Here is a 139693-nt window from a genome sequence, read left to right on the forward strand (position 1 = left end):
GTTTGGGTTTCAAGGCTTCTCTTTCCTCCCGCAATGTCCATTTCGGGTCCTTTGAATATCTCTGTGGACATTTTAGGTATAAACATGGAACTGTGTTCTTAAGACGAGGTTAAAAGAGAGAGACGCTGTCTTCCTCCGCATCCCTCGCCCCCCTGGGGGTTCGCAGAGACTCCCTCCCTCTATAAAATATGTTGAGAATAAACAGACCGGGCCCATTGAAGTAACCCTGCACAAGTTGCTTTGTTTTCCACTCACAGATCCCCTCCTCCTCATGGCTCAGTGTAACCTGGCTGGACTGGGTGCAGGTCATGGTCTCCCCAGACCCAACGGCCCGTGAAACAAGGGGGTTTCACTTGAGCGCCACCGTTTTGTTTCTTCACATGGTGAAGGCAGCGCTGGATGTGAATGGTGCCAGTTACATCTGTCCTCACCCCGGGATACCACGGGGGGCACAAAGGACGGAGAGAGAGCTGGAACAACAAACAAGTGCTTCTCCAAAAAAAACGATTTTTGTGCCGTGAAGCTCAGAATAAGAAGCTCCAAAATGTTTGTATAACTATTCACCAATGAAATTGAAATACTATTGATGCAATTCTAAGAAAGCCAAATCGCTTGCAGTTTCCTCTAGTTCTTCACCAAATGAAGACTCCCTCGCCGCAATTCTCACTTTTTTGGCAGGACGAAGATTCACCACGTATCGGGGCCAGCGCCGCTTTTCCATCCTCAACACCTGTGTCTAGAATGTTCTGGGTAGGGCGGGCGGCATCATTCATTTCACGGCTCGCTGTTGCTCCTCTCAGCCACGAGGTCGGTGCCAGAACCTTCACATCCCACCAGCTGCTGGCTTGCTTGCTGGCCTGCCAGGGACGCATCTCTACTCAGTAGAGCACACTTCCTCCTCTTTCTCCTCCTCCTCCTTCTCGCTCCCTGACCCTCATACTCGGACCGCCACAGCCAAACAAAGCACACACTGAAGACTTCTGTCTTCTGTTGCTCTTTTCTACCAAAGATTTCACCTTGGTTTCATTATTAAGAGTTTACTTTTCTTTCAGGCAGACAGACTGTCAGGGTACAGGGATGAAGAGCTATACGGACACTGGGGCTATGTTTCAGAAGAGAGGAAAGGGGTTTGAATATGAAACAGGCGTTGATGTTACACACATTACAAGTAACAAGTGGAGATGCATACTTCACCCTCGAGGGACATCTTTGCTTTTGTCCTATTTTTTTGGCAAACCCATGTAGAGATGTTACCACTACTGAGAGGAACAGAACCAAATTAGTCGGTCGGAATTGCTGTGTTGTTCACGTCTTGGGTTGACGTCTCCTTTAAAGAATGAGAAACTCAGTTGTGCATGGCGGTGGAAGGCTGGCGAGCTGAGCACTTGGGTTTCGGTGGTTTGGTGGGATGGTTGTGGCAAGTGGGCCGGACGGTGCCCACTCAGGCCTTGTCAGCGAACTCAAAGCAGCACAACACAGAACGACAACCAGTTTACCCCCCAGGCGCCCCCGGCTCCTCTCTCTCTCTCTCTCTCCTCTCTCTCCTCTCTCTCTCTCTCTCTCTCTCTCTCTCTCTGCAGTGGGATCAGAGGGTAGTCTATGGAACAGAGGCCACGGAAACCACAAGAATTCAGATTCTTCTGAAGGCAGAACAACAGCCCAGCAGACCAGACCACTTCTTCGACTCATTCGAGAGCGATGGTGAGCGAGAGAGAGAGAGGGAGAGAGAGAGAGAGAGAGAGAGAGGAGAGAGAGAGAGAGAGAGAGGAGAGAGAGAGAGAGAGAGAGAGAGCAGGAGAGCTTTGTCTCTGTAGCCACATTTCCTGTTCTGTGTCCCAAAATCACTGCCCTTGTCACTGTCTATTTATCTGGCTCTAGTTCTGGACTTTTTCCCTTTAACTCTGTCTCTACCCTCTTTATTTTTGTATTTTCTTGCATTTATGGCCTCTCTCATCTCTCTCTCTCTCTCTCTCTCTCTCTCTCTCTCTCTCTCTCTCTCTCTCTCTCTCTCGCTCTCTCTCTCTCTCATCTCTCTCTCTCTCTCTCTCTCCATCGTGTTCACAGTCCGCCTGTCTGTCTGTCTGTCTGTCGGTCCTGTCTGTCCCTCTGTCAGTGCGCCTGTCCTCTCTCTCACCTACACCCCCTGCCCCAGAGAGAGAAGGGCAGCAGCAGGGAGAATAAGGTCTGGCTTGTTCCTCTCGTCTCTTGGGTTGGTTCTCCCTCCTCTCCCTGGGGCTCCGGGGCTGTGCGGAGGGAACATCTCCGCTGGACGCAGCCCCGCCGCGTGTCTGCACCACTTCACAGGGACTCCAACACAATGGGATCTCTTATTGCACATGGGACTGTTTACCAGCACAGCACCACCAGAGGGAAGAAAGAGTACCCCCACCACCACTCCCATCCCCCCCCCCCCCACCACACACCAGCTCCTCTATTTGTGCTTCATCTCTCTCTCTCTCTCTCTCTCTCTCTCTCTCTCTCTCTCTCTCTCTCTCTCTCTCTCTCTCTCTCTCTCTCTCTCTCTCTCCTTCTCTTTCTCTCTGTACTCTACTTGTTATCACTCTCTCTACTCTCTACTTATTATCTCCCCATGTCTCTCTCTCTCCCCACGTCCCTCCCTCTCCTCCTCTCCTCCTCTCTGTCCCTCTTCACCCTCTCTCGATGGCTGTAACAGCACCGTTTCGATTGTCTTCTATGCTGGAGCAGATGTCGGCCATGTTGGTGCCCAGATGGGAGCCAGAGCTTTTACATATCTTGCGATACGTAACTGGCCTGTAGCGGATTGTCATTTTCCTTCTTCTTTTTTTTCCGCACATCGCAAGACATCCATCCCGGGAACAGTGCCCGGGTCATGCAGTAGACGATGCAGTGTTCAAGAACCTTTAACCATCTTGTTTTTTATTCCTCCCAGGTGGAAGATGTGCAGAGATGAACCCTCAGAAGTAGTTGAAAGCGCCACACGGGCATAATAAAGTATTTCAAAGACAATGAAGGCCATTACAAGCTCAGCCCCGGCATTGTGTCTTTGCTTTTCAATGCATTCCTTGTCTGTTGTGTTTTGCGTTGTGCTGTTGCTGGGTATTATTTGTGTTACAAACCACAAAAGCATCCCATATCTAGTCATTATGATGCTAAACACCCTCCCTTTCATTACATACATAGAGATGACATCTGATAGTCTTTGACTTAACTATAGAGGAGTTATGTGGCACTACACACTGACATGTTTATAATTATCTGATCCGTGCCATAGATCAAGAACAGATAAACACAATATTTATAATGTACACTGGAATCTGGATGATCCATTATAAATTAAATTTGCTGTGGGCACACTCTCACACTAACAAAAATACACACATCTAAACGCACAAATCCAAACCTCACACAAAAGCACAAAAACAAAGACGTACACTCTCTCTCTCTCACACACATTGTGTGTGTGTGTCTCTCTCTTCCTCACACACAAACACACATAGACACACACAACCTCTGTCTCACACACACTCTTTCTAACACCCTGTGACACAGAAACTCAGAAACACCACACACACACACACACACACACACGCACACACACACACACACACACACACACACACACACACACACACACACACACACACACACACACACAGGATCACAACCACATACACAAAATTCCCCTTAGAAACTAAATGAATTGCATGCAGGGAGCAGCGATGAGAAAAATAAAGAGAGCTAAACATAAGAAACAGCCCAGTCATCTCATTATTCCGAACACACACTTAACGAGAAGCAGGACGACAGACACTTTGAAATGTCCTGACTACTATCTATCTGCCCTGACATGTTTAGAGATGCTTATGATAAACGCTTAATATAAAAAACATGTTACAATATCCCTGGAACTGTTTAAGATCAACAAAGTGAGAGGGCGCGCACGCGCGAGAGAGAGAGAGAGAGAGAGAGAGAGATTTTAATGGAAATCTCACCCACACAGCGAATGACTGATGTTTGCAGTCAAACTTGAAAAACAATAAGCTTCATTCTCCTTTAATCAAATACACCAACGTCCCCTTTGAGAGATGTATATAAATGTGTCAAAGCTGTTTATGTCCTTGTCTACTTTCAACTGCTGAACTGTACTGGGGAGGGGTGTGTTTGGGGGATGTTCATGGCATTATGAAAGGATTATTTTTGTTTCAAAGGTTTTCTCTCGGAAAAATCATGTAAATCAGTATATGAATAAAATATGACAAGGAAGTACAGTATAATACGACTGAAAAAGGTAATCTGAGGAGAATGAGTTGGAGCAATGCATCAATGGGAAACTCTCCTTTAGCTGGCTACGGTGAGAGGGCTCCTAGTAAAGGTTGGACGACCCCCTGGACACGTCGGGCCCCTAAAACTGGCTCCGGCATCAACTATCAGTCACAGATGTGTGTATGTGTGTGTGTGTGTGTGTGGGTATAGCTTCGAGTGCTCTCGCACACACAGACACACACACACACACACACGCACACACACACACACACGCACACACGCACACACGCACACAAACACACGCACACACGCACACACGCACACAAACACACACACACACACACACACACACACACACACACACACACACACACACAGACAAACACTGCTTAACACTTAAGTCCATGCAATAAGCCATGCATTCCCCCTTGTTAAATACCCTACTTATATACCTCTCTCTCTCCCTGTCTATCTCTGTCTCTCTCTCTCCTTCCTGGGCCCCCAGCAAATCCTATTACTTGGGAGGGGTTTGTCCGGATCGCGGCCCAGGGACCCCTCAGATAAAGGAGGGCCGGAGAAGAGCCGGCCTCTCGGTGCAAGGACCCCCGGATTAGGCAAGGAGGAAGGAGAGCAAACAGCGCGAGGAGGAGCAACAGCCCTGCCCACTTCAGACAGCGGACAATGGAAATTCATTATGACTCCCAGCACCTCCACCAGCACCACCACAAGCACCACCAGCACCACCACCACCACCACCACCACCACCACCACGGCCACCACCTCCACCACGGCCACCACGGCCGGGCTTCGCTGATGAAAAGGCTGTGGCTTTACTCCCGGGGATTAGAGGCTTATTGGATAAGCAAGGGAAACACTGTTCTCTGCTGCCTCCTTAATTGTCTTTTCATGATTGCCCCGATTTCAGGTGGTCTCTCTTACACATTCGGATACATGTGTGATCCTTTAAAACAAAATGCAGGGGGCCGCTAAACTTTAGAACCGCCTACTGTATGATTTTTGCTGTGACATGATATGTAATTTGAGATATAAAAATAACAATAAGAAAATAAAAAGGAAGGAACAAAAGAAGACAGATAAAAGGCAGACAGGAGGAAGGAATAAGCTACAGAAACAGCTTATAACACGGCTTAGCTTTGTGAAAGTTGAATACCCTCCCGGGCCTATTTAAAACACTGCGGGGGTAAATCTGGGTTCTGGGGAAGGGGATGAATGAAGAAGAGGACGAGGTGTTGTGTCGTCGCCCGGATCTCAACGGAAAGTATGCAAAGAGCCACTTGTTCAAAGAGACACAAGGTCAGAATCTCTCAAGTCTGTACCCCCTAGCCCCCCCCCCCCCCCGCCCCCCCCACACACACACACACACACACCACCACCCCTCCCTCTCTGGATAATTGCAGAGCGTGAAGATACTTGGTACACGTGCATGCTCTCTACTAGACACGGGAGGAATGGAAAACAGCAATCGATTCAGAATTATTGATAAGTCGTAGATATGCCTAACTGCATATATTCAAAAAAACCAAAAGGTCTTATAGGCCTATATATTTTTTATTGAAAATGGATATATGGTGCTATAGCCTTACTGTTCTATGGTAGGATTACAATGTGAAGGCTTATCAATTATGGGGTTAGTCCTAGGCATAAATAAACATGGGGCTTATTAAAACCTTTACTGCTCCCAACGGAATCAAACTTCATCTCATACATGCCACGCCCCTAAGACCCACCAGAGGCGGGGATCCGGATAGCTGCTGACTGCACACTTTTCGCCGAACCAAGAGACTAAGGACCAAGGTTTGTCATCAAGTCGCCTCCGTATATTTTGTTGTGAGAGAAGCCTAAAATTAAGTTTTGACTACTTAGGTAGTGCTGCGTGACAAAGAGACAGAGAGAGAGAGAGAGAGAGAGAGAGAGAGAGAGAGAGAGAGAGAGAGAGAGAGAGAGAGAGAGAGAGAGAGAGAGAGAGAGAGAGAGAGAGAGAGCGCTGCTGGCACGCCGTATCCACTGAACTATTTGGGGGAGGGTTTAGAATGAAAAAAATATTATAGCGGCTGTTCTTGCTGGAGGATGCCTCTCGCACTTGAACTTCTCCATCAGGTGTGTGTGTGTGTGTGTGTGTGTGTGTGTGTGTATGTGTGTGTCGAGTTGTTCCTCTAAAGTAGCGATACATCGACTAGCGGTCTAAAGTGTTACTTTGTCTTCATTGGACGGCGTCCATCCAATAATGCTCAGATATAATAGACATCTCTTCTACACGATCAGAATAAATGCCTGGATTGGATACGGAGTCACTGAGGAGGACGCAGCGTAACGGAGCCTGGAGTTCTGGAGTTTGACTGAAGAAGCTCACGCACAGCAGGTCAACAAGTGTGCGATGGGGCCATCGTTAACGTTACTTCTGGTGGGCCTACTTGGTAAGCACCTTTGTTTGGGTATAGCCTACTTTAATTGAGTATTACAATCAATTAAAGTGTGTAATGTGCATCATTGGATCCGCGTATTGCAAGGGAATCACGTTCTTAGCTGCTTTGTTAATTGTTTTTATTTTTGTAGCATTGTTTCAGTTGATGAGTCTTACACATATGTGAATCTTTAAAATCAAATGGGGTAAACTGTAATACTGAGTAATTTAAACGCGTGCACACACAGACACAGGCACAGACAAACACACGCAGACCGGAATTTTCAGTTAAGTTGTGCTCGATTTGTGTGTGTCTTCATATTTTTGCCTATTTCAGATCTATAGGATATAATTCAGCTTATCAATACGTGAATGCATGATTCAGTCTGTAATTACTTCCTTTGTCATTCTTTAGCGAAATATTTTTGTTCATATTAAGCGAACCCCTCAACAAGATAAAGAGTTATGCTTTCGGGGCTGATAGCTCATATGTCACCCTCCAATCTTGAGGGTTCAAAGTCAGTAAAAAAAAATGTAACCTTGGGCTAAGTAATAAGATTAAAGCTTTGGGAAGAGTTAGGGGCCACTTAAAACGTTCACCAACCCCTGTCTGAGGAGTAGGGAGATTACTGATCCGTGATGGTGGACACCTTCCATCTGCTGACATTGACAGTGGAGATGGAAGGCAGCACTTGGCAGCAAATTAAAATGTCCGTGGTAGAGATAAAAGAAAAAGTTATTTTGGAATCCACTAACCTAATTCCTAAGTTTGTCCTTAAGGACATTTGAAGTTCAGTGAGGTGGTGGAGTTGTAATAGAAAAATCTTTTTAGAAAAAAAAGTCTAAAAAGATTTAGAAACGACAAAGGCAAAGATAAAGAATCGCCTGCATCTTTAAAGATATACATCTATAGTAGTAAACAGGGCTTGAGCAGCCCCACGATGTCACGATTTCAGCTTTATAAGCCCAGCTCTTTTAATCACAGGCCAGTAGCCTCGCTTGGCATACACGAGGGATTGACCGAATAGTGGGTTCAATTAAAAGAGCAATGACTCAATGTCAATTTTGATTTTACAGGTTTTCTAAAACGCAAATCAAGCTGCCAAGACACAGGATTTTGGCATAGGCCTAACTGTTTAAAAACACATCACCCCGTAGGCCTTTATTAGAGTCATGTTTTTTTTTGGGCACTGGGGGCGACCAACCTGGACTAGCTTGAAATCACTACTGTCGCCGATGCGTAAGCTACATCGGTGATGGTTTAATGTTAAAGTCATTGTCCTTTCTCTAGAGAGATGTACTGACAGATGAAGTTTTTCCTGTTCTCAAAAGTCATCTGTAATACTCTCTCTCTCTCTCTCTCTCTCTCTCTCTCTCTCTCTCCCTCCCTCCCTCTCTCTCTCTCTCTCTCTCTCTCTCTCTCTCTCTCTCTCTCTCTCTCTCTCTCTCTCTCTCTCACCCAGTCTCTCCCTCGCTCAGAGAGAGACAGAGTTGTTACCTCACCCGTGGGGGTGGATGCCAAGCTGGAAACAGTCTTTGTGGTTTAGGACGCTGGGGAGACTTTATGTGGGCTTCTTTGATTTGAGATAGAGAGCAACAGATGGGTTAGTGTGTGGGTTGGTGGGTGTGGGGACTTAGATATTGGCGGCTCTAATGAGGGAAGAGTTTAAGAGTGCACTTTTAAGTGCCCCTTGTCTCCCCGAAATTCCTCACCCACAAACATAAAGGCCGGCGGCAGCTCTCATTAAAGAATGTGTACAGATCGTCCCACTCACTCAGAGGGTGCTAGCCGTTTCCCCTTTTTTTGTGCTAAAATCCCCTTTTTAATTGAATTATTCTTTTACGGAAATTCTTAGATTTGCAGGCTCATCAGCAGTTTTCAATTTAAATAGTTGTCCACAAAACCCTGTATAGAAATGCCTTGAAGGGGATTTTTACAATCAAAAAAGAAAAAAAAATGCAACTGTTATTGCTTACTTACTGGCTGTGGAACATTATCGTGCTGTCGGAGGTAAGTTGATGTGTTGGTGCTCCGAGCAGCCAAGAAAAGAGACGCAATATTGGCAAGGGGTTGCTGCTTTTGCAAACCTATAGAATCTAATTCAGTGAATTACCAGAAAGCCTGGGCATAGTTAGGACAGGAGATGTAGTCAGGACAGGAGACAGGAGACAGACACCTCTGAGCCGAAATTGCATTGTTTGTTTTTCGTTTTCTAAATAAACCTCCACCTCCTGAAATGTCAACCCATCTCATGCGTTTAACTCCCTGTGATGCCACAGGGAGTCTTCTACACAGGTTATCTACACAGTACATCGTTCCTGAAGAAGCACATTCCTGCTGTTAGAATTTAGAATTTAATTCAGGGAATTACTAGAAAACCGGACATTTTTAAAAAGAAAAAAATAATTCATATACATATTGGAATTAAACTCCTCACCTTTAACGCTGAACAAGGGATAATGTCCCACTTTATCAGTGGTCTCTCTGCTTTAGAAGAATGTACAGGGTCCGGGTGCTGCTTTATAAGCGGTATCAGCTGTCTTGTAATGCGGCAGGGATCAATCTGAGGAAGTTCTCTGAGGGTTTTGGCTGCGGTACAGGAATATCTGCTTCACCTCCATCTCCAAAAACCCCCTATAGAGCCCTTTTCTAAACTCCCAGTGTAAATCTTGGCCAAATCCAATGTAATTCCACATTAACGATTGTTGTGACTGCCCTTTAACGGTCGTACACGGGGGTAAGAAACTGTCCATGCGTGTGAAATGTTTTCAATAAAGCACATATTCCCCTCATTCATCCCTGAAGAGGGATTCAAATCAAGTGATAATCGGGTAAAAGCTGAAAAATTGCTTTATTCAAGCACAGCGTCATGCAGCCATTGGGTTGACATTTTTAATAGCGTACTCCATCTCAGAGGCATGGGTTTTTGTGGGCTTGGAGGACACACTGAGGGAAACTGGACCTGGACAGCACCCACTAAATTCGCCGCCTCAGTGGGAAGCCAGTGACAGGCTAATGGAAGGAGCCTTGCAGAAGAGGCTGTGAAACGTAATCCCTTTTCTAAGACGCTCACATCATGTCCCAAGCTCTCCCTTCTAGCCCTCACTCTGCCACACACTCGCAATTTTTAACTGCAAAGCTCAATTTAATCATATAAAATATATTACATTTTATACACGTATGTGCACGTACAAACGGGCAGACGTGTGTGTGTGTGTGTGTGTGTGTGTGTGTGTGTGTGTGTGTGTGTGTGTGTGTGTGTGTGTGTGTGTGTGTGTGCGTGCGTGCGTGCGTGTGTGCGCCAGAGAACATGTTTGTGTGTGTTGTGCACATTGCCAAACCCTTAGCCTGGAGTTCACCTCCCATTAAAACCATAGGTGGCGTTTGGACAGCAGCACCACGGTGACGTTAAAAGTGTGTTTACATAACACAGCTCCCCAGGTTTCCTTTAGAATAACAGGGACACGCACTCTCTCTGGCGGTTTCTGCTCTGCTCATTGTGAAAACAAGCTGTTGGCAGCAACGCAGTCTCTCCATGGCCCAGGCTTGGCTACAGGTGCAAAAAAAGTGTGTGTGAGTGCAGTGCACATACACACACACACACAAAATAAAACACGTGCACACACATAATACACATAGAAACTTGTTAAGCCCTGTCTTTGATATGGTGGCGTTTGAGCCAGCAGCACAGCGTAACTAATGACACTCACGGAGAGAGGGATCATGTGTGCTTACTGTCCAGCCTTTATTCTGGGCAACGTGTGGATGCGGTCACTTACATGCCAACCCTTCAAAGAAAAAAACCTTGTCAGCCTGTCGAAGGCATGCGATGGGGCCAAGAACCAGCTGGAAGCGGCTTTGTTCCCTATAGGGGCTTTCTTTTTCTTTTCATTTTTTTCTTCCTCTTTACCTTTTAATCAAAACCTTTGGGGCCCCCTCCCACACTGTTATTAGTTTCTGATCAAACACCCCGGCAAGCAGCGACCACTCCAGCGATCCACGGCGCCAAATTATATTGCCAGGCAAGTCGGGTCCATTATGAGCTTGAAGTCATCATATTTCAGAGGGTTTGATGATATTACTATAGAGCATAAGACAAAGGAAACCGTTCTATCCCCTCTCTGGAATGTGAGCTTTTATTTTTATTTTCATGTAGGTGCGTTTTTCTCCCCCGTAGACCTTCATTTCTGATATCGTAGCCCTTTAAGATTCTCCTCCATTGTTAAAGGGTTTGTTATTTCATGTGTTGGGCGGATGGACCGCCGAAAGGAAAGAAACACATCAGCACAGACTGTGTGAAGTCCCCATGTCTGGGCTGACTCCATCCTTTAGTAAAAGGGCCTTTGTCTCGTTTCTTGTTGCGTTGGGATCGTCTATCTATGGTGGAGCCACACGAGTGACGCCATGGTCATCTGTGTTTTACTCCCAATTTATCAAAGACTTGAAGAGATCGAATGACCAGGACCTTATTTGTGCTGTTTCCTAGACGTATAGGCGTCTTAAGTAATTAAGTGACTCAATTGACTACAGTGACTAACTAAGGGACTAAATTGCAGCTTCTCATCGCTTTAAATAATTCCTGGAAAATGAAAGAAATGAATAACAAAAACATCTGAGTAAACGTCTACTTTTAAACCCAGTTGTACTCGATCCTTCAACTTTATTTCATTTTATATTGTCCTTCTTCTGCGGTTCAGCGCCTCCATAAGCCTACAAAATCCGGCCTTGGCGAGTTCGGAGTAAAAGGAAAAACAGACAAAACAATGAAAGCATTAGAGCTATAATCTGTAACTGCTGCATTGTGATGTGGTCAGGCCATCGGGGACGCCTAGAGACGACCTAACCTAGCCCAAACCGCTTGCTGGCTCCGTTATGGTCGAACCACTTAAACCTTTGACTTTAGAGTTCAATATTCGTTCATATTGTTGTTGTTTGACAAAGAAACAGATTACACATGAGTATTTGAAAACAGTGTTTCTAGTCATCATTTTACCATGGTGACTTTTACCATGACTCTTTTGTCCCGGCAATTGCCATGAGGACGAATGTTATTACCTTTAACAACCTTTGTGTTGCTACTCTCTCTGCTCCCGTAGGCTTGGCCGAGGGCTCCTCTCTGCACTACACTGAGGGGGTGTCCAACCGGCTCTCCATGGAGAAGACCTTTGGACACTCGGCCAAGGATTCCCGGTGTCAGCACATGCTCAAGCACCTCCACAACGGGGCACGCGTCACCGTGCAGATGCCACCCAGCATCGAGGGTCACTGGGTGTCCACCAGGTAAAAAATAACCCAAGGGCTCCGGGTCTTGAGATGCAGTGTTTTTTTGCAGAGGCCTAACTGTTTAAAAACACACCACCTCGTAGGGCTTTTTTAGAGGCTTGTTATTTTTTGACAGGACTCTAAACGGTTATGGTCGGCCTTTAAGCTTTTTATTTGGACTCACTAGAACGAAATCCAGATGGCTTATCACTCCATCATGTGTTCATACAATTTCTCTATAACCAAATGCATTTGTTTTCCCCCGTCTGCCCTGAAGCTGCGAGGTCCGATCGGGCCCAGAGTTCCTCACGCGCTCCTACCGCTTCCTCGCCAACAACACCTTCCTGGCCCACCAGTTCTACTACGGGGACAACCACTGCACCATGCCCGCCTACACCCTGGTGGTCCGCGGCCGCCTGCGCCTGCGCCAGGCCTCCTGGATCATCCGCGGAGGCACGGAGGCCGACTACAAGCTCCACAGCACCCAGCTGGTGTTCCACACCGCCACCGTGGCCAGGGAGCTCGGACAGAGGCTCAACCGCAGCTGCCGGCAAGGGGCCCCGGGCGGGGGGGCGGGGGCCGCCCCGACAGCCCCGACGGGCCCCTGGGAGCCCGACGTGGTGTACGACATGTGGAGCGAGGAGGACGGCTGCGACTGCCTGCGAGAGCTCAACTTCGCCATGCACGAGCTGCAGCTGCTACGGGTGGAGAAGCAGTACCTGCACCACCACCTGGACCACCTGGTGGAGGAGCTGTTCCTGGGGGACATTCACACGGAGCCCGCACAGAGGATGTACTACCGGCCCTCCAGCTACCAGGCAGCGCTGCAGAGCGCCAAGGTCAGTGGACCAGCATCCGCCGTGCACCTGTCTCAGATCGAAACCAAGCCGACGATAGAGTCATTGGTCTCTGAAAGCTATTGTTGGTTAGGCTTGTTATTATAGTAAGGACAGGAGAACTCTGAGCCGAAATGGAAGTACTTTCAAGTCTTCTTCACTACTGTTTGTTTTTTGTTTTCTAAATAAACCTCCACCTCCGGAAATGTCACCCCATCCATTTTTTAATTCCCTGTGATGGCAGAGCAACAGGAAGTCTTCAACACAGGTTATCTACACAGAGACTCTGTGCTGAAGAAGCACAATTTTTTATATAGTAACTCAAGACCTCTTATGTTTCTTGTAAATAACATATCAGATTCACTCTGATACAGCTGGTCACAGCAAACTCAACAAGTTCATCCAAACCGTACATTTCAAAGAGAGAAAACACTCAAACATTCATTGTTGAAACAGCAGCTAACTTATCCTTGAAACACTAGAGTCATGTTTTATCTGTCACCATTTAAAGAGACTACACTTAAACCCCTTACAGATGACTCTCTAAAATAAACATACTATTGGAGACGATGGGGGGGCTGCGGCTGATGTTCTTCATTTAAACCAGTTCCTGAGGGGTCAACGAGCTCTGAGTGCTCTGAGATCACTCCCCCATCCCCTGCAGTGTGGATAAGACCCTGCTACCTAAGCTCCCTCTGTAGGTCCATGAGGCTGCAACAAGAGACCCAGCCTATCTCTGAAAGTGATCAACGTGCGGTATTCCCAGAATTTGGAAATCATGCAGCCTTATGAATTATTCCAGTAAGCGCATGCTGGGTTTGATTTCATGCATGCCAGAGGCCCGCAGTCGAGTTTGACATGCTCCTCTGCCTCCTTCCCCACTGGTTTCTGCTGAATAACAGTGGGGGGGGGGGGGGGGGAGTGGAAGAAAAGCGCTTGCAGCGCCTGTACAGTAAGAACCGGTCGGCTCAGCTCTTTAGATACGCTACAGGCTATCTCAGATGCCGCGTTTAGAGGGAGAACCGACTTTGGTGGATGAAAGGGATTCCCCGTCCGCCATTGAGGAATGATCTTGAAGTCTTTCACTCGGTTTTTTGACTCTGGTCAGCGGTAAGGACCAACCGTTCGTCAACTTCCACTTAGACGTGATTTCTAATGACATATCACGGTCAGACCCGGGGAAGAGAATCCCTCAATCTGACCTACCCCAAAGAACATGCAATCAGTCAGACCTTCTCCTGAGGTTGTTTTAATGGGTTCTTCTTTGGAGGGGGATTTTCTTTTATTGCCATGGTGACCATCCAATCCATTAATCTTAAGTGGTATTGCCCGAGCTGGTGCTAGGCCACAGCATTTCATAATGCCAAGCCTGCTCATTTGTGGCTATTGGGTGGATCTCAGCATGATGCAATGACCTTACATATATATATATAGTTATGCTTTTTTTCTCCTTCATCTGGTTTCTCCATTTTCTGTTCTGCTGTCAACGTCACTTATACATCACCAAGGAAAGGAACACACACTTCAGTAAATTATTCGGTGTGCCAGGGTTTTGCGTAGGTCGGCTTTCAGGCCCAATTTTAACAAATAGTACGTCTGTTATTCTCACTTGAGTTGATTTGTGAGATACATTATGTTTCCTATAGCATTATTTCAAGTTCAACTTTCGAGGAGTGACTCATTTTATGATATGTCTTAACTCTGGGACGATGTCACTGTATTGCGTGAATGTTTTTCTTCCACCTCGGGAAATATGCATGTGAGTGTGTTCTAGACTAAATTACTGAATGTTACAATGAATGTGTGCGTCTGTATCTATCAACCAGGCTATAGCTCTTTGCACGCTAGAACACATTTTCCAAACATGTAACTCTCCTCCGCCACATAACACACACACACACACACACACACACACACACACACACACACACATTAGATAGATCACTATGCATGTCATGCATGCATCCGTACTGTACAACGTGCAAGAACCGATCAAAAACGCCAGTTCACCTACACCCATCGCCACACTCATGGGCACGCTCACACACAAACACGCATGCACGCACAACCTCATATATAGGGTTGAATTCCCCAAGAGGCCATTTTCCATAAGTCCCAATTACCCCTCCCAAAGTGGTGGTAATGGACTCTTCTACTATTCCTTACTTTAGTATCGGCACGGTACTTTGGTCAACCTGCTCAATCCCCCACGGCCGTAGCGGTGTCTGGGAAACGAAGCATTTGGGGGAAATAAACTCGACCACCCTCAGATAATAACAACTTCCTCCTCCTCCCGGGAGCTTGGTCTTAGGGATAGATTCGTCCAACAGGGAAGATGACGCGATCCTGCCTGGCGTCTGTGAGAGGTCTTGGCCCTGTTCTGCTTTGCTCTGTTCTGCTTTGGGTTTCTCTTCTGAGTCAAAGACCCACACAGCTGGCTTGTCTGCAGCAGTGAAATACTGTGATTGCATGTCGCTCCGAGGTTTGGCTAAAGCAGACATGCATGACATGCAGGGGAATTTAGTTTAACCGACCGTATACGGAATTGACGGAAAATCCAAACACTTCCTTCCTGTATGCTGAATTTATGTCAGCCACGTTGGGTTAGAGACATGCAGTGTCTTCAGGCTATATATCTCTGTAGCCGTGACTTAATTGTTTTCCGGCGGAACAATCTGCCTTCCCGCCAGTGGAGGAAGAAGTAATCACTCTGAGAAGGTTCCAGAACAAATGTATCTGGGATCGCACATACCAGAGGTTCAGTCTGAGAGAAATAACCACACACACACATCTACACACCTCCCTCCTTTCCATTGGATCTCTGAGCATCAGAGGTATTAAGGTGGACTCTGTGATACAATACAGGCTCCTGGTGGGAGATCACGATACAACGTGGCCCTGGTGGTCATCAGCGATGACAGCTGGGTCTGTGCAGTAGTGATGCTGAGGGATAGGTTACACTTTTTAGGGCTAGCATGAATCCCTTGACTCCTCTGCCTAGGATACATAATAGAGACAGATTTTAAATATTTAATTTGCAAGCAATATTGAGGGTACCGGAATGAGGACCGCTAAGCTTGTCCTTTCTGTCCTAAAGAGCATGCCTATTAAATGAATGTAATAAATGTCTGTCACTATCTATTGCAGAATAGGGTGACACAATGGTGGTTGAGCCTATGGCCCACGGATAAAAGCACCTGCATTGTTACCAACTGGGTGTCGGTGCTGTTGGGATCTATGGGAACAATTACCACTTATCGCCAAAGATGTCGCCATAGAGAATGAAACTGAACTCTTTGAGAATAAACACAGCAAAACTACTATCATATAATTTGATATTTGAAATCGAATCCTCACTCTTCTATAGCCTAGCAGTTCAAGCAGCAGCTGCTGGTTGTGTTTGAGAGACCTCACAGGTGTGTGCGATGAAAATTAGCGGGCGGTGCTACAACTGAACGAGATGGTGATTGTTCTAACGATAAGGTTATAAAAAACTGTTTTCATGGACTCCAAACTAGAAGCCTTCCCTTTTTTAAATTTGTATTCATATTTTTGCAGAACCACGACCAAGGCTGCGTCGCCTGCCGCGTGATCTCCCGCTCAGACGAGTCCCACCCCCCCATCTTGCCGCCGCGGTCGGACCTGACGGTGGGCCTGTACGGCCAGTGGGTGAGCCAGCGCTGCGAGGTGCGCCCCGACGTGCTCTTCCTCACCCGCCACTTCGTCTTCCACGACAACAACCAAACCTGGGAGGGCCACTACTACCACTACTCCGACCCCATCTGCAAACACCCGTCCTTCGCCATCTACGCCCGGGGCCGCTACAGCCGCGGCCTGCACTCCAGCCGTGTCATGGGCGGCACCGAGTTCGTCTTCAAAGGTATACCTTTAGCTTGGTGGGGGGGGGGGGGCAAGTATCTGTTCAGCAGGGCTGAGAGATCTCCTGCTGAGGTTCAGGAAACAGTAAAACCTTGTCTTTGGAGGGTCATGTTTAAGTGTATATAGCCTAACTCTTGAGTCTGTGTTGGTAACTTACTGCTTTTGACATAAAAGTAACAAAGCAGGATTAAACATCTCTGAACCTCAAATGCTTAAAGGTTGTATCAACAATGTTGGGTGACGTCACTTCTGTTGGTATATGAAGCGAGATCCCCAACAAAACAGAGCAAGCTCGTCCCTCCCTTCCGTGTTTCGTGCATCCAGTAAAAACTATCATGAACGCAGCGCAAAACCTCACAACACCCAGCCCCGCAACACCCAACCCTTGTTGGTGATTGGTTGAAATGCTATTTATTTTGGTTTTGGTTGGTAGTACCATCTGTTTTTGTGTGCGATCTCAGAGCATAGGCTTCCTACAGAGACGCGTTTTTTTGACGGCCTGCCCATGGGGCGGCCAGCTAGCGGATCGTGAGGAAGGAACAGATGAAAGTGATCATTTCATTTTTCGGTCCTAACCCTTCCCCCGCTCTCCCTGCCCCCTCTCAGTGAACCACATGAGCGTGAAGCCCATGGACCACGCCACCACCTCGCTCCTCAACGTCTTCAACGGCAACACGTGCGGCGCCGAGGGCTCCTGGCAGGTGGGCGTGGAGCAGGACGTGACGCTGACCGACGGCTGCGTGGCCCTGGCCATCCGGCTGCCCCACACCGAGTACGAGCTCTTCCGCCTGGAGCAGGACCCCCACGGCCGCTACCTGCTCTACAACGGCCAGCGGCCCAGCGACGGCTCCAGCCCCGACCGGCCCGACAAGAGGGCCACCTCCTACCAGGTGCCGCTGGTGCGGTGCTCCGCCAGCAGCCAGCGACACCACCACCACCCCGGGCAGCGGGACCACCTGGACGGGAGCCACGGCAGTCTGGACAACGGCGGCGGCGGCGGGAGCCGGTACAGGGACGGCGGCGGGGGGCGGGTCGGGCTGCTGGTCGCCGCGGTGACGCAGGCGCTTCTTATACTCTGGGGGCGGAGCTAAGGAGGGAGCCGTACTGTAAATATTAAGGATCGTGGGACGAGAGCAGCCAAGAGACTTGTTTTGCGTTGAACGGCCGTAGGATGGCTGTCCAAGCAACGGAGTCCAACTGTTGATGTTTGGGACGGTATCAAGGGAGAGGGGGATGTCGGCAAAGGACGCGAGCAAGTGTACACTATTTGTCCACCCTCCAAAGTGTGGATTCTCTGAATTGCTTCCCGACGACCAAAGACTTGGCACTGCTGCACCACAGTAAGGCACTTTAGTAGAGGACATATGTTCTCACATCTGCGTTCTCACAGATTAGATAAAGTCTATATCCACACAGACTGATCAAAATGTTTTATACCGTTGTTTTATTTGCCAAACCATAAAAAAAAATTCAGTTGATAAGGACGAAATGGGATCAGTCCATTATTAAAGGACAACACAATGTACGATAAAAGGGAAACAGAACGCAGCAATGACAACTATTCTTTCATATGGCTGAACTGTATGACTGTATACTCAAAAAATGTTATTTGTCACTAGCACTGTTGATATTGCCACCTACAGATAGGCCTACAATATAATCCTATTATGTGTACTCCGCATGCAATAATACCTGTTTAAAAACAGGTCCTTGCTGTTATCGGATCCGATTCAACTCTTGTCACCAGACACAATTTATGACTTTTTACAGTAAAAGCGCTGTTTTGTTCTTTACAATGCAACATAATTGTCTTATGGACACCTGAGTTTGAGTATTGAACGCTCTTTATGTCAGAATTACTTTAAATCCCCATTTGGTATTTGAAACTCAAACTGAATACCAAAGAAAAAGATCAAATATACAATCTTGGATCCACATGTTTTTTGTTGATTAACGCGAAGCTGGGATTATTCCTCCAACGCATATATCTTCCTTGATCCTATGGGGCTGAGTGCTGCTCGATGGACAAAGTAGAGCCCAAGTGGCTTTGTGTACAGAAATAAAAGGTTTTATACAGTTGGACGTCTGTTCACCTTTTTTGTACAATTGGTGTATTTTTATTGCAATTCTTACACAAGTCTGAATGAATGAATATTCTGTTCATTAGGTTTTCATCAGTGTATTATAACATGAAAATAAGAATCTTCCTTGCTACCTTCAAATTAGCCCTATGCATTGCCCACTATGCTTCACCTCCATGTTTCTACAATAGCCTAGAATAGACCCACAGCTCTGGAGGATGCGATTTAATTAACAAGCATAATCGCTATTTCCTTGTAAACCAAAAGCAGTAGACAAGTCTAGCAAAGAATCTTAATTTAACTACTGGTAACTTAGTGCTACCTTAGGACGATGTTATGTTCTTTCTAATTCACCCGGTACCTTGCTTATCGTAGCTTCTCCTACGTCGTCTGCAAGGGAGGAACTCAGTTGGGTGCCATCTGCAACCTCCCCGCTAGATGGCACTAAACCCTATACACCAAATCTTTAAAAAGCAAAGCATAATTTGCATTCATGTCATTTTAGTGATTGATCGTAGCTTTCCAAAGCCAATGTAAGGTTTTAATATCAAGATTTAACGTGTGATAGTGCCGGTTCATAGGAGACAGGAAAAGACCGCCATCAAAACCACTTTTTTTCATTTTTTATTTCTTCAATGCGTAATACCATAGGACAGAGTTGTAAGAATGGAGAGCTTATATCTCAGTCAACATTTGCCTCATAAGGAATATATGATTTATATTAAGAAAAAAAGAAATAATATATAAAGTTTGCATTCGTGTTGTTAGGGATAGGAAAGGAGAGAAATGTACAAGGAAGGAGGCACCTATACCCCCAGCTGGATTCAAACATTCCGAAAGAAGTAGAAATTACAAAATGAACAAACTGAATTTGACTTCAGAGGCAATCCAGCAACGAGTGGCAAGGTCTTTTATTTTGATGGAAGTTCTGTTTTTCGTAAAACAAATTAAAATAACATTTACAAGACAGCTACCATTCCAATCAATTCCTATTAAAACGGAGAGACAGAGAGATAAAGTGAGCGAGAGAACCGATCTTTTTTTCTTTTATTCAACTGCATCTGGCCCAAGGTCACTCTAGGTGCATCTCCACCGTCCTCCATATTGATAGTGTACAACTTTATTTAAACACCCTCTAGATTTCCTGTACATCCAGCCATTAAATAAAACAGGGAACAAAAGGGGACAACCTCAGTTTCACTTTTTTTTTTCCGGATTCTGTGTGTGTACTAACCGTGTGTGAGGAATTGTAAAAAAAAGGCCACACCCCTGGAACGATGCTGTACAGACGTGTACACTTGGCGACCGCACAACCAATGATATGGCAAAGTCAACAGAAAAGACTTCTCGGTCCCTCCCCGGCCATTAATGATTACGGAGCCGGGGGCGGTTGGAGGAGGGGAGGGCCAAGGGGGGGGGGGGGGGGGGGGGGGGGGGGGGGGGGGGGGGGGGGGGGGGGGCAGGGGGATACGGCTGGCATGCGTCTCCCAGTCTACAAGATGAACTTCCCTAGGAAGAAACCGATGAAGATGGCCGCTATCACAACGAGGAGGGAGGGCAGGGAGGTGGTGCTGCTGCTGCTTTCTCGGCCCAGGAGGGCGCTAGAGTTTGAGGTCATGTGGTCTGAGCGGGCTGCTTTCCTCATCCTGACGCCGTCGTCCTATAAAAACAGAGAAGACAACTCAATGGGACATTTACACACAAAGAGGAGAACAAAGATGTATACACACCAAAATGACAAATAATAAATGGCCACCATTTATATTAGTTTGGCATCAAAGTGTTAGGATTAACGCCAACAATATACTTTAATATAAAGAACCCCCATTGGGAACACATTAGCAACCAGCGCTCTGGAGGCGTTTGCATGGTGCCGTTCAGCCGCGGCCTCCCAACCTTGAGCTTCATGTTCTCCTCCGCCATCTTGCTCATCTCATTCTGCAGCCGCTTGCACTCGGTCAGCACCCTCTTCATCTCCGGGTCGTCGGGGGCTCCTCCGCTGGGCTTGGCCGCCGCCATGGAGGACAGGGGCCCGTCAGACTTGGCCGAGTTCAGCACCGGGGTCGCCTTGATGTCCTCCACGTCGTTCTGCTCGGGGGGGGGGGGGGGAGGAGATGAAGTCAGATTCAGCGCTGCCAGGGGCCCGAGTGGGGAAAGACAGATCCAGACAGTGTGGCAGAGAGGGGGGGGGGGGGGGGGGGGGGGGGGAATAGTGTCATGGGCAGCCTGGGCCAGCGAGTATGGCCTCGCCACATCAGAGAGCGCTGGGAGGAAATCTTCCTCCAAGACCTCTGTCTGATGTGGCTTTGTTTGCACGACAAAACAACATGAGGGCATGGAGTACAAGAAAGCAGAAGGGGGGGGGGGGGGCAAAAAAAATCGGGCACAACAGTAAAGCAGTCCCAAACTCCGCTTCTAGAAACCTAGATGGATCCATACACGGTCATAGGATAAACCCTGTATTGGCGACTACCTGACTCTCACGTTCAAGTGTCAACCTACCCCTGACCTGCGTCTCAAAGCCTCTCTGACCATTAAACAGACCTTCTGCTGCATCAGCCTGACACTAGCTCCGTGGACAGGGGCAGTCCTGGAGCCCCACCAGTAGTCGCCACCGGGTAGCCCATAACGGCTGCTGTAGAGTGCAGGGACGGCCAGCGGGCACGGTTCGTCCTGCGCGCTGGAGACCCTGGCCTGTCTGAACGCGGTAGCTAGCTCTGCTCCTGCTCCTCTGAAGAAGGCGTCTGTTCTCAACTGATCACAACATGATTAACGTCTGCGTGTCTCTCGCTACACAAAGGCCACTTTAGTGGTAGGAAATACTCTCCTATACACGTATGCAATTGAAAAAGGAAACTTGAAGTGCTTGACGAAAGTATCTGGTGTCATTTTACATTCTAAGTGAGGGTACCCATGTATCAAACCCCTAAAATCCTACTTAACCGACAGTTGAAGCTAGAGGGGGTCATGGCAATCCAGATTGGGAACCTACCTGCTAATATCCCAGTGTCTTATAAACTGTAAGGTATTATTTTCTACTGCCCTAAAATGGCATAGGGTAAAATGCCAAATAATGTAATGGTTATAATGAAAATCATAAAGCTAGCTTCTCTAATAATAAATAATTTGTGATTAGATGTTTGAGGTCCATACTTCACAGTAAAATAAATCACCATCTTAACAGAGTTTAGACCTCTCAAGTGCGGGTGGGTTTGTAGTCGGGACCTTGAATTAAGTCTGTGTACACATAGACGTCATCCACTTCAATCTGTAGACTACTCCCTCCATCTGAAGAGACTTGCTTACCACTTTATCGTTTTCAGAAGGAAGCTCAAAGACGCATCGCAGCTTGGAATCCATGAGATCATCGGGCTTCGCATCTTTCCACTGGTGGAGGAGAGAAACGGCAATGTTATTCATCAAGCCAAACTGCTAGCAGCTGGATTCTATCACAGCACATGCTTGCAGAGAAACAAACTTGTGTGCTGCCTGCCTTCAATTTACATTCTACGCCACCTTGAATTTCTCTGTGGTTTTCTCACAATTAAGAAAGCCACTGCATCTCTGCACATTTTCAGCCGGCATATTTTCAAACACATGACAGGTACAAAAAAAACAAAAAAAAAACATAACTCCCGTCTAGAGGTAATGCAAACTCTATTTTCTGCGAGACCATAACATCCTGGTTACAAAGTCATTATAACCACATACATCTCTAAGATGGCACCCACTGGGCGTAGCAAACTATTGGAAAATAGGACATGCATAAATAGTCCAAAAATCAGGCTTCCAAGGAATCACACAAAGGTCAAACAAAAACTATCATCCTCATGAAGCACTTCCTGTTATTATTGATTTTATATTTAGCTTTCAAATCAAGTGATGCAAGCTATAGACAGAGAGCTACAGTCCAGAGCTTGTGCGCCTCAATGTAGACCTGAGTATTTGCTGACATCTGGTGGACAATAGCGGAACACAGTAATACGCAAATGTTGGCCAAGCCGTGACGCATCCGTTGACTACATCTACCTCAGTATCTCTACCACTACAGGAAGTGGTGAAAACAAAAAGAAAAAAAGTGCATCCAGTGAATGTTTCAAGACCGACGCGGTTAAGATTAGTAGGTTTCGCATCAGCCATACCAAACGAGACAAGCGGAGAATGCAGTTTGACAACATTTTTACAAAACATGAATACCTGATTTACTTTTGGAAACTGATCTAAAAGTGTAACCGCATTTGGAGACTCATTTAAAAGTGTAAGCTAAAAATTTACATTTCTTGTTTGGAAGATTATTTAAAGCAATAGTAAATAAAAGCCACTTACCAAAGCATCCATGTCAGTCACATTTGCTGGGGCAAAGATTGTTTGAACCATGAATTTATGTTTACTCTTCTCATTTGGGTCGTAATCAAAGGGCTGTAGCATAACTGTGAAGGAAACACAAACACAAATCTATTTAAACAGCCCATTTCACACAGGGACCTAATCAAAATCACACTTCTAATCAAAAGTACAAATCAACGTTAAATGTACAAGCCAAAATACCATCTGTCGTTTATGGTGCTTTTCATTCTACCTTGCTACAAACATGCTGTGTCGTTTCAGCTTTCACGACCGAATACCGAAAGAAAATATGAACTATAACCATTTAACTAAACCTGGAGCTCTTAAAAGGAGAACTATGCTATTGGGCGCGTAGATTGCGACGTCCAATCTCAATGACAAACTCCATTTTAGGAGCATAGGAATGTTGGTTATTGTTTTGGTAGTAATGTTGATGATGGGGAGAAATTGTAATGTTTAAAACTTCCACAGCGTTTCTCATGCGGGACATGGCATGTATGTACAAGCCCTATTAAACACGCCTTTGTTTTCTTCTTAAACAAATCATTCATTTGTTGAATTTTTGAAAATTCAAAAAAGAATTGTTGAAATTTGTTCCTTTTTAATGTACTGCATGTACTCCAACATTTTCTTTGGAGTGTTTACATTTGTTGTAAATCCAATCAAAAGGCTCAAACTGCAGGACAGAGTCTACATGCTGGGCATCCTGAAAACAAAGGCCTTCCCAACCCTTTCTGTACTACGGTCTGTCTCTCAGGGACCGGTTGCACAACAAAGAGGAGAATGGCTGATAACATGAATCATATCATATTATCATTTTTGTTTCTGCGAAGGAAGGCTGGTTTCCCTTTTCTAGATTCCTTCATTACATTAGATTTGTCTCACTGGATGGTTTTAGAACTTGACATAATCCAATCTTTGCCAAACCGCTATTGGCTCAATATATTTAAGGACAGCGATCATTATTTATCAATGTTCTACATTTATTGAAGACCACTCACACTTTGACAAAACTGACAGTTGTTTCCTTCTCAGCCATTCTGATCTTGCTTTTAAATTTCTGGATCACGGTGTTACTGCATTACTCATTACAAAATATATCATGTGATCTCCACTTGATCAACATACAGACTGTACCACGGTTCGTTCTTGATGTGGCAAGCTGTGGTTCTTTTAACTCACCAGACCCAACAGGGTGGGACCCATATCCGATGTGCTTTCACTGTAGACTCTATACAGATTCTCTACAAGCCCTCTGGAAGGACTAACCTGTATCCAGTGGTGCATATACATATTAAAAATACAGGTGTGTATATCGGTGTTGGTAGATTCTTTATGAAAAGCGAAAGAGGGCACGTGTTTGCTTCAAACTACCGTAAGGGAATATTTTTTTTAAAATAGCTAGTGTTACAAACAGGGGTTGATCTTAAGTATTTTGGGCACTAGCAAGTCACATTGTGAGGTTTTAGGTGGACTATTGATTGATTATCAGCAAGGTTGCATTTCTGCATAATAGACGCACTTAAAAATGACTGATAAAAAATGGTTTCCCACGCTCTTACAGCACCTGATCCTCGCCCACTAATTTCCAGCCTACAAAAATGCAATAATTGAAAGGGGTATACCCTCATTATGTTATCAAACAATTGATTTAAAAAGGCAATGCCAAGACATTCAAAGCCATTATAAGTTACGTTATTCTAGGCCTGAAGTAAAAATAAGACACAGGGAAAACCAGCAGAAATGTTTCTCTTTTGCACCATTCATCCAACAGATGTCCAAGCTGCGAGGTTATAGGGATGAGGTGCCACTACTCACCGGAGATGGTGACGGTGGCTCCAGGTTCGATGACTCCGCTGTTCGGCCGTACACAGTACCGACGCGGCGCAGTCGTCTTCACTTTGAAACATACTCTTCTGTCTGAGGGGTTTTTCAATTTGAGGTTTGTGGTGACGACATCTGTGAAGGGACCTGCAGGAAAGAGGATCGCAGAAGAAAAGTTTAATTAATAATACATGGACCGTGTGCACGTAACAAGCCAGTGCTAGAGAAAATGGAATCCATTTCACAGCATACACAGTTCAGATTCACCTTCACAAAAAAGGATGGTGAATAAAAATGGATACTATGCGCCAATACCGACCACTGGATACCAATAGTAATGTTAACGGTGAGCCTTATTTCTCAACAACTGGACAACAAATAACTTAAATGTCTACACATCGTTGAAAAGGCGTTGGAGAATTACATTTTCCAGATAATGTCCAAGGAAAGTGTTGCATATAGCCTTTATGTCGTTTAACTTAAGATTCTTAAAAGGGACATATTAATTGGTTGGGTACTACAAACAGTACCTGGACGTGTCTGGCTAGTTTTACTGTAAATGAAGGACTGAATTTACCATACATGATATGCCTGGCTCCTACCATTAAATCACTTCCTTAAAACACGTTTTAGCTTGAGAATGGGTCCCATTACGGAACAAGATGGTGGGCTTTTCTTTTGCGGTTAAACGGCATAACACAGTAGAATTGAATTTTCCGTCTTCCCATTAAATAACTTCTGAATTTGAATAATTTTTTAACATTAAAAACCTGCAGAACAACGTGGCAGAATCGAATGACATGACAACTTGACACCCTACGCTGTGTTGAGATGTTTCCTCCAGCTAAGTTAGACAAGCAGCAAGCTCAAATCAAGATTTCATTTCTTATTCTGTGCCCAAAATCATAAAGATGTCTACTCTAATGCCCACTTTGGAAATGAAGGGCTGCCTGGTCCGGCACAAATATTGGAAGACTTTAAGCCTTCTCCATCTTGTGACAGGGTCTGCTTCACATTAGGCCCTGACCTGAACTACTGACTGACAAGCCCAGCTATAATGGGCCTGCTTCGATGGACCATGGCCTGTCCAAAACATTGAATCATAAGCCACCCGAAACTCAATCACAACAATTAGCCCAGGAGCTTCAAAATAAGCTGCAAGTTAGCCAAGGACACATGACCCGTGATCAAGGACATGGAACATTAGGTAATATATTGTGTACCGTCATGTTTAATTCAGTCTGATCAACATTGTCCTCTTGAAGGGAAAAACAACAAATATTCTTATGTTGATACAAGTGACGAACTAGAATACCATATGCCTGCATTTAGTGTTTATATTGGTACTAATGCAAAGCCATTAGGGAATGAGAATGGACTCAAACAGATGTTTGAGTCAGAGGTTTGAGGTGTATTATGTAGTACGCACCAGACTACGACATCAGTAGTAACACTTGGTTGTGCTGGATAGAACAAGTTCGAATTTTACTTAATATATTAAATTATGCTCTGTTTATACATTATTACATTTTCAAAAAAAGATTCATTTTAGACCTTATCTTATTATACAAATATGTTGGACCAGGGAAACTTGATTTCTGATCATTGAAAGCCGCCTCTAACTCAATAAACCGACGAGGTAGTGGTAGCCAAAATACTTCAAAACACACTGGATGGAATCAGCATGCCCTAATTGCTCTACGTACACTCATCTACTGTTGAGAAACAATAAACAGTTCATAAATAAAAATGTTCACCTAACCAACCATTTGTCATTTTTCTCCCATGCATGTGGGAGTATCACCGAATAATGACTCACGCAACAATGAATAGGCATGTCGTATTTGTGTCCATCCATATTTTACCCTCATTTCGTTAACATATTTGTTCGCTTGCGCAGGGGAAGGTTAGGACCTGTATGCTCAAATACGGAGCGAACAAGGGCCATTCTCCACACCCTATGCTCCGAGATAAGACGCAATGCATGACCTGCTCAGAAACGACCCACCCAGTGAAGGCCAACATGTACAGTCTAAGGACTGGAAAGGAGTTCTGCTTGCAGCAACATAGGTGCACAACGAAGAGGTATTCACACGCAAACCAAGCCAATGGTCAGCTCTGGTGTGGTACCTGGGTTTGTTCACTTTGACTAAACTGACCAAGTGAAAGCAATAGCTACAATTCCTTGGATGGAGATGGAGGGTTACATGAAGGTAAAATACGAGTGATTAGGGCAATTGAAAAGTAGACCCTGCCAATCAATTAAGATGTAATACTGTAAAGATCCAGACATGGAAATTAGCTCATTGATTCCGTGTGCTTCGCAAATACAATTAAGCAGGTCTCCAGTCTGTTCACATCAACAATTGATCCCTCAAAAACCAAGCCATGGCCTTACGATTAAAGATTATAATATTCAGTGTATAGGCCTACCAAGAGGACTCGTATGAAGCTTAAAAAAGACAAAGCCTCTGAACACCGTGCCGAGACGCCCACAGTGTGCACACGTGTATTCACTGCAAGGTGCAACCTTTCCTCAAGCCGCACTACCTCGTCCCTCTCATCTCTGCCGAGTTAAGGTCCCCCGGGCAAGTGGGACACTAAAAATAACAAGCAGGGAAAGGAAGGCTGCCCCCTCCAGCTTGCTGGAGGAATCCCAGCAGAACCTCTAAAGCAGGGCAGCTCCAAGATATACAGACAAATTTAGCTCAATCTCTGGAACCCAAGATGAGCTGTGGCCAACCATCCTCTTGCCCATATCGTCTTGCCTCAGGGACAACCTGTCAGAAGTTATTGACTCCTTGTCTTTGAATAAAACGTCAACAATTCTGTCATCTTGGACTAGCAATTGTCATCATTTGACATAGCTTCAGATTCTTAGAACAAGCCGCTAGTACAAATGGGGTAGCAACTATTTTGTTTAGGACAACTTTTTCTACAAACTCTAAACTCACTAAAGTCACTTATTGCAAGTGGTGACCTGACCAGCTGATGATTTGGCAGAAGAAACCGCATGTTCAATTTGCCTCGACTTCTCCATGGTCATGTGTCATGACCATGGAGTCATGACCATGTGTCACACTATTGCAGGTAAAGGTTAAATGCATTGAAAGGAAAGGTAACGTCAACCATGTGACACTCATTACATAGAGACTTCTATATTGACATGTCTCTAATGAAAAATAAGGAGGTTCAAGATAAGATAACCAACGGCTTTTTGAGCCGTTATATCAACGAGTGACAAAACGCAAGATCCTCTGAAGGATTATTACTCCCATTTATTGGACAGCACTTTGTTTTTTACCTTCACCTCCTTCATCTCACCTCCACCTTCATCATCCAAATATTTACAATCGAGTGAACTGATTCATTGCTGATACAAAAGCACTTCACAGAGGTTGTATATAGATAACACTGTGGGTCAATTTGGCCAGCTCAATTCAACGGAATTCAGTGACAGAAATCGGAAATTGTGTGGCAGACGAAATAACGCAGGGTCATTTGTACTCAATTACTTTCTTTATGGTTCGCGATTCCAACATTAAACATAGCAACATGAATGGCACTATATTGTACTGCTGGTCATAATCGAACTGACATATGTCCATTTGTTCACAATGTCCATTGGATGGAGTTAGCTTAAGGGCTAGTCAACTACTTATTCATGACTGGCAATGGACACGTAACAAGTGGAGTAAGGCAGTACCAGAGGAGCAATAACTTAACTTGGTTCTCACGACACATCGACTGTCTTTTCTCTGTAACTGGACTACATGTAAATAGAACAAAAAAGGCTAGGTAGTGTAAATATTAACTTTAATTCTGGTTAAAGAGAGACGGCTGGTCAACGTTAGCTAGCTAGCTAAACATTAGCTCCCACTGACATATCATAGGTTAAACAACCACACTAATTCATAATTTATCATTCATAATGATTTGATGTGGCTGGCTCTGAAAACGTGATATGAACTCATTTGTTATACAAGTTAACCCCTCGTAAATGTCCAGGTTAAATTAAATAATGATCACGGGGAAGCTAAGTTTGCAGTACAATTGTGGCCAACACTTGTAAGCAGTGTACTGCTCCGAGGCTTCATTTCAATAGCTTAAAGTTCCTCTTCACTCGTTTAATGGCAATCAAACGAGTGACTCATTAATAAGACACTGCTTTTTCAGGAGAAAAGCCTAAATCCAATTGAGGTAACAAATTGATCGTGCTAACAGGCTGTGCTACCAAGACTGGGGTGAGATGGTATTCGTGCCCCAGTATGTGCTTTTATAAAGGAATGGAAGATATATCTGCCAACGTCTCTTCTTGTTTTAAATTCATGGGCGTCACAAAACATTGCCGCTCATCATCCCTCTGGATGTGACTGTCAAGCCTGCGAGACGAGCGTATGTCCAGGTGTCCACGTCACTACAGCTCGAGGATCCATACGGGCCCGCTTCCTCCTCTGCTAGCTTAAAATGGCGCTGAACGCTAGCTAAGGTTAGCCAGGCAGCTAGGAAACTCAGCGAAGGGAGTGTTAAATCATTATACCATGGTAACGCTCCAACTGTACTACCAACGACATGCTATTAGACCGACGAGCACACGTACATACCTTTAAATTTCAGGTCGGCAGGGGGGTCAAGAATCAGAACTTGCTCCAACTTTGACATTTTAGCTTGGGGATGCACTTAAATGCGATATCGGGGAGCCACTGACAAGTGGAAATCCTAGATCCCTTGCCACTACTGAGTCAAATGCTGACTGAGCTCTGCGAACGAGCATGTGGGTCCAAATACTTGAGCGCGCGCGTGCGCGACCTAGTTGCGCGTTCGCTGTGTTGGCGACGCCGCCAACTGCTGTAATGAGTTGTCGTTTGGTGTGCATAAAATAAGATCATCCAAGGTCTATATTAGTTGTTCAGATTTAATAAAAAATAATATGGATCTGTGATGCAAAAGGTAGCCAAAACATTCAACACTAGAATGCTTCTCTAAGACTATTCTGCATGAAAAGTAGAAACGCAAGGAGGTGTTATCTTCTGTGTGCTGTCTACTGTTGAGTGTTGAGTATTGAGTGTAATTCCGTGATGACATGAAATTAGTAAAAAACTGATAGCCGGAACTGTAAGAGGATAACCATAGCCAGAAATATTATTTACATTTTATTACACAGATTAAAGTACATTTTTCAATCTGGTCTTCTGAGAATACAAGATAACATGTTGACATACTGAATGCCTTAAATTGTAGGCTACCTTCAGGGCGGATTTGTGTTTTAGTCTGTAAATGCTCAAATACATGCATCCTTTATTATTATGCGCTGCTATCCCCAGTAAACAACATGTCATTAGTAAGGGCACTTGTGTGGAATTAACTTTAACACTCTGGCAAATAGAAGTTAGGAAGGAAGTTAGATAGTCGCATTAGATCTTTCTGTAATATTAAGGTAGGTATCATGATAAAATAAAGTCTACCACAGATTGGAATCGCCATTGAAAAATGGGAGAGTAAGCATTTTAGTATATTTGTAAAGATCCATCCAAAAAAAGATACATAACCCGACCCTAATTCTAAAATGTTTTATCTGTTGAAAAGTGCTGTTATAAAGTCTTCCAATAATAAGGCACTGATAATTAAGTTTCATGCATTGACACTATGCATAAGAATGAATCACTTTTGTGCAATAACCCCAATGCCTCTGTTGTGACCATACCAGGGTACAGTTCCACAAGAGGATTTTCACTGTATAAAAAAATCAATGTTTTTGAGAGGGATGACGTGATGAACACATGACCAATTGGAATGGAAAGCGGTTAGGGATTTGTATGCTAGCCATATTCCGCTAAATGTCAATAATCAGATGCATTAATAGCTCCAATAAATCCAGCCAAATCACCCAACAATTGAGTGACACAGTGCAAGGTCAATCAATGAAAAATGTATACAATGGACATTCCAACCATTTAAAATGTTGTCTTCTGCTTAAAGTACCTTATTTAGCATTTAAAGTTATGTTTTGTAATAACAATTATACTAAATGAGATATGTTCAATACTACAGCAACCACAATTAACCAAATAAACCAGTACATTTACACCAATCCTACAGCTATGCATGCAGGCTAACGGAATGTTAAATGCTTATGGCAAGACAAAAATACAGCAGTGTGGTCATTTAAAAACATCCTGTTGTAGTTCATATATGAAACCACCGGAGGGAGACAAACAACTGAATGTGAATCAATTGAATGTGAATCAATACTCTTGTCACACAGACACACAAAAACGCAGACACACGCACACACAAAAATACCCAGCAATCAGCGTGATACCTTGGTTCTCTGCAAGGCCAGACAGTTGGTGTCCACTGCTCCCTTCTCCTGGAAGCAAGGAATTTGTGTGTTGCTGCCTGCATGCATAGCGGATGGAGCGGTGGGGGGGGGATGTATTCGTGGAGATGGTGAAGGGTTCGAGGGCCGGAGGGGTTGGGATACTTCACCATCTCCACGAATACATCCCCCCAACGCTCCACTAGGAGGTGCTGATAGTCTAGCAGCACCTCCTAGTGGACGGTGGGGGTTGTTGGGTGAGCTTGAAAGACTCGTTGCTCTCCACATCTGGGTTTTGCAGGGGTGGGATCTGCTTGCCTGAAAATATGGGAAAGGCCCTTGATTAGGTCATGGGCGCCATACAACACGTGTGTGACGTCGCAGAGTAGGCTTTAAGTGCACACTTGAGTTTGGAAGTAAATGAGGACCAATGTGGTAAATAGGAAAGCAGAGGAATGCAGAATTAGTCTAAAATTGAATAATAATAATAATAATGATAATAATAATAATAATAATAATAATAATAATAATAATAATAATAAATTGGATGTATATAGCGCTTTTGTCGCACTCAAAGTGCTTCACAGAGGACAATACAACAAATAATTTAATAAACAGAAAGAAATGCAAAGTTGATGGGGGGGGTTCTAGGAGTAGGTAGAGGAGATGAGATGAGATGGGTCTTGGGATGGGACTGGAAGATGGTGAGGGACTCTGAATCGATGTTAATAGAATAGAATAGAATAGAATGCAGGAAACCTACTGATCTTCTGGAAGAGTTCCTCAACGTTGACAGCGTTTCTAGCACTAGTCTCAATGAAAATTGCCGCAATGGACTCTGCAAACTCCTTTGCTTCCTTCATCGGCACTTCCCTGTACAGCAGCGAGAGAGAATGAGAGAGAGAGAGAGAGAGAGAGAGAGAGAGAGAGAGAGAGAGAGAGAGAGCGAGAGAGAGAATACACAGAAAAAGGAAACAGTGAGAGTAAATACATTTCTGTTGTGCAGAATTTCCCCAGTGAGGAACAGGCTAGGTTTCAACCCTTGATGTGAACGTAACCTCTCTCTTAGTTTGTCTCCCCTCCTGCCCAACTCAGGTTCTGATTGGAGGTTAACTTAGCTCTGCTAGGAAGCTGTTGCAATAGGTCTCAATACAGTTTTTTGATAAACACATTACGGTTAAAGCTGCAATCACAAATAATTGTGTTGATTAAGTGGGGTTTGATTGAGACCCATGAGACCAACTCAGAGATCCAAACTCAGTTTCACGGAAACCATGTGGGGCAAGCAAAAGATAGTTCATAGATTTTGCATTGCAATAGAAAACCACTGAGATCTAGAGGGGTGGAAGCTCCAGTAGAGATGTGACCCTAGATAACCAGGAAACAACTCACAATATGTGTGTGGGGGTTTTGACCAATGTGCGTCTGTGTCTACTGGAGAAAAACAAAACATTGGTAATTCTGACCCTGAGGGCTATCAAAGCTAATTAGATATAGATGTGGGCAGATGGCCAGCTTAGAAGTTAACACATTCAATGACAATGGCACCTGTGCTGGATGGTACAGAATGTAACTTAAAAGTAGTGTCACAGAAAAAGACTGAAGACTGCAGAGTAAAGCAGAAATGCTTCTTCTAAGTCCAAAATAGACCTAGGAACCAACACACCTCAACTAAACAAGTGGTCGTGGATCCCAGTTTAAAGCAATGAGAAAAAAGATCCCACCTGATGTCTCCAAGGTCGTTTTTGTTCCCGGCTATGGCAACAACAATGTCCTCCGGTCCATGTTCCTTCAGCTCCTTCACCCACTTCTTCAGGGTCTGGAAGGAGTCCTTGGAAGTTGAGGAAATTAGCAAATGAGGGGAGAGCTTAAAGGTGTCATATTATACCGCTGATTACCACCGATTTTCAACACAGCTTGTAATGACTAATCACACTTAAACCTGGTGGTATAATATGATGGATTTGAGCATGGAGATTTGAGCATGTTAATTTGTTCAGATCTGAGATATTATGACGCATTATCCAAACACTGATTGATTGTGATATGTTAAGCTTATAATTGCAAAATACGTGTTCACTTTTCGTTGTTTACGTTCATTACAGATGGATCGTAGCCAACTGAAAACATGGTAGAGAGTGGACCTTCCTGGGTGTTTTGTAATAAGGATCACTACGTCGCTGTACCAGTTTAGTTATCTCCAAAACTCTGTTCAGGGTGACCACTTCCGTGTCGGTTTGAGATAAGGATCGTAACGTTGCTCTTACCAGTTTAGTAATGTCATAGACGACGACTGCAGCGGCCGAACCACGGTAGTACATAGGAGCTAGCGAGTGGAACTAAGAAAAGCAACATCATATTATTTAAGAGAAAGATATCAAGCAATATAGCAAGTATTTGTGTACACATTAGAACTTTAATTCAATCTCCTGCATTTCAACAATGAATTATCAAAGTAACCTAGCCCCTAGATAAATGATCATACTTTAAACAGCATTCTGCCTAGTCATGAATCCACGATCTAAAGACAATTTAGACAAGGACAGTGAAAATGTATTCTGTAATATATGCTATATAAGTATGCTAACAATGTACGAATACGTAAATAATCTGAAATAATTGAGAACTCAAACTCATGTCTTGTTTAAAAATGAGTTGATGTGTTGTTATTGTTATGAAGAACACACCCTTTCCTGTCCAGCAGTGTCCCAGATCAGGTATTTGTGGAGTTCCTGCCCAAACGGCACTGTCTTGGTGAGAAACGACGCACTGTGAAACATAAAGAATAATTATCTGATAATTATGCATTGAAAGTGTGCCTTAATATATATTATTCTAGTTTCTCAATCCTGCATTCTTAGATGAATTGCAAACATGATTTTATTTAATGTTAAACCAGATTTTGATTGAGTATTGACTACTTTTTCCGAGGGAACTTATTTTTTACTAACCTACAGATATAACCTGCTTCCCCATTTTTCGGAAACAGTAGAACATATGATAGTAGAACATAACACAATAACATTCTCTCTCTCACTCAGATATTATGCCTCTACCTATGCCTAAAATAATTATCATTAGAGAATACCCCCTAATGATATAAGGTCTTACAGTCAGAACCTCTCAGAAAAGCATGTAGAAGCATGTAGAATATAAATAATAAATATGAATCTTTGTTTTCTCAATTATGGTCTATGGATAGTTCCATGCAGAATAAGCAGGGTAGTATGTATACAATAAAGGCATAAGGAAAGATGAAGTCCTTTATGTAAATAAGATGCATGCCTGACCATGTTCTGTATACGATTCAGGCTGACGATATAGGATGGCCTATGGTCCATAATTTGACCATATGAGGCATATCTGCGGCGTAAATTGATTGATAGCCTACACATGATTAATACCGAGGGACACCCGAGTAATAATGTTAGTGTCGTTGTCTTACCCGATCGTTGGACTTATGTTGTGATCAAAATGGTCTTGCACGAAACGGCATACAATACTTGACTTTCCAACTCCTGTGTCCTAAAAAAAATAACGAAAACGTTGCAAAAGTGAAAACGTGATTTATTGGTCATTACACTTTTGTCGTAGGTTTTTGGATACAGGCTATGAGGCACATAAAATAGTTTTGGTGTAGTACTTCTTCATTTCGCCTTGTATCATCTTATTTCTAGCACCGTTGTGGGTGACGTTAGGCTCCTTGCCACAAAGCACATTTAAAAACCACGAATTTGCAAACACAGCAAGAACCAAACGATCTTCTTGTTGCAACTAGCCGGATGATGACGTCATGGTGGAAAACGAAAACTCTTACAAAAATGCAAAGAGAGACAGTCATCAAGAGACGAGTCCAGTTGATTAAAAATATAAGTAAAGCTAGTCCAAACCAACCTAACAGATGTTTAAGAGGGACATATTAGCCTCTTCAAATGACCGATAGACCCGATATAGCCTTCGTGGGCGAACCATCATCAGAAATCAGATATGTTTTCCTAACTTTTAAAAAATACGGAAATGAACGATAAACCAACATTCTGACAGATTCGAAAAATTTCACCACATCAATCGAAAGTAATTCGTCGATTGATGTTTCAACGTTATGCTGCTATCGAGAAGCGGTAGGCGCACAGAAAAAGAGGTTGCAAACTTATCTTCAAACATGAAAACTTACCCCCAAAAGACAGACCTTGAGCTCCCTTATCGCCATGTTAAAGCAATTAGATCATATCACTGAAGATGTGCTTAATGCCTTTGTCCAGCCATGATTTTCTTTTCTTGGATAACAAAAAAAGGATCCCAGCCCCTAGACAAGAGTGACCATCTTTAACATAATGGAATATAACGGAACTCAGCCGGAGCAGGGGCAGAGTCTCACGGTCACGTGGTTCGACGCTCTGTGTCTGTGCTGATGCCCCTGCCCTTCACCTCACTCATCTACAGTTGATTCTGTTTTGTCTATGGTTTAGTTATTTACCGGGGTGACGGTGGGCATACGAGCAGGTATGAGGAAGCATAGGGAATCGGAATGTTGGAATAAACCAAGTGTACTCTTTTGTGTGTTCACATACGTGAACATCTATCTGATCATTTTATTAGCCAGTGAGTTTATCAAGAGCAAATAAACACAATAATTCACATGGGTTGTCACTTTATTCTTCACAGTATTAATCTGTCTGCAACAATAAGCTTCAAAAGCCTGGGATCATATGAAAATACTTTTATGAGAAGCGCATGATTTCCTTCTAGTATTAACCGGTTTCAATCACAAGAGATTAACGAATAGTAATTGTGATTACCGAAAAAGTGATTGCTTTGATAAGCCAATGTCTAATGCCGGGAGAATCCCACTAGCAAACACTATGAAGATCAGTAATAATACAGATAATGTAAGACAATAAGAGCTGAAAAATACAGTATGTTTCCAAAATGTTACATTATATACATAAAGTAGGCTTTGCCTTAGCTTTACATATCACAGATACAACAGAATACCACAGTACTACCGCAATGGACAGTTACTATGAATGATTGACTTTCACAAACAAACTTGCAACTGAATCTATGAAAGAGAAAAAAAAATCAGCATTAATGCTTAGACTAATCAGTTTTCGTACATTTTGTCATCACAAGACATGCGTCAGCATTCCATTAAGTTGAATCAGCATTTTCAGATGTGAGCTGTTTTTTTTGTTAAGACTGATGTAACAGAGAAAGGTTAATTTGTCTCATGAATGCATTGAAGGAATATCAAAAAATATATTCACGGAAGGTGATGGTTAAAAAAACAAATAGATGCCCGAGCAGATTTACCTGACTCAATTATTGAACGTTTTTTATATACATGTAGCAGTGAGCCGTGCACTTTTGTCATTTAACGGACATGTCTTTTTGTCCTATGGTCAGGTACGTTTATTTTCATTTGCAGTTCCAACAACCAATCAAATACAATAACTACAATATATTTATAGATACATTTATATATTAATAAAAAAGCCAGTTAATTAAAATCAATGCAGTTGAAAAAAACAAACAAAATTCTTCCATCACACCCAGAGCACTATTTAAATATATAATACACAGATCAACAATGAAGTCATCATTTATCACAGAGCTCTTTTGAGTGACCCTTAGTGGTTGTCGTGGGAAACTTGTCCAGTTATGGCATAATATCATCATTCTATGCCCTATCTTGCTGCACTGAGAGAGAAGGACAGACAAGAAGATAGAGAGAGGTTGGTTTTACTTAAGAGATACTCAAAATGCTGAGCGAACCAAAAGGTAATTTCCTGTTGGCTTTGCGACATCGGCCTAATCTTTTACCCCTATGGTTCCAAGGAGGCTTTGAATGCATTCGGGGCCCCACCAGTGGTCTGTGTGAGGCCGCTGTCACCAGCACCGACACACGTACGGCGGCTCAAAGCCACCGCCATGGTAGAAGAACACGTGACCCCCCCCCCCCCCCCCTTCCTCTCACATGTTGGCCTCACGCCTGTCTTTGCTCGGTGAGGGCTTGGACGGCTCCTTGCACGCTTTCCCGTTGGCGGGAACGGCGGCGACAGCCGGGTCGGCAGTGGCGGGGGTTGTGGCGGCGGCGGCGGCGGCAGCAGCGGCGGCGGCGGCAGTGGGGCGTTTGGCGGTAGGCTCCTCGCCGCGGGACTCGGGGCTGGGCGGAGCCGCGGGCGGCGTCTGTTCGACGGCGGACGGTGCGCTCTGCTCCTGTTGCAGCTTGTGGCTCTGGAGGAGGCGTAGCTGGACACGCAGCTCCAGGATGGCCTCCTGCTCCTCGTGGATGGCCTGGTTCAGGTGGGTGTTTTTGTTCTTGGGAGGGAGGGAAGGAGAGAGGGAGGGAGAGAGGGAAGAAGAGAGGGATAGAGGGAGAGAGGAAGGAAGAGAGAAAGAAAGAAAGAGAGAAAGAGAGAAAGAGAGAAAGAAAGAAAGAAAGAAAGAAAGAAAGAAAGAAAGAAAGAAAGAAAGAAAGAAAGAAAGAAAGAAAGACAGACAAGGCCGGAGAGCGTTTAACACAACACATCGGTTGTACGATCAAAGGAACGTCATGTGATTCGAGTTCATGCTATTTCCATCTGTCTGAGTGCAAATCACTTTGATGTCTATTGTATATCATTAAATCACTTATATTTTGGAATCAAACCTCACTACAAAAAATAACAGCAGACGGAACTATCTCCTTTATTGCGATGGTGTCACAACCTAGCACCCACAACTTAGCACCCACAACCTAGCACCCACAACCTGGCACCCACAACCTGGCACCCACACCCTGGCACCCACACCCTGGCACCCACATGAGCATATCAGAAACCATCAATGCAATAACCTTAAGCGCTTAGGCCGCAGCCCTCTCTCCACTCACCTCCAATTCCTCGTTCTGCTTCTGCAGGTCTTCCAGAATGAGCTGAAGCTCCTCCTCGTCCTCGCTCTCGCTCTCGCTGTCAGAGGAGTACTCCTCCGTCTCGCTGCGTCCCTGCTGGCGGCTGGAGACAGGGAGCCATGCAGGGCTTTAGAAGTGCACAGCACTTCAGCTAGAGCTGGGCGATTCATAGAATATTAATCATAATTCGAATTTATGGTCAATAAATGTTTTTTTTTTTTGAAGAGTAAAATGTCAACATGGCAGCATGCGCTGAAAAAGTGAGTGCTTAGAGTTTGACTAAAGTCTGTGTCAACCCAATTTTGCTTTGGTTAATCATTGTTAATCTTCAAAAATAATTCACACTTAAAAAGATATACATTTGATTCAAACCGATAATCGGGTTTGGTTTGAAAAAAACGATTAGTTTTAGGCCAGATCGCCCAGCCCTTTAGGCTGAGGATTCTGCTATCACCTCCAAAGCCCAAATCACATGGCGGGGTAGGGACAACGCAGAGGAGTCCCATACGAAGCCAGCAAAGCAATAGTTGCCGCTACATGTCCCAATGTTGTGATTTTGTTGTTGTTGTGGTCTAAATTTTGTGATTTTATTGTTTGTATTGTGTTGTGTTTTACTGTTGTAAAATGTTGTTTTATTGTTTTTATACTTCAGTGTTAGGTTTCCCTTTTGACCGAGATGTTATCCTGTTTCCTGCCCAGGGACTATTGATGGAAATTAGCTTATAGTTTACTCTGGTACTGCTAATGAGTGCATTGTCCCTGTCAAATAAATAAATAATCGTGCTCTGTGCGCTTCGTGAAAACTATACAATTCTATTTCTTTTTTTGGTTGGCACTACAAATATCAACCAAAATTCAAATGCATAACTGTTCATGGAACACTATACTATAAGGGCAATGATGAATATATCTCCAGAATCTTTTCACTTTTGTCATAATCTAAAGAAGTACAGCCACGTCCATTGACTCAACATGATTGTATTTCACTTGATGGCATTGCCGGCATGTGGTCTTTGTGCTGTCAAAAAAAGACCCAGTGGCTTTTTCCCTAAAAGGATACATTTCCAGGGCAGCCTGGTATTGTAAAATACTTCTTTGAACACAGTGGAAACTGTTCTAGGTGAAGGGAACTTGTAACGAATGCATAATACATTATACATCATCCTTTAAAGCTTTCTTATGTGTAACAACAAGCAAGCGAGCATTGTAAAGACAAAGATTGAAATGCAGAAGTGGGCATTTCCCACTCCGTTTAGTCCGCAACATTAAGATGAAATTGCCACGGGCACGGATGGGATTGACCGGAAAGATTGATTCCCTGAAACAACCAACATTTGACCTACTCCACATTCAGGACCCAGCTAGCATAAAAACACAACATCATCCATGATAAAAAATATAACTAAATGAGGGAACAGTACCTCTGTATCGCAGCTATCTAAATGAGGGAACAGTACCTCTGTGTGTGGGCTATCTAAATGAGGGAACAGTACCTCTGTGTGGAACAGTACCTCTGTGTGTGGGCTATCTAAATGAGGGAACAGTACCTCTGTGTGGAACAGTACCTCTGTGTGTGGGCTATCTAAATGAGGGAACAGTACCTCTGTATGGAACAGTACCTCTGTATGGAACAGTACCTCTGTATGGAACAGTACCTCTGTGTGGAACAGTACCTCTGTGTGTGTGGGCTATCTAAATGAGGGAACAGTACCTCTGTATGGAACAGTACCTGTGTGTGGGCTATCTAAATGAGGGAACAGTACCTCTGTATGGAACAGTACCTCTGTGTGTGGGCTATCTAAATGAGGGAACAGTACCTCTGTATGGAACAGTACCTCTGTATGGAACAGTACCTCTGTGTGGAACAGTACCTCTGTGTGTGTGGGCTATCTAAATGAGGGAACAGTACCTCTGTGTGGAACAGTACCTCTGTGTGTGGGCTATCTAAATGAGGGAACAGTACCTCTGTATGGAACAGTACCTCTGTATGGAACAGTACCTCTGTGTGGAACAGTACCTCTGTGTGTGTGGGCTATCTAAATGAGGGAACAGTACCTCTGTATGTCTGCTATCTCGGCCCTCAGCCTCTCGATCTCCTCCTTCTCGGTGGCGATCTGTCTCCTCAGCTGCTGCTCCAGGGACAGCAGCTCCTCCTGCTCCGTCAGGATCTCGTTCTCCTGAGGAACACACGACCACGGAGACCACGGGCGGAATGAGACCCGGATGCAGGACAGACGGACGAGCACAGATATTGATGGTGGGGTCGGGTGGCGCTGTTCACCCTCTCCAAGGGTTTAGGAAAACACTTTAGTCCGTCCTAATGTTACAATTATTTAAAATCTGCTGGCACGTGTTTAGAGCTATTCTGTGAAGCAAACCGAATCCTAGTTACTCTGTAAAGGACGCTGTCGATGAACGGCTCGCGCTAAGGACAGCCCTTGCCACTGATAGGTGATGCAGGAAAATAGATGTTTATTGATAAAAAGAGACAAGATATGCCCCATCCAGGGCGGTTCATTACCCTTAGAGCACTCCCCGCACACATCAACTTTGCATTTATTTTTGTTTTTTTATTGGTTGCTTGTTTGTTTTTTACCATTGAGTGGGAGAAAAGCGCTATACAAATACCATGCATCATTATTATTAGAATGTGTGCATCATTACCTGTGCAAGAAGGATATTGATGACCTCCTCCTCATTCTCGTTCATTTCCTCCTTAGAAACATCCTCTTTAGATAGGCTGGCTATCTCCTGGGCTATCTTGCTCTCGCACTCCTATGTAAAAGGAACCAGTAAATACAAGTTTTGTGCATTAAAAAATAAATAAAAGTAACGTCTATTGTACCCATGTTATTATCACATTTTATTCACAAGCTTTGACAACTTCAGTGCTGTATCTAACTAAAATAATAAACTATTGTAACTGTAAGGAAAAGTTAATTAAACTAAATTAACTTTTCCTTTATGAAATAGAAACTGAGCTCTGTTTCTAAACATAGATCTGAGTCCTCAGAAATTGAAATAGTTGGTATAGTTTTATTAGATCCCACAATATAACATAACAGCACATATTATTCATAAGGAGGAATGCTTTATAGAGAAGACATAGGAAACAAAAGACATTACAAAAGGTAACAGATGTGTAGATGCATTATATGGACTCATCCGTACATTGCACATTGTATGTGCAATGTATAGGACTAGATTAGGGAATGGCAGGCTAGTATGTGAACATGTTATTGCATATAGGGATGGATGGATATATAGACGAATGAATGGTAGAACAGAGATGGATGAATGGGTTGGCTGTATATTTTTATGCATGTTATTTTAAAGGCCCCTCTAGCGATGGGCATTGGAAATGAGCTAAAGCTATTAAACGTTATGATCTTTTTCGGCTGGATTGTGCACAATCCACATGAGCTGCATCTGTCCCTAACAAATACAAACGAACAAACTAAAAAAAACTAAATCCTGTCCTGGACTCGCCTGTCTCTTGGCCTCTCTCAGTGTGCGCTTGAGGGCGGTCAGGATGCGCTGCACCTCCCACAGCCGCTCCTCCTTGGACAGGTCCTTCACGCCGGCCTGCAGGTCCCTGTGCAGGCAGTTCAGCAGGAACTCCTGACCACACACACGTACAAGTCGGCTTTTAGCTCTGTCAATGGTGCCCCCCTACCCGAAGCAATTAGCCAATTTCCCCCGGGGATCGTTCAAGTATATCTGATTCTGATGAGGGATTCCAAACAGTCTGACCAATAGAGCTGGTGTGTGTGTGTGTGTGTGTGTGTGTGTGTGTGTGTGTGTGTGTGTGTGTGTGTGTGTGTGTGTGTGTGTGTGTGTGTGTGTTACATCATTTCCGATTCCTTTCCAGCAACCTGTCAACCTAATTGAGAGACCTAAGTCTTTCCAGTTATCATGAGCGCAGATGTTTGTTTTGGCAGCAGACACATGGCCAGCCAGAGGAGGTCATCTTTATACAGGACGCTGCATTGTAACAGTGCATCAATTCAACTCAAGCTAGGGGTGTACGGTATAAACGCTATAGAAAGTACAACGTGTGAATTTGCGCTACGGTATGGATATTGACGTTACCGTGAGGCCGGTGTGACCGGTAGACAGTGTTGGGTGCAACGCGTAACAAAGTAAGTAACGCGTTAACACAGCAACCTCACTACTTTTTCGTGTCAAAAGTAAAGTTACGCACAACTACTGAAAATATGGTGACGAAACATAGTTCCTATTTCAATTCGGCGCAACGTTACTTTTCCAAGGGACAGATTTGACAGCGATACTGGCAGTATGCTATTGCGTAAGCACGCAGGCGAAACTATACTGAAAAAACTATACTGCAAGGTCTGCGAGCAAGTGGAGAAAAATCCATACTATTAAACATTAGTGTTTTCAGTTAGTTAAGAAAAGATTTTGGATTTTCTTTTTATGCCGTTTTGCTGCCTAACCACTATTTTACCCCTTCAGAAGCATATCGAAATTAGTAGATAATAATACCGTTACCGTCTATGCCTCAAATCATACCATGATATACATTTTAGTCCATACCATGACAGCCCTAATTCAAGCTATCAGATATCGTTGCACCCAGATATACAAGAATCAGGAAAGGGTCGCATGGCGAAAATGCTAACCAAATGTGGCCGCTATACACGCCACACGCCACATGGTGGAATAAATGTTTGGTAGCAGCCGGTGATGTCCTGTTGAAGATCCTATTGAGGGTCAGTGTGGTGTGTGGACTCGCCTGTCTTCGGATCTCCTCTTTGATGCTCTCCTGGGTCTCGGGCAGCGCGGGCATGGTGGCCATGTTGGACCAGCGCAGCGGACGCACCACGGGCCTCAGGACCACGTCTCCAAACAGCTCCCTCACGTGGGTGAAGAAGATGTACAGCACTCTGTTCCCGATCTGAACCGCAACAGGAGAACAGCTCTAATCAGGCCCAATATCTAGTCCAGCCTGGATACCTAGTCTCCACTCAGGGCCTAGTCTCCACTCAGGGCCTAGCCTCCACTCAGGGCCTAGCCTCCACTCAGGGCCTAGCCTCCACTCAGGGCCTAGCCTCCACTCAGGGCCTAGCCTCCACTCAGGGCCTAGCCTCCACTCAGGGCCTAGCCTCCACTCAGGGCCTAGCCTCCACTCAGGGCCTAGCCTCCACTCAGGGCCTAGCCTCCACTCAGGGCCTAGCCTCCACTCAGGGCCGGTCTCCATTCAGGCCTGGACTCCAGTCTAGTCCTATTCTCCAGTCAGGGCCTAGTCTCCAGTCAGGGCCTAGCCTCCACTCAGGGCCTAGCCTCCACTCAGGGCCTAGTCTCCAGTCAGGGCCTAGTCTCCGGTCAGGGCCTAGTCTCCAGTCAGGGCCTAGTCTCCAGTCAGGGCCTAGTCTCCAGTCAGTCTAGGTGCATTACAATCCATACAGATTGTTTGATACCAAATAAAAACTCATTTTTAAAAATGTAAGTAAGCAAAGAAAGAGCAGTTCTTCCGCGCCGTTAGACCACCCCTCTCCGTTTTACCTGGACGGTGGGGTTGAGCACGATGGAGATGTTCTGGATGTTCATCTTGGTGTCGGCCTCGCGGGCGATGACGTGGTCCATGTGCGTGACCAGCCAGGCCAGCAGCAGCCCGCCGCCGGGCGGCGCCTCCGTCAGCAGCCTCTGGATCTCCGCCACCTTCTCGGCCTCCGTGGGTCGGCCGCAGGCGTCCTCGCAGCGCTGCACCAGCTCCCGGCCCAGCAGGTGGTCGGGCAGCTCGCGCAGGTACTGCTTCAGCAGGCTGGCCACCGTGTGAGGGTCGTACTCCTCCAGGCAGGGGCACTCCTCGCGGTCGTAGGCCGCCTTCAGCTCGTCCACCTTGGACTTCATACCTGGCGGGGGGGGGTGGATGAGAGAGTCAGGGCACGATCTGGGACATGGGAGTCCTCTGTTAGGAAGAGAGTAGCTGTTGAATCCAATAGGGATCCGCCATCAGTATAACTCCAAGGTAGAATAAGATCATGATTAAGGAGGAAACTCCACATTCTGCAACGTTCAGTAAAAGTATTGAGATGGTACTTGTCATTGGACACTAATTATACACAGCGACAAAGCTGTTCTGGTGCATCCCTACAATCAACTGAACCGACCCAGACATTAACGATTGACATACACACACTTTCTAGCATAAATACAGAGGACTGTCTGTCTGCCACTGCCAATCATCAATCATTGAGGAGCAGAACAAAGATGTCTCCATACCCGACACTCGGTAGATGCCCTCACACTTCATGCCGTAGCTCTCGATGTAGTCCACACACTCCCTGAAGACGGCTGGCAGCTGGATGCAGTCGTACAGGGCCGTCCTCTTGACGGCCTCGGCCAGGGGAGCCCCGAAGACGGGCCTGAACGCGGGGGCCTCCACGAGCAACGGCGCCGGCTCCGCCTCGACCGGCTTCTTCTTCTTCTTCTTCTCCTTCCACTGCTTGACCACGTCGGCAGCCGTCAAGTCCTTGGACTTCTTCTCCTTCTCCTTGTCCTTGTCCTCCTTCTTCTCCTTGGGCTCCTTGGGGCCCTTCTCCTTCTCCTTGGGCTCCTTGGGGCCCTTCTCCTTCACCTTGAAGTCCTTCTCCTTCTTCTTGGAGAAGCTGGGCTTCTTGAAGACGTGGATGCCCTTGGAGCGCTTCATCTTGGAGGGGCTCTCGGCCTCGTCCGCCGAGCTGTCCTCCTGGAAGGCGGCGTAGCCTTCGGCTGGAGGCAGGGAGGAGCAGGAAGCAAACAAAAAGGTTAGGAACACAAGTGGGGGAAAACGCAGATACATACACCGTGTTTGTGCTGAATCGGATCTCCCCCTTACAGCTGCGGTGGAGGCGCCGGAGCAGAAGGAGCGAAAAGGAAAATAAAACAGGAAAGTAGGTTGGTTTTGAGAACAGGGAGTTGGAGGAGGAGAAAAAATAAAAAGGAGGTCAGTTACTGAATTAGAATCATAGCTCCCAATGCACAAGACAGGCTCCTCTCGCTGAACCGGTTATCTGTTGGATCTGTCATCACCCTTTAATCGCAGCAGCTACCATTAGTCAGACCTAATTAGTGCCCTTTTAATGAGGTTGTTGCCACCTTTAAAATCACTAGACTATTTTCTTTTTTATGAAAAAAATAAAATAAAAGGAGGTACTCTGGGTTTACACTGAACTAGCTCTCCCACAGTGACCTGGTTGGAGTGATAAGGCATGGAAAGTAAACTAACCAAGATATCAACATAATCTGCATGCATAAGAACAGGATAGGAATTTACCATTTATACAACAATGACATCAGTGCGTTATGCAAGTATAAAAGTTTGGCACAGCAAAACAGGTAGCCCAAATAAATAGGGCGGACATTTTTTACATTAAATCCTAAGGTAATCGTTGAGTGGATTTCAGAATGCAACTCACAGTAATGAGTCAATACTTAATGTTGTTCAAGTTTAGAAAAATACCACTACGTGTTTTTTGCAATTCTTGCCATCCCTGAAAGGAGGGATGCCCCCGTATGTTTTCCTTCTCAAGGAATACACAGGCGGACCACTCGGGCTAGGGTTCGAGAGCTTCAAGTGAGGCAGGGACGCCCTTCGACTCCACTGCAATAACCTACTGACAAGCCTGACCACCCCCGACAGCGGGACGTCACCGCGCCTTACTTTTCTTCTCCTTCTTCTTGAACTTGTTCTTCTTCTTGCCGTGCTCCTTGTCGTCCTCCGACAGGTAGGGGTCGGCCGGCTCGTAGTGGTGGTGGTGGTGGTGGCCGTCGTGCGGCGGCGAGGGCTCCCCCGTGCGGTACAGCCCGGGGAACTTGGTGGGGCTGACCTCCTCGGAGCTGGGGGTGCGGGCGGCACCCCCCGGGTGCTCAGCCCGCCGCTGCTCCGAGGGGCTGCCGCCACTGGGGGGCAGGAAGCACTCCGTCATGGCTGCTCTGCCCTACTCAGGCCTCTGGCGGCATTACATCACACCTGCCGGGAACAACACACACACACACACACACACACGCATATATATTAAAACCCCGGTTTCAGAGAGACTATACAGCGCTCATAAAGCAGACAGCACGGCAACCTTGTCACAGATCGAAAGGTTGGTCGATCTGTGTGTGCTTTGAATTGAGCGCAGTAAATGGATATGCCAGGGCGGAAAAAACACACACACACACACACACACACACACACACACACACACACACACACAGGTACTGGGTGTGATATTTCTTTTCGTAGAATAACTCTGGGATTCTCACCTCTTATTGGTTAGAAGGGCTCTCCTTTAGATCGTGTTTTGATTTGTCCTAGCTGTTTGCGGGAGTTTAGGGCTTACCCTTACCCTAACCAGAACCAATTGGAGGAGAGCCCTTCTATCCAATAAGAGACGAGAATCCAAGACTTATCCTACGAAAAAAAAAACTGCGTAACGGGTGGTAAATGCTTGCATTTTATACATGGCTGATCTCTGCTCTACAAAACAATCAGGAGGTCATCCAGGAGGACTTCAGGGTGGACTGCATTCACGCTAAACGAATGTTAAGCATTCAGGTGGGAAAAACTGCCATTGTAATCCTGAAAAAGGTTTTTGGCATAAAGAGTTTTTTATGATTATTTTATACTCAAGGAAAGTTTTGTTGGCTAGGTCACAACAATAACAGCTTCTAGTACTGTTGCATTTTACTGACAATATACTATGTTTCAACACAGAATCAATACTGTTGGAAAATGTCAATCACATTGATTCTGGATGAATAATTATGTAAATGATTGTAATCCTACAAATATGCAGCAAATAAAGATTTGGGCATAACGAAACACCCAAAAGTTGGACGTTGTGAGTTGCAAATCAAATGCACAACTTAAACCCGTTATTGCATAGTTATGCTCATAAATGTCATTGGTATTCATTGCCGTCTATCACCTATCAATACATTGCTAAAAGTTGCCTTTAGCTGAATCCATGGTAGAATGAAAGAAGGAACACGACAGCTGCAGAAGTAATAAATACCCACCAGATGGGGCTATGATGTAGAACGAATACGATGGTAATCTTTTAACAGGGCATAGAAACAATCAGCAATGTCAGCAAAAAATGAAATGCTCCGTATTGCTAAGGAAACAGCTTAGCCTGGATCATTATGGTTTAACCCATTCCAGCCTCCAAAAAACTAAAGAGCTAGCAAATTTATAATATAATAGGATTAATGACGTAAACATGGTGTTACAGGGTGTTCTAAACTACTGATTGTCATTAATAGTAGGTTAAATGTAAATGCATTTTTTGAGATCATAAAGACGAACAGTCAAATGTCAAATAATGTTAGAGAAATGGTTTAGACCTTATGTGGACATCGTTACAACCTAATACTGCACTGAAGCTACAAGCCAAAATTGTAGCTTTTTACTTAGTCGCTAACAACTGTGAAACATTGCCATTGTAAATGTGCAGTGCAGAAAAGTAAAATCATGGGTTCATCAAGAGATGAACACAAGCTGCTGTCAGCATGTTTAGCTGACAAACCCAGTCCTCGGTTCACACTACAGCTCGTTGCAAACATGTCGTAGGCCAGAATTAAGGGAAGTGGCTGGACAATAGAAGCGTATACTATTAAAGTTGAATAATTCAATTAAATACATACACTGTGCACTTGTGATCTAAAATTAAGAGGCCCATATGCTAACAACTTGGCTAGATAGCTACGCAGCTAAGCTAGCTGATTCGCTAGCCCAACAGTCCAATTTAGCCCCCTATTTTTTAAAAGAAACCCTAATATAAAATTTGTGATTATTACATGTACTGCAGTATAGTTTGTAACTGATATCGTTGTGCCAAACACTCAAACGATAAAATTGAGTAACTTTACCAACTAGTAGTCCGTTCGGTCAATTTCACAGTAACGCTTCCGGCTTTCCATATACTAAATAAACCCTTCTGAGTCTGCGCAACGGCACTGCATGGTAGGAAATGTAGTTCAATAAATGCATTTAAACTACAAAACAGATTTAATGGTGCAGCTAAGCCAATACAATTAAATATATAGAACTATGACCTGCATCAGTAATAATACTAACTCCTCCATCTGGAAACCATAAAGGGTGTTTAGTTTGTGGTCGTACTTTACAAGTCATTTTTTCACAAACTAAACTTAGTGTACAAAATGTAGTTGGAAGAAATATTAATTCTCATGTCAATTGAGCGTAACCACCTGTCATTCTTAATCACACATCCCCAACCCTGTGGTGATATTCCAAAGATTGATGATCGTCACCAGGCCACATGGAACGCATTAGTTCCATGCTATATTTGGTGCTCCTCTCTCCCACATAACCCACAGCTGTACCGGCATAAAAAAACAACACTGCCCCGATTCAATATCATTAAAGAAAGACAAACAAGGTCTCTTTGTGCCTTTAACACATTTGCTCCTTGCTAACTACTGTTGCATGCCAAGTGGGAACAGAATCAGCGATAGTGCCTTTGAAATGCATTTTGGCATAACAAAGGGGGCTTGTTCAGCAGTAAAAGATTGGCATCAGCGAGCTGGCTCTCTCGAGACAGACAGGGAGCAGTGAACACCTGTGGACGAGAATGGTATAATAACAACTTTGTTTCCCCAGGAAATGATGCGTTTCCTGGCCAGCATAGTGCTTAACTAGGACTAGAATGAGAGAAGGGTGACGCAGGAGAAAGACAAAACCCTTTCAAATCAAACACAGTAAATACATCCACACGTCAGTCACCAAATCTTGTTTTATTTGGCATCCCATAGGACATTTAGCGGATCGTTGTTGTAAAAATACATTATTCATATACACCTCTAGTAAAAAAAAAAAAAAGAAAAGAAAAAAACAGATCTAAAAATATACAGTGAAACGTAACGGCGAGATACAAAACATAAGGAAGAGCAAATTGGGGAAGGAGGGGATATTTTACAAGGATATTTTAAATCGTTAACACACACCGGTCATAGCTTTTTTTTTTCTTCTATGCCTTCAGTCCACATGCATAGGTACATACATCAGGTACCCCACATCCCATGCACCCCCGCTTCAGAACAAACAGTTCATGCACTTCACAGCCTTGCTGCCGTAGTCCACACACTCGGGTCCGATGCACTGGCAGCACGCGTTGTGGAACCACCGGTACTTGGATCCTCCCATGGACTCGCAGTAGAGTTTACACTGGCGGATGGACACGCAGTCGTCGAAGTACACCACGGTGCACATGTTGTCTGCGACGGGAGACACACAGATGGGGACACATGAGTCACACACACGTCTAGGCCATGACATGACTACAGCTTGCGGGAATGTGTAGGGGTTTATGCGACGATAAACCGACGCCACATCGTTCTTACTTTTATATCGCGCGTAGCGAGCGAGGGGCTACCACATGGTTTTCGGTGCCCATAATGAGCTCTGCGGGAAGTGCTCATGTTCATGAGTGTGTCTTTTTATAGCTAATAAGCATGGGGTCGCAGGAGCCAACACAGCTCCAGAGGAAAATAAAAACCAACCAACACCACCGCACCACGGTTTCCAACTTTCAGTTAAAAGTGGAAAGTAAATTGATTAAAATCGTGTAAAAAAAAAAGAAAGGAAGGAAAAAGACAAGTTGTCTTTTAAGCTGTGCCGTCTTTTTTTTTAACTGCCGTGTTTGTTTGTCTGTTTGGCCCTGAATTACCTTGTGTGTCGTAGCTGGCGTGAATGCTGTTGCCGGGGAGCGAGACGTTCTGGTGCTGGTCTTCCAGCGTCTCCAAGAAGGACACCAGGTTCTCGTGGTGGGACAGCTCCTCCGCCACTGGGAAGGACACCACCATCATGTTGATGGGCGCCTCGCCCTCTGTCAGCGCGCGGAACAGCGAGGGGATGGGCCGGTGGAGCTCCTCCACGGTGCTCTTGGACGTGGCCGGGGAGTCGCTGTAGTTCTTGGGGTTACACATGCCTGGGGACGGGGACAAGACGGCACCACGTGAACACGCGGAAGGAAATGACATTTAACATCGAAATGGTGGAGACTGAAGTTTGAGTGTTTTATAGCATTTTGCTTCTCGAAAGAAAAAAAATCATGAACTTAAACCGTTGGTTTACCCCCTGTGTCCCTGCTTAGTGTCTTTTGCAGACTACATTTCACTTTTAAGCCCAGTAGCAAATCACTTGGCAAACACCCCACACTCACATATATGACTTTCCTAACCCTTTTTGAATGAGTCAAAGTGAATGTGAGCTTATGGGTGAATCATTCAACGGGGAACCAAGACGGACGCAGGAATAGGATTACTCATCAGCGGTGAAAAAGCAAAAGCCCAAACAGCTGTTTTAGATGAAGCATACACGAAATCCTCCCTCCATCCCCTCCCTGCTGTCCTCCCTCTCCTCTCAAAACACAAACCGTGCTCTCCCCCTCGGCTCTTCTGCCCCTGTTAGGTAGAACCACTCACAGACACGCACTTCAAAAGCCGAGCGCTTGGCCCAAGACCACATGTTTAGAACGGAAAATTACTTAAAATGGACATGAAGCTCGCACCGCGAAAAACAATCTCATAAATGAGAAAGATCGACTCGCCCGCAGCCGAGGGTTGTCTTCAGCTGTGTTAACAGAGGAAAAGGTCCGTCCAATAGGAAAACTCTTCGGGAAGAAAACATCTGTACGCCAGCAGTGAGCTGCGCGCTAACAGTGTCATGTGCTTTTATTTGATGCCGGCCACATGAAAGAATCTGATCTAAGCCCCGCTTGTCAACATGCACCATAATATCTGCCAATCAGAGGCGATCTGAAGGCCCCGTGGGCCGGGAGGGCCGGTTCAGATGGAGACACAACGGAGTAATTATTATAATGCTTTTCTGCTCCACAAAACGGCTGGTGTTTTGTTCACTGGCTTGTTTATACACCCCCAACTGCGCGCACAGGCAGAGAGCATGAGGTCAAAGTTCACGGGGAAAGGGGTTGACCTTACTTTTCTGGGCTCCGCTTCTTTTGATCTACCCGAGTCTCTGAGGGACTTCCTGACTGTTTGGGTAGGAGCTACGGAGTAGGGACTAACCTTTTTCAATTTCCTGTGCCCTAATAACATGATAATTAACATGGCCTCCAGAGAATCTGGAAAGCAGTTTGGGTTCACTACACGGCAACAAAGAAACAAGACTCCTTACTATGGCTTTCCCATCCTTTTCCTACTCTTGAGGAATTTATTTTCAATAAGAGCTAAGGTTTTATACATGACTAGAGGCCACTTTTCAAATAATATTGAACAAGTGATAATAGACAACTCTGGAATACTACTCCAATATTACCATTACATTATTATATAGGGCAGAGGTCTAGCAGACCATTACAGAAGTGAAATGTTCCCGGTTTAGTCCAATTCACAACCAAAGAGTTCAACAGCAATGCACTAACATTCTACCTGCTCAGCCTAGTTGTTTAAAATCAAAACCACACGAGATCCCGCAATCGGAAGAGTGTCTTTCAACATCTCATTATAATTTCTATAAAGTCCCAAAACGTATTTTTGTGATATGATAGGTTATATTATACGAGACAATCAACCCAATAATATTTAGTTATCCACCGGCATTACTTCGGCCAGCTATGGCATCGCCCTGATCGAAATGACGGTAATACCTGTATTATTAGGTGAAGGGGATAACAGGGTTAAGACATGAGGAGGGATACTCACCAACGCAGTCACAGCACTCCTCCCATAGGGTACCCAGACACAGCATGCATTCTTTGCAGCAGGAGCAGTTTCCATCGGTGGGACGGCATTGGCACAACTCCTGCATCACACACACACACACACACACACACACACACACACACACACACACACACACACACACACACACACACACACACACACACACACACACACACACACACACACACACACACACACACACACACGAGAACCCACGTCAGCCATTGCCCCATAACATATGTAATAAAAACAACATCTTAAGGAGCTTGCCACATGAGGACACGGGGTGCTTTTTCCACTTGTGTGTTCGTAGAGCTGTAAAGGTCAACGGTTCTGTCATACAAAGAATTGCCGTATGAAAACAAGGAGCAGCTGGGGTTAGTTGGAGTGGTTTCGGACATTTCAAGTGACGTTATGGAACGGGGATACGGATTAAGCAGCGGGATTGGTTCAACATTATTTGCAAAACTGATTTGTGTGTTTGTGCCCGTGTGTGTGCGGCGCGTTGCATTTTTGGTGTTTAAGCATGAAACAAATAAGGCAATTTATAAGATAAACATAAAGCAGGATGTATGTGAATGGGAACGTTTGTGGCATTTGGACACATAATTTACACTATACAAACTATTGGAACACATTGTGAAAACAAAAGCACCTGTTTGGCTTTTAATAACAGAACAAAGACGATAGACTTGTATGGAAATATTTTTCTGCTGCAGGTAATAGCAGGAGTCAGCACAGGATCACAGGAAACATGCCATTAGTACGTCAACAGCCAGGGGCCAATAACATGTTATGGCTTCCAGGGCAGTTGTCAAAATTCCTGACACTAGCACTTTTCAGACATATGAAATGGCATAAAGGGTATCTATGAATATCTCCATTAACAAAAATAAGATTAGTGTATAAAACTGTTGTGAAACGGTGTCGAAGAGAATTGTCTCTGAATAGGACAGTACCGGTGCTGTATTGAGATGTTTTCGGTAGGTCGGAACCTGACCCTGTTAAGAATCACCCACAATTATTTTTGGGTGGCTTTTTCTCGTGTTACAACCTCCAGGGTAGAAAGGTGCAGAGGAAGGGCACTAGGGCATCATTACTTTTTCCATTGCAACCTTTCATGACTTCATCACGTCATCAGCTTTATTGGACAAGTGTGTGTAGACTACACCTAACCAAACGCTTCCACGTTCCTCCTGGCTCTCCAGGAACTCAGAAAATAGACCTACAGCTAAACTTGCTAAAACAAAGCTAAAAGACTAACTTTAACTGCTACTTTGTATGAATATATAAATATAGAGATCATATATTAAAAAAGTACAATGAGGTTTGTTGCAATGGTGCATGAACAAGGATGAATATATATTGGATGATTAACAGGTAACCTTATAAACATGAGGTAGGTGGACATGACAGTCTTTGCACACATACAATACTACGGTATGAGTGAAATTTCATTGGAAGAGATAATTCGGCAGTTAATTCCCCGTCAACAAAACACACCACCGATGAAGACACCACTCAAATTTGATACGAGTTCATTTTGCAATCAAACCTTTGTTTATTCCTTTTTATTTATGCAGGTTTGAGTGGGCCCCAGAGGCTGAGTGTCTGGCACTACTGGACCGCCGCTTCAGGCGTTTGATGTCTGAAAGAGCCACGCTTGATGCAACCCCTTACAGCCCAGCCGTAAACAAGAGATACCGCCGACATACAACGTTTATTTACAGCAACCAAGTGTGGACGAAACAAGAGCATGACACATCTTCAACAGTTTCCTGTTTCCCAACCTGGCTATTCCATGATTCTTAATGGAATAGCTTTTTCGCTCAGCTTTAACTACACCATATCTTGAACAAAAGAGCCTTCCTGGAGACGCAGCTAGGGTGAATATCAAAGAGGACTGCCAGCGGGGAATCAAAGGAGAAAACAGACATTCCTTTACCAAACAGAATCCAGGTCTCCCTTTGTTGGGGGCAAAGAGAGTGGAAGGGCCTGCTGTGCGGAGTTGCTAATTCCCTCTCACACATGTGCGCACACACACACACACGCGCATTCATGGGCACACACACACACACACACACACACACACGCGCATTCATGGGCACACACACACACACACACACACACACACACACACACACACACACACACACACACACACACACACACACACACACACACACACACACACACACACACACACACACACACACACACACACACACACACACACACACACAGCACATTCCACAAAGTCAAGGTCACTACAACAAGAGCGAGAGTAAGCGAGAGAAGGAGCTGGAAGGAGAGTGAGAGAGGGAGGGGTAGGGGAGAAGGTGGAGGGTGAAAACACCTGGCGACCAGGGAGAACACGGCCGCTTCCCACACATTTTTGAATCCCTCCACTGCCTGCCTTGTTCGGAATGTTTTGTTTCCAACATTGTCTTTGCTCTACTCTGCCTCACCTCTCCTCTTTCGTTCTCCCAAAGCCTCTCCTAAACATAAACAGTGTCTGGGGCATGATAAAAGACCAGGGCCCGTGACTCAGAGGCGACTGCAAACAACCCCACACGCAGTTCCCCTAAACCCCCAGCCTCGCCCTCTCTGCGCCGCCGGCCCGTGGTTAAGAGGTAATCCGATGAGCGGCCGTTACGACCGCCTCAAGGTGGAAAATTACACCTTTCGAAAATCTCACTGCAGTTGCCTGAGAAGGGAGGGGGGGGGGGGGGACCCAAGTACCAAGGGGGTGAAACAGAGGACTACATTATACCCACATCAATTTTGAATATGCTTTATGGGTCACGGAAGTGTAATTATAGTCATAAATATACTAACTAATCCCCGACCACATCCAGGTCTCCAAACTGCCCCCCTAAACAGGGCGACTTGTGAGGCCAAATGAGCATCGTAGTGCAAACACCTCCGGCAGCCGTTCCCTCCTCGGCAGTGAACAGAGATGGATGAGGTTTCACTGAGAACCACCAGAGGCTCAGCACTCTCACACTCAACAAGTGGGGGCTCTCCGAAATGGAAATCACAGCAATCAGTCATTGCTGCATGCATACGCCAGGGGTGTGTGTGTGTGTGTGTTTGTGTGTTTGTGTGTCTGTGTCTGTGTCTGTGTCTGTGTCTGTGTCTGTGTCTGTGGGTGGGGGGGGGGGGGGGGGGGGTCTGGAGAGTGAGACGTGTGCTGCCTTGCCCCGAAGAGCTCTGGTGGTGGTGGTGGTGGTGTGTAACTTGGAAAGTGCGGCCCCACCCAGCTTAAGAGGCCTGGACAAAACCGTCTGGGCTGGAGGCTAGCCTGACAGCCCAACCACTAAAGCAAGTCCACAAAGCTTACTGCTTTGTCTCACACACACACACACACACACAAACCGACCAGCAGGACTTTAACAACTTCCCCAACACACACACACACACACACACACACACACACACACACACACACACACACACACACACACACACACACACACACACACACCTCGCTATGACCCTATCCTGCCCCCCCTCCTCCTCCCTCCCTCCCTCCACAGCCCCCACCCCGGGGATTTGGGGAATCCAGACAAATGAGTTAAGGTGGCAGCCGAGCGCATGCAGCGGGGCCCCGGGGATAACGCGTCCTACTAATCACCGGCAGCGCCCAGCGACGGCCACGGGGCCAGGGGGCCACGGGGCCCCGGCGACGGAGCCTCTCCCCTCTCTGACAGCTAACGAGCCGGTGCCGCTGAGGTCAGGCTCTTGGCACAGGGCCATCGAGAAATAAGGAGCAAGAAAATACACACACACACACACACACACACACACACACACACACACACACACACACACACACACACAAACACAAATGGGGGACCGGCTGGTTTGTTCCATGAGTATGAAGAATGAAGGCTTTATTGCATTAATAAATCATTTGAGTGTAGCCATTTGAAAAGGCCGGAGCCTCAAAGTCAACCGAAAGTCAGCAAAGATTAAATAAGGACAGAAAACTGAAGCATACATGCAATCTGTTTTGTGAGATTCCAATGCCCCTTTAAAAAATAAAAAAGTTTACTATTCCGGGGAAATTGCACCATATTTCAAACGTTTATCTGACCAAAAATAGAGCTCTCCCGGTCAAATGAAGCTCTTCCCTAAACCCCCCCTAGATGTATAAATAACTCTACATTTGGAGGAGCCAGTTTATTTAGAGACCACATCCAAATTCAGCTATCATAACATCGCCGAGAGCCAGTAGGGAGAGAGCGCGTCAGGCCTAAATGGACACTGAGGGTACATAATGAACGAGGCCTGTCAGCTAAGCTAATACAAGGTCAAAGACAAACACTGCATAATCTCACAAACACACAAACCCACCTACAGACAGACACACAGAAATTGGAGGTGAAGTTGACGGGATGCAGACGTAGATGCCAGCACTGTAATAAGCCTCAGCTTGAACCAGTGATGCCATTTTCCTACAGCATTTTTCTACCGCAGTAAAACAGCAGGAGGCCGTCTCGCCCCTGGCCCCTGGAGCCGAATTGACCGAATTGACAGTTCTGCAGTTCCTTCCAGAATCACGATGATCCGAAAAAGCAATATAACCTTGTGATAAAGATGTTGCGAAATCATTTAAAAAAATGCACTGCTGACCAGTGGTTGGGGAAAATTCAGTGTTTCGATTTCCCCCCCCCTGCCTTCAGATAAGTCCTAGCTCTGCCTGTCGGAAACAAAGCATAACACGGCACATGTTCCACCAATCAGTGACTTCTTGCAGCAAACGGCCACAGAGAATGGCTACGTGTTGGTAAACCCGGGGAGGACTGTGCGTCTTCGTTTATGAAAACTCACTTTTTGCCACAGCAAAACTTCTGTTTCATTAGCCTATGTTATGGTATATTCACGTGGACTTAAGACTTTACAGCTTACAGCTTTTATACACACACACACACACACACACACACACACACACACACACACACACACACACACACACACACACACACACACACACACACACACACACACACACACACACACACAAGCAGCAATCGGTAAAAAGAATGAAACACTGAGCAAAATATCTTTCCTTCTTATCAAAAGAAAGCATCTGCATTCTTCAACCAAAAATAACAATAATTGAGAATTAAACGTTCCCATGTCTAGAGCGCCTCAAACTTGGACTCGGGCCTCATTGCTCCTGGACTCCCCCTCCCTCTACTGACTACTGTTGAGCTGCCGATTCACTTCGATCGTGTCCTTCACGCTGAAAACAACACAGTAGAGGAAAACACAGGAGCCTAGACATGTTGGATTAGTACATTATAGACGACGCTCCTGGAGAAGGTCAGGATTTTACTGATAAGAATACGACCCACGGATTAATGTGAAAACCAAAAAGAGTTTGGTTCCTGATTTGTATAAAGAGACCAGGCATGGTGGTTCTGACAGGAGCAGGACTCACTCTCAGGCTCCAGCTCGTGTCCCTGCTGTTTAAGTCTAAATCAGTTTGACGTTTTAATCATCTTAATGTCAAAACTATGTTGTCATCTAAATCATCTTATTGGCTGATTTAGGAATTGTAGTGTCTATTGCAATCTTAACCCTGGAGAAATTAAAGATATACTACTTCGAGAGATGAAACCATGAGCATCAGATGATTGACCGAGTGTCCCAAGACCTACAAATAACGCTGGCAGGAGGAAGGAAGTATGATAACGGAGAGTGCCGGTTTGGCCAAGTTAAATACTACCAGAGTAGAAAACTGAGAGCTGAAAGAGAAAGTGACCCCCGCTCTCTTCAACACACAGTACTGCTCAGTGATGTAATGAAGGAAATGCTGTTCAAAAAATCCCACCCATGCCTCTCATGTCAATGGAAAGGAGGGATTGAGTAGTGCTAAGTATAGCTTTAAATACTACTGCTGTGAAATTGCATCACTGCTCATTTGCAGGAAAAGTCAAGCCCTGCCTGGTATACCAAAGAAATGACAACGGTATCCGTTTTGATTGGTTTACTCATCATTATAAGTTGAAGTTATGCATTATAATTTGTTAATGTGTTGTTTGTCAGGGAATTGACACATAACCTGAAAATGAAAGTGCACCAACATTTATCATTTATGGGCAGCTGTACTCGGTTCTGTAGACAGAATTTACACCATGAATGGAAACCAAGGTTCTGATTTTTTTTTTAACTTTTAAACCACACTCTTGTGTATGTGTAGGCTATATGCGTGCGTGTGCATGAGCATGTGCGTGCGTTTGTGTATGACATGATTGTTGTGCTAATCCGGCACTCAACACAACCCAACGATTGCTAACACAAAGCCAATAACACTACATTATACTAGATCCTACATACACAACCACAACAACATATAAAAATACGACCACTGTGTTCTACCACCCACCAACACACACACACACACACACACACACACACACACACACACACACACACACTCACTCAAGACCCTCACCTGGATCAAGCACTTGCTGACGTCGCTGGCACACAGGGCCTTGTTGCAGCCGCTGGCCGGGGCGGGCAGGGAGGCCAGGAGACACAGAAGCACTGCCAGCGAGGCCGGCAGCAGGAGCTGCGTGCTGGGCCTCATCTCCAAGGCTACTGGGACACAGCACAGGGGCTTCTGGTGCACAGACACCTGAAGGGAGGGGTAGAGGGAGAGAGATGAAGCAAAGACTGCGGTTGAGGTGGTGGTGGTTGAGGTGGTGGTGGTGTGAAGGTCAGAGGGCTGTTTCGGCGTTTGGATTTAAATAAACAAAATCCGTCATCAGTGGAATTCCGGACACGGGTTTGTTGAGTAAATCTTCGCTGAATGATACATTGTCTGACGTAGAGAGGTTGATACATGCACACACGGGGGAGGGGGGGGGGGGGGGCATGACACATAGGTTAACATCATCCGAGTTGATGGAAATGTTGTAAATAGCCGACAAGCGCTCATGCAGTCATGCGTTTCCCAGTCCCGTCCTAGCTGTAGGAAGTTGCATTCTTCCTGAAGTTATCTGCAGCATCTTTTCGAGGCAGAGCTTGTCATGCAATATACGTTGCGTTCTCATTTTGCTATATAATTGCCTTTCCCGTCTTTTGCTTGTTGTTATTAATATGAGTAGTTTAATTTAATTTAGTTTAATTTAATCACGAACCAATTATTATTTTTAAAAGGCAACCGTTTTTAGTGTGGTCGTCTTGCTTTCACCGCACGGTATATTTACCTTTACCTGTTTGTTTTTGTTCGCACATGGACTAAAGAAGTTAAAAACTCTAACACTGATCATAAAAATCTTGGTAAACACAGAGCGATCTGCACCCATCACGCTCGCCCACTTGTTGCACATTGCTTAACATCACGGAGAGAAACCATGTGAGCAACATTAGCTCCCCGACCAGGAGATGCAGTTGGTGGACTCTCCCTCTCAGGACTACTTCTTCCAAACTGGGCTCTTATCGGACTTCTCTCGCACGCACGACAGTCTCGCGATCAGATATGCAAAAAAAAACACAACGTACATTAAACACTTACCACAACAAAGCGATGATGGGCTTGGGAAAAAAAAATCCTCGGGAAACGATCTCTCCTTTACCCCCCTTTGAACTTCTCCACTTTCCAGTATGGAGTGATGCCGCTGCAGTGTCCACTGTCCAGAGGGCGTCAGTCTCTCCGCAGCACAAAGCAACAGGCAGTCGGGCGCCTTAAAGGCGAACGGTCCATTTTCACTTCCAACAACTATGTACGAGACGGACACTGGCGCTGCTTCCAACACCGACCCAGACACGTCTCGCTTCGAGATAAATAGTGAATTGCGATAGTGGAAGATGAAAGATTTCCACTCTGACACCATAAATACCAGCACCACTGAGAGGCTGTTCCTTCCACCGCGTAAACGTCTCCGTATAAATGTTACCCTGCTTCTCACTTCTAGTCCATCGCCCAATGTAGGTAGACTTTTCTTTGGAAGGGGGATTGACCAATGGTTTAAAAAAAACAACTGGCTACGATGATTCGCTTTTCACACGCAAATTTCTTCTTTTGGAAATGTAAACCTCCAATTAGCAATCCCTTGACGCCAGTCGTATAAAGGGTCCCATGAATGGGGGGCCGGTAGCACCCTATTAGGTGTGAAAGGCGGACTCGGAAGCTGTGAAGATGAACACAGTTCCCTGCTGAGAGGCGCGCTCAAGTGTTTTTGTTTTGCTTTTTAACCCTCATTACTGCCTCCCCCATCCTAAACTTATTTGACGCCAAAAACAAATGCACATTTATAAATAGGCAAAGGTCAAATCTTCCTTCACTTCAAAGTTTAAGAATTACAATTGCTATATTTGTAAAGGCTACACTTTTAATTATGGATAATTATGCAGACATAATCCCTGCAATTCTCGATAATGCAAACAGGGTGTATTTAATTAAAGGCCTCTTATTTAAATGGTCTGTTCTACCTAGGGCGGTTGACATCAAATCAAGCGTACCATGCAAGTTCATTCATTTCATCAGCTTCCAACGGGTGCAAGAATTTGACTCTTATGTTCCGACTGCACAGCGACATCTTCTGCCTGAAATCAGTACTACTTTAAGGTAAATGAAATAACTATCCACCTTGGTGTGCCTTATTAAATAAAATAGGTCAATGATAATAATAATAAAATGAGTCAAACTTTGATTTCACAACCAATAAAATTTATTCAATTATATATTACAAATATGTACATGTCTTGTAACAAGTAAATATTAAAATAGACATTTTTAGAACTATCGTTCAAAAAGGCATTATGTTGAAAAAATAGGATTTGTTGTGATCTCACATTGAAACTGTAAAAGTATGTTTCTATTCCGCTTAAGCCACAACAAACTTTCTTTTCGTTCTTTTTTTTTTAATGTGCGCAAGACACAAGGGACAACACACAAGGAACCGAGGCTGCAGTGACATAAAACACAACAGCACAAAAGGAAAGCTGCAACACTTCAGTATAACCTCACTATTTAGTCTACAGTACAGCTCTTCAGGAAGAGATTTAACAACGTAACGCATGCACAGCACTGTAATAAGCAGAGGTCAACAAAATAAAAGAATCCAAGGGTCTTGGTGGTCCAGAGCGCCAGGGATAAAGGAAGCGGAGGCGGAGGGAAAACAGAAAACCCGACAACACATGCGTAATGGGTTCAGACAACAGCAACAAGGACACTCCATAGAAAAAGCCAACTTTGGTCCATTGAAACATGAGACAGAACAAAGTTTTACAATCAAAATATCCATTACCTTTTTTGTTTTTTGCGTGTTCTTTTTTTTAACACGTTTAAAACGATAATTACATGGCTATTTACAAATGCACAATCTGTATGTATAAAATAAGTTAAAAAACAATAAGAGCACACAGTCTGTACACAAATGTAAGAACACAGTTTGTGAAATGAGGCGAAGCCGAACCAAAAGAAGATTGGAAATCTTTTAGTCGCGCGAGAGCCAGCATGGCGGAGAGCGGTAGCAGGCGGGGACATCGGTGTACTGCCCGCTTCTGTGTCGAGAAAAGCAGACACCTATCATAATATAGCATGACCCGGCCCAGCCCAGGCCAGCCTAGCATAGCACGGCCAAGCATAGCATAGCTCAACCTAGCATAGCAAAGCATGGCACAATCCAGCATAGCTCAGCCGGCTCGGCCTAGCGTAGCGAAGCTAGCGTCATGGGCCAGCCTTTGGACCGTAGTGGGCTACACTTAGAGGCATGGACTTCCATCAAAGGCCTGGTCGGTGGGGGGCTTCTCAGGTTAGTCAGTCCTGCATCCTGTACAAATAGCGCCTCACCCCCCCCCCCCCCTACTCTATCAGAGCATGCTTGTTATTATCTCCTCCTTTTTTATTTTTTTCAATGGATGCAAACCGTTTCTTAAGTGCTCTCTGGCGTTCATACCCGTGGCCGTTAAGTGCTCGGCCAGGCTGCTCTTCTGCCCCCCACCCCCGCTAGACCCATCACATCCGTCCTCACCCACCGGATCCCATCCGTCCCCAGTCTGATCTGTCCTCCCCCATGGATCCCATCCGTCCTCACCCATGTGATCCCAGCCTCCCCCACGGGGTCCGCGTTCTCCCCACGTGACCCGTCCTCTGGACACGTCAGCGTTGAGCTTCCTGTGACGGGTGGGTGGATGGGGGGGGGGAAGGTGGGGGAACAGGAGACGGAAAACAACACTGCGTCTGCCGTTAGAGAGGGAGAGAGAGAGAGCCCCCCCTCCCCCCTCCGCTCCACACTCTCATATGGGCGTGAGGTCGAAGTCGTCGTTGACCTCCACCAGGGGGATGTAGAACTCGGGGATCTCGAAGATGCTGGTGGACTTGTAGGTGGCGAGGTCCAGCTCCTGCAGCTTCAGCTGCCACTCCAGCCGCTGCACCGCGTTCAGCGCCGCCGCCTCGTGCTGCTGCCGCATCAGCAGGCACGTCTGGGGGGGGGGGGGGGGTACAACATGGGGGACGTTAGGCAGGGCGTCTGCTAGGACCACGACATGGGGGATATGCGTATGGTCGCCTGCTAGGAGAAGCAGCAGCCATGCCCGGTTTGACTAACATGCAGTTCCCCAGCTGGCCTAGAGGTGGCGTTGATCGTTTTTGAAACACAAAGCCAGTACTGCTTTTCTTCACTTGATTGGGATCTCAGTTGTTGAAGTCCATGTAATTAGGGGGCCAAGCCAACGGGTTGGAACCCTATTATTTTTATTTTAGAGGTCCCGTTAGATAGCTGTACTTCATATTTATTTTATATTAAAAGGACCACTGTATTTTATCGTGCCCTGAATGTGCTAATTATGGATAGTTTACGGTGCTGCTTGAACGTTTTAACTGTACACCCTCAAAATGTTCCTTTGTGACCCAACTGCTGACGCAAACGACTCCACTTCCTTATCTTTTATGCTTTATGCGTTTATAGTAGTGCTGTCAGTTAAACGCGTTTTTAAAGGCGTTAATTTTTTTATCGCATGATTAACGCAATTCTTTTATTTTTTTTGAATTGGCTCAAAACAAAGAAGCAGTAGCCTGACTGCTATGTTCAAGGCAGTATCTTTGTATGCTCGTTTAATTGCATTATAGGCTTTTTTTTGTATCGTCCTGTTTTGATCAGTATATACCAATGTTATCAATAAAAAAACATTTGCACAAGGCAAGCCGATGCACTTCTCCATGTTGATAAGAATATTAAAATGAGAAAAAAATAATGGGACAAAGAAATCAAGGGATATTTAGCATAGAAAAAAGAATTGCGATTAATCGCGATTGCTCACGATTAATCGCGACTTAGATATGACATTAATGCGATTAACAGCGATTAAATATTTTAATCGCTTGACAGCACTAGTTTATAGTCTCTGCAAACGTCAATATACAATGGAGGGAGTGTGTGGGTCCCATCATCACAATTATAGGGTGAAAAGTCCACATGGGAAAGAAAAAATGAACAGAGCCGGAGCCCGAGGTGACAGCACAGTGACCACCTCACCTTCAGTTTGTCAAACTTATCGTCCACGTCTTGCAGCCAGGACATGAACTGACGGGCGTTGAATCGATCTCTCACCGAGGTTTTGCCGTCGTCAGTCTAAAACAGACATCAGAGAAGACATGAAAAACAGTTTATATGAGCCGATGTTATATAAACAAGTACCAAAAAACTTGATTAGAAATAACGAGTTTGATCCAACATCAAAAGCTGTGATGGTGTGTCAAGACGTAGTGATGAAGATTTGTATTTATACAGGGCTTTTGAAGGAGGTGGTGTTTCTAATGGTTAACATGCTGCTCTCTTTACAGCAGTACATCATCTGGGTTGGTGGGGTAGTGTGAATCAAGGGCTGGGTCTTCTGACGCATGCATTGTGCTTGATAATAATCTGCCCCGTTCCATTAAAAAAAAACTCAGGAAATCCTTCATCTACAGCTCCTGAAGGGCTGATTATGGTCCCATGTTCACGCAACGCAAGGGGGTCACGGACCCCTTGCGGACCCTCCTTGCGTCCATCGCAAGGGCCTGACGTCCTTGCAGACCTTCCTTGCGTCCACCGCAAAGGCCTGACGTGCGCCTCCCAAAAATTATAACCTTCCGTCGAGGCGAAACAGCAGCAAGGGCTGTGATTGGTCCGCTCACTAAAACCCGACGCAGAACCATAAACGTTCCCGACCGCGTCAAAGTGTCTGCGTGGTCATTGCGCTGCGTGAACCATTATCAGCCCTTAAGGTTGATTATGACGTGCTGCTACTTGCCTGGACGTCTTGAGGCATATTGTACACTTCTGCATCCAGTAGGACGGTACAGGCACTGAACGGGAGCGTCTGGTTGGCTAGTGTTCTTGCGGCCCGGTAATGGACCCTTAAAACTTCCTGTTCATTGGAAACGATGAGTTTTTCCTGTGGGACAGCATAGAAGAGGCAGAAGTTCGGTCAATATCTATACAAGGGTAAAGGGTTCAATACTTGGGTTGAATCATTTTCCGATGAACATTCCAGTACACACATTTTGGAAAAAAAATGAACACCCTTAAAAGAAGAGGAGTCAAGCTCCCCAGTGCGGTGAAACTGGAACCCACTGGAAGATTACCACGTAAGCAGCAGACTGCCTGCAAAAATACGCCCAGGAGTGAAACCTTACCCTCTCGATGCTGTGCTGCAGGCGGAGCTTCATCCGCATCACCTCCTGTTGTTTAAACATCTCCTTCAGCGGCTCAGGTAACGACGGCGGGGGAGTAATCTGCAGAAGACGGAAAGAAACGCAGACCATTACCGCCACGGTCTTTATTCAAGCGAACGTGCGTTTTAGATCTCCTTCAGCAGGTCTTCTGAACCCCGTGATTCTCGCGGTAACCCCGTGGTGGCTCTCTCACCATGGGGATGCACAGCTTGCTGAGGCGGGTTCCCGTCCAGCAGGTAGGAGCCGTTGAAGGTGACGTACTCGTCGTAGTACTGCGGCGGCTGCGGCGTGACGCTGCACAGCACCTTGCGCTTCTCCTCGATCTTGCGGCGGATGTGCAGGTACTCGTAGTAGGGGTTGGCCCGCTCCGTCTGGTAGGGCTCGATCTCCTCCAGCTTCACCGAGTCCACAATGGCCGCCAGCGACTGGTGCTGCAGCTGCTGCTGCTGCTGACCGGTCTCCCTCCCCGGGGGCGGGGCGGAGCCCCGCTCTGCGAGGGCAACGCCCTGGGCATCTTCCTCTTGCGGGGGTGGGCCCACGGGGGCGGCGTCCGGGTCGTCGTGGTCCCGGCAGCGCGCCTTGGCCTTGGCGCCGGAGCTGTCCGAGTCCCCCGACTGCGGGGAGGAACCACCCCGAGGTGCTGCCGCTGTGGTCCGCCGGGGGGGGGGGCCGGAAGGTGCTCGGCTCTCCTGCGGCGGACGACGAGGACGACGAGGTGGAGGTAGAGGAGGACTCCTGCGTCTCCTCGGAGGGGGGGGGCCTCCGTCGGCTCTGGGCCCCGGCTCCGTGCTCGCATCCGTGCTCGGCTCGGTGGCCGTGTCCGGGGCAGGGCCTTCGTCGGCGGAGGGGCCCTCCACGTACGCATGCCTGGCCTCCGCGCCGCCGTTGTTGTTGACGGTCGTCGTCTGTGGTGGTGGTCTCGGTGGTCTGGGGGGCGACGTTGCGTCTCCTCGGCCTTGTGTTCAGGGGTCCTGCAGTAGAACCCGGGGGACGAGGGCCCGGCCGCGCTGTGCTCCGCCTTCTCCGGCGGCGCCGCGTCCAACGGCCCTGCCGTCGGTGGACAGTTTGGACTTCTTGTAGAGCTGCTCACATACGTCGGACTCCTCCGGAGCCCACCTGGCCTCGGGGTTGGCTCTGCCGGGGGCCGCCGCCGGCTCTTCCGCCTCGAAGGTAGGAATGTGTGTGAAGGCCGAGGAGGGCACGGGGGGGCTGGCCGACCGCTCCCGTTCACAGCCGTCCCACACGCTCCCCTCGCCGTCCCATCCGGCTCTTTCAGCGGCGGTGGTGGTCGTGTCCATGGCGGTTTCAGACGGTTTCTCTTCGCGGTCGACGTCCATGGCCTCCAGGGGCTCGGATCGGGGCTGTGAGCTCTCCGTGGCGGTGAAGAGGTCCCTCTGTGGGCAGGGCCAGGGGGTCGGCTCCTGGGCGTCAGTCAGGCCCGACGTGTCCGCAGAGAGTGCGGAGGAGGAGGACGGCTCCGTCGGCTCGAGCGTCGCGCCGCTGTCCCCGGCGCTCTCCTCCTCGGTATGCGCGTTCAGCAGGGGCCAGTACAGCTCTCTTGGGGCCGGCTCATCGGAGGAAGACGGGAGCCTCTGCTCCGGGGCCCTCGGTGGGGTCCCGCAAGCCGAGGAGACGTTGGACTCCGAGTTGAGTGGCTCCTTGTCCGGGGCGTCTCTGTACGAGGCATCCCGGTAGGAGGCCGGCGACACCGGGAAGTACTCGGGCCGGGACTCCTCCCGCTGCGTGTAGGCGTCGCCCTCCGCCTTATCCCCGGTGTGCTGCGGTGGGGCGTGGTCTTCGATGGAGCCCTCCTCCGGGTCTGCCGGGGGCTCCGGCGCTCCGGGCTCGGCCGCTCCGGGCTGAACGGGCAGAGGGAGGTTCTCCGGCGCGTCGGCGCCGTCTTTCCCGTCCTCCGCCGCCGCGCCGGCGTCCTCATCGAGGATGGCCCTCAGGTAAGGGGTCTCGTGTCTGTTGGACAACGGCGACCAGCTGCTGTGGGGCACCTCCGGGAGACCGCCGCAGTCTTTGTCGTGGGCCGAGGGCGACTGGGCGGCCCGCAGCGACGCCAGGGACGACTGCAGCAGCGGGGGCTGGGAGTCCGACGCCTCGGGGTTGACGGTCCGAGTCGTACTCGGCGGGGCCGGGGCGTCAGCACGGCCGCCTGGCAGGAATCCTCCGAGCTCGCAACGGAGACCATGGAGAACGGACCGGGACATGACGCCGGAGCGCTCGCCGTCGGGCCGCGGCGACCGGCTCAGCGCGCCGTCCATGCTCGCCATGACCTTCGCGCTGAGGGAGCACAGGCTCTTCCCGTCGAGGGACAGCGTCCGTGAGCCGGTGCCGTCCTTGGGGGCCCGGTCCCGGCTCTGGCTGTCCCCGGCCTCGGAGCTCTTGGAGCGCAGCAGCTCCTTGCTCAGGCAGGTGTCCGCCGTCTTGACCGCCTTGTCCTTGCTCTTGGGCTTGGAGGGGGTCCAACCGAGGGCCGCTGCTTCAGCCTCTCGCGCTCCTTCTGCTTGATTTTCTCCAGGTGCTTGCGGTGCCACTGCTCGATCTCCTGGTCCTTGAGGCTGAGCATGCGCTCGAAGCTGGTCTGCATCAGGTCGTCGTTCACCAGCCTCTTCTCCTTGGGCCGGGCGTCGCGGGACGCCGGCGAGGCTTGGACTTGTCCCGCTCGGCGTCGACGGCGGGGGCGGCGTCGCTTGGCTTGGACTTGACCCGCTCGGCGTCTGCCTCGCCGGGCTTGGCCCGGCTGAGCTTGGTGGACTGGGAGCGCTCGGCGGTGCCGGTCCTTGTCCCGGTGTCTGATCAGGGTCCCGCTCGCGGACGGGTCCCTCTCCTTCTCCGGCGTCCTGGCCACCTCCTCCTTGGGTTTGAGGGAGGCGGACTTGGAGCTCTCGGAGCTGTAGCTCCTCTTCTCCTCGAGGAGGGACTTGAGGTTGGAGCCCGGGCCGGGAGCGCCGTCCTTCATCTTGTCTTTCTTCTTCCTGTCGCCGTCCTTCTCCTTGGAGCGCTCGGGTTTACTGTTCTCCGAGGGCTTTTCCGTCGGTTTGCTCTTCTTCTCCGTGCCGGGCCGGTCCTTCTCCCGGTGCTCCCCGCCATTGTAGTCCTTCTCCGGCCTTTCCCGCTCGCTGCGCTTCTCCGAGTTCCTCTCCTTGTTTTTCCTGCTCTCTTCTTGGTGCTTCTTGGTGGCGGACGTCGACGCCGACCTCAGCTTCTCGTTTTCCCTCTCCTTGTGGCTTTTATCCCCGGGGCAGTGGGAGGAAGAGCTGGCGCCGCTCTTCTCCTTTTCCTTCCAGCGCTCCGTCGAGGCCTGCGGCTCGGGCCGGTCCGCCGGCTCCGCCTTGACCCTTCTTCTCCGGGTGCCTTTTCCTCCGTCCCGCTCCGCCTCGCGCTCCTTGGCCGGCGGCCTCTTGTCGCCCCCGGTCCCTGGCGGCTTTCTCGGGCGGGCTGCTCCTGCGGCGGCTCCAGCTCCGCCGGAGTGAGGCTCACAGCGCGTTCCTCCTCTCCTCCCTCCTTGGCGGCGACGGCGGAGCTCTGCTGAGGAGGCTCGGCCGGGAAGCGTCCCGAGCCGTGGGCCGTCGGCCCGCTCCTCACTCAGCTCGCTCCACTTCCCCTCCTTCCCCTTGTCCTCCTTGCGCTCCTTCTTCACTGACTTCTCCTTCTCGTCCCGGGAGCGCTTCTCCTGGCGGCCGGCGTGCTTGTCCTTCGCCGGGCGTTCCTCCTTCGCGGGGGAGCCGTCTCGGGCTTTCTGCAGCGGGCAGCCGTCGCTGCCCTCCCCATCACGCTTCCCTGGAGCCGGCGGCGGCGGCGGCGGCTCTTCTGCCTCGTCGCTCTTGAAAAAAGTTCTCTTTCCAGAACTCGCGGTCGGAACTCCAGATTCCTGTGGCCGTCCTTCCGGGCCTCCTTCTGCCGGTGGCGGCTCCGGTCCACCTCGTAGTCCCGCCGGTGCTTCTCCTTCTCCTTGTGTTTCAGCTTGTGCTTCTTCACCACCTTGCCGTCGGCGTCCGTCTTCCTCGCCGCCGCCACGCCGCCGCGTCGGGGCCCCTCAGCGACGTTTACCCCAGGCTGCCGTCCTTGGAGGGGCTGCGGCTGCCTTCGTCGCCGTCCACCGCCACCGCCGCCGCCGGGGGGGCTCCCGCTGCTGGTGCTTGCCTCTTCATCCTTGTGCTTGCAGCCCTTGGTGCTTGAGCCCTCCGTCGTGCAGTAGTCCACGGCGTCCGTGTAGTGGATGTACTTGACCGCGTCGGCGGGGCCGTCGGCCGCCGGCGCGCTGGGTCTTAGCGTTCTCCTGCTTCAGCGGCGTGGGCGCCTTGTCCGACAGCAGGCCGTGGTTGAGCTTGGGCGCCTTGACCGAGGACAGGTGGAATGAGGTGCACCGACAAGTCGTCCTTGGGGCTGAAGGACATCTTGAAGGAGTCCTCGTCGCCGCGCCCCTTCTCGGCGCTCTCCGTCCGCCGCCAGCTGCCGCAGAGAACACCGGCCCCTTGCCGTTCTCCCTTGCGCCGCCGCCGTCCTCCTGGTTCTCCTTGTTCTTGCTCTGTCCTTTGCTCTTCCTCTTCACCTTGCCCTTCTGCTCGCCGTCCTTCTTGACGCGCGCCGGCTCCGCCTTTAAGGCGTCGGCGGTGCTCTGGGAGCATGAGGGGGACCCCCTCCTCTCCAGGGGGGCAGCGGCGAGGCCGTCCAGCTCGTCCGCTGGAGGAGTCAGTGCTGCAGTGCAGGACTCGCAGCCGTCGCCTTCGGCTTCTTTGACTTTGAGGAGGAGGAGGGAGGAGGGAGGGCGGGGGATCCGTCTTGGCGCTGGGCTTGGCCGTCACGTGGTTCCGCTCCTCCTTCTCCCGCTGACGCAGATCTCTCCTGTAGTGGTGTCGGTCGTTCAGCGCCGGCTCCTCTTCCTCCTCCTCCTCCTCCTCCTCCTCCTCGTCTTCCTCCTCCTCCTCCTCCTCTTCGTCCTTGAACTCGTACTCGTCCAGGCCGGAGACGGAGGGCGAGGCCTTCAGGGCGGACGGCTTGCCCTCGGAGTCCTTCTCTCCGTCCGACTCCTCCATGTGGTCGTCGTCCACGCTGGACGGGTTGACGGACGGCGGGTCCTCAGAGTCTGGGGGATCAGAGGACAGGAGAACGGCATTAGCACGTCTCCAAGGAGCAGCTTCCACTGCTGATCAACGCTCAATCGTGTTGCCAGTTTCAGTTAGCATATCCATGATCAGGTTGCATATACTAATGTAAACTTGTTTTGACATTTGTGGAACACTCATCTGATATGATTCACCGATATATACAACCAACCATCTGCAGAAGCTGAACACACTACAACTGTACCAGCAAAGACATATACCAGTGATATACAGCAATTAATCTATTGCCTAGCCACGAAAATAACCTTTTTTCATCCTATCCATCGACGTGTAAAGAAAAAGATATATCCAGAATTAATAATAATTTGATATATTGTTACACCGCTGCCATTATTGAGCTTTGTTGTAAGATCCCAGGTTCTCCCGATAAACCCACAGTCCATTAGGGCCAGCAGTGGAGAGGGGCTGTACCTGAGGAGCTGTCCTCCGGGTCGGACAGGGGCAGCTCTCCCTTCAGCAGCTGCTCCAGCTCCTGGGAGTCCGCCACGTCCACGGGCCGCTCCCCACGCTTGTTGGCCTGGAAAGCATTACCGCCGTGGCGTAGGAGTAGCTTCACAATCTGAGGCAGGACACACACACACACACACACACACACACACACTATTAGGAGAAATGTCGTGGCTTTTACGGTCCAGTGACAGGGAGGAGAAACACTGCTGTTGGGATATCAGGAACCAGATTACCTCTCCAACAAGGAGGACTTTATTAAACCAATCTTTTCGAAATCTTCTACAGCCCCACAATCCTTACTCGCGTCATGTTTAATTCCCAGTCCAAATGACTCATGTCTGACTCTGGGTCACTATCTGCTCTTCAACACCCTTCACAAACAGACACACACACACTTGTCATAACACATTTCCTTCCCAAAACATCTGTGTACTTCAAACTGCTCCAGCTCCTACGCTGATTTGAGCCCATTTTTTAGCCAATATTTGGAGCCGATGCTGCTTTTGCTCCCTCGATTGACATCATAAAAATTACACAATGATGATAACAAATGACACAAGTCTCAATAAAAAAAAAAAAAAAAAAAAAGGAACATTTGTTGAACTGTCTAAATGATGCAGGGAAAAAATATTCAAAAAAAAGAAACAAGAAAAAGGAAAAAAATATATATCGACGGATGCCGATATACGTACGATAACTCAAATATCGGCCGATCACTACTTGACGATAAATCAAAGGGCGGGTCCTTACATCTTTGTGTCCGCTGCTGGAGGCGTCGTGGAGGGGCGTGTCATCGTCTAGCCCCTGGGTGTTGACCTCGGCTCCGGCGGAGATCAGAACCTTGGCCACGTCGTAGTAACCCAGGTTACAGGCCTCGTGAAGCGGCGTCCAGCCTGGGGACGCCATGAGCACGGGTTAATATTTGCTTTTTTCTCCTAATGAGTAATCCACTTATGAATACATTTTGAGGGGAAATATGCCTTGTTTCAAGTACTACAGAACAAATGGCTTTCGATTGAATGACAAACATTCACATGTAGCAGATCCTTTTATCCAAAGCGACTTACAATCACCACAATAGCCAGAAGAAAGAGAAACAACAATATACATCGCTGTTGTTACCGTCGGTATGTTCATAGCAATAAGTGCCCCGGCCAAACAATAGCATAACGGTGACGCTACGTCCGACGCAACGACAGCGGGTACTAACCCCACTCCTGCACGGAGAACTACAAACCACCCCAATGTCAAAATAAAAGCGTACCGGCAAAGTCCTTGACGTTGACGTCGGCGCCGAGGCTGATGAGCTCCTTGACCAGCTTGGAGTCTCCGCGGATGGCGGCGAGGTGCAGCGTGGTCTCCCCGCGCTCGTTCCTCTTGTTGACCTTGTCCTTCTGCTTGGACGCGCTGCTGCTGGCCACCCTCTTGGGCACGGGGGTGACCTGCGACGGGTGGCTGGGGGTGGAGTCTGGAGGGGCAGGGAGGGCATGAGTCAGCGGCGCTAGAGTGGAGCAACAGGGCAAAGACTTGTTTTACCCTAACGCAGTTTGGCGCGTCTGCTGACGCTAGGGCTGCTCGATTATGAAAAAAATAAAATCATGATTATTTAGTTATTTTTCAAACTCAAAATTGTATTTTGAGTTTGAAAATATGATTTATTTACTCTCTTTGAAAGTTCGCCTAAAAAAAAAATACCAAAATGGTCAAAAAGGACATTTTCAAATCTAAAATAATGTACAGATATATCTAAAACATTCAATAAAAAATAGAAAACTCGATTATATTAGTTTTGTGATGGTTTGATACTAAAAATGTTATTTGTGTTGGTAGAAATTGTTTTCTGTTCATTGTCATCAAGTCATTAATCATGAAAGATATTTCATTATGGGAACACACTGTTGTATTCGAACGTGCCTCAGTGTTCTTCATGCAAGACCTGGGATAACAAAGTTTACCCTAGCCCAAGTTGTGGCGCATTTACTTTGGTTTAAAACTACAGTGCTGCAACTCTCGAGTCCTCTCAACAAAATCAGCATCACAAAAAAATGTATCCCATGATGCATTCTGTTGTACACAGCCATCAGCTAATATTAGGACCAAAACAAAAAGTGCCCGTCCTCAGATCAACCTTGACCTATCATGGGCCTTATTCCCCCGACTGACGTCTCAATCACGGTGACTCAACAGAAAGGTAAATTTAGCCACAGCCATCTTGAGAGGTTGCGGTAAAAGTGGCGGGGTGGGGCGGTGACCAGGCAGCGGTCCAGACCTGGGCTGTTGGCAGTCATCTGCATGAGGAGAGCCATCTGCTTGCGTTCGGAGAGAGGGTAGCCGAACAACAGGGTGGACGACTGGGACTTCTTGCCCCCGGACTCCTTCTTAACCTTCTTCTTGTCGGGGCCTCCATCTTTATCTGCGGACACAGACGGAGACATGGGGGGTTAGAGGGTGTTGGGGAGGTGTTGTAAAGAAGGGGGGGGGGGAAAGGGGGAGCAGGGGGTAGGGGTTAAACACAGCGAAACCATCTATTGAGCCTCTCCTTGTATCTGCGTTAGAGAGACAGATGACAAGCATGAGGTAGGAGAGGAAGTAACCGGAACAAAAAAAGGGAAATAAAGGAGAAATGGAAACGAATGCAGCTCGGTGCATTGCGAGGTACTAGGACCGTGGAAAGATCCCCCCCACCCACCCCCACCTCTCTGCGTCAGTCTGTGTTCACCAACTACACATGCATGTGCGCCTACAGGGGCGCATGCAGGACAACATAAAACAAAAAGGAAGAAATCACACACGCGTGCAAGTGTGTGCAAGTGTGTGCATGTTGCAGGGAGAACGGGTCGGGTGTGGAGGAAGAGGAGCTGGTACTTAAAAAAAAAAAGGTGGTGTTCAGGAAGGTGGGGTCAAGTCTCAGGCTCCAACCGGGCGAGGGGGGGGGGGGTTACCTGCGTATATCCTGCAGGGAGGCACTAATCTCTCTGCCCAGGCCTCACTCGTCTGCCCTGGGTCTGAGTCATCTACAGTGCACACACATGAGGGGTGGAGGGAGATGTGGGAAAGCAGTGCGTTAACGCAAGCCCTCTCTCCCTTCTTCCAGTGGTCACCAACGCACACACGCACACTGTGACAAACGCACAGTGACAAACGCGCACACAGTGACATACGCGCACACACACAGTGACATACACACACACACACAGTGACATACGCACACACACACAGTGACATACGCACACACACAGTGACATACGCACACACACAGTGACATACGCGCACACACAGTGACAAACGCACAGTGACAAGCACACACCACACACATTCTGATGGTGTCATGGCAACGGCAGCATTCAGGGTATGAGAGAACTGGGGTGATGGTTGCAGCAGTGCGTCTGTTCTTCCTGGAGCTGTTCAGAGATACAAATCACCCCCTAGCGGAGACGGACAACACCCTAAGCAGCTTTCCCCCCCCCCCCCCCCCCCCCCGCCAGTTCACGGCTCCAATACAAGGCTCTCGTTATTTCACTTGTAGATGCCCGTTTCAAATCCATAGGATTCGGCTCATAATGACGGATCTGGTCAGTACAGGTTTTGGGCTTCAGTGCATCAGGCAGGATGAACCACAGAACGATGTGACAATATGAATGATACAGTAATCCCCATTGCTCAGCAAAGAGGAGGTTCTGGCAAAAATACGAGAGCAGCCAACTGGTTTGCATGCTTTAGCGATGCACAGTGGTGAAGAAAACCACACCAACACATTTAAATGTCCAACAGAGCCGAAGACATAACGTGTGGTTGGATTGGACAAAATAATGGAAATTACTATTTGATAACCTCAGCTCTGCTTGAAAGAATAACAGCACATCATTTACCGGGATAGAGCCACTGTATGACAGTGTAGTCAACGGCAATGAACAGAGTTAGTCTTGTTTGTTCTCAAGACAAGACACCGCTAAAAAAGCACATAATGGAGGCCGTATCTGAACAAACTATATTCTATTTCACAGCCATTTGTAAACAGGAAAACTAAGCAACAGACGTGGATCGCCTGACCAATAGAACGGGCCGGTTTGGTCAAGAACATTCCGGTTCATACGTCAGTGCTTATCCCAATGGGGTCATTTTCTAGAAGAAGAAGAAAGACGCTCCACTTCAGACATTTTCCACCAGACCTGCGGAATAGGTCTACAATGGGCCACAGGGGGGTAGTATAGAGACATGGCCGGGGGCCAGGAAATTTCAGACTAGGTGTGGAGAGGAGCATAGGGTATTTATCAGCATGTATCAACAGCAGCGCCAGTCGTACCTGTGTCCGAGTCACGCTCGTCCGTGCGGGCCGGGCTGGCGGTGAAGGACAGCTTGCGCTTCATGGAAGACTTGGCCTTGGCCTCCTTTCCCAGGAGTTCACTCCGGTCCAGCTTTGGCGTTTTGGTGAACGGGGACAGCTTGTCCTTGCTCTGCCAAAACAAGGGTAGGATGCAGAATGATAAAAATGGCAGTCCATTCAGAGAAGCAGTGTGCAAGCGTTTTGTAAGCACAAAAGAAGAAAGGCGGCCACACGGAAAGATGCTCTTGAAGATGGGCCCCATTTGGCCTGTAGAGGACAGCCTGACTGACTGACAGCAGCAGGCTTGGGTTCCACACTGGGGTACCATTGTCGAGGTATGGGCTGAAGCGTGCTAAAACATGACAAACAAGATGGAGCGGCACGTGGTCGGGAAACACAGGGATTTGACTGATCGGTGAACACTTTGGAGACAATGTATCTACCATTATCCAGTGACTCAGAAGTAAAAGGAAATGGACTTAATTGACTAATAAAAGTAACCTGCTTCGTCAGTTGCTCAATGACAATACAAAAAGCCAATACAAGAAGCCCATCACCAAGATGCGTTTTTGTTCTTTTATCCAAAAAGAAGAAAAAAAGGCTGCTCAGACTGCATTTAGAGAATATAAAATGTCAGTGGAAATTGCATAAATGACTACCGTAATTTTCGGACTATAAGCCGCGCCTTTTTCCCCATTTTTCGAGTCTGCGGCTTATATAACGGTGCGGCTAATCTATGGATTTTACAGGTTACAGACGAGTCCATCGACTAACTATCGGTGCGGCCACACCTAACGCGTTACTCGCGTTGGATAACGCGAGTAACGCGCCTAACCTGACGCTTGATCATTGTGTGGTGGTTCAACGCTTCCAACGCATCAACGCAGCTAGATGAGTCCATGTCCATGCAAGTGAACGGAGCGTTCCCTCTTCGTCATAACTATCAAACCAAACATCCTTCACATTCACCAAGCGAACATTATGAAAGTAAAATGCACATTTCTCGCTAAAAAATTTCCATAAACGCATTTAATGGCGTAACTATGTTACTATTTCCACCCAGAATAAAGATAGTCGTCGGCCGTGGCTGCGCTGGAGTCCGAGGTAGGAACCCCAAACGCCGCCGTGTTTGGGTGATAGAGCTTAGATCGGGTTCGATTAAATAATCTCTGATATAAATAACAATAATCGGGTTAAATAACTTCACATGGTGTGTTTCCAGCATTCGTAGTGTTGATCAGCAGAGAAATAGTCCGCCAAGACATTGAGGTTGCTTAGCATCCAGACACTGTCCATGCAAGTAAACGGAGCGTACCCTCTTCGTCATAAATATCAAACCAAACATCCTTCACATTCACCGAGCGAACATTATGAAAGTAAAATGCACATTTCTCGCTAAAAATGTTTCCATAAACGCATTTAATAGCGTAACTATGTTACTATTTCCACCCAGAATAAAGAAAGATGACGCGACGCTTCATCTTCATTCAAAATGCCGAGTTTGGACGCCCCTAACGCGAGTAACGCGGTTGGTGTGGCCGTACCGTATGGGCTCTATGCCCGGTCCGCGCCCCGCCACCAGTGGCGGGGGGCGGACCGGAGGAGTGCAGAGGTAGTGGGGACAGAAAATGCAGCTGCAATAGTTTGCTGACCTGCAATAGGTTTCATCTTTTTCTTTGGTGGCATTTTTGCGTTCTCTCTTCTCTGCCTGTTTCTCGAGAAAAACGGGATCTCGTTGGAAGCGCGATGTATGCGCAGGCGCCGTTTGGGCATAACAATATGGCGGCTGCCGTTCAATGTAGTTTTCATCACCACCACTGGATTATGTTTCATTTATTTCATTACAGCACGTCCCCTAAAACATTAGAACATAATCGACACGAATGAGCACAGCATCGAGCAGTGGAAACGTGGGTTTATTTACTATGAAGTTCGTATTTTTTAATTGTTGAAATGAAATCAGCGGTGACGAGCTAGTTGTTTTGGTAGCGGCTAAATTAGCATGTCGCGATACTTTGTACAGGGGATCACGTCTGCGCCGAGTAGATGCGCAGAGGGTTGAAACAGCGCTTGTCCGGTCTGCTCACAAGAAGGTTTCTTTGGCCAGTTACTGTGATTAAACACGAGTTGTTTAATGTTCACAATGTATCGTTTTTCATGGGGAAAATGAGATGCGTCCCCGGGACGCATGGATAGTGAGTTTAGTGCGTCCTTTCAGATTTTAATGCGTCAGGGACGCAGGACGCGTACCTAGCAACATCACTGCACCCGCGGCTTATAGTCCAGTGCGGCTTATCTATGTACACATCATTCAATTTAGCTGCTGCGGCTTATACTCAGGTGCGCCTTATAGTGCGGAAAATACGGTACTAAATGTAGGAGAATAGAACCAAGAATCCCCCCGACCCCTTAACCACATCTAGATTTGGCACTTCTGTTGACCTGCTTGCCATGTCGAGGAGGTCATCTCAGTGCTGCCAGCCGACTTCATGACAAAATCATTTCGACACTCAATTTCTTTATTGTGGCAGATATATATAAATTGCAGATCCGGCGAATGGGAATGGCAACATCACACGCCAGTGGGCTGCACCCTGCCAACGCCGTGTGTGGTTAAATGAATCAAAAGAATGGAAAGTGTGTGTGCGCATGCGTGATGAATTCTTAAGGGATTTTTTGTTTCCTCGGTCCCACTCACACGCTTTGCAGCACATCAATGTAAACACATTTACATAACGCAAAGGCCGGCAGCCGTTTAAAAGCGGACCATCATGCCATGTTACTTCTCTCTTCCGTAACCATATACTGTCCGACCAGCTAGTAGCCGGCCCTGCCAGCAGCGAGGGCGTGTGTGTCGGCGAGGCGTGTGAATGTATGCGTGCTCGGCTGTACCTTCTTTCCCGCCTGCTTGTCCACCATGGCGCCATCTCGGTCGCTGCCAGGTTTGGCCATGGTGCAGCTGCCGACTAGCTGTGAGGGCTACAGCACAGCGGGCTCATCGTGCACCTAGAGACACACACACACACACACACACACCACACACACACACGGCTGCTGAGTCACACTACCGGAGCACAGACTCCTTCCCCTCTCGGCTTTGAAATCAGAAGCCCTTCGGAGCATTACACAGTACTGCACCTGCGGGATGGAAACCAAAAGCTAAGTAGAGCCATCCGTACCCGTCAAGTGCTGTGCTACCACAAGGCTGAACAAGCAAAGTACATCAGTTCCCCTCACATCGTCACAAAGGTACTTTTTTTGTTGATTTTGTGTAATGCAATTATTGAAATCCCCCCCCCCCCCCCCATCTATAGGAGTATGACGACACATCAGAATGGAAGAGAAAATGCCAGAGGGACAGCACCGAGTCAACCATAGAGTAAAGGACTCTCGTTACAAAAAGGAAACTTCCCCCCCTGCCTGCCCACAACCCCCCCTGGAACAGCTTGCCATCGGTGTGACACAGCGCCTCTGTGTAGCGGGCGACGCAGTGAGATTAAGGTAATGGTTAACACAATGCCGTCAATGGTGGGATGGGGGGGTATTGTTGCTGGGCACAATGTAGACCTACGGCATTTGGCAGTTGGGGATCATAGAGTAAAGGGCTGTTCATGTAAACGGCAGTATTCAGAGGCCCTGTGGGTCCTTCAAAGCCACAAGCCTTCTTCTTAGCTAGGACTTGTGTGTACTTCTCAGTCACAGAAACAAACTTTCTACAGAGCTGCGATACATTATAGAATGTCAGTGTGCAGCCAATTAATCATTGACTACACCATGCATCCAATGGAAGATGGGTAAAGGACAACATGGGGACGTCAAGCCATATTGAGGTAAATGCATGCTGAATTTTAAACAATCTATGGCAATAAAAAAAAATTGTTGTCTGTCTTGCTCAAACACACTGTTTGGGAAAAACAGTTTGTCTTTAATACGTCAAAGAACGTCGAAGAATATAACATTTCCTACTCGCTAGCCAGCTTGTATGCTGGCTGTGGAGTAGTGTTCACAGTTAATCTGCCCAGGAAAAGTGACAAGAGAAGCCCTCAATGCTTCAGGGTGAAGGCCACAGTGAGACGCCAGTCAGCAGTAAAGCCAGGGATCAGAGAGAGCGAGTCACCATTTCAATCAAAGTGTAAACGTGGGGCAAATATGTCCGCGGTATTTCCATTAACAATTTAAATAAGTAGCTGGCCTTAATCCTCGGCGAGCATTAGGCAGGCCTATGGGTAGCCTTTGGTGTCCACGTTAACAATGAGCAAAGGTGTAGGTGGTGTATTGAACTGAAAAGAAATATATGCTGATGCGACTCCAAATCAGTGTGGAAAACAGGGAGACTGTAATTACAGAGGTATTTGGGTTTCGGCCACTAGGGCGGTGCCTCTGCACTACAGTTAACCTTGTCCACATCAGGCCATCTTCTCCCAGAATTTGCCGCACAATTGACAATGAGGGGATCGGCTAGTAGCCACACATGCTTATACAAATATACAGTCGGCAATGTAGTGTGCAGATATTCATTACAATGCCCGGTCATTTTTATATTTATATAGACTCCATCATTGCAACATCACAGTACGATTCCCAATTCCAGAAGCAACTTAAAATGTATGGGCTCTGCTATGAAAGGAGTTTAGACGCCTCCACAAACACAGCCACAAGGAAAGGCAAAGGAAAGGCAAAAATCTCCAGCCAAATGATGTGAACTGGCAGTAGCGGGGAGATTTAGGAATGTCGAGCAGCAGGAGATTTGACAGGACGCACGCAAACATCAGGACGGCCAGATTAACAATGGCGTCTCCGTCTGCACATCCACAACAGTGTAAAGTAATTCAATTGGGGAGGGGGTGCGACTCTTCTCTATCTCCAGGTCACAGGAGGGAACTCTTTGCATGGATGTCCTCAATGTCGTTTGAAAGATCCCTTTTAGGAGAGGCTGTGGAGGAGACAATGGTTGACAAACGGCATGACTCAAGTTTGAATTAAAGTTCATGGCCTAACCTCCCCCACGAAGAAGGCATAATGCTATTGAGGATGACCACGAGTCAAGCAAAGTCAATTGCATCCATCTCCCTTTTATTTGTCTCACACAGGCAAGTCTTAAAAAATTAAGGGGATGACTACACAACTAACGTGTTTTCGATACTCGTGTTTTAGTCGGGCGTCCGCACTCAAAACAGAGCCAGCCCCAGTCATTAGCGCTGAACATAGCCACCGAGAAGAGAGCCGTGTACCACATGTGGCCGCCGGCCGGGGCCAGGAACCGGTTATGGTGGTGGCGTGGCTTATGTAAGGGAGTGTGTACACTTTAGTGGATGGAAGCATGAAAGCAGCCACGCACACGTACACAAAATATGCACATAAACAGGCCGTGAGCTTAGCCTGAGAGTGCAGGATGGGACGAGGAGGAAGAGGTGCTAAGAATAGCAGCCAAGCCTGACACACATCCAGAAGACAGTCCAGGAACTGTAGACCGCCACGGCTCAAGGCACAATAGACGCCCTTACATTGAATAGCATTATAAAGTCCCAATCTTTTTATTATCTTATTTATCTTTGGTAGCGCCTTTGTAATAAGTAGTATTTTTCCCCAATGATCCACACATTGTCCCCAGACATCTAGTCGGCAACATTCACAAACCTGTAGATGCAAGGGCTTTCATCGTTTGGTCATAGACTCAATTAAATTTAAATTGAGAGATTACAACTTTAACCATAGGCCTTATTAAATACTGGCTTATGCGTGATGCGTTAACTATTCGTTTGCAGTGAAATCAGATGTAAGCCAAATGATTGCAATACTTTGACCTTAATGGCTCTAAAAAAAAATACTGCAAATTAAAATGGGATAAATACACTAGTCCCAATGTTATAGTGCCAAGATGAGCACCAGTAAACAGGTTAGAAGTTTTTTTTTTGAGTCACCTTGTAATGTGCGCAGACCGCTAGCAAGCTACAGCACGTTTCATTGTCTCATGACATTGCAGTTTAGGGCAATCATACCCTTTGCTTGCAGCTTAAACTTGAATAGAACCAATGGAGGATCCTACAAGACCCACAACTATACATACATTGCATTTCAAGTGAAAAAATTAAGCCAAGAAATGTATCTTTATACCACAGATTAAAAAGGAAACCCCAGGTTGGGCGTATTCCTCGGAAATCTGTAGGGCTTCAGAGAATAGCTTTTTTGACTCAAATTTCCCAAGCCCTCGACCAATCTATTTGTCAATAGGGGGTAAAACTAAAACCGCCCGTTATCTGAACTTAGCCACAGTTACTCTACCTGGAACCCTTCATATCAGGGGTTTCTTGCAGAAGTCAGTAGGTGTCAAAACCATCTCTTGGACTTGTTATGGCAGAGCTTCAACTTAAGAGCCACCTCAAGAGCCACATAGTTTCACGAAGCGCAGTACAGAGGACAACATTTTTTTTAAAGAAACAGTCATAGCCAATGTAATTTATTTTATTTCTACATTTCAGAATCTTGTATTTATATTTTGAGCAGAATTCTAGCTTTGTAATGTCTAATGTTCCTATTGTTAAAAGCACAAAAGTGTGTTATGAACAACAGCACATATATATTTTGCATTTTGTTTTCTTAGTACCGAAAATGAACCGAACCGTGACCTCAAAAACCGAGGTACATACCAACCCGAGATTTTTGTGTACCGTTACACCCCGAGTGTCAAGGTGCCTCTCACTCTATGGACAGTTTGGTCACGTTCTTGAAGAACCTACATAGCCAGGCCATTTCACATGCACTTACCCGTGTTGGACAAACAAAGAAGGCAATGGGAGCTGGTAAACACTTAGGAATAGAATTTCAACGGCATGCCCACATGATCGGGTTGAGTTTAACAGATATGAGGTCTGATTTATACATTGAGATAGAAAATGTATACAGTTAAAACAGAGGTCTTAGCAAAACAGACTGACTTTAAAGACATTAAGGGCCACAAGGCATATGAAAAGAAGAGCTGAGCACTAGAGTAGCAGAAAATGTCACAGGATGCAATGAATCCTGTCCAAGTATCAGAAGGTATTGGGCTACAGGAAATTTGGAAACACACAAAACCATAGACTGTGGCTCATACAGATTCTATCCCAAAACACACATCCCCAGGCCTAAAATGTAATAAATCACTTAATTACAATTATGCAACAGGTTTATTAAAGTCAAAATCAGTAACATTTCACCTAGCTTTAGGCTTAAAATAACCTGGAAATATCTACAGTAAACGCTAATCCACAGTGATTTTTTCAATGTTATAAATAAAATCACATACAACATAAAAACTACACACAAACTCTGGCCGGCAGCACGTACCTCTCTTTGTTGACAAGATTCTTACTATAGACACTCCCAAAACACCTCCCACTCACGTCACCCAAGCCCAGCCATGCTACGCTACGCAATTTTTGCATCACACCACTGCACAGAGTGGACCGAAGGAAATCTTAGACATTGCTACTCTTATGTCATGAGATGCATCACATGTGATCTTAAAATGGTAGACATGAACTTAAACTGCCATTAGGGAGAATCATTGGTGTATACCGGCAGGGTTCGTCCAGAGAGCCTCGCCGGGCTTTACAAAGGGGAAGGCGAGCAGATTGTGTAATGCGCTCACAGAGAGTGGCTGCACTGGCTGCGACACTAAACAGCAGATCACGTGTGCACAGCCCTGCGCCCTGTCAGGCTAAATGACGGGGAGGGAAGAGGCGAGAGACGGGTGGAGGGGGGTTTCTTTCAGCTGTGCTCTCACTCCCGGCCTCTGTCTCCTCCTCCTCCTCCTCCTCAGACATCACCACGCCTCCAGCACAACCCCCGTAATGAGGAGCAGGACAAAGCCAGGAGCCAGGGCCTGATTCCTGAGACAGCATGAGACGGGGGCACACAGACAATAATACCCAGCGGAGAGGCTGAGCCATCTCTGGATCTCTCTGCATTCTCCCACACACGGCTGCAAGAGCATGCATGTCACGTTCATGTAGTGTGCCAGGCACTGTCTGCTCCGGTTATTTTCCGGTGGGCAAATGGTGGGGAGGGGGGTCTTATGCTTGAGCATGTGGACAATGTCCCTCAAGTATTAGTGTGGACCAGGTGCCAATAGTATTAAAGGAGAACACAGCTGGGCTAGCTCTCCTTTGTGGCATTATGGAGAATTAAAAACAAGGACTTCTTGCCACATTTCAAAGCTTACTCCCAAAAGGAAATGCTTTCAAATGCTTACAAGCAAGTCTATCTAGGAAGCTGCAGATAAACAATCACCTTTTATGCAGTGGACTTTGATGGTCGTCAAAAAGCACATCTGAACTACGCAGAGCCTTGCAGGTGAAAGGGTGAAGAAGGAAACGCAACTCGGAGATCATATTCATTTGTTTAGCCATCCGTGTAAACATTAGCAACAACGTGGCTGATGTGTGTGTAACGAGGGCAGGGTGCATGCACAGGCCTTTGTTTACTTCCTCTGGCACATCTACTTAACAGACGTGTAAGGAAAAAATAACAGTGGCAATGAAGGGTTGTGAAATGCAAATCAACAAGATGGCGCTACAAGCCTGTTTAATGCCGATTTTAAAGATCAAAATGGTCATCAAAAATAATCCATTATTTAGCGAGACAATGCAGCAGGAGAGAAACATAGAAAGACTGTCCGCCTTGTCCGGTTTAATCACCATCTGCCCTCCGTAACCCAAAATACACTCCTCCTCGCCGCCTCCCTGCCCGTCGTAGAAATGTCAGGCCATGATGCAATAGAGCCTTAATTTGCAGACGCCAAAAACATAACAGAGTGACAGCATTGTCCCGGAGGCATCTGTTCCCCTCTTGCCAGAATGACCTCCAGACGGACTGGAGCACAGCCCCGTCCACCAGCTTGTCTGGCCAGTGTGGCAGTCAGTCGCCAGGACGCATAAACAAACCACGCCATTTTGGCTAGAGTGGTACTATACATGGCGGTCATAAGCACCACTTCTCCGAACCCAGGCTCCTACATTAGTCCCCAGACACACAGCGGCCTGACTGCCCCCCCCCCCCCCCCCCCCCCCCTTCAGGGCCGGACAGGCAATCAGCAGGACCTGCTGGCTGTTCCAGCAAAGCATTTTCACATGCAAGCGTCGTTCCAAACATGAAGAGGTACCCTCTTAATGAGCAAAGTGTCAGTGAGAAAAATATAGGTTAAAAACGTTTGTAAAAAAACTAAAAATGCTAAACTTGTTTTTAACCGGACTCCAACATGAAGACAGCTTATTTATTAATGGCTGAAAGTTAAGTCGATCCAAACACACCACATTCTCCAGTATTATTTATAATAATCCCCAAGCATTAAGCCCTTCTAAGAGTCAGACATAATGCACTTTAATGTGGCCTAAATGTGTATTCTTACATAAGAGAGTGCTGTGGCCCAGTCTCAGCAATCACTTAAAAGCTTCCCATAAAACTGAAATACCCCGTAAAAAATAAATAAAAACTACAAGCCCTAGTCGTTTGGCCAGGGGCCCCACACAAACATCAAAGCCACGCTAAAATCAGCCCTTAGTATTCGTGCAAGGAGCCACAGATAGGGTTAACTACAACAGCAGCCCAATCCTCTGGCTCTGTCAGGCCGTGACACTGCAGCGACCGTTGAGCCAACCCAGGAGGGGGGGAAGAAAGAGAGAGAGAGCGAGAGCGAGAGCGAGAGAGGCTGTGTGAACCTTAAGAAGTGTACCGCAAACGCTTTAAATGTAGGTTAATGATCAGATACCCAAGCACCGGACCAGAACAATGAAGCCTTTACTTGCGATTATGGGCTACAAAAGGAGGGGGGAGTGGGAAGCCGGGGGAGGGGGTGGGGATTGGAGCAAAGGTTGGGACCTAGGCGTTGGTCTTCTTCTGCACACGACGGGCCTCAGATTACAACCCTGGCCCTCACGTGAACAGCATGACTGGCAAAACACTGTCCCATTCAAACAGCAGACGGCGTCAAACGCATGGTGTAGCAAGAGCAACCCTACGAACAACAGCTTGCTTGGTACAAGTTAAACAGGGAGCAATCAAACTTAAAATAATTGCTGAGCTACATTTATACTCCTTGCCAAACGTAAAAGCACAAGGTCACTCAACTGAAATAAAAACCCAAGCAAAGGGAATCAAGCAATCAAGATGAGTACCGGCACAAGTTGTTTTTTTTTTTTTACTACCATAGTGTTAATACTACTACAGGGGTGTCCCCAACATATTGGGTGTCTGTACAACCAACCATCTGCAGTCGAATCTGACGTTCATGCGTATAACGGGGGACTGTTGTTTGGACCTGGGTTGTGGCATTCGCTTGCTCCCTCTACACCTGTCACAGCTTATCGAGGGTGGTGACACGGAGATAGTATCACACACACATACACACCGCGTGGGGCCGCCCGGGTGGCTCTGCATGCTGAGCCAGAGGGCCTTGCGATGATGCTGCTGCTCTGCTGCTGCTGCTGCTGCTGCTGCTGCAGCGCTCAGCGTCACGCACACATCGAGTGGCACCACGATGGAAAACGCAAACAACAACAAAACATAAATGCAACCCTATGATTGGAGTATATCGAGGTCAAGAGTAAAATCACACAAAGCAATACTTGCAAAAGGACCCGGGACCTATGAACACTGCTGTGATCCTTTCAAGTGTGTGTTTTGTGTTTGAGGAGGTTGTCGAGTATGGTCATTCAAGGAGAAACAAATCCAAACTAAACAGGAAATGGCTTGTCTTTGCCATCAGTAAACTTGGGGTGAAAAAGACTGCAGTAGTGAAGCCCATTGTTCACGAATTTCTCCTTTTTCATTGAGTAACCCGCATTTCTCCAAGCTGCTCATTCACAAAAAGTGACTTAAAGTCCTCATTAATTATCACTCCCCTAGCACGGGGCATGAACCCCACTTGCTCTGCTCGTTTTAACCTTCAGCAATGAGGGGGTGGGTGGGGGGGTCAGACAACTGCCATTCAAAATCATGCAGATGCATCATGCACACAAACGGGAGCAGTTAGAAATTACATGATGCCTTTGTCCAGGCCATATGAAAAAAATGCATCTTTTTTTTTTTTAAACCATTCAAAAATAAATAAAGGATGCTTCTATTCATATTGCCATGCATTACAAACTGAATGAAATGGTTTACGCAGATTGGTTTAGCAGCTCTGAAGGGGAATTGTTTATTAAGAGGGAATATTTTACAGTATACTTTATCGTAACCAACTCATCATTTTTAGAATGAACACTAATCTGAGATCTCAAGTAGCAAGTAGCAACAAACTGCATTTACAATTCCCTGATAAGAGGATATTACGTTCTTACTGCTGGTTTTGAGGTGCATAGAGCATGGTATTGGTTACTACTAATGTGCAAACCTTTAGATGATTGAATTATATTTTTTATCATAATGTGCTGCAAGCTCAGATATAATCAAATTGCCATTGGTGCTACTAAATTAGATAAAAGCTTTCCTGCCAATGAATTGATGAACACAAAAAATAACAGACTTAAATTGGATGGACTGCATGGCTTCAATGCCCAAACAATGTACAAACAATGTGGGTGAGGTTTCATCACCCACACAATTAGGTACTGGTAGAGCATGTACCTAAATGTCAGGCTGTGTAACGAATACAAAACGGTAACGGTTTGGAGGGGTTTCCCCGGAACATAAAAATATCTAATGTGGTCATGCGTCTTGGAGCATGAAAACGAGGAACTTGTAGCATGATGCAGTCTAGTAAACTGTACTAGAACCTCATTAGCAGCAATCAGAATTCAGGGTGTGTGAGATGTAGTGTTGCTGCTCATTTTATTAAGACCCGCAAAACATGGTCGCTCTCCGTCAAATACAAACCAAGCATGAGATGGGTAACCTGCCTGCACAGAACACATTAAAGGCTGATCCTCTTCTCAAGAACAAAAGATGCTGTACGGAGGAAAAGCATGGCCATCGTATTACTCTGCATAAGAAGGGATGCAGTCATTGAGTAAAGGATTTTAGCATTGAGCTTGGTCCCTGATTTAACAATTCGATAAACCTGCTAAAGCATCGTCGTTTTCTGAAAGAAAGATCCAACGTGATTTGTGCTAGTTTAGAGTATAACTCGTCAGACTAGTCACTAGTTTAGTCATGTCCTTCCTTTTATGCTTGCATCATCCCAAATTATAAAATACAAAAACACTAAATCAACACTTTCTGTGTGGCAGACTTCAATAATGGTCCAAAGAGAGAGTAAAGCAGGTCAGAGTCGTCCGGTTGCTTTGGTCATCAAAAATATATCTTCCGGATCATCCGTGTTAAGCCGTTGCGAGGCAGATTTCAGTTTAGGAAACTACCAGGATAAGCAGGGCTTGTTTACAACCCCGGATTTGCTATTGCCAAACAAGCTGTAGAAAGATGAATAGTTATATTTGGTTGCAATATTTTGATTACGGATATCCACTGCACCCAATACAAAAGAAAGCATAATAACCACTTTCATTTACCACATATATAAATGACCATATGTCCATTTCCCCATTACTAAACAGATTATACTAGTCTGGTTTCATTGATTATTCTGGACAACACACCGATAGAAATGGTGCAATCCTAGCGAATAAATGCTACAGATACCAAAAAAAGATGGACATCAGCCAGTTAGCACTCAATATTAATTTCCATATGGACTATGTCAACATTATGTGATGGGGGGGGGGGGGGGGGGGTTATGCCACTGATCTCTCAGAAGAGGGCTTGCGCCATCAAAGTACTAATTGATGCTAGCAAATGTGATATGTAAAGCAAACACGTCAGAAGTAAATTGTCCCTCCCTAGCCACAAATTCAAGGGGAAATAAGCAACTCTTCAATGAGTTATCAAATGGACAAACGTAAACATCATAGCTCAAACAAAAGAAACGTTGAAATTATGACGAGCTCCAGAATAATGAACCCAATGTATGCCTCATTCAAATACTAGATATAAATTCAGCCTAGAATATAAACCGAATAAGGATCGGTCATGCTTCCACTTGAAAGTTGGTATGCAGATGTTTTTTGGTATTTGGCCAATCCTACTGACAATACAATTCCCTTGTCCGACAACGTTACCTCTACTTTATATTTGAATTGAGTCGAGCGTGCTGCGCTTTTATGTAACACAAAGATATTATCAACGTTAATGTTAGTAAATTATATGTTAAATTAAATGATGCAATTCAGTTCACGTGTTCAGTTGGTCCTGGACATAATTATCCCACTTGTTTCATGAATGACGTTAAATGTCGATTTATAATTAAGGATCGTGCTTTCATCATAGATTTGATATGGGTTCACTATATTTTATATGGTTTTGTTGAATTATTCCCCTTTGAAAATAAACGCCTGCATAATCGTTGTGTCCCACGTTAAACCGGTCAGGTTACGTTCGGAGTGGTTACCGAACAGACGGCCATGTAAAACAGACAGCTTTTGTATCAGTAACACACCCCCAAGAAGGTCGCGCTAAAGCATTACTCTCCTACATGAAAGCCAAAACCAAAAGTTAACCATAGCATTCCTTGATCCACAGTTCATCGTGTTATGCTTTCTACATCTATCACAAATAAAACGATCAACGATAACTAGGATTGGATTTCCTCCGTGCCAGCTTGTCATGTCTACAACCAGCGGTGTGAATTACTGAGCGCTTAAAATGCTCTGTAAACGTGAGCTATCGCTTGCATACGCAAACACAAGGCGCCAGCGTTAACGTTGCGTCGTGGAATAACGTTTGACGCGTATTTCTCCGTGGATAAGCGAGCGGCGTTCAATGACCCAACAGTCCACATCATGTGAAACGTTCATTTGGCATATTTCAGAAGAGAACAAAACAGCCCGAAACAAAAGCCCACTGCAGCCCCCTCCCCAGCGGCTAACGCAGCTAGCTAGCGGGTTCTCATGTAGTGTTTTCAAGCCTACACAGCCCGCTGACTGAGGCTACCCAGTGCACTCCACTGTCGACATTTGGCGGCGCACGTTATAAAGTGTTCCTATATCCTCACGTTTTTAAACCAGCGGGTAGACGTTCATGAGTTAAGATCGATAGGTCACATTGAAGTGAAGATCACCCGAGGTGTATAACGCACGTGGCACCAAAACTAAACCGAACCCACGCAAACACACAACATTGCATTTTTGTACGCAGTTTACGTCAAAGTTAGCTCGCTAGCGTTAGCCCGCTCGCTGTAAAACTAGCCAGATGGCTAACTGGGATTCCTCCTATGATCCTAGCCCCGCAAGTAACAAGTCTTGATTTCATTCTTACCTTTAAAATGATTCATGCGCTTCCGCCAACTCATTCGGACTCGATACTAAACGTATAGTACGCAATACAAACTGATATGTTCTAAACGCTGGACGTTAACCGTACCCTACGGCTGTATGACGTTCATTGCTGGTTTGAAAACATCCCAGTCGTTCGTCGACCGTCGTCTCCAAGAAAAGCCTAGCAAAACATGCAACCGACGCTCTGATTGGTCGAAAGGAGTCATGTGGTAGTTTGAGCCTCATCTAGCTTATAAGGACCTCGTCTGCGGGATGTAGATGGTATGTCTCACAATTTAACTCCAATTGTGGTTATTAAATGTCAAAATGTTAAGGTGACATCGTTTGTGCTTTTTGTTTAACCATAACTTGTAGAATGTAGCTTCCGAGTAGCTGTTGGTTAAATACCTCGTTGTAACGTGGTTGTAAATGAGCACTTGACGTCATCTTTTCCGCTGCTCCGGCCAGTAGCAACGTTATCACGCGTGTAAGCAATATAAAATGTTTTTGACACCTAAAGCCATTATTAAACACGGCTAGTATCTTCAATACAGTGCCGACAACTGAATTGCAGCCTGAAACGTAGCCTACATTCAGCCGGGTATTTCTGTGTTGGTGGCGCAGTGACATTTTCACCAGCGGCGGTTACTTTGCGCATGCGCTAAGTTATATTTGTTGCAGAACAAGCTTGAAATCACAAGAGGAAATCGGGGTGGGGGAGGGGCATCGACTAGACACGCATAAACCTCCGTGGTGGGATGAAAATAAGCTGGCTGCTTCGGCCTGGCGTTGAGAATGCAAATACATGTGCATTGCATTGTAATGCAATACTGCATCACAAGTAGCATTTCGAACATTTAAAGCACAGACCTCTTTATGTTATTGCAATATGCTGAATCATTGAGTGACACAGAGAGCCATGTACAGATACATTAATATTTTATTTACATATGCAATCATAAAACATATCAGTCTAGGGATTGGTTGATGCGGCCATCCGTGTTTAGAGGTCTGCTCTCACACCGACCCCCGGCCCGGGTGGGGGTTCAGTCAGAGAAGTTAGACCCCCGGCTGGCTCACAGGAGAAACGACCATTCCTAACGGGCAACAAAAATATAAATGTGAATAAGAAAAGAAAAAACAATAGCTGTAGCAAGACATTATTTGATTGGAACTAAAATTGTTGTTGGGAATTACCTTGGCCCAGGTGGCGGCACCCTCCCAGCCTTAAGTTCGTCAATAATGTGATCCATGTCCTCGGCAGTGAGGTCCTCCTGGATGCAAAGAAAAAAAGATTGATCGTTGATGACACGAACAATGGGGCAAAGGAGGCAAATACACTGCCGCAAGGAAAACATTGCAATCTAGGCAACACAGAACAGCAAGTTAGGGCTAATGCGCGCGCTCTCTTCTGAGTGTTTAAATATAGATGCGGGTAGATTTGTTATTGCCTCAAAATGTCCCTGATGGACGGGATATGGGATATTTTCTGTCCAATGGGAATTAAAGAGGCCGCGGGGCACCGTTTATGCCCTTCCCAGGCTTCATCAAGGGGTATTGGGACCACAAGTCATGGTCTAACACACGTGGTAAGGAGATTAGTTAGCCATAAAGTTTGCCACTTATCGCCCAGCCGACTGCTACCGTTAAATGGATGTAGAAAGAGATGGCATCCAAGGGTAGATGGGGAACACGTACAGGACACAGGAGTATGATACTACACCATAGTGTTATCAAATCCTCGAAAAGGAAACACAGACTGTTTTTTACTAGCGGTTTGCCTTTTTTTTCATTGCTCCTGAGCTTTGTTAATCTGAACATGGGGATCTCATTGAGACTTCCATTAGTTATATTGGATCGCTTATAGCATATAGAGAACGCCAGACCATAATCCTTCAATCGGACAAAAGGGTGCCTACATAACCAGATACAATGAATGGCTGTTGCTACCCGGCGTTGGATCTTCTAAAAATATCAAACATGATATACGAACCATTTTATATGAGCCTGTACCACTCTGTGCATAGGGTGCACAGAGTGGTACAGGGCAGGCAGGGAATACTCACATAGTAGTTGTCATTGATTTGAACCATGGGAGCGTTCACACAAGCACCCAGACATTCAACCTCAATGAGGTGAACATCTTGTCGGGTGTAGTCTCCCCCACCTTGATACCTGGAGAAGACATTGAAAACACAGGCCCCTATGTTTAGTCTCCAATCACACTGCAAACGAGGGACTTCAATTAAGCCAATCATGCTAATAATCTAAAAACATCACAAATTCAATAGGAAGTGTATATTGAATTCCTAAGGACATATGATGTACATTTATGCTGGTTATTGGATACATGTGGCCATACAGTTTCCATTCTGCAAAGCCCTAGTGCGATGTGAGGATTGCAATAACTTTGGGGGGGGGGGGGGGGGGGGGGGGGGGGGGGGGGGGGGGGGGGGGGGGGGGGGGGGGGGGGGGGGGGGGGGGGGGGGGGGGGGGGGGGGGGGGGGGGGGGGGGGGGGGGGGGGGGGGGGGGGGGGGGGGGGGGGTTGCAGGGTTTGTCACTTGTACTTTTCGAAGTGTTGTTATTGTGGCCATGTTTAGGGCTCTCTCATTCCATTTATGGTCCCTGAATCAGCTCCCCTATTTCACAATGAAAGCCCTTCCATCATTTTATGCAAATCTATTGTAGTGTTTTGAAACCGAAGTAGACCATCCACTGTGGCTGAATAACAATATGTCACATCAGCAAAGCTAGTCCACTTCATCCTTTGTTGAGTGAATTCAATTACCTGGGGCGCGGGGAAATAAATTACCAAGCACCACAGTATCTGTATGTGTGGGTTGTTTTTTTTTACTCTTAATAGGATTTGACATTAGCTTCCATTGTTAACCACTGACACAATTATCGCTAGTTTCTGGATTCAGAGCAGGCGTGTAATACCTTTTTACTTAAAAACAACCGTCAAGTGCTCAAAAAAGTAGGACGATGATGCAGCTGTAAAGTGCACATCTGACCTCAATCTCAAAGAACCTATAAGAAGGCATGTGGTCTTTTCTGTCGGGGTCCTTATTTTGATACGGTGAGCCAGTTTGGTTACCCAGTTTGGTTTTGAGGGCCTCCAGGATGCTGTCGGAGTTGCAGAGCATGCAGGGGGTCGTGGTGCAGATCTGGATGAAGTACTTCCCCACCGGCTGACGCAGGAACATGGTGTAGAACGTCGCCACCTCATACACTCTCATCGGAGCGACTTCAAGCACCTCTGCAACCTGCACCAAAACATGCACTCAAATCATTACTTTAGTGCTCTGAAAAGAACGAGGGCACCTAGGGGTCTCGCTTCAGACAAACATTCCAATTGCAGAAATGTCATTTGTCTGAGTTGTTTGGTCGTTCCAGGCCAGGAAATTGCTATTGGTAGTTCCATTTGTCCATCTATCCTAAAGAAACTGAATATTTAATCCACCATTTTCAATAAAGTCAATTTGCACAGAGATTTGATTATTGCAATGGTATTATTGAACACGTTCAGGCCCAATCAAATTATTCCTGTTTTAATCTCACCTATGAAAACACATTGTTGTGGTGACAGCTAGTTCACATATCTATCTGTGTGATTGTCTACATTATAAGAGCATTATTGAATTGGAAATGAACATTGGATGGGATTCTGGGAACAAAAGAACAGCATGTACCGGACAGCCAAGAGACTTGATTAGGAACAGCCGTACCTTGTTCATGGCAGAGATGGGTAGCCATCCATGTTGCCTCTGGGCTAAATCCAGAACTGGAATAGTGGCTGCCTGCTTGTGACCCACTGGGTACATAGAGATGATCGCATCAATTCTCTAGGGGAGAAAGACATTGGGAAAAAATTATAAATAATGTAGAATTACATAACAATCAGGATAACTGTTTCTTTATTAATTTCAACTATACAGCACTCTTAAATAACAATTACCCTTGATTAAAGAGTAATTTATATTTTACATCTAACATACCTTTAGGTTCTCCGCAGTGAATTCAAAAGGGGTATCAGGGTTGTTGTCTGCGGTGTCCCTGTGCTGGAATTAAATGGTTAAGAATTGTTAGTTACACACATTTCTAGTTGTAAATAGTGAATAAACCATTTTTTCTTTTGAATTTGATATTGCTGGGTGTAGACAGCTGGGTTTGGAGTTTTTTTAATTCAATATATGTAGGGTTATATGTGTGGCTTGAGCAGGCCAGGTGTGGTTTCCAACCATGAACAAAACCCTCACCACAGATGACAGGCAATGTACAGTATGTATTTTTAAGTATTCCTCTGCACACTGCCCCCTTGTGAGTAAATGGAAAAAGCTCATTTTCATCGATGAACAGTCCTACCGACCTCAATTTGCATTTAATTTCTTTGATAGGTAGTTCAACACCAACACGTGTGAACATGATTACTCTCACATTCAAAATCGTGAAGGAAAAGACAAAACAATCGGCAAGTCTCCTTTGGGGCAGGTTCAAACACATTGTGTCATCGAGGGACTGTTCTCATGGCAATTTTCCATGACATACTGTTGCAGCTCTGTAGAGCTACTTTTACTTTTACTACCTTTAAGAAAGCAGTACCTTTGAAGCTGACCAAAATAAATACATTAAAATTAATTTACCAATAGAAAGTTTAGAGACACTATGACAGTACAGTACAATGTCATTCCAAGATCAATGGATAAATAAATATTAAGAAGATACTGCAGAAATATAGACTATTCTATTTTTAGTACAACAAAAGTAAGAGGCAACCCCTTTCAGTGTAAACAGTACAACCATCCAATGAACTTGACCGCATTTCAAAGAGATGGAAGGAACATTTAAATACAAATATATAAATCTGCCCATTTCAGCAGAGACACTGACTTACCACAAAGATGCCCCCCTGCTCCTGCACGTGCAGCCAGAACGATGCAGACCTCTTACCTGCCTCGCCTGTTAACATGGAAAATAGGTCTCGTTTAATCACATCGCGGTAAACTTGCTGTACAGCTGGCAGTATCCAAAAGATAATCATATCCACTTTACAGAAAAACCAGATGAAAAATTTGCTAACACTTATTTATAGAAAATTACAGTACAATTTAGGCAACCTTATTTGGCTAAAACATGGTACACTAACCATTGGCAGCATTGAATTGAATGTCTCCATCAGTGACAATGAGAAACACTGAATGCCTTTAGATCGATGCGCTTTGGTTATTATTGTACCAAAAATATACTGTATAATATTAAAGTCATGCATATGTGTAATGGTAACTTGAAATTTGGATATGAATGTATTTGTTCAGATGCACCGTCTATATCCTTCGAAGGTTGTGTGACACTTCATTGTTTTCAATGTGATGGTTATGTGACCAGTAGCATGGTATATGACTAGTGTTTGGTCACATAAGGCTGTGCTGTGGAAGTCATAGTCAATATCTGACATAGGTGACTCACACATTGTCCGATTTTGTAATTCGTATGCCAAAAATGAAGATAATCAATATTGATATCATTAGGTTATTTTTATCTACATTCAATCACAATGTTTGTCCTCCTATGAAATATTCCCCTTCACAAGATATCGAAATCTCAAAAGGGCAATACTGTAAACATGTTATTGTCATCACAATTAGCAAAAGTGCTTCCAAGTATAACCATATTTTATTCTGCCAGTGTGTCAGCTGCAAGGTAACCTAGCTTGCAAGTAACCTAGCTTCCTTGCTAACATTGGCTAACGATAGCGGCCTGCACAACTTGCCCTTGTGACATGTCCTAGCCTATACATCTTACAGGACGAGGTTTAAAGTCTTAATATCTATCGTGATTAACGTAATATAAATGGAGCACAGAATCCGTACCGTTTGCGAAACCGCAGATCGAATAGCAGAAGACAAAAACATGTTGATAAGTTTTTGTCCCGACGTGCTAACGCTGACACGGGACTGCAATGGCCGACCACAACATACAAACTGCGATCGGTTCTCGATTATTCAGGTCTGGTAATGGGTTGCAACGTCACTGGCACAACCAATGGATCACTGATAGAAAAAACTGAGATAAACACATTACTGATACGACTAGTATTATTACCTAAATTCAAGAAGTATGTGTATACATGTCTATTTCATTGGTAGATAATAATAATCATAATAATGTTATCATTCATATTTGAATATGAACGCGACCCTCATCGTTCAACATTGACAATGTAAAATCTAAATCTATTTTTACACGATTACAAAGCTGCAGCGATCTTTTTATTATTACAGGGTATGTCTGTTATTGACAGATGGTATCTATGTTTAGTGGGAGTTATTAACAGAAGCCTACTCAGGAAATTGTGTTACAGCTCTCTGTTTCGTTAATCTTTTATTTGACTTGGACGACCATTCCCAGAGTGTCAACACTTTGAATCCCAACCATTCATCTGCTTACAAACCTCCTTCTTCCGAATAGAAAACATAATGTGATAAACAGACCAGGGACTGTTCAACCAATGAAAAAGTAGGAGTGACGAACGCTGCGAGATTCATTGGTTCTATTGGAGCTGAGCAGACTGGAAGAGGCTCGGCCGACGGATTCAAGGTGTGTCCCCAGTGAACAGTTGCCTTTCAGTACGCGGGCCCCTGAAGTGTTGTTACATTGGCCCAGGAGGACGGTCAAATCCACAGTGACATCGGACTTACCCCTCTTGCAGCGCATCATTAGATGATCTGTAGATCCGGCCAGAAGTCTGTCTCCTCAACATGGTTATTCCTGGTTCTCGTTATATCGAGGAAAAAATGTATCATCCTCCGCTTGACTTGCAGAAAGATGCACATGTGCCTGATTTCAACTCCTATCTGGAACTTTACAGAAAGTCTGTGGAGAATCCAGACGGTATGTCTCATACATTAGTGGTGTGCCTGTGTGTGTGTGTGTGTGTGTGTGTGTGTGTGTGTGTGTGTGTGTGTGTGTGTGTGTGTGTGTGTGTGTGTGTGTGTGTGTGTGTGTGTGTGTGTGTGTGTGTGTTTCTGGGATAAACACTGCTGCTATCTGTGCATACATCTCCGTCTGTTTCGGGCATATTTTTCGTGTGTTTTTGTCTCTTTCAACATGTGTTAGTCTGTGTTGATCTCTAACTTGCATTATAGTGAAGTATTTGGATCCAGGATCACCAGCACCACTATCACTTTAAAATGTCTTTCTCACTATAGCCTTCTGGAAAGGGAATCGCGGATGAGTTTTTTTGGAAGAAGCCAGCAACAGGACCAATAATGCAGCACAACTTTGACGTGACTAAAGGCAACATTTTCATCAAATTCATGGAGGGAGCAAAAACCAACATCTGCTACAACGTCCTGGACAGGAACGTGAGAGACAAGAACCTGGGTGAAAAGGTAGCCTACTACTGGTAAGCATCATGGGTAGGGGACAGATGAAACCACTGTGTTTCATCATTGCTGACGAAAGGCATTTGATGCTATACATGAAATACATGGGCCTAAGTGTACGCTGACTCTAAGAACTGTGGCATGAATCCATTCATCCCAGTTAACCTCCATGACATCTCTATGTTGCTCAGGATTTTCCAGCTATAAAGAAGCCCATTTTAATGCTTACAATTGAATGATTGAATTGTCATTGAAATAGATTTATATCTGGTCTTGCCTTGCATCCACAAATATTAGATTGCCCTTTAACAAAGGTTGTTGTATAACAACCAAGACCACCCACCCTGTGTTATCATAGCCTGTACTTTTAGTACGTTCATTGTTTCATTCAAATGGAGAAATATTTAACATCCGAGGCATCAATAAATGGTTCCGCCACAATGACGTTAATGAGCTAATGATTAAAATAGGAACTCGGACAACCTAAGCCCACATGACTTATGTAGTGACTGGCTGCACTCCAAAGCAGCCCTTATGTCACGCCATCTCTTCTGTGTCGTCACTGAGTCCTATCTTCTTTCATTGGTCGTTCTTGCTTCACTTGCATAAATCCTTCAAATTTGATTTTGAGAATGAATGAACATTTTAACAAAACCCTTTGAAGCAGCACCTTTGCAAGAAAAATGTCTGCTATTTCTAACACAAATTACCCTATAGTGTTCCCCTAATGTTTACAGGATATATGTTTTTATTGGGCTTCAGTATACTGTCTGCACATAGTGGAGAGACAGTACAAGAATGCTTTTCGAGGATTAAACCCTCCTCAAAAAAAAACATGGTGTGAAATTGTATGTAATGACCTCAACATTAAACCACAACTCTCTGTAGAAACAGAAGACAAAGGTGGCTCTTATGAGTTCCTTTGGTTGGATAAAGTCCACTATACTCTCTCAAATTATGAAGTTCCTGAACATCTTAAAGTGTCAAATGAACTGAGCTATTCTGGCTATAAAATGCATTTCCTTTCAACTGCTTCCAATAAACTTTAGGGGATTAACCATTAACTTGAGAATGTGAGGTAGTGTCTATTGCTGGTACTAAAATATTTATTCATGTTTTAGCCTTGTCAGAGAGGTTATTTGTATGCTATCTGTTGGCATTGATGGTATGAAGATAAGGTCATTAAAGGGAGGCTTTGAATAAGAGGCATATTTTTAATTGTAGAGAATAAAGCTATCTGTGTGTGTGTGTGTGTGTGTGTGTGTGTGTGTGTGTGTGTGTGTGTGTGTCTTTTTTTCTTCTTTTTTTATTACAGTAGTAGTGCTTCCTTATTGCACTGCATTGAGGGATTAGCAGTAAATCGTATCCCAGCTGTTATCAGCTGGTTGTACCAGCTTGTAGATGGTTGCCAAAGGGGGGTACCAGTGTCAGAGTCAGTCAAGTTTAGCAGCAGGCAGGTTGCCAGTTTGACTACAGGCCTGGGTGGATGCAGAAACACTCACACTGTCAAGTATCCAAACCTAATATAGGCATAGAGCCGCTGGTTGGAACACAATATCTCTTTCTATGTCAATTGATGAAGCAAAAGTCCTTTTTCTGATTTGCTGTGTTATTACTAATTTGCTGTCGACCTAGTCAGTGGCATGTATACGCAAGGATGAATGGGAACCTAGGTTTACATTAGGTAACACAGACACAATACGTCACTTCATGTCCTATTATTATTGGTTTATGGTTGTATTTTTGTGGCTTTGTCCTCCCAGGGAGGGGAACTCTCCCGACCAGACCATGGTCATCACCTATGGCCAGATGTTGGTTCAGGTGTGCAGGTGTGCCAATGTCCTGAAGAAGTTGGGTAAGGAGAATGGACTACACTCCCCATTCCTCAATATTAGACGCTTCATTTCAAGGATAATTTAATACTACTGTATTGTAGCATTTTTCTCTGCCTTGCACATGCAGTTTATTGTTTTTCATATTTCTAACGTCTATTGTTCCACTGATTATAGCTGGGTTAGAGAGCCCAATCATTTTGCAAATATTATCAAATAAATACTTTTCCGCATCAGAACCATTTAATTTCAACGGCAATTTCCGCCAATGGTTTTCATTCAACATGTAGTGTTGTTTGTATGTGTCTTTGTTTCCTGGATCCAGGTGTAAAAAAGGGGGACAGAGTGGCTATCTACCTTCCTATGATCCCAGAGTTGGTGTACACCATGCTGGCCTGCGCCCGGATAGGAGCCGTCCACGCCATCGTGGTGAGTTCCTCTAACAAGCACCCCTGCTGCCCCCTTAAGGGCTGATTATGGTCCCACATTCACGCAACCCAAGGGGGTTACGGACTTGCGGACCCTCCTTGCGTCCACCGCAAGGGCCTGACGTGCGCCTCCCAAAAATGTTAACCTTGCGTCGCGGTGACGCAGCAGCAAGGGCTGTGATTGGTCCGCTTACTAAAACCCGACGCAGAACCATAAAGGTTCACGACTGCGACGAAGTGTCTGTGTGGTCATTACGTTGTGTGAACGTGGAACCATAATCAGCCCTTAACCCCTGCACCACAACCTGTTATTAGGATAGCACAATAAGGTAACAGATTTCAAAGGCTACATCTTATTCATGAAAGGGCCTAAAATGTATGCCCGCCAAATCTGAGTATGAATCAATGAATTATACATGATACAAATGAAAGCAAGAATTCACTCATGCATTCCTACATATTTTCATCTCATTGTTCAGCCCCAAATGGGATCAGGAAATTCAGTGTCTTCTGTCTCTAATCCCAAACTAGTTGGGAGGTCCCCTTTCTTTCGGCAAGGAGAGACTGAAGTAGGTTGGCGGTGTTCGTTTCACTGACCCAGATTTCCCATTGGAAATAGGCTATCAACTGTGATAATGTGATTATAACCTAGAGCGTAATCACCTCTTGATGGTCATTTAGGACCATTTACGCAGAACCCTACATGCTTTCACTGGTGTCCTAATATAAGCTAGCTATATGGGTCAGACGCTTGCCATTTCTATCCAATCTTCAGAAAGAATCTTGCTAGCAAACTAACAGTATTATAGCTGTTCAACCACCCACAGCCAAGTCCAGCTTAGCATTTCACTTAAACCATGTGCTGGCTACTCGTGTATGGTTTATTTTTAAAATGTATGCTGGGCTATTTTTCCAAAGGCTAAAATGTTAGCATCCCCCGGTTGTCCTTGATCATTGTGCTCGTAAATTCACTAATGCGGGGGCTGGTGTGTGTGTGTGTGTGTGTGTGTGTGTGTGTGTGTGTGTGTGTGTGTGTGTGTGTGTGTGTGTGTGTGTGTGTGTGTGTGTGTGTGTGTGGGGGGGGGTGTGGGGGGGGGTGTGGGTGTGGGTGTGGGTGTCCTAGTGTTAGTTTTCATGGTGAGAAGCATCATTTGTTAAAGGGCGTTATTATGCAAATCCAAGGACTTGTTAATATGCAGATGCAAACTCTCTTTGAAGTGTATCAACTCCTAGAAAATAATTACTCCACCATCTGAAAATGTAGTTGGAGTTATATAAAGTACAACATAGATCTTATATATATTTATAGCTAATGCTCTGCAGGCTGTGCCACTCCCGTCATTGAGTCCAGAATCATAACGCCTACTAGGCAAGCACCTCAGAAACTCTTGAAAGTAACTCTGCTTCTCTGTCATATCTTCCCCTTCTCTCCTTCCCTTTCTGGTGTGTGTGTGTGTGTGTGTGTGTGTGTGTGTGTGTGTGTGTGTTGTGTGTGTGTGTGTGTGTGTGTGTGTGTGTGTGTGTGTGTGTGTGTGTGTGTGTGTGTGTGTGTGTGGTGTGTGTGTGTGCATAGTTTGCAGGCTTCTCCTCTGAGAGTTTGTGTGAGAGGATCGTTGACACCCAGAGCTGTGTGTTGGTGACAGCAGGTACACTTTACAATCCCAATTCCTCACCTCACACAAAAGCCTTGAGACTATCACACAAGCCCTTTTCACAGGCACACGGCTCAAATGGGTGTTTTGGGGCCTGCAGTGAACCAGGAGGAGGGAGTCAACTACTGAATAGGATCAAAGCGGTTAGCTGTGGACGTGGTGGTTTTTGTTAACATCGGCCATATAGGGGGGGCACGGTTCGAATAATTGCGGTCAATGCAATTTGATAGCGGATAGAATCTTTACTAGAGGGTTAGGGCTGTGATGGTGTTGAGTAAACAGTATGTATTTATTACATTGAATCATTGTGTATAAAGAGTCGTTCATAGGAACTGTTCATCGGACAATTCGTTCCCTTGACCCCATTTTGTCAGCGTTACTTAAAAGTGTAAAAACAATGGAAGATGCATTGCTTGCTGCAGATATTATCGCTCAACTTACATATTTGCTATGTAAACATTTCCTTTTCTGGTCACCGCTGCCTCTCTCTCCTATGGATGCTGTGGTGATATGTCTCAGACGGTGTATACCGAGGAGAGAAACTGGTCAACCTGAAACAGATAGCCGATGAGGCTCTGGAGAAGTGCCTGGAGAGGTCAGTGTCCACAAGGAGCTCTCTGTTTGCTTACTTCCGCCTACAACAACAGGACCTGACCCGGGCGCGATGAGTCATACTGTGTGCACAGTTTCAATGCACACACAAACACAACCACACATGCATGAGCACACACAAGCACACACACAAACACACGCACACATATGGAGCTGTTGACCTCATCAGTGAACATCAGCTCTCCCAAGACGCATGCTCGCCGAACCACATTTATCCTGCTAGAAACTGTTGGCTGTGAACAGTGAGGCCTTGATATTTCTTGATCCATACAACATAGTACAGTTCACTTACCAGTCAGCTGGCAAAGATCGATGCGTGTATAGGTGTCTGGACGCATTTGAGTTGAACCAAAACATATTCATCTCGTTGCAGATCATCGCCCTGTGTCACAAAATGTCTGGTGGTCAAACACCAGGGGCTCAGGTCTCAAAACGGAGGGGCCTGCAATGGACTGCAGGTGAGTGTTCTTCTAACAGTCCACACCTGTGCTCCATTGGCCAGGTCACAGCCAGGAAGTAGTCTGTGGGGAGGAGCTTCACTGCATTTAGGATATGATAAGATCATACTTTATTGATCCCAGATGGGGAATTGGAGAACTAGCATTGAGGAAGCACCGGATGTCAGTGTCAAATGTGTAGCATTTGGTAATGTTTACTTCTATTGTTGCAAAAGATAATACGCCATGCACACACACACACACACACACACACACACACACACACACACACACAAAGAGGCCTGCACTTTTGAGGGTGAATATCTGGGTCTCCGTGTGTGCTGCTCAGACGTCCTGGGACACTGGGTGTGACGTGTGGTGGGACGAGGCCATGCGGGACGTCCTGGAGGAGTGTGACCCTGAGTGGATGGATGCTGAGGACCCCCTCTTCATCCTCTACACCAGCGGCTCCACCGGAAAGCCCAAGGTAGCGTATACCAATACCCCCGGTGGTGCTCAATGTATGGGTGGAGATCATAACCTCTTGGGTTGGGTCCTGAACCGGTGCCAAGGCAACACGAACAACAAAACCATGGTGGGGTTTTCAGTTTTTCATGTTGAATTATGCCATTATTTCCACCAGCTATTCAGGCTGAAGCGGGCGAAAACGATCCGGTTTCATTTTATGCGGTTCAGGAATAGCTCCATAAAGAGGGAGTCATTGCGAGACCGCATCGAGCTGTAGATACGCTGTAGTAAATACTCAAGGCGCTGGTTCTCCACAGAAAAAAGTGGAGCGCATCAAGCCTGCGCGCATACAGCCTGCGCGCTGTATACAAACATTCAGTCACGAGGAGATTCAACCTTTTAAATTGAGCAGAAATATTTTTTTAATGTACAGTTAGTAATAACATTTATCAAGGGGCTGTATTCTGTATCGACAGCGATATATTGATGCACTTCTTATGACAAATGTACTTATTGTAAGTCGCTTTGGATAAAAGCGTCTGCTTTTATTTATTTATTTATTTTTATTTTTTTTTGCTTTTTTTATTTTACATTTTTTATTAAATGTAAATGTAAATGTAGTTAAAGCTACAAAAAGAATAGAAATACAAAATAAATAAAAAATTCAACGCAACTCTGACGTCGCCCAGGTGGTGGGGGGGCTAATGACGTCATCTTTTGCGTTTCACACACGAATCCTAACACGAAACCGCACAGGTCCGGATAGATTTGAAACCACCCTCATAGTTTCAGAAATGTGTGGTTTCGAGCACCGATTCGCCGGCTCCGTCTGGACGGTCGGCCGAAACTCACAAGACTTACTCACAAGACTTTGGTTTCACCAAAAAACAGGGCCTTACTCAGAGTCGTTTTTGCCAACTGGGGGCATGTCCTTTCCATGACTTTTTACTTCCACAGTGGGCGTGTTGTGGTTTGTGTCATGTTTCACATTAAGGGTGACAGGCTTACATATGGCCAAACATCGGAATGGATATTCTTTGACAATTTAAGTTGACCATATCAATATTCTGAACATACCGTGTTGAAACATTTTAAGCCATCATGCCTTCAGTAACACTTTGTTAAAATTTGGTGTAACAGTTTTGGTTAGCTGTGACTGCTGTCAACAATCAAATTGAAATAGAGCTATATTGTTTTATACTGGCAGGCATTCCCATTCTGAGAAGTGAGTCATAATATCGCACACTGGGCTCTTTGTGTCAGTTGACTAATTCATTTCCTTGAATGGGTATGTGCTTCTTTGCGTCTGTGCGTGTGTTTTTGTGTGTGTGTGGCGTGTGTGTGTGTGTACCGTACACAGGGTGTTCTCCATACGGTGGCCGGCTACCTGCTCTACACATCGCTGACCTTCAAGTGTGTCTTTGATCATCGCCATGACGACGTGTACTGGTGCACCGCCGACATTGGCTGGATCACAGGCCACTCCTACATCACCTACGGCCCGCTGGCCAACGGCGCCACCAGTGTCCTGGTGAGAGGGGCCCCCCCACGGTGACACTGGGGGAGTTCACGATGATCAAGTGGCCCTGCGCCCTTTTATAGGTCATGTGGTGTATGTAGGCTGTATGGGGTTCTTGTTGAATTATGCACATGCTTGTGGTGTGTCATTGTGTCATTGCGTGTGTGTGTGTGTGTGTGGGTGTGTGTGTTTTCGTGTGTGTGTTTTCGTGTGCGTGCGTGTTTGTGTTTTCGTGTGTGTGTGTGTGTGTGTGTGTGTGTGTGTGTGTGTGTGTGTGTGTGTGTGTGTGTGTGTGTGTGTGTGTGTGTGTGTGTGTGTAGTTTGGGGGCGTCCCCGTCCACCCACACGTAGGGCGTTACTGGGAGCTGATTGAGAAATACAAAGTGACCAAGTTCTACACGGCGCCCACCGCCCTCCGGCTGCTGATGAAGTACGGACACGAGCCTGTGGAGAAGTAAGGCGCGCGCACACACACACACACACACACACACACACACACACACACACACACACACACACACACACACACACACACACACACACACACACACACACACACACACACACACACACGAACACACACAAACGCGAAAACACACACAAACACAAAAACACACACACACACGCAAACACACACACACACACACACACACACACACACACACACACACACACACACACACACACACACACACACACACACACACACACACACACACACACACACACACACGAAAGGGAGGGACCCACTTAGGTTCTTAGTAGTGGCCCATTTGAGTAGTTAAATAATCAAAGTTAGGTTTGGATCAGGTTAACCCCCTCATCACACTCCATTTCTCATTTAAACTGCATCTTTAAATTCAAAGACTGGGATAGTGGGATACTTGGATGACGTAAAGTGATTCTATTGGTCCTGCTTCCTTTAGGTACGACCTCTCCAGCCTGAGGATTCTGGGTACTGTGGGAGAGCCCATCAACCCAGAGGCGTGGCACTGGTACTACGAGGTGGTCGGCCGAAGCCGCTGCCCCGTGGTCGACACCTTCTGGCAGACAGAGACGGTAAAGGGCTGCTTATGGTCCCACGTTCACGCAACGCAAGGGGGTCACGGACCCCTTACTTCCTTGCGGACCCTCCTTGCGTCCACCGCAAGGGCCTGACGTGCGGCTCGCAAAAATCGTAACCTTCCTTCAGGGCGACGCAGCAGCAAGGGCTGTGATTGGTCCGCTTGCTAAAACCCGGCGCAGAACCACAAAGGTTCAGGACTGTGTCAAAGCGTCTGCGTGGTCATTGCGTTGCGTGTACGTGGGACCATAATCAACCCTTAAGTGTAGGATATTTGGTGTTACCAATTGCGGCCTATTGCCAACAGCGTTCGCAGTGACCCATGTTTCACCGACGGGTTTCACCACTTTATCTGTGGCCTGTATCTTTGGATTACTTATTCATTAGTTACCAAACCCAGGGCCGTCATAAATCATGCGTTATTACGTCTTCCTACATGTATTTGCATTTAGTACGCATACAATATACAGTGTTGGTTATGAGCATAAAATGCCGTTTGTCGCTGCTTGTCAGTCATTTAACTCCCCTGTCTTTCCAGGGAGGTCACGTTCTGACCCCGCTGCCCGCTGCCACGCCTCTGAAACCTGGATCGGCTGTGAGTGACGCAAACAGCCTCTTAGTCCAGTCTTAGTTTCGTCCACTGGACGTGCCGCCATGTTTGTAGTTTTTCTTTAGTGGGTCATGGAGTTGGAATGGTTTTGATGGGGTCTTCTCCTTTCGTTCTGTATCAGAACATAAGGACTCGACACTCGGCTGTGGGTTATTGTCTGGAGACATCCAGCGATGCAGTGTGGACGTTAAAATGGATTCTTGACGGGATGTCATAGTAATAATTCCTGTGCCACATTTCAGACATTCCCTTTCTTTGGGGTGGAACCGGCCATCCTGAACGAACACGGAGAGGAACTGGAAGGAGAGGCTGAGGGTTATCTGGTAAGTTCACAAAACATACGTATAAAGACCTATAAACATAGGAATATTATTTTACCCTCATCATCCCAATAGACTCAAAGTCATGAACTGTTGCTGCCACAAAGATACAACATGACTAAATGTCAATGATTACAAGGATTTCGCTGCAAATGACACAAGACTGTATGTGGTAGAAGGAACATTTGCTTTGTCTTTTCTCTATAGGTGTTCAAGCGACCGTGGCCAGGAATCATGCGCACGGTGTACAATAACCACGAGCGCTTTGAGAACGTTTACTTCAAGAAATTCCCTGGCTTCTATGTGACTGGTGACGGTACGTCAAACACACACATACTAAATACTACTCCGTCTGTTGTGTGAGGAAATCTACCTTAAAATGTTTACACACTCTTAACGTAATGCTGACAAAATGTGTACCTTCCCATGATCTGGGGACCAAACAACCATGCTTATAGATTTTGCACTTGGATCCAAAATAAATGTATTAACATAACGACCGGACTAGTTTAAATGGAATATGTTTTCATTGGCTGATAACTTGATGGAGAAAGGAATGATGGAAAAGCATTTTTGCTCTCTCTTTCTCAGGTTGCAGGCGAGATAAAGACGGTTATTACTGGATCACTGGCAGAATAGACGACATGTTGAACGTATCTGGTAATACTGACATGGTCCACTAAAGTATTTGTGCCACTAGCTTAGATTGTATCATGAATGTTATTGTTTTGCAATAACCAGCTTTGATTACTGTCAGGATTGGCCCAAGCCATGTCCAATAATTTCTGTGATTTGAATGCTAGAATGTTTCATGCCAATGGACAGAAAAATGTTGGTTGTCACTTGGTATCACATTCTTCCATTGGGTATCAGCTAGCCTGAGAACAAGACAAATCTGCAAGCTAATGTTATATGTGCTCTGAATATGCGTCAGGCCGCCGTTCAAGCAGACCTGGCCTGGGTCGGCCCAATCACCGTCATTTATCTAATATGGGACAGGTTTAAAATGACAACTTTTCACAGGAGCGCCATCCAGACATATTCAATAGCAACAAAGACGGCTGCCACTGTCACAGCAGGTTTCAATGCTCTGATTGGTTGTAGGTGAACCCAATTGGATGGCACCGTTGTAAATGCTCCATGGAAATGGAAAAATAACAGGTTCCAGACTCATAACATTTGCAAATTGGTCTGGCGATGTAAGGCTAGGCATCACCTGTCAAAGCTTTACGAAAAATCATATCCACAATGACAAACTATACTCAGCTTTTAAGTTAAATTAAATTATTCGTCAATATTGTATACATACTCTCAAAGGAAAGAAAGAAACATTCAATGCGCAAAAGGCTCCAATATTCTTCACACTGATGGCTTTAGCGCTTGTGTTTGTACATCCAGCTTACACAATCCATAAACCATAAGGTGTCACACATTATGCAGACTAAGTCATAAAGGATTCAGACTTAACAAGAACAGTTTAATAAGTGAGAGAGGGTCGCTAGAGGTGGGAGGTTGGAAGGTATTCACAGTGGTAGATGGCGCCACATATTTCATTGTTGTTCCTGAACAATCAATCACATTATTGTTATAATAAATACATGCAATGCAACCGGTCACGTATGCACTTGCATTTAATTGTTATACTTATCTCAATGCTAGTCCATTGTACAAGCACCATCAGGCCTACTGTTTAACCTTGTGTACACAATTGACATCATTTGTTTGTTGCCACGCAAGCAAAATACAGGGCAGAAATCAACCACACAATTGACTAGTTGGGATATGGAAGTGGGCTTGTGAGAGCCTCGTTTATGCATGTTTATCTTGTATTTTATTTCATGAGTCGCCGTTGTTTCTTGTTATATTAACTGTGTCACCATGTTCATTGTCCAACATGTGTTTTAAAGGGGATATTATACCACCAGGTGTGAGTGTGATTAGCCATTACAAGCCGTTTTGAAAATGTGCAGCTTCTGACATCACAGGTGGGCATGTCCACTTAGATGTGTGCTGGATGGATCAGTCTACCAGCCTACCCAGTGGACGGTAGCAAACATTGCTCATCTCTCCGTCATACATCTAGCGGGACACGCCCACCTGTGATGTCAGAAGCTGCACATTTTCAAAACGGCTTGTAACAGCTAATCCCACTCCCACCTGGTGGTATATAATAAAACATAAGTAATAGAAAATGTCCCCTTTAAGCGGTTCTCCTCCCCTTGTGGCCCCGCCCCCCAGGTCACCTGATGAGCACGGCGGAAGTGGAGGCCGCCCTGATGGGCCACCTGTCGGTCGCGGAGGCAGCGGTGGTGAGCCGGCCCCACAAGGTGAAAGGGGAGTGCCTGTACTGCTTCGTGAGCCTCAAGGACCACCTGGAGTTCACCCCCTCCCTGGAGGGGGAGCTGAAGAGGCTGGGTGAGGGCACAGGCTGGGGAGGACGGAACAGACACCTTTTGGGTCGGGTGGCACTGGTCAGATCGTTGGAATTGTACTGGTTTGAGTGGTTGGAGATTTGGAGTGACTTACCTCTTTGTGTGTTTTCTTTTCCAGTGAGAGAGAAGATTGGACCGATCGCCACACCGGACTTCATCCAGAACGCACCCGCACTCCCAAAAACTCGCTCAGGCAGGTTTTCACATGAGCAAAACCCTTGTGTATTTTGCATTGAATATATATATATATATATATATATAAACTTTTTTTTAAGACTTATACAACAACAAGAATTAGCGTATGAGATTCAGACAATATCTATAATGATATGGGGATTTTTATTGTCAAACATAATGAACAACATAAGCTCTTTAGGGCTTCCATTGCGTAGTACACCATCTCTGTAGTCCTAGAGGGCCCCCTATTGGCATAGTTCTATATAGCGTTATATAGTGTTGGCATGCGAGCTGTATTGTTTTTTTTTCCTGTTTACTACATAAGGGATAATTTATAGAATGCCGGTCATTATCGGGAAAATAAGCCCAGGCAGAAGCCCTGAAGGCGCTTATTGTCGATAATGACCGGCGTTGTTCTATACATTATCGCGCTTATTACACGGCTACTTGCCAAAACGAAGAAAATGAATTCACACGGTGTGTCTTTTTACAATTACCATTCGTAATGTTGATCAGCTGATAAAGTCCGCCAAAGATGTTGACGTTGCTTAGCAACCGAATATGCTGGGATGGATAAATTACCGGACTACTTGCAGAGTAAAAGAAAGACGTGAATCAGAGGCAAAAAAATCAACTTTCATTGACAGCGGTCATTATATGATAACCAACGGTCAATTATCGAACAATAATTCACCGCCGTAAGTCGGGAAGACCCATGCAAGTGAACGGAGTGTTCCACAGCATTGAGAAGAGCCATGTGATTAAGCTTAATAATGTAGTTTTTGTAGTGTTTGTCGTTGTGGTACCACTGACTACAGTCTGTCTCTATAGGGAAGATCATGCGGAGGATCCTGAGGAAGATCGCCCGCAGCGAGAGTGACCTGGGCGACCTCTCCACCCTAGCAGACCCCAAGGTGGTGGAGGTCCTACTCAGCCAGAGATCCCAGGCCTTAGGCTGAAAGAGTCCTTTCCCAGGTCGCTGCAGTGTAGTTCTGTCAAAGGGACGTCTCCTCGCAGGGTCTTCCAGGAGCTCCGTTCTGTAGTTCAGCCTCAGACTGTTTTTTTTAACGTTGGGTTCACCGGTGTCCCCAATTAATTACCTCTGCGTCTCTTTTTCATGTCCCCTTTACTAAATGAACATCTTTTTTTACCTTGTTTTAATTTTCCTTGACAGGCACTTAACACAAATATCATTCATGGTTGTGGGGGTGGTGATGGAGATAATGATGAGGTTAAAAGAGGCAAACACACAAGCTGTGGCGAATATTTCTCACAATCTTGACTTAGTGACCTCATATTGATATCACTTTTCAAAATGTAATCTTAAAATGCCAGTAATGAGATAGGTGTTTCTTTTAAACATGAAGGGAGAAAATAATTATTTTCTCCATCGAAGCATCTACTTGTCAAAAAACATTCATCTTCGTTCAATTGTGTGCAATATATTTTAATGACTACTGATGATTATTTTGTTATGACTTGCAAATAAACTTTTTAATATTTAAAAAATGTATCGTCTCTCAAATTTCAAGAGTAGAGAAATGGTAGATAGATTGACAGAGGGGGAACATCACTGAGGAAGGATATAAATCCGATTAGGATGCAGCTGAGAACCCACTGGTAGATATACAGTATGCCGGATTTGGAAGTGAAATAACGCCCCCTTGTGGTAGTAATAAAACCGTGCAGTTTGCCTTGCTTACAGCTTTTGATCTAGTTTCAAAGGCCTGATGTTTTTTGTTATGCTTCAGAGCTAGCAGTAAAACAGCCTTGATGATTGAATCAGTTCAACAGAGTGCAGAAATTAAGAAGCGCAGGGTTAAAGACGGGGGATGGAGCGATCCGGCCGAGAGCCTCGGGAGCTTCTTCTCTTCATCTTTAGGGCCTTCGATGATCTGGAGCCGTCCAAACAAATATGCAGAGGCTCGCTTAGCGAGAGCTTGTTCCTAGTTCGTCTCTGTAAAGAGATATTGCATCAGGGTCACAAAAGTTCCTCAAGGTCGGAGGACACAAGGTCCTCGAGAGAAGGAATATGGCCGTCATCAGAACTCCACTGAGGTTCTCCTGGCTGTTCATGATCAACACGCCCCCCCCCCCCGCGCTGGCTCTGCCCGTTCGTCACACGGGCAAGAGATTGGAGGGCCGGGGTCAACCCACCCGTTAACACCACGGCTCTGACACCACGGCAGCCAGTGGTTGAATATGCTGTTGCTATGGCAACGATGACCACCGCCACAACCGCCTGCCCCTCCCTGTCTCCTCCCAATCCGGTCTCGGGTTCATTGTTACACACAATCATTGACATGTGCGTGTGAACATGCCTGTTCACACACACATATACACTAGCACGCGCGCACGCACACACGCGCGCACACGCACACACGCACATACACACACACACACACACACACACACACACACACACACACACACACACACACACACACACACACACACACACACACACACACACACACACACACACACACACACACAGGATAGGCTCTAGCGGGGCATCAGAGACCACTGGAGTTGAGTTTATGACTATTATCAAAGGGTTTATGAAGATGAAGTAGCCAGGCTTGATTTTGGACTAGGCCTACTTAATTCCCTGGTAAATGCAACTAAAGTGAGCTCAGAAATATTCACTTAAAATGGCAGCTTTACCAAACCAAACTGGCTCAATCACACAGATCAGCATGAAGACAAAACTTTTTGCAGAGGAAACGTGTTTGTGTGTTATATTAGGAATATAATTTGAGTTCCCCTCCCAAATATGCTTCTGAGCTCTGAATATTCTAGAAGATTATGGCCCACAACCAATGGCGTCTATATGGGGGAGGGACGAGGCAGGGAGGGGGAGAGGGAGAGGGCGCGAGAGAGAGATAAATATATACTGCGTTCAAGACAAGAGAGAGAGTTATATCTCACCGTGTGTTTATGTAGGTAAATCTGTCTGTGTGTGTGTATATAGGCTGCATATGTTCCGTGGAGAGTACTTCTTGCAGGTCAATGGCAAATAATAACACAGACACAAAGGACAAGTCAAGAGCGACGCAAACGCTCTTCTATAGAAAGACAGATGGCGCGATTGGATTAGAGGCCTGGTTAATCTCAGTACAACGGCATAAACACAAGTGTCTTGTTATTTTCCATGCATCATGGTCAGCCTGACCACGGGATTGGCACACTGTGAATGCGTCGTATAATGGCCCTGTTTCTATGCTCGGCCGTGCACCTGATGAATGAACCATCACAGGCGATCGCAATAGACGCATATGCGACTCTTGACTGTTTCCAGAATTATGCTAATACGCTATTCATCAGAATAATGCCATTATTCTAAACTTCGATGAACCCAAGTAGGGCTCTGAGAACCAAAGTGAATGGTTGTTAAGCAGATCCGCGGTCAGCAGTTCAAAACGGATTCCAATCAAAAGAGACTCTATACATAGGGGCCTACACTGGATACATAGGGGCCCGGGGCCCCACTGGGTACCAAGTGGGAACAGCAGCACGCCAGGCGCCAGCCTCATCCAGTCCTTGGTCAGAGACGTCTTCCTCCTCGTTCAATGGAAATTATCCATGAGGCGTGAAACTTCGCCTGGACCTCGTGCGAGTTCCATTTATTTTATGTTGGCATGACAACACGCTAATCGCACCGGAGTGCCCAAACCGTCGCGCGAAGCTCAACGAGGGCAACGAGCGCAAAGCTGGGCCTATGTCGTGAGGGCTTAACGTGTGGACCATTGCATGATGCTCAATGCTGTTTGATGTGAACCCCGGACAGTTTGGAGCGAGAGTCCGGATGTTGTTGGGACATTAAAGCAGTTATAACCACTTACCCATTGTATGTTTATAGCGCGCGCAACGTTTGTCAAAGGGGTTAAAAAACGACATAATATGACGTAACAAACTGCAGAAAAGTAGTTCCTCTTGAAGGAAATGCTACATGGATCTGAATTTAACCTACATTGCCCGAGTGTTCATTTAAATAAAATAAAATATACCTTGGAGTAGTAGGCTACACATCATTTTATATCAACGGAAAGCCTCCTGTGTTTGTTATCCATACAAAATATCCTCACAGTAGGCCTACATCTTATGCCATCTCCCTGAGTCAATGTAGAGAGGCTAGACAAGTTGTTATGTAAACTATGTGTCACATCTGTTGAGCAGAAGCAAACTGAGATGTGGGAATGCTCTTCTGAACATTAAAACTGAGAAATATGATGCACTATTCATCAAACTAGGGAGAAGGAGGTTGCTTGTTGAATGATTAGATTCAGTCTCTCATCTTCATTTCTTGTAAGAATGCTATTTAAAAAAGTGCTTTCAACTGAGCCTATGTAAAAAAAAAAACTGGATTAAGCATATAGCCTAGGTAAACTCCATTCGTGACCCAGGAGTAGATTCACGTGACTAAATATAGAACCTCCACCCCTGCTGCTGGGGAACGACGGACATCAAGTTGTTTTGATTTATTCATAGGCCTCCCGGAGCTCACGTTGTCCTATAGGGACGAGCTCAGCCGAGGCAGTGCTCTCCAACACAGGAATACACTCCTGTAGCACTATCTCTCTGCGTCTTTCTCATTACATTACCTATGCTTGTTCGGAGGTCAATGATTTTTTTTTTTTTTACACACACCTCCAACATTTATCACTTTTAAGAAAACATCCTGTAACCTTTCTATCCGGAGACCAAGACCTTATTCATTTGAGGAGGTCTTATCTTTTAATTGGACATCATGACAAACGACTTAGCATTAGAGCCCAGCGTGCATTTCGCAGCTCTATGTAATTAATCGGATATCAGCGCCGGAAATAGAAGGAACTCTAATTTCATTTCTCACAATGCTATTCTACCGTCTTCTGTGTGTGCGTGTGTGTGTAATGACCAGAGGGAACAATTTAGGGCAATTGTGATTACACTCGAGATCCAATGTGTCACGGTATGGTGATCTTTAATCACATAAATATACTGTTCAATGGGACCTTTATGTGTTTTTCTCTGCTGTCATTTGTTATTGATGGAAATGCCGGCTCAAGCTATTATGCTGTTTGAGGACGGGCAAGAAATGACAGAAAATACCCTTTTCACAGAGGCGGCCCAAAAGAGATTCATTCCCTGTACGAGATACCATAATGAGTCCAAGAATGAACTATAAACAATTATAAACATATATTGGATATAAAATCATAGATGGATACCATAGAGGCCAAGAATGAACTGTAAACAATTATAAATATATATTTGATATAAAATCATCAATTGCTTTTTTACTCCACGTAGATCATAAACCTTTAAATAAAAACGACCCATTGAAATCAATTGAGTAATTTAAACATTATTACTCTGACACACGAGAGTTGAACCTGCCAATAGATTTCTGCAGGGTCAATTGCAACTCAAACACTGCAAACATTCAAAACACAAGTGTCCTCCATCATGTTCTTTGAGGTGAAATGCCCCCGCAGATTTCTTGATGTGACGGGTATCAACTGTCCGATGTACTTAAGGGAGGTGTGCGTGTGCGTGCGTGCGTGCGTGCGTGCGTGTGTGCGTGTGTGTGTGGACCCTGACACACAATAAATAATTCAGTGGCAGGTTCCTGTCCTCTCTGCGTGTGCAGGGATGTAAAAGCCAGCATCTTCCCCTCTGCTTGTCCAGCCCCTAGCCCATCAGAAGCTAATGGCCTGCAGCTTAGCCAGGCCAGCATTCATTATGTATGATCACTCCAAGAAAGAGAGGACCGATACCGCATCAAAACAGAACTCAGAACGTTCAACTCAGAGATTTCCCGGCATCAAGCTGTCAATAAATTCAGGGGGGGGGGGGGGGGGGGGGGGGGAACCATGGATGCCGGAAGGATGTTCAGCATATAGCGGCTTATTGATGAATACTGAAAATATTGGCAGCAGCAATTCATGCTTCTTTTGGAAATATATGAGGAGAGAAGAGACGCAGTAGGTGACTGCAGATTGGAGATAATATAAAAAGTGAGATTGATTCTAGATTATTTTATGTAGAAATATAAATTATAAAACATTTGGCATTATTACAGATGAAATACGTGTTAAAACGTATTTTTATAATAATTGGATTCCTACCATTGACAATGAAGGTCGCCGTGTTAAACGGAGTTCGGAAATTATACCTCAATTTGCCACAACCTGTAATTCAGAGGTGGACAACCGTTCGATTCATTAATAACAAGTCGGAGCTCGTTTTATCAGAGTTCAGCATCTTTCCCTATCTCTTTACCTGTCTCTTACCTCCATCAGCTAAGTCCCAGCCTGACCTCAAATCTTACACCGTGGCACTAAAATATTCAGTGAAATCCTAAGGCTTTCTTCCTTCTCCCCTCAAACTCAAAAGGTAGTATAGTCTGCCTCGCCTCTTCCTCGGTCATCAAGCATGAACCACTGGCTTAATGTCAGGAAGCAACAGAGTAGGGGGCGGATCAAACAGCGGGGGGTGAACCCTCCATTGTAGGCAGCATGCCGTGTAGCGACCCAGGTTTGATTACCCCCCACCTACGCTTCATGTCATTCACCTCTTTTCTCAAACACTTGCCAAGCTCTATTCACTCTCCCGTCCATAAAGGCACAAGAAATCCTGTAACTAGAAAATATAAAAAATGCATAAAAGACAGCTGAGTCAGCAGCAACTGAACAAAGACGGCTGTAGCAGGACTGAACCACGGACGCTCATACACCCCTCCTGATATACCCTGAGGAATATTCTGATGTATACAAGGTCATTATTCCCTGATAAACTGGGTACATTGATCTGTGCAAGGGCCTCCTTGGATGACACCACGGTCTTTGTTATGTTCCCCATGTCTGACTCCAAGGGAGCGGCTATAATCCTGTGTACTGCAGTACAAGCACACTCTCTCTCCCACAAACAAATTCTCACACACACACACACACACAGACACACACTTACTTGCCTATGGTTGTCCATAGAATGCAACGACAGCCTATATGGGCATGATGTTCTGGAAGAACCGGCGCCGGAGTCTCCCAGAGGGGTGGCTGATGATCCGGTTTTGGGTTTCAGCAAAGGATGGAGCCGGAACAGACACAGTCATCATCTGTGTGCCGAGGCTCAACCAGCCGCTCCCTAGACAGCCTGGCGGTGGCTCGGAGCCTCCGGATGCTGAGAACGTCTCCATTCAACGGGAGGAAGCTGTTGAAGAGCACACGGACCAGCATGCAAACCCCATGTCTTACCCCTGCTGTGGGTACAGGCAGGGGCAGAGACTCTTCCGTTGACCTCCTATGGTCACACCAGCCATTGTGGAATTGGCAGTGGATGTTTGGGGCAACGCTAAAGGCTTAGTTATGGTTTTATGTCGACGCAACGCAGAGGGGTTTAAGGACCCATACGTTCTTGCAGACCCTCCTTGCGTTCACCGCAAGGGCCTGATGTGCGCTTCCCAAAAATAGTAACCTTGCGTCAAAGCGACGCAGCAGCAAGGGCTGTGATTGGTCCGCTAACGCAGACCCGACATAAACCCGAAGCAGAACCAAAACAGGTTCCCTACTGCGTCGAAGCGACCGCGTGGTCATTGTGTTAACGCCAAACCATAACTAAGCCTTAAGTAGTCCTACTTTGTTCTATGCACTTTCCTGAAGTAGCCGTGCTGTGAAGATCACGTCGAGCCCATTGGCACATATGATTGCATCATCTTAATTTTTCCAATGCATGTATGCATGTACAGTATATATGATATGCATACATGCTACCATATATACCACTTTCAGAGTGAACGGCTTCTGCAACAATCTCCACCAAACAGCAAGTCTTATAAATCCACATTCAAGTTTATTACCAATTAAACAGACTATAGATAGTTAGACTTCTGACATAGACTTTTCGTTTAAAACATTCATATTTTTTTCCCATAATCCCCTTTTCTTTGAAAGAAAAAAGTAATTAATATCCCACTGGCACCACTGTACAAATCCAGTGCCCAGTGGGTCCAATAAACTCCTTATAAATTGTGGTTTAACGTTGAGTCATTGCAAAGAATGTGACAACAAAACAACAGCATTAACAGTTTGCTTCACAATGATTTTTTCCCGCCCTTTACAGTGGAGTCGAGTGAGCACGAGTGACAATAGCTCCTATGCACGTGCACTAAAGTGCTAATGTGTTCAAAAGGCATGCAAAAATAAATAGCTGACCTATATTTGTACATTTGCCTTCCAAATTATGCATACGGTTAATCATTTGTTGGTCTTAGCATTTTGCAGACCCCAACAACATTCCTCTTTTGAAGTAAAAATACATAAATACATTAGCATCAGAAATGACATCATGTGTTCCTGCTTCAGTGAAGCACAAAAGATAGTTTCTTCCTCTTCTGTGTTATGGACAAAAAAAAACAAAAGTGGCCTGGGTGCAAGCTGTAAGACACAGGACAAAAACAAAAGTGTGCTTTTGTTCAACAGAACAAAAACAAAAACATTTAGTCTGCGGAATAAAAATTAAATGATAACGAATGAACCCAAAACAAAAAAGTTGTAAACGTACCCAAAAAAAAGGTGTGTAAACTTTATATTTGAATGAACATAACGGCTGATTCTCTTTGACACCTGAAAGAATAAAATATGGGGCTGGGAATAACACAAGTGTTTACAGGCACCTCTTATGGAAATGTAAGTGAGAGTTGTTGTTGTCTGTCCATGATGTTACAGTACATTCCAGGTTCTTCTCCAGAGGAAGGAAGAGGTTCCGCTGCCCTTTCCTCATTGGTCATTGGCTGGTGCTACTGAGGGGGGGGTGGAGCTTTAACCCATCTGGCTCCACCCCCTCTTGGAGTCTCTTTGCGACGAGTCAGTTTGAGGTTGAGGTACTGGCTCCGCTGAGGAGAGGCAGGTAGAGATGGAGAGAAGAGATCGGACGAGAAGAAGAAGAAGAAGGAGTTGGGGGTGGAGCTGAAGGAGGGGGCGGGGCTTATGTGGGAGAGTGCTCCTGTAGCCCCGCCTCCTCCTGCTCCGGTATGCTCTTGTTGTGTTCCAGTGGTGGGGGGAAGGTGAACCTCTTTTGCGCCCCGTTGCTCCACCTGGGGGAGGAGGTGGGGGAGTGTGTGGCCCAGCGGGAGGGGGGCCGGCGGTGGGCGGGGCGCGCAGGCCTCAGGAAGCAGGAGTCGAGGGGCGGGGCCACCGGGGAGCGTGGAAGGTCCTAGCCAATGAGAAGGAATGTGTCAGAACTACAATAATTAAACGAAAAATAAATACATTAAAAAAAAAAAAAGATGATAAAGACAGCTCGGAAGCTGGTATCTAGTGTGAGGATGTGAGGCTAGAATGAGTCCCGACACAAACTGAGTGAGTAAAACAAATTGTGCACGAGAATGGAAGGCATACGAAAGAGTGTGTGTTTGAATTGAAGACTTGTGAGAAGGACAAAAGCACAAAAGGAAGATGAATCTCATCCACGGACATGAGAAACCATGAGTAGTGGGGTGATGCTGAGGTTTGGATGCAGAAGGTTAGTGGGAATGCCCTGCCTGATCCATCATGACAGGCCATCGTACTCACACCCCAGCCTGAACCATGATTTGTTATTTACTTCCTGTCTGGTGGATTCTTTTTACTGATTAGACTGAAAAAAATACAGCAGTCTATCGTGCTGAACTGAAGAAACACAGATTAAGGGACGCTGAAAGAAAGTGTTTTCAAAAGGAAGGTTTTGGATGAAAAAAAAAGGATATATATATACAGTATATACATCCAAGTTTAAAATACAGTTGCCAGATGCGGTAGATGACCCAGGTTACACAGGACTTAATGGACAGACCGAACCAATAGGATACCTGCACCCCAGGTGAATCACTTTGACCTCTGTATAATCATAACTTTATGGCCTACGTCATACACAGTTCTTAATCAGAGTAATGACAACGGCTCGCTCCCCACGCACACCAGCATGGCAACAATCATGCACCATTGACATGGAAGTGAGCTACAGGAAGTGACCAATCACAGTGAATACATACGTATCACATTAACCCCCCCCACATCCTCAAGCTGGAAAGGCTGTGGGGAAATCGGCATGCAAAACAATAAATAAATACAAACTGCTGCAATATCCGGATTAGGATCATCACACATATAACCCACGGAGGTGACAGGAAGCAGAGAGAGATGAGCGTTAAGAAGCAATTGTTGTCAGTGAGTCATTTGGCGGTTGTTTGTTAGTGTGAGCAGAACTGGAAATAATTAATAACGAGGAAAAAGAGAGAGCATTTTGATAAAAAAAAATAATAATAATATTGAATAGGACAAAAAGGATTGACGTACAATGCCACAGCTATCCAGTCAGAGATGTGGAGACAGACCAGCCACAGGGACCTGGGCAGGACGTACCTGTTAGAAACAACCTCTCTTGGGGAATGGGTGCCTTTGAAAGTGAAAACTGTCCCCAAAAGGTGTCATCGCTTTAGGCCCATTTCACACACTGGTGGTTCAACACGCCGAGTAAGGGTACCGCTTCCAACAGCGTCGGAAATAAAGTGCAAAGGGGACTATATTTGGGCACTATATTACATCTATATGCTTTTAATTTTGTATCGACATCCTTGTTTTTAGGGTCTGCCGCTCCACTGAAATTCAAACCTGAACTTTGCCACTTTTTCGCTAAAGCCGACAATTTAGTCAAATGTTGCCAGCGATTTTCTCTCGCTCTTTCTTTTTTATCCCCACAGACCTCATTGATAAAGAGAGGAGGAAGGATCCCCCGGTGAATTGGGCAATGGCTAGTTAAATGTTATTGTTTAGACCCTGATGATTATAAATCCCGAGTCATGGCTGTCGTAGACAAATGAAATTGTGTAGTTAAATTGAGAAGTTTAGAATCAATTTATTGAATTTATTTTCCCAGTCCGTTTATAAAGCGATGACTCTTTTGTTAATTGAACCGGGTCCAATACAGACGAATCACACGGTTAAAGCATGCAAACACACAACACAACACGACACCACACAACACAACACAACACAACACAAAATGAGAATGCAGTACAACGTGAAGACCGCTCCGGTGGCGGCCCCAGACGCCGTGACCAAACGTCAGCCTGTTGTCCTGTGTGAGACATGCATTTATGAGGGGGGGGGGGGGGGGGGGGGGGGGGGGTGACGGTGGCGGGGTTAAGGTGAAACAAGACCCCCCCCCCCCCCCCCTCCCGTGAAAACCACCGCCATGTCAGGGCCGGTCAAAGATCGTTTGAGAGGAGAAGAGGAAGAGGAAGAGGAGGAGGAGGAGGAGGAGGATTTGGGTTGGAGGACAAGGAAGAGGAACTTACATCGCGGAGACAGGCAGAAAGCTAGAGTCCCCACGGTGCGGTTAGTGTAACAGTGAGGTTCTGGGCAAGGACACAGTAGAGAGGCAGGAGAGCAGAGAGAGAGACAGAGAGCGGAGGATTATAAAGGAAGGAGGAAGGAAGGGGAAGAGCAAAAGAGCGGGAGATGTTATTCACTAGAGGGGGGGGGGGGGGGGGGGGTGTGGAGGGGTTTCTTTGTTTTATCAACCACACGTGGAGCCACACGTTGGTGAGGGCCAGGTATTCACAACATCACAGGCATCCACACCTGCCGTCACCGTGGTTACCAGATCGCTAGCTAGACATGCTACACAGACAGAGACACAGTGGCTTGGCATCACAGGGCCACGTCACAGGGAGGCATAAGAGGAACATTCAAGTGAGGCGTGTGAAGAGTGAGCGTGTGTAGTGTGTGTACGCAGGTGTCCCTTGGAGATTGCAGGAACAAAACCCAGACCGATTTCAACTTCTTGCCAGCTTGGAGAACACCAGAATCGACTGGGATGCGGTGCTAGAATCACTGCTATCTATTGTATTTAACCAACAGAATCGCACTTGGAGTAGTAGTCTAATGCTAATGATATACTAAAAAGGGGGAAGTGATCAGCAGCTGGCTTTATAGTAATAATAATAATAATAATAATAATACAAACTAACACAGCAGGCAATTGGTACATATGGGGATATGGAGTCTTATTGTGCCATGGGTCTGTTACGACTGAAAAAAAGTCTTAACGTCAGCCAAGTGTTGCCTTGTATTCATACATCTAGCTACCAACACACATATGGCAATACATTATTAACCAACCAAAGAGCAGAAACCATGACCCATGGGAAAATAAAAGCCATCAAGTCATGCATATATTCAGCTTGATTTAATTCTGCGTATCAATCTCTTTATTTCCATTAGTTCCTTCCATTTCCTCCCACAGTTCCAACACCAAACTCTCCACAGACATCAGAAGAGGAGCTGCCCACACTGACTCGTCATCCTCAATCACACAGGTGTCCCTCTTTAGGTACCAGGCTCCATAAAAGGAGCAGACCCGTAATATTAGTGGTATGAGCAACACCTGTGTTTGTCCTATAACGTCACAACTTATGGGCTGATTATTGTTTGACGTCGACGCAACGCAAAGGGGTTTCCGGACCCATTACATCCTTGCGGACCCTCCTTGCGTCCAGGGCCTGACGTGCGCCTCCCAAAAAACATTAACCCTGCGTCGACGCGACGCAGCAGCAAGGGCTGTGATTGGTCCGCTCACTAAAACCCCACGCAGAACCGAAACAGGTTCACGACCGCGTCGAAGCGTCTGTGTGGTCATCGCGTCGCGTCGACGGGAAACCTTAACTGAGCCTTTAAGGGCTGATTGCATCATGGAGCTGGACTCAGCCATCGCTCTGTGGAGCTGTAGGAGCCAATAGAACAGAACCTGGAAAGAGAGTTAGGGAGAATCCAAACTAGCCCCAATAGCAACCCACTACACATTAAATCACCAGGATTCTGGGTGATGTTTTAATCAAGATAATATAATTAAACTCTCTGTTGAATCATAACCCACTGCATATATTGGTATTCACCCAATGTTTGCAAGCAGTCGAAAGCCTGTAGATGTGTGTAGTATTAGCAAAGAGGTGATTACCAAGCTAGAGGCAGTGCGAAGAAGTGGAAGTTTCTCTCTAGTCACCAAAACGCAAAGTGAAACGAATGAAGTAACACTAGTGCATATGAAAGATAAATTATGAAACATTACCATTGCATCAGTCAGTAGTTTCAATCTAAGAAAAAAATATACAAACATTAACATAGCAGTAATCACATGTAACTGACTCGGTTAAGATATCCATATCTAGATATTAGGGCTGTAACGATACACAAACTCACGATTCGGTTTGTATCACGATTTTTGACCCACGGTTCGATACATCCCACGATTTTTTTGAAATTTAAAAAGCATTTTATTTAAACAACACTTATATACCAATTAACTTAATGTAACATTTAATAACAAATAATTTGGAACACTGAACAGATTTGAACAGAAAGAATACTATTAAAGTATAGCTAAATGAATAAAGAAATAACGTGTGGGAGGATGCTTTTTTCAACTGTTTGGTTGGTTTAGTCAAATATCCTTATTAGCACTACTTATTAGGCTATGTAGCTTAAATAATGACATAATCAGGCCGTATAGAATGCAACATGTTTAATAGCCTAACTTTCAATAGATGGAGAAAAACCTGAAGGTCATGAACGTCGCAATAACGAGGCGTTACGAGTAGCATGTGTGTGCGCCAGAATGGCAATGTGCGTATGCGTGTGTGAGTGACGTCAGCGAGTGAGTGGACGAGCGAGGAGAGCGAGCGGTAGCGCGTGTGTCTAGTGAAGAAGCGAACGAGTCCGGTAGAATAAAGTACCCATCCTGTCAATAATCGGTGGCCGCTTCATTCCGACCTATAAGCAGACAAACTGCCAGTCAAATCACACAAAACACTAGAGACAGGATCACACAGGCCCCCTCTGGATAAATGTCGTTCATATCGCATATGAGCACTTCGACGGCTGTGGAGAAATGCGATCCTCCGTAGCCACGGAGGATTGCAGTCGCATACGGCATCGATAGGAGGGGGCGCTGTCAGCAGACTATTATCTAGACAAATTATTAGCAAATTTCAATCGGACAATTTGACCGCAGAGTTAGAAAGGGCGTATCGCGCTTCTGCCTTCTCACAACGCGAGACAGGATCGTGGCTTTGAGTATCGCGATTTTCGGTTTGATACGCGTATCGTTACAGCCCTACTAGATATATATATCTGAAGAAGAGATGCACGAAAAATGAATGGATTGAAGGTAAAGGTTTAGGAATCCGAACAGTGTAGCTTGGATTTTTGGAATTCATTTAACACACATCTGTTAAATGATCATTATTAGCTGAAATTATATCTAAAAGTTTACAAAGATTAATGCATGAGTACTGGATACTCATTAGTCCTGCCACGTCTTCTGTTGAAATAATTTCCATCTTTCGTGACGCATTATGTTATCCAGTGCATCAGAAGGAATATACCGCTGAGGAACATTGAGCCACTACTGCAGAAAAGATTGAGTGTTGTCTGTGCGACAACAAACCCCATGCACTCAGGTGAGCTCAGCACGTGAAAAGTGTGTACAAAGCCCTTCGACCTCACACATAGATCCTCCACATTTGCATGAACACACTTTCACCCTCAACTGCAAGGCATTGTAACCCCTGTATCGATGTCCAATAACCACTTATGGGGGAGGGGGGGGGGGGGGGGGGGGGGGAAGATCAGGAGAAAACAGCAATTCTGTTTAGCCCCGTCCCTGCGGTACGAACACATTTACCTCGATACATCCGGCCGCGCCTCTGTCCGCGTCGGTGTGCCTGGAGCCGTCCCTGCCGTTGTGTCCGGGCCCTCCGGGCCCCCCGGGGCCCCCGGCCGACGGCCTCCTCTCCTCCCTGCAGCCCTGCTCCAGGAGCTTCTTGTTGAGGATGCGCGCCGCGTTCTCCGCCAGCGAGTAGCCCGGCGGCGCCGACAGGTCCTGCCGCACGCTGGGCCCCACCTCGGGGGTCCTCTCCCCGCCGTGCATCTCCACGGGGCTGGGCGAACGCCCGCGACACGCCCGGGGGTACTCCTGCGCCGCCGCCGCCACCCGGGGGTCCGGGGCTGCGTGGGCGGGGCTGGGCTCGGCCGTGGGCGGCGGCGTGGCCCTGGCGCGGCTGGGAGACTTGTTGAACTTCTGCAGCGGGTCATAGGCCACGGGCGTGTGGTCGATGATGTTGAAGAGGCTGGAGAGGCCGTCGTTGATGGTGGTGTGCACGGGGCTGTCGCGCGTGGTGGTGGAGCGCGCCCACGCCGACTCGCTGTTGCCCTTCGCAGCGCTGCCGGCGGTGGCGGCGGCAGCGGCAGCGGCGGCGGGGGCGACGAGAGCCGGGGGCGGCGTCCGGCTGCAGGCGGGCGCCAGCTCCGCCGACCCCTTCCCCGACGCCGACAGCTTGCGCTGGAGCTTGGGCGAGCCGTACTTGGGCGAGCAGCAGGGCCGCTCGAACTTGCTCTGGCCCCCGGGCGAGTAGGGCACCTTGCGGGGGCCGCGGGACGGCGAGGAGACGGGCGTGGAGCCCCCGCCCTTGGGGGTGTGGCAGCGGTGGGGGCTGCTGGTCGGGGCGCGCAGCGCGTCCGTCTGCAGGCCCACGCTGATGGTCTGCGTGGTCTGCGTGCCGCGCGTGGTGAAGCCGTTGGTCTGGCACGCCGTGTCCCGCAGCGCCGGGCCTGGCGGCGAGCGGACGGCGTTCCGCACGGAGAACGCCACCTCCTTCATGTCGTCGCTCAGGTTCCGGGAGAGCTGCAGGTCCAGCGAGGAGGCGTAGCCCACCGTGGGGCAGAGGGGCGGCTGGCCGGACCAGCGGACGCCACCGCCGCCGCCGCCACCAAACACCTCGTCCGCCGTCGCCGCCGTCCCGGACACGCCCTCCGCCCCAGCGCCTCTGGATTTGCTCCCTCGGGGGTACAGGAAGTCGGCGTCGGCGGAGCCGGCGGCGGCCGCGCACTCGGACACCACCAGGGGCCGGGGGGGGCTGTGGAGGATGTGGACCGCGTAGTGGTCGGCGCCGACCGCGCCGGCCGGCATGGCATGGCAGTGCTCGGGGTTGCTCAGGGTGCTGGTGGTGAGGGTGGCGCTGGTGGTGAGGTACCAGGCGGGCGGCGTGAAGGGGTCCGGGTGGGCCTCCAGGGGCCGCTCCGACGGCCAGGCCTCCAGGGCCTCCAGGGGCGCGGGGCCGGCCCCCCCGGCCGAGGGGAAGTCCCAGCCCTTGCTGTTGAACTCCTCAATGTACTTGAGGTCGTCGGGCGACAGGGGGGGCGTGGCGTCGTCCCGCTCCTGGTCGCCGTGGCGACTCTTGTCCGGGAGGAACGGCGAGCTGTCCATCAGCCGCTGGAAGTCGCTCATGGAGCACACAGACTTGGCTCTGCGGATTAGACGAGCGCACGCGCACGCGCGCACACAAACACACACACAGGGATGAGAGGGACTGTGAAATCCCGGGCCTTGACAGAACAGTTCACAGTTAACAGTTATAATCCACTTCCAGCTCCAGAAGTCTGTTTTACAGTATTACCTTCACGACGCAGAGACGTGACAGTTTGAAGGGCAGGCAGTGCAGTATGCAGCATTAGTACGGTCTGCATTATTCAACAGGGACTCTCGAGTTAGATAACATGTTCTTTTGAAAACCCATCCGTCACGAAGAAAAGAACAACTGAAATCACTGCTGGGAACAGACGAACTAACCGTTACCTCTGATAGAAGTCAGCAGAGGCAACACAACAGGTTCACCCCCAGAGGCTTTATAACTCTTTACCTCCGCAAGCAGAGCAGCAAGAGGGCGGGGGGAGCGTATTCTTTAAAGCTCAGTCCCAGTGGGATGCCAACTGTTGTGGCAATAATGAAAATGCAGCAGTGATTAAAATTAACTGCAGCTCCTTTTGTAACAATAATGGATGTACTCTGAAGAACGGCTCTTGGGGGAGGGGTGTGTGTGTGTGTGTGTGTGTGTGTGTGTGTGTGTGTGTGTGTGTGTGTGTGTGTGTGTGTGTGTGTGTGTGTGTGTGTGTGTGTGTGTGTGTGTGTGTGTGTTAGGGGGGGGGGGGTTACCTGAACAGATTCCCGCCGCTCATCTCCTCCTCAGGGTACTCGGGACCGCTCTCTCGCTCGGATATCTCATTCAGCGCCTGCTACCGGTAAAAAAATAAAATACATCAACCATAGGAAGGAACAGCCCTCAACAGCAGCACCGATTAAAAAGTGCTTGAAAAACAGCTCAAATGCTGAGCGCTAATTGATATCGATTGCTAGGCGTCTTGATTTGCCTAATTACTTTTGCGCTCACATAATTAAATGATTATAGAGAGTAAACGTTGACGTTTTGTTTTGCACTCCAATCACAGGGATAAGTGTAGCAGTTGGAGTTTACAGTATGATGACTTATTAAAGCTGCCATCAGTGATTTTATCTCGCCCCACTTTGTTTTGATTCAATTATTTGCGTTGCGTGACAGGGGTTCAGTCGGACCCACAGCGATGGCCAGCCATCAAAACAAATGCATGAGAACCACGAGGCTCAATCAAACTACAACCTAATCCAAACAAAGCGGGGGGAAGCCAAAACTGCTCAGCGTAGCTCTAAAGGTGACATATTATACCACCAGGTGTGAGTGTGATTAGCCATTAGAATCCGCTTTGAAAATCTGCCTCAAGTGACATCACAAGGGGGCGTGTCCACCTTGATGTGTGCTGGATAGATCAGTCTACCAGCCCACCCAGTGGACTGTAGCAAACGCTGCTCATCCATCCGTCACTCATCTAAGTGGCCACGCCCACTTGTGATGACATGAGAGACCGCAGCTTGTAACGGCCAGCCCCACTCACACCTGGTGGTACAGTATGTCCCCTTTAACCTCCAACTGGGCGCAGCGGGGGTGGAGAAAGGTATAAGGTAAACGCCAACACTAGCCTCCTTCATGCAGGGGAACCTCTTCTCGCTGTCCAGCCGGCACGGTGCCGGGGCCCCCAGGCCACCCATGGGGTCCAGGGACAGGGCGTCCAGGAACAGGCTCTCCGTCTGGGCCTTTAGCCGGGCCCGGGCGCCCGGGACGTCCTCCGGCACGGCGGCGTCCGACTCGGAGCGGGAGCGCGCCGCCGACGCCGCCGAGGGCGAACGAGGGGAGCGCGGGGAACGCGGGGCGGACAGCCCCCCCTCCTTGAAGTCCGCCCCCTCGGCCCGGCGGGAGGTCAGCTCCCGCTGCATCTGATTGGACGGCACGGCGGACGTGTTCAGGTTAGGTTGCTCAACAGGAAGCTCAACTCTCTGCCCTTTCTCCCTTACCTCCCCTCTGCCCCCCCACGACCTCTGGACTCTGAAACCCCTCCCATCTGCCCCCAAGACCATTCACTTTTTGTTTTACTTTAATGTACGCATACAGTTTTGTTTTCTTATTTTGTTTTGACTACCTTTGAACTATTCAGAATAACTTTGCACTATTTAGAATGTATTTATTTTAAGTAATATCGTTTTATTCATTTTACCAAATTGAATCCTTTTGTACTTAATGCGCCGTGGGTCAGATTCAAACGCAATTTCAATTTCTCCCTTTGTCTGGCACATATTTGGGAATTGACAATAAAGCTGATTTTGACTTTGATGGCAACAGTCAACAGCAAAACGGGATCGCCGTGGTAAGATCAAGCCGGGACACAGCCCGTCTTATTCTACTTGTGTGTATTCTGTTCTCTTCCTGCCGTTACCTTGAGCAGAGCGATTGGACCAGAAACCATTCCAATCCCCCTCCTACAGGGATCTCTACAGTAAGACTGGATTGATCCCCGGTGAATGACATGATACCAGCCGTCATAATATTCCTTGTTCTATAAACCAACCCAAGCTCAACTGAATCCATGACCACAAGCCCCAAGAGTGCGACGCCAAACTACAGCCCTGCCGGAACCCCAAGTCAAAGCCTTTGCAAGAAACGTGGAAGAGAGGGATGTGCCTAGAACGGCAAAATGTGGTGGTCATCTGGGGAGGAGTAATATCAAAGCCACCTCAATGACATTCGACTCAGTTTAGAAAGTGAATTCGGACCTCCCTGATAGGCAATTCAGATGCTCACGGTGAGGCATCTGTTTCCCATAGCAGGGCACCTCTCCACACGCACGCCGTTCAGATGGCATCCCCTTTCCTTTTATTTGAAATGATGCGGAGCAGGTGGGGGCGTCGCTGAATATGTATGCCCTTCGCCTGCTTTATATTCACACGGTGGGACACATTCCCCGCAGGGAGCCCCCACGAAGCCACAGAGAAACCGAGAGAGGGGGAGGCGGCTGACTAATAGGCTTGAACGAAAGGATGGGACATTTAACCTCATCGAGGGTACCTGACCCCTGATGCGACAAGTGGAAGCCATGGCCGTTGGTCAGGGGGCATGCTATCGATTTACAGGAGGCATGCTGTCTGTTTACAGGGAGGTTGGCTATCCGTTTACAGGGAGGGATGCTGTCTGTTTACAGGGAGGTTGGCTATCCGTTTACAGGGAGGGATGCTGTCCTTTCACGGGACCTTCTTCTTCCTGCCTCTCCGGTGTTTCCCTTCCACTGATGCCTCAGCACTTCCGACCCGGGCACGTCTGTGTGTGCGGAATACGGAAAGTGGTCGTATTTGGCTCTTTATTCCCCTTCCCTGCTTCAAAGTGTGCATTAGCCTTCTCAACAGTGTCCTGTTCAAGGCTGCGACGCTCCCTGGACTTCAGGAGGTGGTCGATACACGGCCCGTCGCCTCATCGATGCTTCAAAACAAGGGGGAGGGGTAAGGGGAAGGGGTAAGGGTAGAAATGGGATTGGGCCTTAATCTAGTGGAAGTCCCTTGCCCTCATGTTTTTCTTTTAATTTCCTGTTGTGTGAGAATTTCCCCGGTGGTGCGTGGCAGTATTTATGTCCGGTTAGATGCGCACATTATATTAGCACGCATATTCACGCAAACACACAATAAAATATAAATGTGTTAAAGGTGTGTGTAGTGTTAAATGAAGCAGCTTCTTAAAGAAATTCAAGTGATATATACTGTCTTGTCTGCCATCTGCCAATCAACTATCTCAGTGCAGTGAAGAGTGGAAGTGGGAGGAGCCAAGGTATATAAATGGGAGGAGAGAATTTATGAACAAACACAAAATGAGGTTATCGCCATTTCTGATTGAAAAGTAATATTAAGTGGGTCATAATATCAGTAATCCATGTTTTGTGCTAGATCTGCCGTTATTAGAATTAGCTTCCTCCTTGATGGGTTGACATGAGACTTTTTAAGGAGAAAAATATTATCCACCAATTTCTATCCTTTCTTCCTTAATGATCTTATATAAAACATAGAATGTTTTATAAATGACCTTGATTTAATTATTCCTTCAGTGAGCCCTTTCCCCATTAAGCTTGTGCTACATCCTGTTATCGCTTCTATCAATCTTTGCATTTCCCGGTCTACTGATAAAGTCTACTTATTCCGACAGAGAGAGGTCATGTCACTTTAATTTAAGAGACCTGTTCTGGGAAAACACCTGAACACCTGATTTGCCTGGTAAAATGAGCGAAAAATGTCAGTTCCATCAAATTATTAGCAGAAAAAATGTTGAGGTGGGCTGGCTGAGTGCTTTAGATTCACCCCAAGGTTGAACAACATGCAGGCAGTGTTCTTCTGTGAGGAAAGCTTTCAGGTAAAGCGCCATACAGTGGTCTTTATAGACAGTCGGGTTTTGAAAAAGGCTAAAGTTTCATCCGCGTCTCCAAAGCTCCGTCTCCTTTTCTTCTCGCCAACCTTCGCACCAAGTCTCTGGGATTCTCTTATAAATGTTCTTCACCCACTCGCTCTCTGCCTCGTCTTCGTCGCAGCCGCCTGCTCGCTTGAATTTCCCTTGATGCTCTCTATTCATCCCTCTCTCTCTCTCTCTCTCTCTATTCCTCTCACGCTCTGTTCCGGTTCTTTCCAACTGCGGATATCTCTCGCCCTCGCCCCCTCTGAACCCATTGTTCAATAAACTCTTTCTCCGTATTCTTCTCTTTCCCGCCACATCCCCCTTCCGTTTCCTCTCTTTCCTTTCTCACCTTTTTCTCTCTCACCTCTTTCTTCCTCATCATTCAGACTGCCTCTCTTTTTTTCTTCCCCCTACAAAAAAGGCTCAACAAAGCAACGCCTAAAAGGCAACATCCCACCAACGATTACATCATACTCTACACTATAAGATACAACAAAACAATAATAATAATAATCCTAACACCACCAACACCTCCACCACCACCATCAATCCTAACACCACCACCACCACCAACAATAATCCTGACAACACCACCACCAACAATAATCCTAACAACACCACCACCACCAACAACAATAATCCTTACACCACCACCACCACCACCACCATCAACAACAATAATCCTAACACCACCACCACCATAAACAACAATAATCCTAACAACACCACCACCACCAACAACAATAATCCTTACACCACCACCACCACCACCACCATCAACAACAATAATCCTAACACCACCACCACCACCACCACCATCAACAACAATAATCCTAACACCACCACCACCACCACCACCATCAACAACAATAATCCTTACACCACCACCACCACCATCAACAACAATAATCCTAACACCACCACCACCATCAACAACAATAATCCTAACACCACCACCACCACCACCATCAACAACAATAATCCTAACACCACCACCACCACCACCATCAACAACAATAATCCTAACACCACCACCACCACCACCACCATCAACAACAATAATACCCCCACCCCCCCCACCCGGTACCCCGGTGCGCGCCCCCTCACCCGCTCCATCTTGCGGTGCAGCTCGCGGGCGCTGCTGTCCCACTCCTGGCGCTCCCGGTCCTGGCGCTCCAGCAGCTCTGCGCGCTCCCGGCCCCAGCGGCGCTCCCCGTGCTGCAGCTTCCAGCGCAGGTCCAGGGAGGCGTTGTGGCTCTCCGCCAGCAGCCTCTGGTGCTCCTCGCGCTCCTGCTGCCGGGGGGAGGCGCGCTCCTCCGGGGAGACCCCCGCCCCCCCGCCGCCGCCGCCGCCGCCGCCGCCGCCGCTGCCCTCGCCTTCACTCCGCGCGTCCTCCAGCTGGGGGAGGGTTTAGGTTCAGAAAGGTAGAGGGGGGGACGGGGAGGGGGAGGGGGAGGGGGACGGGGAGGGGGAGGGGGAGGGGGACAGGGAGGGGGACGGGGAGGGGGAGGGGGAGGGGGAGGGGGACGTGAGACGTGATGAGTCGATAAGAGGGCCGAGCGATTAATCGATTTAAAAATCAAAATCCAGATGTAATGGAACAATGAAACTGAGGAGATCGGTACAATTTATATTTATTTTTCTTTTACAATTCGATAGTTAAATAAAGATGTTATAATATCAATTCATTTCAACACATCGGCCTGGCCTAAAGGAAAGAGCAGTTTATATGTTGACTAATTCCGATGTTGTGTTGGGACTACTATAGAATGATTTATTGCTTTTCTTTGTGAAAAAAACGAACATAAGGAACTTAATAAATATAATAAAAAACACGTATTAAATCGCATTTTGGTGAAAATAATCGCATTTGGATTATTTCCCCAGATCGCTCAGCCCTATTTGATAGGAGGGGTTACAATGGCGCACCGTTTTCTGGACGATCCAATATTTACAAAGATCCTTTGCACACAATAAAGGGTACATCAAACCCAACAAGGCAACCCAGCATTAGTCAGACTACTCATATTTATTTCAGAAGGGGGGAAGGCCTGCAACCACGTTTTGAAATCTTGCATCATCAAAGACGCTGTGCGGATGACAGAGAATGAGAACCAGAGAGGGAGGGAGACAGAGAGAGAGACAGAAAGAGAGAAACAGAGAGAGAGGGAGAGACAGAGAGGGAGAGAGGGACTACCGACCGCAGCACAGAGCACTGTACAGCAGCGATCTGGTTCGACCGATCATCCACAGCTGCCCTCTTCCAAAAAAACTGTTTGAATGATCTCCATTGACATGGTAATACCTTTGATTTACCGATGGCTCCGTTAGATTGCTGTTTGTAAAGACGGCCTCGTTATACCCTCAAGTACACAGGGAGCAACAGCTGCTGAATGAATTAATGTCGGCACTCAGGGGGGACACTTTATAAGTCGAGATAGTAATTCAGAGCAGGGGGGGGGGGGGGTTCTCAAATGCTGCCAATGACCAAAGCATCAGGGGGACGGTGTCCTGTCCAAAGTAGCCTTTCTTATTAATAGATCATTTTCCTAGGCCCCTTTTTATAAGCGTTTGATAAAGGCGCAGGGAAAGTTTATTTTGCCATTAGAATTTGAGTATGACAATTTTCCTCCGCAAGCCAATATAATAGCATCGTCATGTCTTGGAAACTAAAGCTAATTGTTATTTTTATGTAGTTACTATTGTGCTATTGAGCGTGAAGGAACAGCGTCTCAGAGGGAAGTCATTCAACCGACGGTCTCAGATTGAGACAATCTAGAAGGCTATAACCTGAGGGAGTCATATCAAGCAGAAAAACTATTTAACACTAAATCTCCAGCTATGATGAGCTTAATACAGCCCCTTAACCTGGGGTGTTCCCGGGTCAAATAGTGGGGTCTTCCTGCATAGAACACAGAGTTGGGGAGGATGTTGCCTGTTATTTACCAATCCTTCCACTGCAAAGCCTTAACTGAGACCATCTTTTTGGAATAACCTTGCATTTCTGTTCCATATGGATAGGCTGCACTTTGTCACGTTGTTGTTTTTTAAAGCACTAGGTTTTCATTTCTCACAGCACTATAACTGTACGGGTCGCTCTTGTAAAGTCGCTGTGGATGATTGCGTCTGACGCTAACAGAAGGAATTCATCTCAGGCAGTCGACCCTGGCGGAAGCTATGGAGTGGGTATACTAAGTGTGTGTATAGAGTGTGTATCTAGTGTGTGTATATAGATTGTGTAGAGTGTGTATCTAGAGTGTGTGTATATAGAGTGTATCTGGAGTTTGCATATATAGAGTGTATGTAGAGTGTGTGCATCTAGAGTGTATCTCAGACATCTGTATCTAGATTGTATCTAGAGTGTGTATCTACAGCATTCGTATCTAGAGTGTGTATATAGAGTGTGTATCTAGAGTGTATCTACAATATAGAGTGTGTATATCTAGAGTGTGTGTATCTAGCATTTATCTAAAATGAGTATCTAGATTTCATCTAGAGTGTCTCTAGAGTGCGTGTATCTAGCATGTCTCTAGAGCAGTGGTATTCACTATTTTCTTCAGGAGAGCCGCACTGACAGGACAAAGACAACAGGAGAGCCATTTTTTACCGCAAAGTATCAAAACCTATAAATACAGTCATACATAAGTATGCCTGCTTATTAATATGTCATCCCTGAAGCAGTGTTTCCCACAGAATTTTGATTTATGTTTAAGGACTTGCGGTTTGTTGGACTGCCGGGCGATCGCCACCAGAGATCGCAAGGAACGCACCCCGGGACCGCTTGCAGCGGAGTTATGATTTATGTTTAAGGACGTATGTTTTGTTGGACTGCCGGGGATCGAAATAAACAGACTTCGTATTGAAAACGCAAACCTGGTGTCCAAGCGCTCTGTTACAATCGTGTATATCTATAGTGTGTGAGTACCGGGTGGCCGCGGGCGTGCCGTACCTGGGCGGTAGCCTGACACTTCATCTGGGCCCACTTGACCTCCCAGGCCGCCTTGTCGTTGGCGTAGCACTGCTGCAGCTGCCGCCGCCGCGCCTCCTCGTCCCGCACCTCCACCCGGAACTCCTCCAGCAGCGTCCGCAGCGCCTGCAGCATGCGCCGGTTCTCCCCGAACTGCAGGGAGGAAACAAGGGTCAACCTCAGGTCAGACTCTGAGTTATCGGTAGTAAAGGTCCCGTGGCATGCCACCAGGTGCGGTGTGAATAGCCTTACAAGCCGTTTTGAAAATCTGCCCCTTATGACATCACAAGTGGGCGTGTCCACAGATTTGCAAAACGGCTTGTAACGGCTAATCACACTCACACCTGGTGGCATGTCATGGGACCTCTAATCCCATAAACGGAAACTCTGGTGTTGGAGCAGCAGAAAGATGAAAGGGAAATCAAATGAGCATATAAGAATACAAATGGCAATGAGTACAGTATGTATACACCCACACACACACACACACACACACACCTCCTTACACCATACGTCTAATCAATGAAACTAAGGTAAAACTCAACTGAATCCAAAGCATGTATTGAAGTGGTCATCGCCCAAAGATGATGCATAAACAGTCGCAAATAAAATGATTAAGTAAAAAAAACACGAGCAAACACGTATGCTTGATCACGAATACATTCAGTGTGCAACGACGGCTCCACGTTCAGTGTGTTTCTGCCGAGAGAGCTGCTCTTGGGGATCTGTGGGAACAAGGTCTTGAGAGATGGTTCTGGTCTAAAACGCCCCCCAGTCCGTGACTTATCATTAAATTAGTGGTTCTGGCTGAAATACAGGAAAATCTCGTGAGAGAAAACAGGATAGGCATGGGCATAGTCGCGTGCTGAAAGCATTTGTAAGGGTAGAAGACACCGGGAATAGTATGAAACAGAACTGGGTTATCCAGCTACTTGTCGAATATAGTATAGTACAGTGTTAAGATTTTGGCATCCTACTGATGGCTCGCAACTGCTTGCTTGCCATCAGTATAAGCAGGGGTTTAGCTGTAGACGGCTTTTAAAGCAGCCTTTGTCCAAGCCCCCATGGCCACTCCTGGGTGAACCGGAGGTCATCATCAGTTAAAGCCGATACAGGGGTGTGTGACCTCCGCTGTCCCCTCACACACTCCACATCTGCTGGGGTCCTGCTCTGCTGTAGCGGGCGCTAATGCGCTAAATGCTTGGTACGTAGATTTATCGTCCCCCACCTGTCACTTGAGTAGCGTTACTCGGGGCCTCCCAGGCGACTTTGTACAACAGCCGGGTTGCCGGAATAAAACAAGGGGAAATCGTATATTTCTTTCTGGTGAGGAGGGGAGGAACTCAGATCGCTGTACAAATCAAAACCCCGCACAAACGCAAGCACTTAGGGCCGTTCAATAATGCACGGTGGACTCAAAACACTGCGACAGGGCTCTCGGCTCCGGTGAAAACAAGAGGGGAAGCGGAGCGCTGGGCTTGTCAGAACGGCAAACACAAAACGCATGGCGGGATCACAACGACGCCTTCCATCATCCACCAGGGCTCCGTAGAGACCTACACACACACTTGTGTGGGATCTAGGGGGGAGACCGTGCCTTTGTGTGAACATGGGCCCCCGTTCACCATAACCGCCAACTGTAGCTATGTAGGTCATCCTTCTCATTTGCATACCGTGCCAAACTGTGGCAATGAATAGCAGAAGAAACAAGAGGTTTACACTCAATGAGAAAAACACAGCCAATGATAATAATAATTACCAAAAATAAATCTAGTATAAAGATGGCTTTAATACATTCATTCTTTCTTTGTATGGAATTTGCGTGGGATTTTGTGTTCTTTTTATTATTTTTGCATGCATGTATATTATGTGTTTCGGTAATTCCTCACATTTCTCTGAACAATGAAAAGCAAAGTGTGTGTGTGTGTGTGTGTGTGTCTGAGTGTCTGAGTGCGTGCGTGCGTGCGTGCGTGCGTGTTTGTGCGAGGGAGTGAGTGCGTTACCTGTCGCTGATGCTGTTGTGGGTCGGGGAAGGCGGGGCCCTGGTCGGGGACGTCGCCCCCTGGGGTCCGAGGCGTGCTCTGTCGGTCCCAGGTGGCCGTCCCCTCCTCTTCCTGCTCAGAGAGCCCCCCCAGCTCCGGGATGCCCTCCATCTTCTCAAACTGGAGCCGGCGTGTGGAGACGGGAGGAGAAGTCGTCAGGTCAACAGGTTCATCACCACGGCTTGCAAAGCAGGCCCCGTATAACATACCGTCTAATAGTGGAGAGAATCATTTAACCCCAATGGAGATACAGCCGATATCACACATGTCTAATATCTTCGTTAAAAAGAGTACTCGGCCCCAGAATCCCTTCTTTTTAACAGTTCTGATTGGGTTTCACAAAGTGTTTAAAAACTAAAATGTTTAACATTTTTCTACCATGAAATTCATGAGGGGTACTTCTGGATAAAACCGCTTTTTCAGAGTGGGCGTTTCCCATTGGCTGCACACCCTAGCTTAAAAGAGTGTGACGTGGGATTTGACGGTTGGCACCCCTCCACTCTCACGCCTATGGAAACCTGTCCTGTTTTTCTAAAACCTCTACGACTGTCACAACTTCACAGATCATTCATTTTTATTTTATTTTTTGCTTAAACGGGGGCTTAGCTTCATGTAATACATTTGTTTCCAAGGTCGCTATTTATGCTCACCCACTTTCAGCATACTAAATTGTTCTAAAATGACGTATCATTATTTATCTATGATAAGAGGAGGTAACAGAAAGTTCAGCAGCCTCATGATGCAAGAGGACGTCAATAAAACCATTAAAACGCATCCTGATTGGCAACACCCTGAGCTTAATGAACCACATCTCCTAAGACCTAACCCGACCAGGGAATTGATGCACCGCCCAATCAAACTAAAGAATAGACCGGAAAAGATCAACCGAAAGAAGACAAATCAATGGCACCCGCATTAAAACACACTTCCTCTCTAACTAGCGACCATAGCGCCCCACTTCCTGCCGATACTGGAGGAGAGAGCAGCATGATAACGGTGACGGATGGCAGAGGCGTTACAGTGAAGAGAACACAGACCCCTGCCTTTTGCTGACAGGCTGGTGCTTGAGATGGAGCTCAACCCTTTTAGCGCCAAGTCCACTGACATCACAGAACGAACAGCGTGCAGCGAGAGTGCAACTGTCAATGCTCTTTAGCAGAGAACCATTAATCCTTAAACTTTAAGGGGCTGGGGAAGACCTTCTTTGAAGTTAAACTACTCGGCTGATTAACACTCGTCCCGCTGCGGGTCTTTGAATCCACACCTTCAGGACGCCGAGGGTACAAAGGTCCACCAAACAGAAGGAGTCCCTGCTGTCGGCGCGCAGGATGTAGAATGCCTCGGCTGAGCACAGAGGTGACCGGATTGGTTTGGGCTCGCTCCACGCGGTGAAGGCCGTAAGCGCGGCTTTCAACTCAAATGCTTTTTATAATTTGCATGGACCTCCGTGTTTAATGTTGTCCAATGTCCATGCAGTTTACATTGTAATCAATGACAAAACACAGACGTTCAGCCAGGACCCACACACACTCTAGATCTAAAAAAGGGGACGCGGTAGAAACTCGATATTTCACTCACATAATCAGAATTCATTTCCTCATCTAGATACAATCTAGAATCAAAAGGGTGTGCCTATCCAGAGTGTGTCTAGAGCGTGTGTATCTACAGTGTGCCCAGAGTGTATGTATCGGGTGACCCCGCTCTAAATGGACGTAGAAGGGTCCATCCATGCCCATGTGGGGGGGGTGCCCACCCACCTCTGCGGGGTGCGGGGCCTCGTCGCGGGGGTCCGACCTGCGGTCCAGCCGCCAGTGTAGGAGGATCCAGCGCAGCTTCATGTAGAAGATGACCGTGTTGTGCCTGAAGAGACGCAGCTCCTGCTGCAGGAGGCCCCTCTCCTGGGCCCAGGGCCCCTCGGGGCCCTGCAGGCCCTGGAGCTGCAGGCCTCCGCGCCGGGCCTCCAGGCACGCCCGCTGCTCCTCCTCCTCCTCCTCCTCCTCCTGGGGGCCCTGGAGGACAGACCACCCGCGGGGACACGGTTAACTGTTGGTTAGCTGCTGCGGTTTGTTTGCATTGCGAGTACAGATAGACATGTTACATAACATTTGTCCAATGCGTGCAGTTGGACTGCAGTACTTGCTAAATACTTGTTGAATATATAAAGATGAACGACAAATGGACTTGAAGCATAAAAGGAGATGTCCTCACTTTACAATATTAAGTGGAGAAGCAAGGATTCAATTTCAATCTCTTTATCTATCTATCTATTTATTTTTGCATATAAAATGTGCAACACACACACACACTGCTGTCAGAACCTGCACCATAGTATAACTTCTGGTAGAAATACAACCAGTCGGATACCATTACCGGTACTATACCACCACCACCTACTACAGCTAGTATTACTACTACTACAGTACTACTCCTACATTCGTTCAGATGTCCTGTGAGTCATTCCATGTGTTGTGCATGTCATCCAGGGTACCGTACCTGGGGCAGAGCCCCCCCGGCCTCCCGGTCCGCCCCTCGGTGTCTTCGCTCGTGTTCCACACGGAACTGGATCTCCGAGCCCGCCGGGTCCCGCAGCTGTGTCCCGCAGAGCAAAGCGTTAATCCCCCCCACCCGCTTCGTAGAGGGAAGATGGTGCTGAATCAAATGAGTGGTATCACGATCGTCACCACTTTCTGTACGAGTAGGCAGAGGATGTATTTGCTGGGGTTTTCAGCCCCCCCCCCCCCCCCTCCCCCACACCCTACCAAATCAAACTTCATAGCAAAGCAAATTGACATGAGCTAGGATAATAATGGTATCCGAGCTTCTGGTGGAGAGCCCCTGCAGGGTACGTCTCTCGTTTCGCACTCCAGAAACATCAAACATCAAAGACTTGTCATTTTACGCAAAACACACACCCCGACCCGTATGCGCACTTGCGCGCACACACACACACACACACACACACACACACCACACACACACACACACACACACACCACACACACACACACACACACACACACACACACCACACACACACACACACACACACACACAACTTTGGAGAGCCAGTGACGATGTCATTGTCTTGCGACAGTTAATGAAATCCTACAGGTTTTTTTATTTATATCGTTTTTTATTACACTGAAAAGAGCCATTGGACTCTGCGGTATTCCCATCTATTGATAATGAGATGGATTTTTAATGTGACGAAAGACTAGCTTCAAATCACTTGGGCCGTCCATCACCAAAGTGGCTCGTTTAACACTACCTTCCCACCACGGTGACCTCGACACAGAAGACAACGGCGCATATTAGGAACCTCACCGAGTTTTGATACCCTGATGTAATATGCATTCTCTCGGCCGCCCTCTCCCCTGCTGCCAGCGAACGAACCCGTTGATCTCACCTCTGTCTGGGCCCAATGTCAGACGACAGGGAGCCATCTGTACAGTGTGCTGCAGAGCAACGCTTTAGAAACCTCCCCTCTCCCACCGTGCCCGGCACTGGGTGGTGCTTTCATTATATTTCATCATATACATGATGAATGCAATGTCCACATTTACGTCAAGATGTTGTCACCGCTGTCATGAGCCTGGTTGTCCCGGGTACAGCGCTTTAACCTGATGAAGCGAGACTTTGCATTTGGGCTGTAATGTTGAGAATACGGTGGATAAAAAGATAAATCCTACCTCACCCCATCATCTGCCCTCACCATCCATTTTACTGCGCAGCATTGAAGCACAGGTGGGGAGCGGTGGATGTACTTACTGTAACCCCAGCTAGCCGCTATGTGCTGCATCAGGGTTGTGTCAGTGCTTTAAAGGCGGTATGAAGGGGGAGTTGTGTTTCCGATGGAAACAGCCAGCGACCGAATCGCTGGGTCGTCTGATTAAAAAGCTCCTCTTATTTAGAGCTCAGCATTTTGAATGCGCGTTTGTGTGTGCGCGCGTGGGTTGCATTTGTGTACATGTGCGCGTGTGCGTGTTTATGCGTATGTGTGTGTGAGTGGGAGGTGCTGGTTGATAGCGATCTAGCCTGATGTGCGTTCGACATTGCCATCGCTATAGACGGAGCTCTTCCTGCTTCAATATCTTCCTAGAGGTCGATAGCGATGCCTCAGAAAGAAGCGGAAGGGAGCTGGACTAGATTTGCTGAGTCAAGTCAGTGCAGGAGAACCGCGGTCCACACGTCCAACACACACACACCCACACCCACATGCGCAAGCACACACACACACACACACACACACACACACACACACACACACACACACACACACACACACACACACACACACACACACACACACACACACACACACTTTGATGTAGCAGTGCTCTCCTTTTCGTGTGTACATAACAGGACAACTTGGGAGTGTGTCCTCTATACTTTTAGACCTCGACCTCAGACTCATTTAAGCTCTGCATCTATTCATTTATGCTGGACGCTGGCCGACGATATATATATCCATTGTTGAGTTTAGCTGTTTGTCCATAGCTTTTGTGTTTGTAATGTTATAGCTACCCAGTCTGCATATATCGAGGGTATCGTTTTTAATCTGCAATAATATTTGCCACTCAGAGAATGCCATCGAGGCGGGAGCATCCACAAACTAGATAAGACTGTGGCGCTCTCTTATATCTTCACCTCTTTCCAACTTCAAAAAAAGGCCATAGATACACAGCATACAGCAGCAGCTCCATAGTACCAAAAGTAATTGAAGAGAGTACATTAAGGCAGGTTGTCTTTTTCTCTCGCTTTCAGTAAATGTTGTTTGCTTAAACAGTGTACCAGGATGTAAAGAGATTATGCACGTGTAATCGAGTTCACCCTGTAGTTCTACCCTGTATAATATAACACACATTTTCAAAGCATTGCATTTTTGTCCCTCCCGCAGTGTGGCGTATTATTAAAGTGTCATTTATAATTCATGCATCCCTTTTATCAAAATTATTCTATTTTCCATAGGCATGAAACAAACTCACAAACAACAATGCAACCTCACCCGCTCACCAGTGATTTCCCCGTGTGTTTTTTATCATCATGTAAAGAAACCAATGAACTCCTTTGACCCTCTTCCCCCCCCACACACACACACACACACTCCTGCTGAGCTGGGGTGACCAGTGTCAGGTCTGCTGTAAGGGGGGAGGGGGGGTTAGCGAGGTTTGGCGAGGGATAGTGTTGCTCACTGACCTCCACGTTCAGAGCCAGGGCCTGTGGGGTACCTAGTGAGTCCCGCCGCCAGCGCCCTGCCCTGGGACAGGGCGCCCGGCCGCCTGGGGGGCCCCCGCCCTGGCTCAGGCTGGGGGGCTCCGCGCCTCGCTCCTGTCCTAGTCGCCACTCCAGCTCATCCCTCTGACCGGACTGTGAGGGGGGACGGGAAGGGGTGGGGAGGGGGGGGGGGTGGGGG

At 46.5% G+C, this 139693-nt stretch overlaps 10 protein-coding genes and 1 long non-coding RNA gene across 13 annotated transcripts in view; 2 read left to right on the forward strand and 9 right to left on the reverse strand.

The window, feature by feature from the left end:
- The first annotated feature begins 5960 nt into the window (after window positions 1–5960).
- LOC115549664 (protein APCDD1) lies at window positions 5961–18724 on the forward strand. 2 transcript variants are annotated; one of them, XM_030364988.1, is made up of 6 exons: window positions 5961–6060; window positions 6529–6680; window positions 11765–11948; window positions 12208–12769; window positions 16325–16646; window positions 17252–18724. In XM_030364988.1, exons 2-6 carry the CDS (start codon window positions 6641–6643, stop codon window positions 17734–17736), a joined length of 1593 nt encoding a protein of 530 aa, XP_030220848.1. In that variant the 5' UTR covers window positions 5961–6060; window positions 6529–6640; the 3' UTR covers window positions 17737–18724. The 2 variants fall into 2 exon arrangements, with proteins under 2 accessions (XP_030220848.1, XP_030220849.1); XM_030364989.1 differs by lacking the exon at window positions 5961–6060 and adding an exon at window positions 6186–6363.
- A 609-nt stretch (window positions 18725–19333) lies between these two features.
- vapal (VAMP (vesicle-associated membrane protein)-associated protein A, like) lies at window positions 19334–29774 on the reverse strand. Its single transcript, XM_030364990.1, has 7 exons — window positions 29502–29774; window positions 24892–25044; window positions 23053–23156; window positions 22033–22113; window positions 20623–20814; window positions 20173–20386; window positions 19334–20136 (listed from the first exon to the last, which is right to left on the reverse strand). The coding sequence occupies exons 1-6, from the start codon at window positions 29557–29559 to the stop codon at window positions 20219–20221; spliced, it is 756 nt and encodes a 251-aa protein (XP_030220850.1). The 5' UTR covers window positions 29560–29774; the 3' UTR covers window positions 19334–20136; window positions 20173–20218.
- Window positions 29775–30037: 263 nt separating this feature from the next.
- Window positions 30038–35658, reverse strand: rab31 (RAB31, member RAS oncogene family). The gene is made up of 7 exons (XM_030364991.1): window positions 35391–35658; window positions 34662–34741; window positions 33904–33985; window positions 33484–33555; window positions 32941–33047; window positions 31980–32089; window positions 30038–31534 (listed from the first exon to the last, which is right to left on the reverse strand). Exons 1-7 carry the CDS (start codon window positions 35424–35426, stop codon window positions 31437–31439), a joined length of 585 nt encoding a protein of 194 aa, XP_030220851.1. The 5' UTR covers window positions 35427–35658; the 3' UTR covers window positions 30038–31436.
- A 192-nt stretch (window positions 35659–35850) lies between these two features.
- ralbp1 (ralA binding protein 1) lies at window positions 35851–48051 on the reverse strand. The gene is made up of 10 exons (XM_030364992.1): window positions 47973–48051; window positions 45775–46083; window positions 44355–44843; window positions 43635–43984; window positions 42865–43026; window positions 41598–41729; window positions 40773–40883; window positions 40164–40285; window positions 38091–38211; window positions 35851–37537 (listed from the first exon to the last, which is right to left on the reverse strand). Exons 2-10 carry the CDS (start codon window positions 46037–46039, stop codon window positions 37190–37192), a joined length of 2100 nt encoding a protein of 699 aa, XP_030220852.1. The 5' UTR covers window positions 46040–46083; window positions 47973–48051; the 3' UTR covers window positions 35851–37189.
- LOC115549670 (uncharacterized) lies at window positions 39163–40119 on the reverse strand. The gene is made up of 2 exons (XR_003977805.1): window positions 40072–40119; window positions 39163–40035 (listed from the first exon to the last, which is right to left on the reverse strand). It is a non-coding gene; the product is annotated as an uncharacterized LOC115549670 (long non-coding RNA).
- Window positions 48052–48841: 790 nt separating the features above from the next.
- Window positions 48842–59899, reverse strand: twsg1a (twisted gastrulation BMP signaling modulator 1a). 2 transcript variants are annotated; one of them, XM_030364994.1, is made up of 5 exons: window positions 59328–59899; window positions 58276–58458; window positions 51789–51888; window positions 49793–50053; window positions 48842–49340 (listed from the first exon to the last, which is right to left on the reverse strand). In XM_030364994.1, exons 2-5 carry the CDS (start codon window positions 58408–58410, stop codon window positions 49159–49161), a joined length of 678 nt encoding a protein of 225 aa, XP_030220854.1. In that variant the 5' UTR covers window positions 58411–58458; window positions 59328–59899; the 3' UTR covers window positions 48842–49158. The 2 variants fall into 2 exon arrangements, with proteins under 2 accessions (XP_030220854.1, XP_030220853.1); XM_030364993.1 differs by having other exon boundaries at window positions 59341–59894.
- A 574-nt stretch (window positions 59900–60473) lies between these two features.
- On the reverse strand, window positions 60474–65447 carry LOC115548632 (ankyrin repeat domain-containing protein 12-like; the record flags this gene model as incomplete). The annotated part of the gene is given in 6 exon segments (XM_030363395.1): window positions 60474–62252; window positions 63305–63400; window positions 64062–64205; window positions 64447–64545; window positions 64679–64702; window positions 64704–65447. Coding segments are annotated over 6 exon segments (1293 nt in total), but the record flags the coding sequence as incomplete, so codon positions are not given.
- Window positions 65403–88878, reverse strand: LOC115548335 (ankyrin repeat domain-containing protein 12-like). Its single transcript, XM_030362871.1, is given in 20 exon segments — window positions 65403–66622; window positions 66625–66685; window positions 66687–66952; window positions 66955–68326; window positions 68328–68351; window positions 68353–68541; window positions 68544–68603; window positions 68605–68758; window positions 68760–68851; window positions 68853–68939; window positions 68942–69178; window positions 69180–69580; window positions 70032–70179; window positions 70821–70963; window positions 71335–71538; window positions 72340–72483; window positions 73013–73084; window positions 74374–74524; window positions 77287–77400; window positions 88681–88878. Coding segments are annotated over 19 exon segments (5040 nt in total). The 5' UTR covers window positions 77347–77400; window positions 88681–88878; the 3' UTR covers window positions 65403–65447.
- Window positions 88879–89601: 723 nt separating this feature from the next.
- ndufv2 (NADH:ubiquinone oxidoreductase core subunit V2) lies at window positions 89602–94592 on the reverse strand. The gene is given in 10 exon segments (XM_030362874.1): window positions 89602–89776; window positions 89877–89953; window positions 90746–90813; window positions 90816–90854; window positions 91778–91946; window positions 92409–92525; window positions 92679–92741; window positions 93575–93589; window positions 93592–93639; window positions 94551–94592. Coding segments are annotated over 10 exon segments (732 nt in total). The 3' UTR covers window positions 89602–89682.
- A 681-nt stretch (window positions 94593–95273) lies between these two features.
- acss2l (acyl-CoA synthetase short chain family member 2 like) lies at window positions 95274–109124 on the forward strand. Its single transcript, XM_030362872.1, is given in 19 exon segments — window positions 95274–95571; window positions 95889–95896; window positions 95898–96085; window positions 97829–97920; window positions 98223–98326; window positions 99899–99971; window positions 100497–100572; window positions 100963–101047; window positions 101376–101513; window positions 102855–103025; window positions 103334–103467; window positions 103940–104072; window positions 104615–104671; window positions 104929–105009; window positions 105214–105322; window positions 105598–105666; window positions 107245–107421; window positions 107557–107631; window positions 108447–109124. Coding segments are annotated over 19 exon segments (2031 nt in total). The 5' UTR covers window positions 95274–95438; the 3' UTR covers window positions 108575–109124.
- A 6305-nt stretch (window positions 109125–115429) lies between these two features.
- The window catches only part of mtcl1 (microtubule crosslinking factor 1), a gene marked incomplete in the record, with an annotated part of 59452 nt that continues 35188 nt past the window's right edge, over window positions 115430–139693 (reverse strand). The window contains 8 exon segments of the mRNA XM_030364477.1: window positions 115430–116813; window positions 122322–123942; window positions 124629–124705; window positions 125487–125780; window positions 129379–129669; window positions 132221–132391; window positions 134242–134400; window positions 136038–136256. Of these exon segments, the coding sequence (XP_030220337.1) occupies window positions 116586–116813; window positions 122322–123942; window positions 124629–124705; window positions 125487–125780; window positions 129379–129669; window positions 132221–132391; window positions 134242–134400; window positions 136038–136256 (3060 nt within the window).

Source organism: Gadus morhua, chromosome 8 (assembly GCF_902167405.1).
Source record: "Gadus morhua chromosome 8, gadMor3.0, whole genome shotgun sequence".
In the NCBI taxonomy this organism is placed as follows: Eukaryota; Metazoa; Chordata; class Actinopteri; order Gadiformes; family Gadidae; genus Gadus; species Gadus morhua.

What these genes read in the sequence shown, in the direction of transcription:
- LOC115549664 (XM_030364988.1), top strand. Translation starts at nt 6,641, where the DNA reads ATGGGGCCATCGTTAACGTTACTTCTGGTGGGCCTACTTG. An exon ending in GGTCACTGGGTGTCCACCAG is followed by an intron (nt 11,949 to 12,207) that starts GTAAAAAATAAC and finishes TCTGCCCTGAAG; the next exon opens with CTGCGAGGTCCGATCGGGCC. An exon ending in CAGCGCTGCAGAGCGCCAAG is followed by an intron (nt 12,770 to 16,324) that starts GTCAGTGGACCA and finishes ATATTTTTGCAG; the next exon opens with AACCACGACCAAGGCTGCGT.
- vapal (XM_030364990.1), bottom strand. Translation starts at nt 29,559, where the DNA reads ATGTCAAAGTTGGAGCAAGTTCTGATTCTTGACCCCCCTGCCGACCTG. An exon ending in TGACTGACATGGATGCTTTG is followed by an intron (nt 22,114 to 23,052) that starts GTAAGTGGCTTT and finishes CTCCTCCACCAG; the next exon opens with TGGAAAGATGCGAAGCCCGA. An exon ending in AGGAGAACATGAAGCTCAAG is followed by an intron (nt 20,387 to 20,622) that starts GTTGGGAGGCCG and finishes CTGTTTTTATAG; the next exon opens with GACGACGGCGTCAGGATGAG.
- rab31 (XM_030364991.1), bottom strand. Translation starts at nt 35,426, where the DNA reads ATGGCGATAAGGGAGCTCAAGGTCTGTCTTTTGGGG. An exon ending in AACATAAGTCCAACGATCGG is followed by an intron (nt 33,986 to 34,661) that starts GTAAGACAACGA and finishes TATGTTTCACAG; the next exon opens with TGCGTCGTTTCTCACCAAGA. An exon ending in ACACTGCTGGACAGGAAAGG is followed by an intron (nt 33,556 to 33,903) that starts GTGTGTTCTTCA and finishes TGCTTTTCTTAG; the next exon opens with TTCCACTCGCTAGCTCCTAT.
- ralbp1 (XM_030364992.1), bottom strand. Translation starts at nt 46,039, where the DNA reads ATGACGGAGTGCTTCCTGCCCCCCAGTGGCGGCAGCCCCTCGGAGCAG. An exon ending in CAAGAAGAAGGAGAAGAAAA is followed by an intron (nt 44,844 to 45,774) that starts GTAAGGCGCGGT and finishes CCCTGCCTCCAG; the next exon opens with CCGAAGGCTACGCCGCCTTC. An exon ending in TGAGAGAGGCCAAGAGACAG is followed by an intron (nt 40,884 to 41,597) that starts GCGAGTCCAGGA and finishes CCTTTTACATAG; the next exon opens with GAGTGCGAGAGCAAGATAGC.
- twsg1a (XM_030364994.1), bottom strand. Translation starts at nt 58,410, where the DNA reads ATGAGGCCCAGCACGCAGCTCCTGCTGCCGGCCTCGCTGGCAGTGCTT. An exon ending in TCAGCAAGTGCTTGATCCAG is followed by an intron (nt 51,889 to 58,275) that starts GTGAGGGTCTTG and finishes TGTGTGATGCAG; the next exon opens with GAGTTGTGCCAATGCCGTCC. An exon ending in CGCCAGCTACGACACACAAG is followed by an intron (nt 49,341 to 49,792) that starts GTAATTCAGGGC and finishes CTCCCGTCGCAG; the next exon opens with ACAACATGTGCACCGTGGTG.